Genomic DNA, 130,391 nt, shown 5'->3' on the forward strand with positions numbered 1-130,391 from the left:
AAACTACTTGTAGCATGTTCTATTATATCTATTAAATATAATACTAGATACGGTTATTCTTTTATAGACTTGTCTCATATCTTTTTTTTATAATTTGCTATGCTTCCCTTGTAAATCATTATGCAGATATTAGAGAATGCGAAGATTATTAAGTCTAAGGCCATGCGAATAACTAGTTACTGCCCTATAAACTACCTAGAGAAGAGCTAAGTTATAGTTTAACCGCCTTAGTTATAAGACTATAATATAGTATAGTTTTAAAGTTACCTTGCTTTGTATAGTAGTATTTAATATCTAAACTAACTTATTACCTTATTAAAGAAGTAAAGAAGAGTTTTAGAGTTAAGAAGTAGATCTATGAGATCTTAGGGCACTATTTAAAAATAGTATAGTAAGTAAATCTATGCTCCTACTTATATAGTAGTTAATAAAAAGACTAGGTTCCTTGGTCCTTTAAAAAACTCTTAAGGGCTTTTACTTATAGAAGCAAATGGCGGAGATCTTTAAACCTATCTAGACTAGCATGTTAGTCTTACTTATTTCCTGTTATGCTTAAAATAATACTCGCAAGCCATGGAAGCTATTTACTTTATCTATGAGAAAGGTATTATATATTTAGACCTGCGACTTGACTATTTCTTACTCTATAACTTTAATCTCTTACTTTGTGACTTTGGCAGTTTTATGTCTAGTAATATAAATAGAGGCCATCTACCTGATTCTGGCTTTTTTAATCCTAGTAAACTATGGGAATTAACTAAGGCAACTGATATCTTTAGTCTAGGCTCGGTTTTCTATATAATTATAACTAACTATTAGCCTTATTAACTACCTGGCCCTTTTATATCTGGGAATAACTAGTAAGCTTACTAGGATAAGGTTAATACGCTATTTGCCTTAAATTAGTTCCCCTTAACTAATAAACTTGTTAGTGGGCAAATTATGCAGAAGTACTGGGCAGAGAATTATAGGGAAGCAGAAGAAATCCTTCATAATTGAGTATGTTTATTTTAGAATATTAAGAGCTAGTAGATATATAAAATTTAATTACGGGTTTCTATAGTTTACCTGTCCGTATTTTCCCTTAACTCTGCTAGAAGCTAACTTATTCTCGATGCGCTTAGGGTATTTTAGAGTGCTGATATCCGGGCAAGGTTGGAACCTTATATCCTCTTTAATAAAATCTCTGTACTAGTAGATTTTAGTGCTAATATTAATTTTATATATTTCCGCGGGAGAGCAGAGCTCTATTTATTAAGAGACTAGTAATAAAACTGTTAGATTATATCTATAGTACATGGTACTACTACTTATATAAATAGTAGAAGAGGATAGGTATTATGAAGGAGCTTTTCGTGGTGACTAATATTATTATTATTGTAAAGGAGGCTCGCCCTTTTATATATAACCGTATTATACTAAGGACCAGCGCGTGTATTACTATAGAGGGGTTACAAGACAGGGGGAAAGAATATATTAGCCTTAGTACCCTAAAAAGCCTGCTTAACTATAAGGCTTTACTCTTCCGGATTAATCTTGCGCAACTATTAATCTTGCGCAACTATTAATCTTGCATGACTCTTATTTATATTATGTATTTTCTAGATATTTAATATCCTGCTTAGTATTATAGAACTTTATATATCTATTTTAGCTATGACAGAGCTATACTACTATAATTATTACTTACCTATAACTGTTTCTTCTAATAAGAGAACCCCTGATCTATCTCTTATATTAAGATAAGTAAAACGACCCTTTTTAAACTTGCAAGAAAGTATAGGCCAGGCAGAGATAATTTCTAGCCTACTATACTCTTATTACTCCTTAATATATATTAATTATGATAGAGAGTTAAAGATCGCCAAGTTACTATCTATTCGATCCTAAAATATATCTTTATTTATACCAGGCCTCTACCAGAAGTTTCTAGGGATTATTAGTTATGTATCTAACCATGTTAAAAAAAATCCACGACTATTAAGGTAATCCTTTAATCCTAGAATTCAAAATAGATAAATAATTATCTCTATAATCAGATAAGAAGGTAACCTTGCGAATTAGTAATAATAATAGTATCTTAATATACTACCAGGCTGCTTTCACCAGCTTTAAGCGGTAAGAATATAGTAAGATCCTTAGGGTTCTTATAAATTATATTAAGCCGCAAAAAAATACTAACTATCTATATAAGGAGGAGGGTTAACTAACTTAGTAGCTAACAAAGGTTCTATATAAGGTACTATATAAACTAACTAAATATGGTAAGTTCTTTAGAAAGGAGATAATTATTTATATTATCTTATAATATATAATAAATCAAGTTTGCCTTTTAATCTACTTCTTGCGCAAAGATATAAAGGGGCTAGAACATGCCATGCAGGGTCTGTAGTTTAATAAGTTAAAATCAGAGATACTTAGTAAGATTTTAAAGGTTTAACAGTTAGAAGAGCAATTTAAGAATAATAAGATTAGTATAGTCTACCTGTTTGTTTAGGCTGCATAGTTTCTAATAATATATACTAGATACTAAGGTCTTAGTAATAATTTAATATATGTCTGGACAACTAGGTATAAGGTACTTACCCGAATCTCCTAGACTATACTTTAAGGTAGTAAATCAGCTCTAGCAGATAGAGGACCTTAATTTTATAAGTTATTAGTCCTCTAGAGTATCTACCCTAAATATATTAAACTATCCGAGTACTAGGCCCGCATCTGACATGTATTTAAGTAGTTATTATACTAGCCTTGCTGCTCTAGTCTATTTAGAAGCTACTAGACTAGTTTAGATAGTCCTACTTACTACTATCTAATTATCTATAGCTATTTTATATTTATATATTATTTCCTATCCGGCTTAGCTTGCGCATATTACTCTCCTTATTTTTAATAACTATTAGCAGGGTAGAACAGGGCGCGTGCTATGGTATAGCGTTATTAACCGCCTCTTTGCTTGCTATAATCTCCTTATAACTCTAATATATTTAGATTTACTAGCTTGCTTTTAATTAGCTAACTACCTTATCCTCTATAAGTTTGCTACTAATAGCTTTAGCTTCCCTAATAATTAATATCTAGGCTTTAGACACTAAAATTAGCGAGTTTGTCAAACGCGCTTTTAGCCTGGAATTTCGCGTTGTAGTCTTTTCCTTTGTTGTTAGGGGGGTATTAAATAGCGTGCGTTTTAATAGTTTCCAAGACTCTAAACTTCCTATTTTTCCAAACTATCTATCTTGATGTTCTAATCTAAAAATAAAAATCTTTTATAAATAAATATGTAGTTAGTATATTTTAATCACGCTGTAAACTATTTAATATTATTATGCGGATAGTTTCAGGAAGGTTAGAAAGCCTATTAAGTTAGTTAAACTTAAAGCCCAGGCTGGTATATCTTTTGTAAAACAGAATATTAGAATATTACCTGGTATAGGGGTTGCATGAGTTTCTTACGCATCCTCCCTATAAGTCGTGTTGCTAAAGTTTAGCAAGGGTGTTCTCGTAAATAATAATACTTGTATTATATATTCTTATATTTAGGCTAATATCCGTGTTGCTAGTGTCTTGTCTAGGCTAATATAGGGTTCTTAGATAGACAAAGCTTATATTAGTAAATAGAGTAGGGTAGTAAGGATTAACTAAAATAGTAGTATCTATATTATTATACTTCTTAGATATAAGTATATTATTTCTACCTATTACAGGTCCCGTGCTAGCGAATAGATCAAGCCGACTAAAAAATAAGGTAGTATTAGTTCCGGAAAAATCCTTATTAGACGCATGGCGAGCTAGTACTGGGTAAAGACTATTTATATTATATTATAGACGAGGTTCCTGCTAGTAATCCTAAGTTTCGAAAAGGAAGAAAAGAAAAGTCTAATTATCTTGCTGCATGATATTATTAGAGTAAAACTATGCTTCTTCTGATCATATAACTAATCGAACCGCCTCGGGAGAACTCGCAGTTTGGTTTAACGCATATCTGGTGTAGATATCTAATAATAGACTTATAAAAATAGTAAGGGAATTATACTATAGCTCTTCTAAATAATTATCTTAAATCTATATTCTATAGCTTTAAGGAAGTTGCTGCTGTATAGTAATATACGCTTGTTTAGCTCGCTCTTAATATTTAGGGCTAAATATATATTGTAAATATATATTTAATACCTTAACTTTAACCTCTATTAGGCTAGGTTTCTCGAAACTAATAATATAAGTATATAATCATAAATAAAGATAAGATTTCTGGTTTTACTTACTTATTTATACCACCCTTTAACAGAGCTAGAATATACTTTTCTAAGAGTAAGGACCACTTTGCCCCCTATTATTATAGGTATAAGTATCTGTGATATAAATTTTCTTGCGCTTGTTTCAAGACTTTATATATAATATTTTTAATTATACTTGTAAGATACTTATTAAAGCTAAGTAACTCGGAGGCTCTTTCTATCTTAAAAAACTTTTTTAATCGCTTTATCTCTTGCGCAATTATATTATTAAGGATAATTAAGGAAACTCGGTGTTGTAAGGGTTCTTTATACCGCGCGAGTTTTATCTCCTTGTCTCTGCGGGTCTAAGGTTTTCTAGCTGTTCTCTAGGTAACTGTCTTCTGTTTTTAGAGGTCGCTGTCAAGATTAAGTATATAACATAAAAACTTAGTTTTAGTACTAAAAGACCTGCCCTAGAATAATATCGCGTTTGCAGCCTAATTTCTCCACGTTTAGATACTCTTCTTAATAGAGCGCTCTAGATTTATTATTAATCTAGTTAGTCGCGTAGTCTGTTTATCTAATAATATTTTGCTATTCTCGGCTTCCTAAGATTTAAACTAATTCCTTGTACCTTGTTCGGGCATGGCTGGACTATAGATTAGGCGATTTTCTTTAACTCGGCTGTGTTTTTATAGCAAAGATAAGAGAATTCTAGTTTATAGACAAGTATAAAGATGAACAGCTTTGGAGATGGAAGGATCCCTTATATCTTCGTATTATAATTAACCTCCTTTTTATAGGGAGCTTGATCCCTATTAGCTCTTTAGGATTTTATATTAGTAGTAGGGTAAATAACTAGCTTGGAGCTAGATTTTAGGTTTAGTTCCTGTTACCTCACAGCCAACTATATACTACTATTACTTTGTCTCGGAAGGGGTAGGGCAAGCGCTATTTTAATAGTAATAATTAGGTAACTCAGGTAGTATAGCTTAGATATAGTAGGGCTCTCAGGGACTATTAATTTGTTAGTAAAGGTCTGTAATTAGGCTACCCTGTAGAATATCCCTGTCTGTGGAAGTTCTCGTGATTTTAAGGCCGAGAGATTCTCGTTATTTTAAGGCGGGGAGATTCTCGTGATTTTAGGCGGAGAGTTCCTTGAGATTTTTAAGCCTGAGAAATAAAACTTAAGAATCTCTTACCTGCTGTCTAACTATGTTATCCTTTATCTTACAGATAAAATTGCTTATCTCGAAGATTAAGCGATTAGAGAAAATACTTAGTAGGGCTAAACCAGGTCCTAATAATTAAAGAGAAATAAAGGCCCTTATATCTAAGCTGGCTGGAGTAATATCCTGCTTCTCTTATACTATTTAATCGGTCAAGCTTTCCAAATTAAAGCACTCGCAAGATTAGGCTAAGAAGAAAAAGGAAGATGTAAAGATATATCTTAATTTAATTAGACCAGGTCGAATCCCTGTTTTTTGGAGAAATATTATTTATATTTTTTAGGGTGTAAAGGTATTACCCTTCGACTGCCAGACAGAATAATAAAGGAAAAATATTATAAACTAGAGATATAAGATCCTGCGTGAGTTAAATATTAATGGTCTGATATTATAAGTAATATTATACCCTTTAATATCCTGGGCTAGTAGTAAAATAGGTTGGGATCTTTTTTATAAGCTTGTTAGTAATATTAAGTCTAGCAAGCGCGAGGTATGGCTGCTAAAGTTAATTAATATCTTAAAGATAATAAAGGAGACGGAGTTACCTGATAATTCAGATTTTAAAGTTTTCCTCAGATATAAGTATTCCTGGGGAAGTATGGGTGTCAAGTACTAATTAACTAGTTGTGGAAACCCTAATATATTAAGAGCCGCGGAAAAAATATAAGTATTATTTTGATCTGCTAAATAAACCTGATATTCCTCCTCTTTTAAGTAAGAACCTTATTTTCAAGCACTTCAACGACCCTCGAATAATATATAAAGGTAATCTTAACTAGTATATCGAAGTTCCTTCTATACCCTGATAAAACGTGATTAATTTCCTCCCGTAGCCTGTTCTAGATAGAGTATATACGAGCAAGAAATAGATGGAGGAAGTTAAGGCTGGAAGATTGGCAGTCACGAATTATATTACTATATTATGCTCGAGAGGTAAAGAAGATGGCCTCCTCGTCGCGAATATTAGATATAAATATTTGTTTGTATTTACTAAGTAATTTTGTTTTGACTGTTCTATAATAAAAATTATCTCTTAAACTTGATATGTGCTTTCGCGACGAAGTATCTATTACCTAGCTAAACTTCTCGTCTTACTAAGCTATCCTTTTTACTAAAAGGACTAGCTTGTTAGTCCCTAGTTTTGTCTAAGATATTGTAAGAGTCGCCCCGGAATTCTATTATTATATTCTCTATTATCTTGAATACACGAACTATAACATATTCCTATTACCCTTGTATTACTTTGTCTCTAATACTTTCGGCCATGGCATGGTACTTTTCGAGTTGTAATTAAATATCGTGGTCATGGTAAAAATATTATTCGCGGGGTGGTTTCCCTTGATATTGTTAATGCCTGATAGAAATACGTGCTTCCTAGAAGACTACTAGCGCACTTCTTACCGTGCACGCGGATAGTTATCTGATAGTATTAATTACTCTTCTTACTAGTGATTTCGATCTTCTAATTAGCTATAGTGGCTGTAATAATAGCTTGCTTTAATTTCTGCTTTTTCTTAAGTAATATACTGCCCGTTAATGCTAGCTAACACGGTTTTAATTTTTGCAGTCAGCTATTACAGGGTCGGGAATAGGTCGTGAAAGGAGAGGTAGAAAATGTTACGGATATAGGCGAATCGACAACTAAATAGTAGTAAGCAACCTGAGGTAGACGGACGATATTCTGCTAAAGCTGATCGCTTGCCTATTTCGGACTAGCGACGGGCTAGATCCTAGAATGTTACTACTTGTTTAATAGAAAAAAAGGGGTAGGAAGTATATAATATTATTTTCTGTCGATTTATTATGCTAGGTAGATAGGGAATATTAAGGTTGATCTTACAAGACTTGAATTATCTATATTAGGCAGATATTGTAAGAGAGGCACACTATTAATGCGTAGTATAATGTCTTTCGCGAAGGGAATTGAAGATAACGGAAGAAGAGAGAAAACCCCGCTCCCAGACTGCAGGCTTGGCGAGTGATTTTTAGAGTATTTTAGGGGCTTCAGGCGAAGGACTGAAGATAAAATAGCACGGGCGCTAAACCTGACGAGTTAAGAAAAAAATAGTAAACACGGACATATAATAGCTAGGATTCGCATGTGGTCACCTACTATACTACTAACTAGCCGGCGAGGGGCTTAAGTACAGCTGAGCAGACGGGAAGCCCTGTTCTCTACTCCCTGTGGTCGTATGTATCATCTCTAATTAATAAGGAACTTATATAGTACAGATCTTTACTAAAGCCTTATTTCCCTTACTATGCACTAAATTAGACTATAACTGCGACCCCTGGCGGACTTACCTACCTCTTTTATTACACGTGGGATCTTGCTGGTTCAAACAACGGGGCAGTCGTATCTTATCTACTATTACTAGTTATTAAATACAAGCCGGCGACTCTTCTAAGCTTGTTTATATATAAGATTATTATATGGCAGCCCTGCCAGATAAATAAAGTAAAGTTAGTTTAGTAATAGCCTAGGCTGCTAGAAAGATATACCCAGGAGTAGTCCTTATAATCTGTATACTAACTTGTCCTTAGGCTAATTATTTTTTAACTCCTGTCTTTCTCTCCGCTGCCGAGGTCCTCCCGCTCGCGCTTTCTACTCCTTAACTAATCCCGCGTACTTCTTCAGCTGATATATAACGACTAGATCCCTCTACCACGACCCTTTTCTTACTGTTCTTAGCCCCGCGTCCCGAAGCAGCATATTAATATAAGGCAGGGCCTTAAAGACGAAATCTGCCTGTCGCGCCCTATAGTATACTACTAAGTGGAGGGCATAGTATTCTATATGCAGGGCCGTCTCGCGAAATAGTAACTCTTTATCTTAATATTAAGTATTACTTGTAAGTTTAGAGCCTTAAATTAGGTAGATAAGTACCTAGAGGGCTTGGACTTTAACTATTAGTAGTATATAAAATATTATTATAGTTCTGAGAATCGCTATGCTGTGTGTGTCCTAGAAATCTAGAGGTATAATAAAGCGCGCGAGGCGGAAGGGGTACAGGACTATTTTAATATTAGTAGGATATTAGGACTTTGTGTCTATTACATAGTAGCCCTTGGCCTTGGGAGCCCTACGAAGCACTAGTAGGCATGTGTAGATATTTTTCCGGGCCTGTTAGACGAGCTCGGGGTCTAACAGGTCTAGAGCCTAGGAGAAACTAAGCTATTACTTAATCCTAGCTAGTAAAAAGCAAATCCTTAGTAATGCCTTCTACCCCGTGTATAGGATTAATACTCTTGTCCTAAGATACTCTCTAGTTAATAGAATAATCCTCTTGCCCTCTAACTACTCCATATCCCTAATATATATCTTAACTAGTCCACGCTTAACCAACGCAAAGAAATCCCCGGGGAAATTTAGAATACTTACCGAAGTCCCCGTCTAAATAGGCTTCGCCCAGGGTACTAACTTCTTAGTCTTAGGGTACTCCTTATACTAATTTACCTTGCGTATATTTATCTCCAGCCCCGCCTAGAACTAATCTATAATTAGATAACCTAGCCACGTCCTGTGTAGGAACTGCTAGATTAGATTACTTGTCTATATGCAGGGACTGAACTAGCTAAGTACACGGACTCCTGGAAGGCTTTCAAGGAGTAGGTTCAGGGGTGCGAAGACAAACTAGCCGGCGAGGGGCTTAAGTACAGCTGAGCGGACGGGAAGCCCTGTTCTCTACTCCCTGTGGTCGTATATATTATCTCTAATTAATAGGGAACTTATATAGTATAAATCTTTACTAAAGCCCTATTTCCCTTACTATATACTGAATTAGACTATAACTGCGACCCCTAACAGATTTACCTACCCCTTTTATTACACGTGGGATCTTACTAGTTTAAACAACGGGGTAGTTGTATCTTGTCTACTATTACTAGTTATTAAATACAAGCCGGCGACTCTTCTAAGCTTACTTATATATAGGATTATTATATAGCAGCCCTGCTAGATAGACAAAGTAAAGTTAGTTTAGTAATAGCCTAGGCTGCCAGAAAGACATACCCAGGAGTAGTCCTTATAATCTATATACTAACTCGTCCTTAGGCTAATTATCTTTTAACTCCCGCCTTCCTTTCTACTACTAAGGTCCTCCCGCTCGTGCTTTCTACTCCTTAACTAATCCCGCGTACTCCTTTAGCTAATACGTAACGACTAGATCTCTCTACCACGACCCTTTTCTTACTATCCTTAGCCCCGCGTCCTGAAGCAGCATATTAATATAGGGCAGGGCCTTAAAAATAAAATCTGCCTGTTACGCCTTATGGTATACTACTAAGCAGAGGGCATAGTATTCCGTATATAAGGCTATCTCGCGAAATAGCAACTTTTTATCTTAATATTAAGTATTACTTACAAGTTTAGAGCCTTAAATTAGGTAGATAAGTACTTAGAAGGCTTAGACTTTAGCTATTAGTAGCGTATAAAATATTATTACAGTTCTAAGAATTACTATGCTGTGTGTGTCCTAGAAATCTAGAGGCATAATAAAACGCGCGAGGCGGAAGGGGTACAGGACTATTTTAATATTAGTAGGATATTAGGACTTTATGTCTATTATATAGTAGCCCTTGGCCTCGGGAGCCCTATAAAGCACTAATAGGCGCGTGTAGATATCTTTCCGGGCCTATTAGACGAGCTTGGGGTCTAACAGGTCTAGAGCCTAGGGGAAACTAAGCTATTATTTAATCCCAGCCGGCGAAAAGCAAATCCCCGGCGACGCCTTCCACCCTGTATACAGGATTAACGCCCTCGTCCTAAGATACTCTCTAGTTAATAGAATAATCCTCTTGCCCTCTAACTACTTTACATCCCTAATATATATCTTGACTAGTCCATGCTTAACTAACGCAAAGAAATCCCCGGGGAAATTTAGAATGCCTACTGAAGTCCCCGTCTAAATAGGCTTCGCCCAGGGTACTAACTTCTTAGTTTTAGGGTGCTCCTTGTATTAATTCACCTTGCGCATATCTATCTCTAGCCCTGCCCAGAACTGATCTATAATTAGACGACCTAGCCACGTCCCGTGCAGGAACCGCCGGATTAGATTACTCGTCTATATGCAGGGACTAAACTAGCTAAGTACACGGACTCCCGGAAGGCTTTCAAGGAGTAGGTTCAGGGGTGCGAAGACACGCGCGGGTGTCATCCAGGAAGGACCTGTTCCGGACGACCGGATGATCCAGTTAACAGGGTGACCTTGCGATGCGCACGCGTAGACGGCGTCCCAGGCGGATTTGCTGCCGCCGAGGATAGATATCGGGGTTAGTATATCTTTTGTATCTTGTTTGTGCGGTTTTGCAATTTCGCCGCGCTTGCTGAAGAGGGCGTCCTGGTAGTGGCCGAACGCCTTTATATGGAAGAGCGGCGCATCGAAGGAGTCCTGGCCGGGGAACGTAGGAATCCGCGGTTGTGAAGTGAGTCCCGTGGCGAGGATCAGTTTCGGCGTTCGTATCCTACATGAACCCTCCTTCTGCTGTCTTGATTCTTCTGCCCCTGTTGTTGTGCACGTAACAATCCACTCCTCCACAAACTCAACAGCATCAACCCTCCAGCCCAACCGAATCCTATCCCGAAACCCAAAATGGTCTACATACGCATTCAGATACTCATGCACCGCCCGTCCCGGGATATGCTCGCCAGGCTGAACCAACCCAGGCGAGAGGTTTTCTTGCATAGGGAAGTCGCTAAACTCGTATGAGCCTAGGCGGTTATTCGTTCTCAGCGATGGGTAGAGCCGCTCCTCGGCCCAGACGCCGCCGATTGAGGAGGCGGAGTCGAGCAACAGCACATTGGTGCTGGAGTTGAGGGCGAGCGCGGTTTTGATGGCGGATAGACCGTGCCAGCCTGGTCAACGCGTCGCGGTCAGAGATGGGATTTTGAATTCTCGAGTTCAGCTTAGCTTGAAGAGATGGGATAGGAAATTATTTACCAGCGCCGATTATGACCAGGTCAACTAGTTCTATTTCGGGTTGCGTCGCCATTTGCCTAAGCGAAGCGCAACCTGGTTGCTTTTTTTGTTTTGTTTGGTTTCAGAGGTCCTCAAATGAACATTCGTTGGCCGGTGTCAAAGGCTACATAGGTATCCCGTGTTGTTTGTTCATGTGGGAGAGTAACAGGTGGCTGTGGCTTCGACCGTGCGCACTGCAGCGTCCTTATATACGTCACTGCATCACTATTTCCCCGCTATTGCTGCTGAGTCTCGCCCGTTGCGGAGTCAGAATTAACGCTGTCAGTGCATTGCAGGAAACCGTAACCAACCAGGAGGCCGAATTTGCTGGCAAGGGATCAGCATCCCTGCAAGACTATTTAATTAGTGACGTACGGACCCTAACCGAGAGAGCTAGTGTCGTAGTCGTACTTTTGAAAGAAGCTTGCATGCTTGGAGAAACTTTCCGCGCGAATCGGAGTGTGCTCGAGCCTGGGTTGCGCCGTTGATCCTAATAAGCCCAGTGCAGGGCCGAAGAGGCTCATCCCAATGTGAGACTGCTGTAGGTCTACGTCACGGCTGTCTGAATTGACATGGCCCTCTTTTGTTCAATAGCAGTGTGATGCCTGGATGAATGTGTCTTCTACAAGATCTGACTCACGTACTAATACCGTTTAATATCTTAATTATAGGTTGTACAGGGTGTTTCGTGCTTGTTATCTCACAAGCCTAAATCTCTCCTCCCTTATATAAAACTCAATGTCAAACTCAATCACTATCCTCCCCGCCCGGCTGCCGAAAGATATAACTATTCGCATGGAACCGAATCGTGCCCGGAATCTGCGCCTCGACCTGCGCAATCTTCCGCAGACTCTCCATCGCAATCCACACCTCGAGCGGACTATGCGCGCCAGTGAGGTACTGGTTCCACGCGTCGCGCAGCTGCTTGAGGCGGCGCACCATGTACGCCCGGTGCACGTTTGTCATGCGCACTGAGTGGTTGACCAGGAACTCGGTCATTAGCCCGGTCATGTCGGACTGCGGGCTGAGTGGGTTGGCGAGGTTGTACCGCACGTCGTATTTTAGGCAGGCGGCTTGGAGGCGTGTGTAGAAGAGGGCTTGAAGGTCCAGGACATGGTCGGTGTTGAGGTAGTTGAAGACGGCGAGGCCCTGATGAGGTAGTGGGTTGGTTAGTCAGGGTTATCTATTGATAAATAAAATAAATGTAATATACCTGGCGCAGCCACGAAAGACATGTCTCCGTATTCGACTTGGAGGGGTTATTTGCCAGCGGGTTGAACCGCGCATCGGAGGTCGGGTTCTTGAACGTGTTCATGATCGACGCCTTGTACCCATTCAGATGCTTCTCAAGATTTACCAGGACCTCCGGGTTCGTGCTGGAGCCCTCCGAGTCCGCGAGGTCCGAGTAGAACGAGCCGGGTGTGTTGAGCAGGTTCGTGTTAAACCCCTGGGGCAGCGGGTACGCGAGCCAGTTGTAGTAGGGGACGCTGGTCCACATGAGCTGCTCGTCGAAGGAGATGGCGCGGCGCGAGGACCGCTGCACGCCGTTCCCGTCAGCAAGATCCATCTCTGGGTTCTGGATGTACTCGAGGGCGTTGCGGAGGTTTTGGCGCTCGGGTTGGATGTGCTGTGTTGAACAATGGTCAGAAGTCGAAAGTACCCAGAGCCAGGAGGCTGGGCTGGGATGCTTACCTCGGTGATCATCTGGTAGTAGTGCGGAGCGGTGGGGTCGTCCACGTTGGCGTTGTCGGTTAAATCGCCATTCGCACAGTCGTCTTCGTCCATGAGGCCGTAGTTGGTGATGTCGCCTAGAGTAGAAGTTAGCAGCTGCACAGACTCGGCCTGTTGTAGTCCACTAACCGTTGTCCTTGGTATCGATCAGGCTCTGCCCGTTGTCTCCATTGGGGTACGTCGGCGCGAGGAAGGTAATGGTGCGGCCAGTGTTGCCACTGATATCGTGGACGTCGTAGTCCTCCGAGTGGCCACTGGTGGCAGTCCGTTTCGTCAGCAAACCGGTGAACCAGTCCCCAAAGCTGAACCGCCTCTTCTTGAGAACATTCTTCAGCTTCTCATCTTGCTGCCATGGAAGCGGACCCGAGGCCTTGAGGTCATCATAGTCATCTTCATTGAGGGCCAGGCTGGGGTCATCGCGGGTCAGGTTGTGATAACACACCAGGGCCACGTTTGGGTCCTCCTCCTCTTCCTCGGACTCCTGAAAGTCCTTCTCGCACTGGTTCAGGCGGTCCGCCACGTATTCAGCTGGGGTCTCGTCCAGCGCGTCGAAGTTGTAGTCGATCCACCCGATCGTGGGGATCTCCGTCGAGTTCTTGTACCCCAGCTTGATGCAGATCTCATGGAAGTCCGTCATGGCGACCGCACTCTCCGCGAAGCTGGCCACTTCGGCCGAGAGAAACTTCCCGTTGGCGGGGTCAGGACGGTATGTATACCAACGACGTACCCCGCTGTCCAAGATCCGCGAGCCGACAAACCAGCCGCCAACGTAGAACCCATTCCACCCGAGTCGGTATTTGCGGTCCCGCGCTGCCAGTCTGTCTGCCGGAGAGGAGAAGGAGAAGTCGGCACTGTCGCCGAACCCGCCTGGATATCCGCGATGGCCGACCATGTTACCAACCCGGGCGACGTGGTGCTCGTGGAAGACCCCCGCGGAGGAGGTCCCGTTGCCGAGGGGGAGCCAGGTGTTCTCGGGGGCATGGGTCATGAGCATGCAATGGACCGTCGCGCAGTCCCCGCGAGGCGTCCACTCCTCATGGAAGGAAACCCCATGGCGCCCCTGTCCCTGGGAGGCCTTGTCCCTCCGCTCCAGCGATGCCGCCTCTTCGGCCATCTCGTCGATGGAGTAGAACAGCCACGCGGTGCTCTCGGCCACACACGAGAGCGTATCGCCATCGTTGCCGCCAACGAAGTGCACCCCGCAGTCGATGTTGGGGAAGTCCACGGCGCTGCCCGTCAGCGCAATCTCCACGATTCTATCCTCATCTACAGTGAACCTGAATACGTCTCCCGCTGCCGCCGGCCGCAGATCCTGCTCGATGAGATTATAGCCATCTGGCAAGTCATCAGCGGAGGGCGCCGGGAGTACAATTTCCTCGAACTCCCCGTCGCCATCGCCGCCTCCGTCGGCTGGGGGTGTGGGCAGGTTCGGATCGGCCGGCTCTCCATCCTCAATGGCCCCTCCGCCATTGGGACACTCGTTGAACCAGGTCTCGGCTTCGGCAGTCTGCGGGTGCACCAGGTGAAAGTCCGCGCGGCCGACTGTTCCCAGCGTGGGAAAATGCATGTTGTATCCGCGATCCATGGGGCCGTACGCCTTGCCGGCAGGGCGCCACTTGATCGAGCTGTTGAGGTTCGCTTCGCGGTCTGAGACGAGGCCCTCGTTGTACCAGACCCGCGTGTCGCCATTGAACTTGTCAATCCAGAGAAAGTCGGCTAGGCCGTCGCCGTTGACCTATATCTATGCGTCAGTCTTGGACAGAGCAGGGAGAGTAGCAGTGCTTACGTCCGCAAAGCGATGGCTTGCTCGGTCAAATCCTACGCTGACCTTGACCTGGCCCAGCTGCTGAAGGCCGCCGGCCTTATTCAGGGCCCCGTACGTCTTGCCATCCGGGGCCATACACAGAATGTCGACTCGCCCATCGCCATCTGCAGTGAGTGTCTGTTAGTGATCGTGGCTTGCGGCTCGCTCAGCAAAGAGAAACAGGAAAAGCATACCAACGTCCGCGAAATGGATATGTTGATCGAACTGCCCGACACCATGGATCTCCTCGCACCAGCTGAGGTCCGGCTGCCCACTGCCCTGCGAGAAAGTCAGGTCGTGCTTGTTGCGCCACCATCGATGCGACGTGGGCCGCCTGCGGGCCCCGGGCTGCTGCACGACTATCACGTCGCAGTACCCGTCGCCGTCCCAGTCGCCAAAGTGCACGTTCTCAAGGCCGTAGTTGCCCTGCAGCTGGAAGATCGTCCCGTCCTGGCCCCAGAAGGGTGGGTCCTGGATGTTCGAGTACAGCGTTACTGAGCCGTCCTTTTCGACGGCGAGGTAGTCTAACACCTTGTTAGCGTCGGGGAGGAAGACAAGAATCGCACAGACGCACCGTCATAACCCTGGCCATGCATATCGCAATAGAACACCCCGTCCCCCTTCAGCAGCGTCCCACCGGAGCCCTTGTTCTCCCACACGTTCACATTCCAAACCAGCCCCAACAAGTCCGGCTCCTCGGTAATGGTGATGTAGTCCGCACGATTCGAGCCATATACTCTCCCAAAGAGCACAAACGGCTTCTCCCCGGGGAACCCGCGGTGCGCAACCGAGGCCTCGACCCAGTGTGGCTTGAGCCGTCCGCCGTCGGTGCCTTCGCCACGCTGGTTGATGAAGATTCGCGTCGACCCGTCTTCGTAGACGTACACCCAGTCCGCGCGGAAGTCGCCGTTGATGTCAACGAGGCGGACCCCTTGGATCCCGGGTTCGCCCTTGGCGTTGAACGTGGGGGTGCCGCCGACCTTTTTTTAATTGTTAATCCAGATCGGTAAACGGGTGGGAGGCGAGAAGACACATACCATCGGCTGCCAGTATCCGTCGAACTCGGGTGTCGGCGCGTCGCCCTGCCCGCCGTTCCTCCAGCAGTAGATGTCGCCTTGCCCGTCGATACAGCAGTAGTCAAGACGCCCATCGCCGTCGATGTCGCCGAGGCGGACTCCCGATTGTTCACACCAGGGCTCGCCAGTCCGGATCAGGCCGCCGTTGGCGGTTGGTTTGAACTTTGGAGGGTTACCACCTGGCCTCGATGGTTAGTTAGGGCTTGGCAGTTGTGAGCATGGGCTGGGGATGGATGTTTTACCTTGGTTGATCGAGACATACATGTTGCCCGTGGGGTTAATACAGATAAAGTCATCCAGCCCTAAGACACAAAGAGACAGGTCAGCCAGTGTGAGGTGCAACCGGGGCTTGAAGTGCATTACCATCATTGTTAAGATCGCCAAACCGCACCCCGCGAGCCAAACACTCCAGCCCAGGGTCAAACTCGTTGCGGGTGTCGGCCCAGACCCCCGCGCCATACGCCTGGTAGTACCCATATTGCGACAGCTCCAGGTGAGTCTCGTCGAGGAAGTCGCGATCGTGGATCACCACAATCTCATCAATTTCGCCTCCCCTCGCCGCACCCCCGGCATTGACCAGCTGCGCTAAATGCAGCTGGTTCGTCGGCGGGCCACCATCTGGGGTAAAGAGCTCGGTCAGGAGCTGGTACACGCGCCCTCGGCCCTCCGAGGAGTGCGCATACGTCCCGTCGCTGCTCCCGGACCCGCGCTGCGTGACCACAGGCCCCCGACCGCCAGGCTTCTTGTCGCAGATGTTATCTCCTACCGTGTCTGATATCCCCGTGTCAATCGGCGGGACAATGCGATCCGCGACCCGGGTAATAGCCTCGTACCACACCGCGGCCATCTTGCGGAACCCCTCGGCGTCGGGATGCGTGAGATTCGGGTCATTCCGTACGTCATAAACCGTGATGAACCCATCATGCATTTCAGCCAGCTCGATGCGGTCCCCCGCAGCCTTGCGCCGGCGCACCAGCGCGCGATATTGCTCATTAACCAGCTCCACATTGGCATCGAATTTGCCGTTCGGAATCAGCGTCGAGAGGATAATCGTCGTCCCCTCGCTCATGGCAAACAAATCCGTAATCATCGCATCCATGCGGTCCCCTGTGCCGCCCACGTCCTGGTTATTACCGGGGTTCGCATCGTTCGTGCCCGCGTTAATCAGGATCAGATTCGGCTTGCGGCCGATGCTCATACCGATGATCTCGTGCACGCGCCGCACGACGTAGCCGGGGTGTCCCTCGTGCGCTTGGTTGTGGAAGCTGGCGTCGCCGGTGTGCTGGCTGCCGATGTAGTTGACGTCCCAGTTTTCCCACCGCAGCTTGTCGCGCAGGGGCTTGCGGTAGCCGTTCCCGGAGGACTCGCCGACCCCCGCTGTGATGGAGGCGCCGAGGGGCATGATGCGGAGGAGGACCGAGTGGTCTGGGGCGTCGGCCCGCTGACGGGGGGTGAGTTGAGAGCCCTGCAGGGCGAGGGCGACAGTATGTGCATTTTCGGCGACGGATTGGTTGGAGGGGGCAGGGATGGTGGATGCCAGGGGGAACAGCAGAAGAGCAGAGAAGAGGAGAGAGAGACGAGCCATTTTGGCTTGGGCACGTCGTCGTCGTCGTCGTCGTCGTGGTTCTGTGTCCACGCCGCCTCAGTCCTTGTTTTGTGTAGGCCTGAGGGTAACACTCTCTTGCATGGTCAACTCAAATCTGCAGAGAAATCACCCAATTTATAGACCTCCTCAAAGCGCATACGAGGCCACCAACTCCGAGCTCAATGACTCCAGACGGCATCTTCATCCCGCCGTCCTTCAGCCCACTGCCAAGCAGCGTATAGAACAAATCACGCGGCCGGGAGGAGAAGCCTGAGCCGCACCAACACGCTGTAGCCAACTGCATTGCCGATGGTATCCGCGGAGCACTTAGTATAAATCAACAAGCGATAGCAGAAACGCAGAGTACATAGCCCTAACATACCTAGACTAGCAGCGTACCATGTGTCAGCAGTCCTTGGCGTAAGCTTATTCAGCTGGACCCTGCCTATCATTACCCTTTGCCCTGAAGAGACTAAGCCTGTAGTAGCTGGTGTGTGCGCACCTGTATATTGAACTGCGTATGGAGGAAAATTCTGCGCGCTCAAGGCACCTATCCGTATACGCCGCACTATCGGCATATTTTCCATTCACGCCCTTAACATCTCAATCCAATCTCTGCTCTCGAACGACCCCTCGCGCTGTTCGGTTTATCTCAAAGCACGTGGCCATGACTAACCCTGACTATGTTAAGCGCGATTCGTAGCCTCTTATTACTATGTGTATAGCTGCGGAGTGCTTCTTACTGTGCTGTTCAGCGAGCTTTTCACTTGATACTGTGTATTTGGACCTCGCTGTGCATGCGAAGGATTAGTGAAGTTGGTGTTAAGAGAGTAGGATTTTCTGTTGCTGCTAAGGTACAAACTAGCCCGATATTTCCTGCACTAATTCAGGGGTGTACAGGAACTATGGTATAAGTACAACAGGCGCTCCTCACCCAGTTAGTTCTCCAGCGGCAGCCAAAGCCTTGTCTATATCTACACACTCATACTCTTCTGTTCGGTACACCCCTGCTTTCTTGCCCAAGGCAAGCAACCCCGATTCCACCATCAGGATTAGCCGCGCACATGCCCCTGATTATATATAAACCGGCCGTGCATACGCATGCTCTTAAACATGATTTCTAGATATGGCAGTTCAATTATCCCAACTAATCCACCCATGATCACACACCGACCAAACGGACGCAGACGTCCGACACCGGCTTGCAGCAACAAAGACCCCTGAACAGCTAGTGGTAAAAATCCATGTAGACATCAGCCCCGTCCGCCTTGCCAGCAGCAGTACAAAACAGCTCAGCATTGGTAGCAATATAGTCTATAAGCTTGATAGTCCTTAGTTGACCAGTTAACGCGTGGGTTCTTTCTAGGTTCCTAAGCGCAGTAGTATTCCAACCAGCAGCAAGAATGGTCGCGCCTATAGCTATCACAACTGCGACTGCAGCACCACTATACCGCCCCGTAGCTGGCGCAATAATTACCACCACACCAGGTTTAACATCGACCTCGGAGAACCCACCAAACCAAACCGGACAGACTGACAGAAGACAGAGGTCCTGAGTCTTATACCATATCTTATTGACAAGAGGTCTTCATTCAATGGAAAGAGATTCTCCAACAGGGACCGCGCGTATTCAGCGTACGTCCCATTCTGCCAAACGCCATCCATCAGTTTCTGAGCCGCGGAATACCCCCTCACATATATATTGTATAGAATCAAAACACCAGGATTATCTCACGCACAGATCATACTATCGCAGAATACCAGCTGTCCTGGTATAAGACTAACAGGATTAAGACTGAATTAAAAGACTCGCCTAGTTAAAGGGTTTCCAGGCATCATGGGCAGGGAGAGAGAATAGGGACGGCTATTATCAAGCACTTGGGACATACACGGGACATTATCTGCTGCTAGTATTTGGACAATTGCGTCGCCGCTCATTGCAATTGGGCTGGGGACCATCTCGAGGGAGAGAGGCTTGTCACGGGCATGCAGGACGAGGGCTCAGGGGGTTGCCATTTTCGAGTCTGGTATCTGCTGGGGGTATTGAATGAGCATATATCGTTCCCTTGGTAGATGTTGTTTATTGACATGTAGTCAAGGTGAGTATATATATATATATACTCATTATTATAGAGTCAGAAAGCTAATGTCCTCAAAGTCCGGATACGAGTTGATGTCTCTGCTGGTTGAGTATGTAGGCCCATCAGAGACGTCATAAGTAACCGCTCTCGTAGTCATAACTGTCTTTTATTAGTAGCATGGCTGAGGTTATGAGACCGTGGATATCCGGTGCGGAAGCGGGAGCGGCTACGACTAGATTACCTGATGGTTGCTCCATGAGCAAAGAAGCCGAGTGAACTACACTGACTCTCAATCAATACAAGAGGGAGCGTCTCCAGGTAAACCCGGTGACCAACCAACTGATAGGTTATGGGCCTAAACTAAGCTGGAATTGCCATCCCGTCTGCACGAAAGTCGCTTCGTACTGCATATTCACGCTCCAAACCCTCGGTGCGTACTGCACGGTTGATCCGGATGTTCCCTTATAATTTTTCAGGAAATCCCTACAGGCTGTGTGTGCCGCTTGAGGTCACCTACAAGATGCGCGGAGACCTCACTGACAGGTAACCCTTCCTCACACAGCCTAATCGCGGGTCCCAGAATCTGCTTCAGCATTGGCTTGCCACTCCCAGACTTTCAACCGTGTCGATCCATCTAGCTGCGGCTCCTGGCGTAGTTACAGCCTGGGCACTGTTCAGCCGAATACTGCCATTCTGACTAGCTGGCATTCTCATCCCACTTCTAGCGATCTCGAGGGAAAGTCCCGGAGGAGGCAGCCCAGAATCACTCAACGCATGAATGAACTCGCTTCTGCTTGTTATTGTAGGAAAGACAAAACATATCCCTACCAATACCCGTTGAGCCAGGCTCGGTGACGTTCAGAGCCGCAGCTATTAGAATTGCGAATCACCATGTGGTGTAAATAAGAAATGATTGCTTACTCCATGCCAATCGCTAGAGCAGCATCCTAAGAGAAAAGAAATCTAGTATACCCCGTTCAGTTTCCTTGGATGCTCTCACTAGAAGCTTATAATACCCTGGCCAATAGTTGCAATCAGTGGCAGTGAGAATGCTACCATCCCATTCATACTGCATACAACACTTCATCGAGTGTAACGTGTTCCTGAGAACGGAAGGCCATTTTAAGACAAATGAGGATATGGAAATGTATGGCGAGGGTGTATGCGCAGCCAGCTTACGTGCAGTGTCACCCGTAGACATCAGAAGCTTGTATTTATAATAGAATAATCTCCAATTGCTGAAGACCAAAAGCGAGCTTGTAATGAACCTGGATCATGTAGTCCCGATGACGATGATTGGCGCCCTGGAGTTGACCTTGGTCTTGACCTCCCCGAGCAGACCCGGTGCAGGGAAATCTGGATGCGCGACTTAGCTGCTTCGTCGAAGGTCCCGACACGGTTGAAGGTAACCTTAGGATGCCATCGTAGTATTCAACTTTCCGAAGGAAACTGTCACGAGGGCGTTGCGCTGTAAATTGCACAGTGTGCGCTCTTGCAGGGAGACGTTCGTCTCGTCGAGGAGGACAACGCAGTCCCATATCCTTACCGTATAATAAGTCCACGTTCGCCTCCTGCATGGTGAGGTGTGACAGCAGCTTCTGACGCCCAGAAACACCCCAGCTGAGGTCGGAAGAAGAGGGGATATCCTTCAACTCACAGCATTGAGCTTTGAAAACCCTAACTCTCATGATATTCGTGCAACATAAACTACAAAATGCTAACGAAGCTACGTGCAAAGCTTTGCTGTTGCTGTGACCAAGGTGCACGAGAGACCTGATTGCAATACTGGATTACAAGCTGCCTTGCTGTCGAGAGAGAGCAAAAGACGTCAATACATTGAGTTATTAGGAGATAACCCTGTTGCGAAGCCAGAGTGAGCGCAATCAACGTTCGCAGCATGATTATATTCTAAATGCCGTCTATACTGTTCAGTGGAGTCCTACAAACCACATCAATGACGATAGAGATAATCTTTCTGTTCAGCTCAGCTCTAGCCATAAGAATATACAACTTGCCCCGGCTCTCGCTGGGCTGGCAGTTTTGCCATCACACCAATTATATTTCCGTGTCCGCTGGATGTCATCTCAGTCATTGCATTAGCATTTCATTTTATGCTAGGGAATGTATTTTCAACGACATTGTTGACTTCACTATACCGCCTGTAATTAGTAATGATTTCCCTCTGAGCTGAGTGGGTAAGTTGCCTCTAGCCTCGGAGGCCGGGGCTCGCGGGGTCCGTGACCGAGTGACCGAGTGAGTCATTGGAGAGAGTCTGTCAACAGCAGTGGTGAGCTGTTGCTGGTGAAGATATTGCAGCCGTTTGCCACTGGCGGTGGTCGACGTCATAGGTAGGTGGGTGTGGACCTAAAGGGTCTCATCTTTCCATTTCCGGGGCCCGAATTCGCACTCTCCGAGCCCTGACTTCTTCGTCATTGCATAGGTAGGTACCCCTTTTGCAACATCTGCTGCATGGAGGAGGACGGTCAATCCGGGGCCCTGGCCCTCGATGCCAATCGCCGGGCTGTGAGTACCTCCGTCACTCGCGTTTCCGCCTCCTCCCACTGACTTTAACCTTTGCCATAGTGCGATGCTTGTCGGACTCGTAAGGTATGCATACCTGTGCGCAAGAATGATGCTGAAGCTTACGTGCTTTTCTATGTTTAGGTTCACAGCGACAGAGAGTCGCCCTGCTCCCACTGCATCAGCGCCAAAGTTGTTTGTATCTACACTCCTGTAGAACCTCCAAAGAAGCGCACGCGCATTCTCCTCACCCCCCAGTAGTACGCGTCTCCTGACATGCTCTCTTTCGGCTTGTACCTTCTCTGACGTATGAACTCTCTGCCTGTAGTGAACGGAAGATCGACCTCATCGACAACAGGCTCGAAAAGGCAATCAGGCTTCTGGAGAGCCTCCAAGCGAGCGAGTCCTCCGACCACAGCTCTCGAGCACCCGGAAAGCCACAAAACACTAAGCAGTCCCCCACCTCTGTCTCAACACCAGCCAGCGACTCGACCAAAACGAATTGGCCTCGTGGGCAGGTGGTCGAGGGAGACACTTCTTTAGCCGCCCACCCTGCCTTTGCGAACGACTTCTTACAGAAAGTCGTCGCCACAAATTCCCTTCAGGGTTTCAGTCCAGAATTATGTGACACTCTCGATGAGCTGTCTTCTATTCTAACGCAGGGGGCTGGTGCTGGTGCTGAGCTAGCCTACCCGCATGCCAGGCCCATTCAGCGACCCAACCTCACGGGGTACGAGATGCCTCCGCTTAAGAAGGCCATTGCTTTGATCCGCATGGCAAAAGGTGCCTCTTTCCACTTTCGTGCACATATTGATATTCATATGATTGCTCAAGCTAACGCGATGGTTGATGCTCTAGCCAAACAGCTCGTGGGAATTGGCTGGATCTACGAGTTTCTTCCCTTCCAACGATTCACAGACATGTGTCTTGACGTCTACCTCAATGACAATCACTCTGAAGTCAACTTCATCACTGTCAACGCTGGTCTTTATTGGCTATTCTCGGATTATAAGTTCCAGGCTGTTCCACAGGAAAAGGACGAATGCATCGCCCATGCTCACCTGTGTCGCGACAACCTTGAGACAGTATTGTCAAACCTGCCCTTACATCTACGCGCGACGTCTGACACGGTTCTTGCTCTTCTCTTCGGCGTATGTATCCTGTCTGATGACGGGAAATATCTCTGCCGACTACCTTCGAGGCTTTCTATGCTATCGAGCTCTCCAAGCCTTCTCTTTCATGGACCCTGTCAGCAAAAGCATCAGAACTCTGCCAGACCTTGGGTTATCACAGGCTCGCGTCGTTGAAAAATGACAAGCACGAAGATTTCCAGTACAAACAGTTCCTATTTTGGAGCATCTATTTTATTGACAAAAGCCTGTCTCTGCGGCTGGGGCGACCCTCGACAATCCCCGACTGGGATATCACCGTCACACGCCCATCAACCAATGATGTCCACTCTGAACCCGCCCTGGTATACTTTGTTCTATCGATCGAGACGGCGCAATGTCAGGGCAAGATTTACGAGATGCTGTATAGCCCCAATTCTATGACACAGCCCGACCATGTCAAGCAGTCTCGGGTCGAGACTCTGGTGTCTGATCTGCATGAATTAGAAGCGAAGACCTGGGAAACCAATGTAGGTCAACCGCAACAATTGATCCAGGAAGTGATCGGATTGCTAACATCCAGCCCAGACAAAATGGCATGAACTAGCAAAGGAGCAGTCGGGTGAGGATTTGATCACCTTCTTCTACCTCTCAGAACAGGCACTGCGTCTGTCCCTCCTCACGCTGGTTCACCGAGCCACTCCACGGCTGCCTGGCTCTGCGACAACATTCAACCACAGCTGTATTGCCGCCGCGCGAGCGACCTTGGAGAAACACGAAGAATGCATAGCCCTTATGTACAAGAGCGCAAACTCCTACCTCGCTACTTACATGCACTGGTAGGCAATGATCCTCGCGAGGGAATTTGCAATCCTTCGCATCTCGCGTTATGCTTTTATCTCTTTACTAATATGCCCGACGCTCCTAGGACCCTCCTCTTCACCCCCTTCATCCCCTTCATCGTCATCTTCTGCCATGTCATCGAAACTCAAGACGAGTTGGATTTAGCCCGCCTGCAAGCCTTCGTGACATCCATCCAGTCCGCCTCGTCCATCTCGGGCCCTGCCGCCAAACTGCACCGCCTGTTTAAAGTTCTCTGCAGAATCGCCAACGGGTACGTCACAGTCCGTCTTTCGACTGCGCCATTACCCTCGGACAACTGGCATGACAGCGGAAGAATAGATACTTATCTGGACGTGCTGGGGCTCTCCACCTCCTTCGCCAGTGCAGGGATTCCCGGTCCCGGCCGGGAGCAGCAGCTTCATCAGCATCACCTTGCTCCTCAGCGTGAAAGTGGGAGCGGCAGCGGCAATGAGGAACTCCGCGTGATGAACCCGATGATGTGGACGGCGAATAGCGCCGAGTTAGAGGCGTGGCTTGAAAGCAACGAGGTCATGACGGGGTTGCTTTAGACGGGGCTAACCACTTTGCAGAAAGCGTCATATCCAGCGTACGGACTACGCATGCCTTTGAGATGCGAGATAGGCTTGTAGGCAGGTTTGACGAGCACCTATCGAGTGCTCATCAGATTGGCAGCAAGCTATCGGTCATTTTTGGCACCTTTTTCTCTGCAGAATACTGTATTGTCTATTGGGGCTATGGCTTGGCCTTCTGGCAAGGTGTTCGCATGTTGTCTCGGGGAGAGATATTGGAACCAGGGGCAATCTTTACGTTAGTTTTTTTTGGTTGATCTCTCTTCTTTGCTAACGATGCAGTGTCGTTATGTCGGTCATCATCGCTGCTACGCAGCTGACCATGCTTGCCCCTTACATGGTCGACTTTACTCGATCCGCCACTGCAGCATCTACGCTGTTTAACCTGATCGATCGCAAGTCTGATATAGATCCGTATGCGACATCGGGCATCGGCCATCAGAGATCGTGGGGGATATCGAGCTCACCGATGTTACATTTGCGTACCCCACTCGGCCTGAGGTGAAGGTCCTTGACAAGTTCTCCATGAGAGCGGAGGCGGGCAAGGTCAGTGCTCTGGTGGTGAGTTGGTGAAAGTATCGTTGCGGTTTTGTTTGAAGCTAAAGTTGTCGCAGGGTCAATCTGGCTCTGGGAAGAGTACGATTGTCGGCCTCCTCGAGCGATGGTATAACCCTGTATCAGGAACTATTAAGTTAGACGGCCACCCACTGGACGACTTGAATCTCAGCTGGCTTCGGAGAAACGTGCGGCTTATCCAGCAAGAGCCAGTCCTCTTTCAGGGCACTGTGTTTGAGAACATTCAGCAAGGACTTGTTGGCACTGAGTGGGAACATGCCCCTAGGGATCAGCAAATGGAACGAATCAAAGATGCTGCTACCACAGCCTTTGCACATGACTTTATCACCAAGATCCCAAATGGTTATGATACCGATATAGGCCAACGTGGTGGTCTTTTATCAGGTGGCCAAAGGCAGCGAATCGCTATTGCTCGAAGCATTATCTCTCAACCGAAGGTTCTTCTCCTGGATGAGGCTACTAGCGCCCTAGATCCACATGCTGAACGTGCTGTACAAAGGGGCCTAGATCAGGCCTCTAAGGGGCGCACTACGATTATAATTGCCCACAAGCTTGCGACTATTCAAAATGCTGATAGCATTATTGTTATGGAAAAGGGTTCTATCATTGAGCAGGGAACACACCATTATTTACTCGTGCGTGGCGGTAAATACGCTCAACTCGTGAGAGCACAGGACCTGGCTGTCCCGAGTCAATCAAAGCCAGAGTTGGATTCAGGATTTGAGCACGATGAGAAGACGAAACCCCCAGTCTCAGCATCATACAGCCTTGTCGACAACCCTGATGGAAACATGCCACGGGACGACCACGCCGACTACGATCAATCCAAGCAACGAAACATCCTTCTTGTCATCTATCGTCTTCTCCGCGAAACTCCAGAGCTTCGCTACGTGTACTGTCTGGTATTTGCTGGATGTATAGTCGGTGGTAAGTGAAGGAAAGTGATTACATGCCCTTTTGTCCCCTGTCTAACAACCAAAATCAGGAGCAACATTCCCGGGTCAAGCGATTCTCCTCTCTAGTGTGATCGAGATCTTCACCCTGCCAACGATGGAATTAGAAGACAGGGGCAACTTCCTCGCAAGCATGTTTATCGTTTTCGCCGCTGGCTGTCTGATATCCTACTTTATTCTTGGCTACGCAACCAATACCGTCGCCCAGTATCTAGGGCACAAACTCCGGAGACAGTGCCTCCGCGATATTCTCCACCAAGATATTGAATTCTTCGACCGTGATGAGAACAGCACTGGCGCGCTGGTTACGCGCGTGGACTCGAACCCTCAGCCTATCCTCGAGCTCATGGGATATAATATTGGCCTTGTATCGATTGCCGGGTTGAATTTCCTCGCATGTGCGGTGTTGGCACTTATTTATTCCTGGAAACTCGGTCTAGTTGTTACATGTGCCGGTCTTACTGCGTTGGTTGGTTCGGGGTATCTGAAGATCAGGCTAGATGCAAAGCTTGATCGGGATACTTCCAAGCGCTATTCAGTGAGCGCATCTATCGCATCAGAAGCCGTTACTTCTATTCGCACGATTTCAACCCTCGCGATAGAGCACTGTGTGCTGGAAAGATACACAAGAGAACTAGATCAAGTGATTGCTGACTTGAGGCGTCCGCTGTTTGCGATAATGGCGAGCTTTGCCTTTACACAATCTGCCGAATACTGGTTCCTCGCCCTTGGCTTCTGGTATGGATGCCGGCTGTTATCATCCGGTGAGGTCACCCTTTATGCATTCTTTGTTGCCTTTCTGGGGGTCTTCTTCTCCGCGCAGAGCGCATCCCAGCTATTCCAGTTTTCCTGCAGCATCACGAATGGGGTCAACGCTGCAAACTATCTATTCTAACTGAATGATCTGCAGAAGGCAGTGCAGGACAGAGATGGAAGTCGCGAAGAGGGCCCCGGTGCAGTGCATACCCTTGATCTACACACGGTCGGGTTCTCCTATCCTCGTCGCCCCGAGATCCCTATTCTTAAAGACCTTGACCTCAGCGTATGTTCCCCCCAGCTCGGTTTCGCGGAAAAATACTGTATTCTTGTCAACTCTCCAGGTGAAGAAAGGCCAATTTCTAGCCCTCGTCGGCGCATCGGGATGTGGCAAATCAACCATCATAGCCCTCCTGGAACGATTCTACGATCCCTCGGACGGTTCGATAAAGCTTGATTCCTCGCCCTTGTCGAGCCTGAGCCCACACCTTTATCGCAACGTTGTATCCCTCGTGCAACAGCAACCGGACCTCTTCCCCGTCTCAATACGTGAAAACGTCGCATTTGGTCTCCGATGCGATGCCCAGACGGGTATAGATGTGGCAGACAGTCAGATCGAGTCCGCCCTTCGAGCCGCTAACGCATGGGACTTCATCATGTCTCTTCCCGAGGGTATGGCGACGCTCGTTGGTGTTGGCGGATCACAGCTTTCTGGTGGCCAGAGACAGCGTATTGCAATTGCAAGAGCGCTGATCCGGAGTCCCAAGCTTCTTCTCCTAGATGAGGCCACGAGTGCACTCGATACCGAGAGTGAGCGGGCTGTGCAGGCGGGGCTTGCTGCAGCGCGGGATGGAGATCAGATTACGGTTGCTGTTGCACACCGGTTGAGTACGATCAAGGATGCGGATGTGATTTGTGTGTTTCATCAGGGCCGGATTGTGGAGATGGGATCGCATTCCCAGTTGATCGGCTCGGGTGGGATGTATAGTAAGATGTGCGAGGCTCAAGCTTTAGACTAACTAGATTTAGGGGGTGGACGCGAGGTACACTGCAGCAAACGCTCTACCATTGCAACCTTGAAACGCTTGCTACACTTTTTGTTTGTACAGATTAGAGGAGGAATACCATCCTACGAGGATGGATTGGGGGTATGGCCTCTGATTATTGGCACAAGGTCATATCGAATTTTACCCGTCGCCCGTCATCGGACCCCTAATCTAACAAGGAGCATGCTCCCCACCATCCTTATGGTAATCTGAAAATACTCCAATCACTACCTAGGCTGGCAATTGACCTCCCTGTGCTCAGTCCTAATCGTTGGGTCATGACAGAATAATCATATTCAAACCATATCTTCAAGCCCCTCCGGTTTCCAGCACGCTATCGAAAAACGAGAGAGGAGAGTAGAAGCCAGACGAAAGAACTGACAATATCACTCGTTAGTTCCAGTCAAGAGAGACAGAGACGGTGATAGTTCTTACAGTCATTGTTAAACCCCTGCAGAGGAGGCACGGCATCCAATTCAGTTTGGAAATCTGACATAAAGTGGTAAGAATTTAGAGTGCTACTGTTTCCTTCAGCGGCGCTTGTTCTCCCCAGCACGATGCTCAGTGCCCTGGCTACTTTTCCGGCATCCGCAGATGCAGTTGCAGATGTAGAAGTCGTGCTCATTTGCAGCCATATTTTATGCGATGTTGTTAGTTGTTCTCGGATTTCGTCAGCCCAAGATCGAGATCCGGATAATAGTGTTCCTGGTGCCTGTCCGGCAGATCCTGTTTTGCTCTCGAGCAGTTCATCGAATCTATCGACGTCCTGCAGGTACAGACACAGCACGCTCGTTGCAAGAAGAACATCCTGGTTGAAAAGATGGGTGACTTTCCATCTCAGCTGGAATAAGCGGCCGAATGGCTGCGACTCGTCGTGGAGCATCTGCTGGAATGAGAGGACTCTGAGGGCGGAATCTAAGCAGATGCGCACAGACTCCCTGTCTCTGTTTCGCTCTTGCTGTTGCTGTTGCTGTTGCTGCGAAGATTGTCGAGCTGCAACTGAATAGCTGACCAGCGCTCTTCGGTACAAAAGAATGCGAGACTTGTGGTAGGTCGTCTCGACACTTACCCGGTGCATCACATGGATTGGACTATCCGTGATAGGCGGGTGCGGCATCGAGCTTTCCCAATGCAGGATGGGCGGGATAGCATGCTTGTGCACGTCTTTGAGAAGTCCGTCGATCCTGCTTAGTTCTTCATAGGAAGGGGATTTGATGTTGGTGTTGAGATCGCAGATCAAGCCGAGTGCGGAGATCAGGCGCTTCCTTGCGATGAGAGGGAGCACGGTCGTCCATTCTGTCTCTGGCCTTGATGGGGGCATTTCGGTCGTGGTTTCGTCGTAATCACAGTCGCGCAGGTTCCGAGGCTCTTTCGTATCGCTGTGTGTGTCTGTGGCGCTTCGAGGGAGGCCCATCTCTGTGGAGATTCCCAGGTCTAAGGATAGGATTGTAGCCCAGACGCGCCGCCGCATCTCGGCGTCGAATGGGGATATACCCGGGAAGTGGTCTGGGTCTCGATGGTAGCCCATGCGTGTTGCGATGTGGAGGATCATGTCGATTAGAAGCCAGGCGTCGGTAGCGCTGTCTTTTAGGAGTATAAACTCTCCGGTGAGAAGCGTTATGAGGGTTTCTAGGATATACGGTCCGCCTGTTGTGTACCTGGCTAGAATAAGACACTGAACGGTTCTCTCTCGGAAGGCGTTCTTCGTGGTATGGTGTTCCACCTTGAGCGGATCGGTAAACTCAATGGTAAGTGACTGTAGTTGCGCAGCAATATATAACATGCAGAACATGAGGCCAACCCAAGCGATGGTCGTCGCGGATGGATCATTCCAGAAGGATTCGTACTGGCCAATGTCAGACTGCTAGTCCCCGACTGGGTAAGAAAGAACTAACCTCTCGGAGAAATTTCTTGCTATGCAGAAGATCTATTGCTGTCACTATATTTCAGAACGGAAACAATGCTTGATATACTGACATGGGGTAACAATGTAGGAGTCAAAGTGAAGGGTCATGAGGCGGTCGACAGCCGGCCGAGGAGGCACAGCAGCCAGGATTTCATCTCGAGTTGCATGGCGGTTCGGACCATAGAACAAGTGTGAACCGAGCGGAGTCTTGTTGTCAGAGACCAGGTCCTCCTTCAGCCCTCTGATCTTTGTAAGAATGGCCTCCCAATGGGCGCTCTGGACATAGCTCGTTCCAGACTTGCGCAGTTTAAGGGTACCAGGGTCTGCCGAGGACGCAGCTTCGCCGGGGGAATTATTCGGTCTCGGGCCTTTAGAGAGTCTAACATCTGTGAGTGGTGATATCGGAGTGTGGACTGCTGGGAGTGACTGGTCGTTCATAAGCGACACGACAAGGTTCTCCAGTTCAGCGACTCTGCCGTGGAGGTTGGTGGGCTGTGGCGGAGCAACGGGTTGCTGGGTAGGGGGCGTAGGGTATGTTGCATAATTGCAAGATCTGGTAAGACCGCGCCTTGAGCAAGCTCCACATGGGTGGTGTCTGTCGCATCGCAACCTGGCAATGTTAATGGTGCACATTTTGATGGCTATGAGCGCCTACTTTCGGTGTCTGCAGGGGTCACAGGAAAGCTGGACCTTGTCTCTACGTCGATTTGGCGGAGGGCGCGGACGTTGAGCATTGTCGGCCATCTTCACTTTTTCGTTCATAGGTCTACAGTCACGTCAAGGGGAAAGAGAGAGAGAAAGGAGCAGGAATGGAGAATGGAGGAATGACCGTCCGACCGTCCGCGTCGATCATCCGCCACCACCTGGATTGATGCCTTAGGCTGCACAAGGCAGGGCTAAGTTACTCTGTCGACCCTCCGCGTCCTCCCCGGCATTAAGCAAATCTCCGGTTTGACAGCAGGGCTATAAATATGCTCTGCATTCTCTCTCTAATGGGTAGTTGTCAATATTTAGCCATTTAGAATAGCACCGCATGGCCACTGACCTGGAATCTGTTCATGGGAAGCCGGTCATACCGGTCCACCATGATCAGACCGAGACAAAGGACAATGTCGTTGACTGGGATGGACCAGACGACCCCCAGAATCCCCGGAACTGGCCCACTTGGAAACGTATGGCCCAAGTCATTCTCGCCACTACTTTCATGCTCACTGCGTATGCCAGTTGCTGCTCCCTGTGCACTCAAAAACATATATACTGACTAAACATACAGTAACCTTGCCGCCACAATGCTCGCTCCAGGATCCGCCGCGCTTGCTCAAGAGTTTAATATCACGAGTTCCACCATTACTAGTTTCACCGTCTCCATTTACCTTGCCGGCTTTGCCGTTGGTCCAATGGTCATTGCACCGCTATCTGAGCTGTACGGACGCCTTGTCATTTACCACACCAGTTATGTCTTTTACATTGGCTTCATCATCGGGTGCGCCCTGAGCAAGAACACCGGCATGTTTCTTGCCCTTCGAATCTTTGCCGGTTGTGCTTCTTCAGGCCCAATGGCTGTTGGCGGAGGAACCGTCGCCGACGTCGTCCCGCCAGCTCAGCGCGGGAAGGCAATGTCCCTGCTCTTCACAGGGCCTCTGTTAGGGCCAGTCCTGGGTCCTATTATTGGCGGCTTTGTATCTGAATCGATCGGCTGGCGATGGACTTTTTGGATCATCCTTATCCTGGTGAGAATAGACTCAAGCACAGCCCTGTTGCTCTTAAGTTGCTAACCGGCCGCTCAACAGACAGGAGTCTCATTCACCGTCTCAATCTTCCTTCTCCGCGAGACCAACGCAACCGTACTCTTAAAGCGGAAAGCAGCTCGCCTCCGTAAGGAAACCGGCAATGCAGCCTTAGTTTCAAGCATGGACCGGCACCTACCACTGCGCCAACTATTCCTCCGCGCAATCACCCGCCCAACAAAACTCCTCTTCCTCTCCCCAATCGTCCTCCTCCTCGCCCTCCTCTGCGTATTCACCTTCGGCCTCCTCTTCATCCTCTTCACCACCTTCCCCACCGTCTTCGAAGAACAATACCACTTCTCCCCAGGCATCTCAGGCCTCTCCTACCTCGGCGTCGGCCTCGGCATGGCCAGCGGACTCGCCCTCTTCGCCACCCTAAGCGACAAGCTGCATCACAAAAACACACACAACAATCCACCATCCCCCGAAGGCCGCCTCAAGCCCATGATGTACGCCATCCCCACCATTCCCATCGGCATCTTCTGGTACGGCTGGGCCGCTCACGCGCAAACGCACTGGATCGTCCCGATCCTCGGAACCTTTGTTTTCGGGTTCGGCTTTCTGTGGGTCATGATGCCGACGCAGCTGTATATGGTTGATGCGTTTGGGGCTGAGGCCGCGGCGTCGGCGTTGGCGGCGAATGCGGTTTTGAGGCTGTTGGCAGCGGCATTTTTGCCGTTGGCGGGGCCCACGATGTATAAGGAGCTGGGGCTCGGATGGGGGAATAGTGTGTTGGGGTTTATTGGGGTCGCTTTTCTACCCGTGCCGTTCTTGTTGTTTCGGTTTGGGGGGTGGCTTAGAGAGCGGTTTGTTGTGACGCTGTGACTTGATATGCAGGTTGAGGTGAGGGATAGACTGTCGCGCCTTTCTTTTGTTGATCCGTTTTATTTGTAACCATGTTTTTAATAAATAGACTCTAAGTTGTTGTCTTATGTATCCCGGTTCCGATCTCCATCTAAACCGCTGCCAGGGCGCAAAACAACTCGGACGGGCATCCCGGCACAATGTGGGTGTAGAGCCCATCGGGTCTTCATTCTTTCCCCACGAACAGAGCGCGTACAGCTACTGTCTTGATCTCGGCGATCTTGGGGCGATCTTATCTGGCGGGTAGGAGAGGGACAAACAACATCGCGTTATCCGGGAAGCCAGCCCAAGGAATTACATCACTAGCTTGCTGAGGGCTTTGACTGGTATGAATAGACGGGTTGGGTGGGTTGGGTTGGTTCAAGATGTCTGATGTGGTTCGGTTTCTTACTTTCACATCTTATATCATTATCATGGATTTACAGTGGCTGTCCCAGTTGCGGCACCATTGCAAACAACAGAGTCTTGAGCAGAGAACATCTCCTTCTCATAGAGCAGAGCTAAAAACGCCTCCAGGGTTGGATTGACCAGAACCCTATCGGTTAGTTAATCTATAACTATCCCAAACGCCCAAATGTCAACAAGTGCCAACACAACGCGCAGAACGCTCGCATAAATGACATATACATATTAAATCCCCGTAACCTCCGCAATCCAGTCGCGATAATGCGCCACCCTCGTATCAACCGCAGGGCTCTCTTCCCTAGCACAGCCTATCTCCCACGACACAATGCCCACGACAACCCCATCCGCCACGACAGGCCCGCCACTATCCCCCTGACAAGTCCCCATGCCGCCGCCCTCAACACCCGCACAGAACATCCCCTCCGTGATCGCAAACGCATAGTCCTCATATGCCGCCGCACAATCTGTGCTATTCAACACATCGACCGTCACTGCCCTCAGCGTCGCGCTATACGTCTTCCCCTCATTCACAGCGCCCCACCCGGAGATAACAACCTGATCCTCCGTCTCGGGCGTTTCAGAGACCTTTCTCGTTCCACCATCCATTTCAGGAAGGGCAATTGGCTGAATCTCCTCAGTGAATGTTAGATTCTCCGCTAGCGTGATGAGTGCAATGTCGTTCTCTAACGCAACGGGCTGGTTGTACTGTGGGTGGATCGTTATGCTCTCGACTTCTAGTAATGTGCCGCCTGAGGTCCGGGCTGACGAGCCGGAGCGCACGGTGAAGGAGTCCACTGATGCGCCGGAGACGCAGTGCGCGGCGGTGAGGATTGTGTTTGGGGAGAGGATTGAGCCGCCACCGGCGAAGGTGCCGCGGACGAAGATGGAGACTTGGTAGGGGTATTCTTGGATTGGGACGTCGGTGCCGCCGATGATGGAGTGGGCTTGGGGGATAGTGGAGAGGATAGAGAGGGTGAGTAGGTGGAACTTCATTTTGTGATGTGTCTATCTTTGCAGTGGGATGTTGATAATGGTGAGGGTAAAGAGTGGTGCTGGAGATGGGGAAGTGCTCTTGTTTATGTTTATAAAGCCCAGTGCCAGATTTGGCATGATGATCTCACCGGGCTTCAGGAAACAAGCCTGTCTTGATTGATTGGAGTCACCGCCGCACGTGGTTCTGATGTTTGTTGATCAGGGGTATAAGACCCGGTTCCCGACCCCGCGAAATCGTCATCCCTGTCTGGGGCCGGCCATGGTAGCCAATGAAGTTTCTGGTAGACTCTATACTGGAAGATTTTTCCAACGGGCGATGATACCTTGACCCCGGACAACGGGCACATGGCTACCTAATTGAGCGACAATACTAGCGAGCAAGCGGATCATGGTGGGTCACCCCGCGTTATCCGGCTCTGAGGGACAAATGAGATCCTGGTTGAGCAATTGTACAGGATATCACATGAGGCTCCAATGTCAGGTGAACTAGATTGAGAGTTCATGAGGTTACAGGGGTGCATTCCACGACGAACCTCCGTCTAATGAGGTCATCGGATGTTGCAACAGGGCGGAGGTCTCCAAGGCTCGCAGATGTGACCCTAGATTGATCAAGCGAGCGATGCTCACTATTACGCGTAATCTACCCCGATTGAGGTTACAGCCGCATAAACACAGGCTGCAAAAGAAGCGGTGACGACAACGAAAACAGCACCATATATTCACTCGACTAAGTAGCATGCCTCTGCATTCGCATAACAGCATAGGGAAAACCTAGTTCATGGGCAAAAACCTAAGCCAAGGCAGCAAGACGAAAGGAAAGACGGGAACATGAGAGAAATCCAGCGGCTGAGCCAGCATCTTCCTGGTCAATAACTCCACAACATGTAATCCTCTCTGACGTCAAATATTCCGTGTTTTGTCCTAGTCCCGTTCTATTTCCTAGCCTGGCCCGGGATTGGGATGGGGTTGGGGTTGGGGCTGTCGCTCGGATTTGGGTTATACTCTTGCACGGCAAACGAGTCAGTCTCAGCAATCATTCCATCACTGCAGCTAGCACTCGTGAGGGTGTCAAAGTGGCTGGCGCGAACGGTATAGCCCTCACTAGTCGAAGAGAGCGCTTTTAGTAGGTTTCCTTCAGACACGAGGTAATAAGAGGTCCAACGGGTTAACTGGGTTAACCATGTGATAACTTACAAAGGGAGTACAGTCTCTTCAATAGAACCACCAGGTATAGTATACACCCGGTTCTCTCGAGTCACCTCGCCGAGGTAGATGCATGGATTTTGCGGCGAAGCGTTATAGTCACGGTAATTGGTCAGGTAGAGATAGTAGGTTTCGGGAGTGTCAGCAGTAGGCCTATTCTTGATTAAGATACGAATCACTAAGGGTTCTCTCAAGGTTCGGTATAGAGAGAATAATATTGAGTCAAGACTTACACTAGATCCACCAGATTGTCAAGGTAGAGATTCACGTTCTGGGTACGTGTGGACAGTGTCATAGCTCTGGCGGTGGCCACAAGGGCAGCGACGGCGGCAAGTGTGAAGTGCATGCTGGAGTAAGGCTGGAAGACTACGTTGAATAGAGCTTGAGTGTATGGTACATTCTTGATCCATAGAGACGAAGAGAGCAATTTATACCCTCAGAGTTGATTTCCATCTTGAACACCAGCAACCTATTTGATCAGTTTGGTCAGCTCTCAAATGCACCCTTTCACTCTTAGCATCACGCCTCTGCACAAGTTGACAGCTGCAACAGATTCATCTGTACGAGCACAGCTACTGTTCTTATGTCTAATACCCCATGGCTCAAACGCCATCTTAGGCTTCTTGCGTCTACTTCAGACGCGTAGCCGCGGCCTCGGCCATTCGGACACCGAAACTGCGTGTACCAGAACGTCACCTGAGATTACGAATGTGCCTGATGACACCCCATGGGGATCTTGTACAACATGCGGGGTAACTCCTTACTTGGTCGTTATATTTCTCTGCTGTGATGCCAGTGCTGCGTATGACTAGCACATCCATCAATCGATGTTCACAGATCACCTTAATCTAGGTGGCATCCCTCAATTTTGTTGATAATATAATTATGGCTCAGTGAGTAAAGCAGGAAGAGGAACGAATGCAGTGACATACCGACCTAGTTGTGGCCATCATGAACTACAGAATGAGTGTACTTTGGTTACGCAGGAATGGTAGGCCGGGAAACGAGGTCATGCTGCATACAACTGTGCTGCTGCGCATACGAGCCTAGCGACGAATATACACAGAAAGGCCCCCAGAACTGACTGGCTCACAAGAAATGTCACCATTTGTGATACCCGGAATTTCAGCGCTGTGGGCGTGGTGAGCCCGGTTCCGCCCTATAAGCCGTCAGCGTGTTCCTCGGGACACTGATTTGAGGGCAAAAATCGTACATCGCTGAACCAACGGACCCAGCCCTTCTGATAGAGTCCCATATTATGAGCGCAGGCTTGGTGACTTTGGATACAACGTGTCTGACAGCTATGGTGGAGGAGATACAAATCCCTCTGGACTCGGGATGACGGTGATATTGTGGCTCTACCCCCGACCAAAAACCCTGACAATAACGTACCAACGCTTTATGAATGGAATGGGATCTATTCGTACGCGTATTGTGTGATCTCGGCTGCAGGTAGATGATTTCTCCATACTTAACCCCCACTCTCACAGTTGGATAGTTAAAGTTAGACGGCAACCAGTAGATTCTTACCAGTTGAAGAAGATTAGTAGAGAAGTTGCCGACGGAACCTAGGTATTAGAAAAGAAATTTTCCACGGAGAATTGCCTTAGATCCGACACACACAGCCCAAGAGTACCACTACGTATACAAAGTAACAAACTTAGTAATTCTAACCCTCTTCCAAGCACATGCACACGCTAGTCCAACTCCCCTCGGCCATTTTCCAGCCTAGACAGAACGAGGGCAGGCGCAAGCGACAGGCGAGTACTCCCGAGTCTCAACGTGCTACATCGCCCATGGCCTAGCCTGATAGCCCAGAGATACTTTATGATCAGCCCGCGTCCACTGCACATGGTAAAGTGTAAGATTCAGTCAAAGTCGGCTCTTTCGACATGGATATGGCGCCTCCCAACACCACCAAGGGGGAGAGAGACTCGCTCATCTCATACCAATTCAAGCCACGCGTTTTCATTCTAACAGATATCACCAATGAGCCTGATGATGCCCAGTCCTTCTGCCGCTATCTGACCTACGCCAACCAGTTTCGCACCGAGGGCATCGTCGCGGTTACATCCGTCTGGCTTCGGGATCAAGTCGCCCCGGAGAAGCTGCATGAAATAATTGATGCGTATGAGAAGGTTGTGGACAATCTCAATGCGCATAGCCATCCTGCCTCCCCTTATCCATCCGCAGAAGAGCTGCGGGCACTTGTTGCATCCGGACCAGAGGTACGTCTCACAGCCTACAGGAGGTAATGATGCCTGTCCCATGCTGATGGATCCCGTTCTTCAAGGTCTACGGCTTAGCCGCCGTCGGCGATGATATCCCTCTCAGCGCAGGGAGCCAGCTGCTCCTGGATCGATTAGTTTCTTCGCAGACAGACTCCATAGACCCAATCTGGGTGCTTGTCTGGGGCGGCGTCAACGTCGTCGCCCAGGTCCTGCATAAAATCCAATCCGAGCCCAATGCCGCTGCCCTCCGCGCCAACCTGCGTGTCTACACGATTTCCGACCAGGACGACAGCGGCCCCTGGATCCGGCAGCAATGGCCGGACCTCTTCTATATCTGCTCGACGCACGGCTGGAACCAGTACGGCACGGCCGCCTGGCGAGGGATCTCGGGCGACTTTGCGCCGAATGGCTTTGCGGATCGCGGGGGGCCGGATCCGTCGACGATCACGGCAGAGTGGATTAGGGAGAATATCCAGCTGGGTCCGCTTGGCGGCAAATACCCCAATGTCAAGTTTATCATGGAAGGCGATACCCCGACGTTTCTCTATCTGATCCAGAACGGGCTGGGCGTGCCTGAGGAGTCACATTGACCAGCTCGTACCGAGGGACCAGTGGCTCTCCAGACTCTGGCAATGCGTTAAACTCAAGGAGGCCAAAATACCCGTACTGCCCTAGGACACCATTGTGCTGAGTAAAAGAGCTAAATCCCAGATGCTCGTTGTCCGGATGGATGCGGAGTTCGCGGATGCTACCACCATTCCACCAGATTGGATGGAAGGCGATCTTGTCCGGCGTGCATTCAGGACTGGCAAGGTCATACATGCCGCAGTCAACGATTGTGCTCGCAGCCATGGCCCGTCGACCGTCGCGAAACGCCTGTGGGTAGTCGGTCAACTCCTCCCCATGCCTAGCCGAATCTGGGACGCCACAGGTAAGGCATTTCCATGGGCTGCCATTTGGAAATGTCGTCCCATTGGTCCGGACAATGATCATTTGCCTCCCTGAGTAGATGCTCGCGGGGTCTGGGGGTGCCGGTGCGCCAGTGAAATTCAGAGTGACAAGGACGTGATTTCCATCTGGGAGAAATCCACCCCCGCAGAGGGTCAGATCAATTGGAACGCACCCTGTACCGTGAGGGTTCAGTTCTGGGGTACATGACCCTTCGATGTGGGTCGAGGTTGCGGGGGGTAGAGTAAGTTCGATAACTTGGATCGGTTCTGGTTTGGGAGGAGAAGGAACTGGACCTGGGCGTGTAAGTGATGAGGATGCTGGTAGAATCAAACAGGCAAGGACAGCTGCGCTGGCTGAAGTGTAGAGCCGCATTGTCAGTGTAGGTTAACCAGTTACTGATCAAGTATGTTTCAGGGGCATTCCAATACTACAAGACCTGCTTTTATAACCTTGTCAAGGTGCTCTCGGTCTATATCCTCTCAAATGCCGCCATTGCCCGCGAACAATTGACATGACATTTGAAGCCCGCAACACAAGTCTACTCCAGGTTTGCGAATGCCGGAAGTCGTTGCCCAGCGATTCGTACTCGTATCGTGAACTGAAACGGAACGAATGGCCTTATTGTTGTCTCCAAGGTACATCCCGGCAAATGACAGCACCTATCACCAGTTATCGGCTTTTGAGGTTTGATATGGGAAGTTGTAACCGCCAGGTGTCACCGAGGCCCGGGGACCTTGGGGCGCGCTCCTGATGATCTAACCTATTACTTCTTGTATCCCCGATAGACTGGTGGAGGTGGCCAGACGAAGCGCGGGGTCATCCCCGCGTGGGACGCTTGCTAGCCTTGACATGACTTTGCGCATGGACTTGCCTGTGTATGGCGTGGAACTGAGGTGCACTGAATCAAACCATGTTACGCTCCACAAGAAATCCCCAGTCTCCACAGCCAGTCTACTTCTCGGGGTTTGGTCTAGTCCAAGAAAGCCGTATCGGCTATTGAAATTTTCTGTTAGTGGATAGAATTAACACCAGCAGGATGATCCTTCGCCTGCATCCCCCGGACCAGACAAGGCGCGCCGAGACCAGCCAGCTCACTAAGTATAAATTCATAATCATGAATCCCATCCATCTTCGTGCATCTCCAGAAATCAACAATAGCAATATGTTGACCAAGTCTAAGAAATTCAATCTGTGGTTCTGCTGCCTTGTCGCAGCAGGCTGCATGATGGTCAATGGGTACGACTCCTCCAGCTTTAACGCCGTGCAAGGCTCCGACGAGTTTATGGATTACTTCCACCACCCAGTACGTAAACTACGCTCTTCTTCGACTTTCCCGCCTAACTGGACTACAGTCTCCGTCTGTCACCGGATCCATTAACACGGCGTACACCGTCGGAACCGTCGTGTCCGGTAAGCCCTGCTAACCTTGTCAATCTAACTAGTACCGCCACATATACTAACCCGATCATTATCAAACCCTACAGGCTTCTTTATCTCAGCCCCAATTTCCGACTACTTTGGTCGTAAGTGGACAATGCACATCGGCTGCGCCTTTATCATCTTCTCTAGTATCCTTACAACCTTCACCCCACGCACAATGGGCGGGTTCATCGCCGGCCGTGCCTTAACAGGAATCGGCCAGGGGCTGGCCATGCCCGCGGGCCCCGTGTACATTGGCGAGATGGCACCGGCCCCAAAGCGCGGGATGATCATAAGCTTCTGGCAGATTTTCTTCGGCCTCGGCGCGTTCCTTGCATACTGGGTAAACTATGGGTGCACGCAAGACGCAGGAAAACTAGGTCACTCACTGGAACTGGAGGGTTGTAATTATTCTGCAGTGTCTGACTCCCCTGCTTGTTATACTGGGGCTGTTGATTTGCCCAGAGTCGCCGCGATGGTGCGTGGCCCTTGATCTTGAGGCTTAATGCGATAGCTAACTTGACGTCTCTTTTCAGGTATATCCAGAAAGACCGGATAGAGGATGCAGTAAAGGCGTTGTCTGTCTTGCGGGATGACGCGCAACAGGTGCAAGTCGAGATCCAAGAGATCGTGCAGGCGATCAGATTCGAAAAGAGACGAACCCTGGCCGATACCTGCCGCTGTGGCGAGACAAGGCCGTTCAGTATTGATTCTGTGCGCTCTGTCCCTTCCAACTCACTAGGAAGATTCAAGAGAACTAATGCATGGGTAGTGCTGGCATGTGGAATCAACATCAGACAGCAGTTTACCGGTCAAGGGTCACTAAGCATGTATTCGACAATCATCTACCAGAAGGTATTCACCGACAACAAAGAGATCCAGCTCATCAACGCCCTCAACGGGACGCTCGGGATCCTCTTCACGCTGAATGCGACCTGGATGGCTGACCGGTTTGGCCGGCGACCGTTGCTACTGATCGGCGCGGCAGGTATGGGCATGTGCATGTTTATTGTCGCCGTGGTGGTCACCGAGACACCCGAGTATGCAGACGGAGCCAAGTCACGACCGGTTGGAATTGTAACAGTGTTCCTAATGTTCCTCTTTGCGCTGTTCTACAAACCATCTTGGGGCGCGACAGTGTGGATCTGGAGCTCGGAAATCTTCTCGATGAATATCCGCGCCCAAGCAATTGGAATGGCCACGCAGTCTCAGTCCATTGCCAATACGATTCTTCGTAAGTCTCCTCTTCTCCATCGCCATGCTAGAGAGCATGCAGGATTGGTACGGAACTAATCCCTAGCCCCAGAGCAAATCTTCCCCCTCTTCCTAGACAAGAAGGGATTGTGAGTGATACACCCCACCCTAACCACCCTATAACTAGCACGCTGGTAGCAACAGCTAACACGGTCTCTCTGTCTTGCATATAAGCAACGCGATGTATATGTTTGGTGCAATCAACCTTGTGCTATTCGTTTTCGTGTGGTTCCTGATCCCAGAAACCAGAGGCGTTGGCCTGGAACACATGGATACCATCTTCGGCGGGGTGGATCATGCGAGTAAGGGGGCCGAAATGCTGGAGCAGACAAAGACAGAGCAGCCAGAGGTTCTTACTCAGGAGGTCGAGCTGGTCCGTCAATCTAATTCCAAGCGTCCGGAGTCAGTGTAGTATGCTGCTCCAACTGCGGTTGGGGTTTGTGCGGCATTGAACAGTGCCCTAGTCTGGCGCCTCTCCATTGCAAACATTCTGCTTACCGTCTCTTGCCGGCCTCGGTATCCGTATCCGTATAGCACAGGAAAATCGTTTGAACAAAATGCTATCTACTCGGATTCGATTCAAGGCTCTGGCGAGCCTTTGCAGGTAGATTAATATAAAGATAGCAATGGACTGTCGTGTGTTTCTTTCTGTTACAGTTACAATGATAGATTCAATATTATTGTACTACAAACGGTGACCCTTTTCGCTTTGCTGGCTTGTGGAGAGGGGCCACTACTGGGGAACTCGTATTCGGCCATGGGTTAATGCAGCGGGAGGGACTTTTCAACCAGAGAAAAGTACATGATTAGTGATTAGCATCATGTCGGCTCTGTTATGAGGGTCTCCGAGGCAGTATTTCCCCCAATCCATTGTGCAGTGTCAGTCCCACTTGCGTGCCTCGCGTACTTCAACAGACGCCATCCCCTATTGTCCCTCGCATGGAGATACCCCTAGCCTTAGCGAGCATCTTGATGATGCTTATCTCGGGGACCTTTACTCATGATTAAACAAGATCGATAGCCAGATTCAGGGATTGCGGGACAAATGTATGGCGGGGATTTGTCTTGCAGTCTACGAAGGCGTGGAGAGGAGGACTATGCGGCGTCGAATAATATCTTTGCAACTGAGTGGGGAGCAATTGCAACTTACGCCACAGCTGGAGATTCAGTATCCACAGATCCTTACAATCCTGGACCTGCATTATTGTCGACGCATGGGGAGGACTTATGGCCGTCCACGGGCATGAGTTTGTGCTTCCGGTCTGGGGTACACGCCTACAATTAGCATCAGCAGAGCGATATAGAGCTGCATAGATTAGATTCGACTGGTATCCTTCAGAGGTACCGTTCGCGGAAGTATTCTCAAAGCATGTCGGGGACACTAAAGTAAATTACAACCATAATGTTACCTCTTGGCTGAGTAGCGCTGATTCCGCTCCGTAGATTAATCTATATCAGTTACCCCTGAGAAATCAACATGCTTAGGGGCTATGCAAAATGCAATTGTGGTGATGGATAGGAAGGTCTTAGAGCCACGCCAACAAAGGATCGAATCATTTCAAGGAACTTGGTTGCTAAGAGAGGGTAAGCTACGTGGCGTTTTATCATCTATGTTCTATTGAATAGTAGCATAGCAGATTCAGACCCAGGATGGATTGATCGACAATTCTCCTCCCCAAGGTGGCAACCCAGGCCCGACACAAGTCCCACACCACAGACACTAAGCGATCCGAGTTTCCCGAGTCAAGCAGTAAGGCTGGACATTGAAGTGGAGTTGGCAGTACCAGATACTATGGGGCTTATATCTACACGAAACACCCTGAAACGACCGCCCCATCACGACCTCCAACACACAACTCTCGCTCGTGGAACTAGAAACAAGACGCGTCCTTGGCGGAGCTTGTTTTCTCTTCAGCAGGCAGAAGCTTTCTCTTCCCTCAGATATATTACTTCTACACTGGATTGGTTGTGCAGGGGAACGCCTGCAGTGGCCCACTCTGCCCTATTGGAGGGAAAACCATGGAGCACTCTCAGCCCTAGTTAATCAACGCCGTTTCAGTCAGAGTCGGGTTTCTGGCATTAGCTAGTCAGGTACGGAGTACAGAGGCCCCCTTGCTTTGTGGCCCGTGAGTTATGTAGATAGGTAGTTGGGTATAAAAGGCCCTCGTCTGTCCGTGAATTTCAGCCTTAGCCAGGCTCCAAACACTCAGGACCCCATCTCATTCCTTACTTCTCTCCTTCACTTTTATTCACTCAAATACTCTTGCTGGTCAAGATGTACAAGCTTCTCAGCTCCGCTCTCCTTGCCTCTATGGCATCCAGCGTCATTGCGGTGCCTGCGGACCCCCTCGTTACTGCGACGGCCACCCTCGACAAGCGTGACTCGTGCAAATTCTCCGGAGAAGATGGTGCTGCCTCTGCGAGCAAGTCCCAGGCCTCATGCGCCACCATCACTCTCTCCGACGTTGCCGTTCCCTCGGGTACCACCCTGGATCTGAGTGATCTCGAAGACGGCACCACCGTAAGACCACACTCTTCTTCTCTACTTCTCCCACTAACTCTCTCCTCCCAGGTCATCTTCGAAGGCACCACCACTTGGGGCTACAAGGAATGGAAAGGCCCCCTCCTCCAGATCAAGGGTAAAGACATCACCGTCAAGGGTGCCTCCGGCGCAAAGCTGAACCCCGACGGCGCCCGCTGGTGGGACACCAAGGGCACCAACGGCGGCAAGACGAAGCCCAAGTTCTTCTACGCGCACGGCCTGACCGACTCGACCATCACCGACCTCTACATCGAGAACACCCCCGTGCAAGCCGTCAGCATCAACAACTGCGACGGCCTCACCATCACCGACATGACAATCGACAGCTCCGACGGCGACTCCAACGGCGGCCACAACACCGACGGGTTTGACATCGGCGAGTCCTCCAACGTCAAGATCATCGGCGCAAAGGTCTACAACCAGGATGACTGCGTTGCTATCAACTCGGGAACCGACATCACCTTCTCCGGCGGTACTTGCTCTGGCGGGCATGGACTGTCCGTTGGCTCTGTGGGTGGCCGCGACGATAACACCGTTGACACCGTTACCTTTGAGGACTCGACCGTCGTCAACTCCGACAACGGTATCCGCATCAAGGCTAAGAGTGGCGAGTCCGGCGAGATCAAGGGCGTCACCTACTCCGGTATCACGCTTGAGTCCATCAACAAGTACGGTATCCTGATCGAGCAGAACTACGACGGCGGTGACCTCCACGGTGACCCGACCTCGGACCTCCCCATCACCGACCTGACCATCAGCAACATTTCGGGCTCTGGTGCTGTCGCTTCAAAGGGACATAACATTGCCATTGTCTGCGGGAGCTCTGGCTGCTCCGACTGGACTTGGGAGGGTGTTGAGGTCTCTGGTGGTAAGACCTACGATGAGTGCCAGAATGTCCCGAGTGTTGCTTCTTGCTAGGCGCATTGCCTGCTGGGAGTTGCGTCAGACTAGGTCTAGGTGAGGTGACTTGGATGTCTGTTGGACTTGTATTATAGTAAAGCATACCATGTTTGATCTTGCTATTAGGTTAGCTGAGCTTAATCAAGGGGGCCAGCCTCCTGAGGATTCAACCTGGTACTAAAGTCCTGGCCGACATCATTATAGTAACTGCTTGGCCATGCATGCTCACTTCATAAAGACCTCTATGGGATCAGGAGTAGACTCTGACTGTGTACTAGATTGCGCCCCCAGTGGTGGCCTTTAGTAATTGCGTGTACTGAATAGGGTAGAGGCCACGGAACCATACTACAACACCAGACCAGGGAAAGGCCTGAAAGACTTTTCTTCCGCATCCGATATGATGGCATGTTCATATCGACTAGGTATTTTTACTTTTGAATATATAAGCCTGACGACTGAGACATGGTCCAAGAATAATCTTAAATCAACATGTACTTGTAGGGTTAAATAGACGAGTGGAACAAGCCACCCCTGACAACTCATTATCTGTTACAACTCAAGTATATATCTAAAAGTCTGAGAAAAATACGTCGTTGCTTAACACGAGGAATTGCGAGTACACAGGATAATAGTTAATAGACAGTTTCTGACTCCAGCCCAGCCAAAATAAACCCATCGAAGATGCAACCAACATGATCATAATCTCTCTCTATCTCTGTTTGCAGGACCTCAGTCTAAGAATCCACGAGGCTTCTGTTGGGATCTACAGGGTATTTTCTTGATCAAAGAAAAAAAGTGTGAGAAAACAGAGCTAAGCGGAGATTTCCATCTGTCACAATATCGTACATCCATCTCATGAGGTCAGAGGAGACTAATCACCTCCTTTTCCTCCCTTCAAACTCCCTTACAATCTTATCTCGCGTGCTCCACGCCTTCCTCCTCACCTCCTCCAGATCCAAATCAACAATGTTCCTTACATCAACAGCCGCGCTCCTCAATGTCTTCGCCTGAATAAACACCCCCCGCGTAGCGATAGATCCAGGATCGCTCACAACATCCTGGATAAATTGCGTAAAGCTCTCTAAAGCCCTCCTCGAAACCCTCGTTCCAGCAAGAATCTGCGCAAAGCAATGCGGCATCGCCTCGTACTGCTCCCAAACCACCACAGCCCCCTTCCTTGCTGCGCTCTGTGCAAAGAAACAACATTCCTCTGTAACCAGCTCCTGACCGCAGGAGATAAATATCGGTGGTGCCCCGGTCCAGTCTGTGTCTGCGAGGATTGGTGAGATGAGCGGGTGGCAGAGAGCATTTCCTTCGCAGAAGAGGTCTGCACGTGGGGGGTCAGCAGGCCAGATGGTGCAGGGTGGGGAATTTGCAGGGTTCAGCGAAGGTGGGGGGAGGTAGTCGTATCGCCGACCGATTTCGGTGGTGTGCATGCTGCGGGTTAGGTCCAGGGAGGGTGAGTTGAGGGCGATGCCGGCGGGGAGGGGGATGGAGAGGTGTTTGTTGTTGAATGGGACTGTTGATGCGGTTCTGTGGAGGTGGAGGATGGTCTGGAGGAGAGCAGTTGCGAGGTTGCCGCCTGCTGAGTCGCCGGCGATCACGATGTGAGAGGGTGGGACTGGGTTGTGGAAGGCGTTCACGGGAGGATATAAGAGGGATAGATATACGGTTAAGGCGTCGAGGAGGGCGGCTGGAAAGGGAGACTGCGGTGCCAGACGATATCGCACGGAGAGTACGCGGCCTTGGGTGAGTTTTGCGTACTCGGCGACTGTCTCTCTGTGTGTGCACGGATCCATGAGATAATACGAGCCACCGTGGAAATAGAGCACTGTCACGTCGCTCTTAACCTCCTCCATCAAGCAGCGGAACTTTTCGGCTTCGGGTATTGCTGGCTCTGGGGTCTTTGCTGATGCGTTAGCCCGATAACCTGTCCATTCCGCTGTGATGGGTTCAGCGGAGGGTTTTGAGAACTCTTCTGCCCCTGTCCCTAGCGATCGAACTGCAGTGCACAAGACGTCTTTAAGCGTGTTCGATGGAGGTATGGTGACTCTGCTAATCCACATGTTGCCCTTGACGCCGGGATCGTGCATGGTGTTCTGCTGCTGCTCGGTGATGGTTGATGGGGGAGAGTTGCAGAGGATGTCTCGGAGGACGGTGACTGTCAGTGCAGTGCGGAGATCCCATTTCTGCGAGGTTGGACTCCATCCGAGAATGTGGGAGAGAGCTGTCTTAAGAACTAAGGGAATCTTAGAGAGGAGGAATCCAACGGCGTCAAGCAGTGGTGGCATGTTGCGAAGTTGCAAAGTTGGAAGGTTGAGAGAGGGGCGCAAGAGGGAAATAGTCAGCGTCCTCGTATTGCTTCCTTCTTCCAAGTCACGAGGAGAGTCCGCGGTTCTTGGCCGGCAAAATGGGTAATCAAGCATGGAGTGTGTATTTTCTATGCAAAAGATGCTATTAACAGGTACTATCCTTCCTACCTCTGAAGTCTAGGTAGAACTCCCGCATTCTCATACCCCCTCAACACCTCCCCCCAACCCTCATAAGAATCATCCCACCGTGCCCACCCCAACCCCCTCGCCTTCCTCACACTAGCCATAAACTCACACCCGGGGGTTTTCCTTGAGAGCAACCCATCCATCAACGCGAAGCTATGCTCCTGGAAGGACTCGATCATTCCGCCATCTCTCGCGACAATCTTTTCCCAAACGCTCTTCTTATCCTTCACCCAGGTCGCCAGGTCTACTTGCTTCTCCGTTTGAGCGGCACCCGGCGCGCAGTCTTCAATATTTACCACCCCGAGAGGGTAGAAATACTGCACTAGATATTCCCACAGAAAGCGCCAGATGACCGGGTCGCCGTTGCCGTGGTTGAAGGCCTGATTTCTGGCAGCCGGGGTTGCAGATGCCCAGATGCTCATGTCTGCGATGCTAGGTGCGTAAGATTGCATTTCGACTTGGTGCCAGCCGGCGTAGTTTCCTGGGAATACCGGGGGCTCGTTGCGCTCGCGGCAGATGAGGAAGTATTGTGCTAGCGGGAGAGCTTCGTTCATTCCGGAGACTGGATTGGGTTAGATGTATCATCAGAAGAACAGGTTGGCATGGGATGGTGCTTGGAGATGAAATGACGACTCACATTGTGGGGTGTACCCGATGATTCCGAAGGGGCGAATAATATTATAGTCCCAAGTATTGCGGTTGCGGCGCTTTTGGAGCTCGAAGAGGTCGTCTTCCTGCTTGTAGTAGAAGATGGTTTCGCTTCCGGGACCGGTGTAGCGGGGACTATCTTCGTAGCAGGGGGTGGTGATGGGTTGGAATTGGATGCCGTAGTGCTGTTGAATTTAAGCAACATGTTCCAATTATATAAAGTTCCCCTCTCTTCGATACGGACAGGGGCTGAGGAGCAGCTTCACATACCTTTCCACCCGTCTGCAAACAAACCCGCTCCAACAACGGACAAGCAGAATCGACCGCTTCCAAGAAGTGGCGAAAGAGCGGGCAGTTCTTCTCTCCCAGCTTGCTGAGGTCGCTGTCGTGGATGTATGAGGTAAAGATTGCGTGTGTCACGTTCTTACAGATATCCTTAATCTGTGGCACAAGCGTGGCGGGATCCTCAAGGAAATCAAGACTGATGAAGCGCACGCGAGGGTCAACCCAGAAGTTGCGTGGTGGCTTACGCGAGGTGACGATGATTTCGGCCCTATATCTTGATTAGAGTCGGATAGGGAGGGCTAATGTAGAGTACGCAGACTTACCACTCGTCCTTCGGAGTCCGGATCAGATGCTCGACGATGGCATGTCCGCTGATACCGTTTGCGCCGGTGACAAGGCTACTCGACCGGAGGCGGCGCTGGGGGCAGAGAGCTGCATTGTAGTGTGTTCAAAGAGTGCTGGATGGTCTTTGCAGTCGAAGACAGGAATCCTCGGTCTTTATATGCCACAGCGAGCGGTGCTTTAGTCCCTGATGTCACCAGCCATCGGCATCGATGCAGCGACCCACCCCGTCCCGGCACGACCCACAACCTTATCTGACCAGGTCTTTCTGCTGCCAAACCTCTGTCCAAATAGCCGGAGCTCGCTTGTGCGATGCTCCCGAAGATGCCATCTGTTTCAAAAACATCGCACAGCTGCCTTTCACGGTCCACTGGATATAACTGATTGGACCGGAGGTTTTCGAGCACCGATGATCAGGACTACCAGTATGGTAGGTTCTGTTTCCCTCTTTGTTCACCGTAGCACGCTTCTTGTAGGCCGTTCCACATCTCGAGTCCTAAGAGCAGGGCCAGGGGTGTTTGAATGAGACAATATCGTTTCTCTATTCCTCTGAGGATAGGAAACTGTATTGCATGTTGGGTATCAATTCGAACTTCTCGAGGAGAAGCTGCACCACTGTACCTGCTCACTCCCTCAGAGCCGCCGTTCCAACGGCAGGTACACATGTCAATCACATCGAAGGCCATTATAACTCTGTATAAATGTTGGCGCTTTTCTAAGCCAACTCCCCGCACTCAATTTAGGAAATACCTTGCGCCGTCTTGGCTTCCAGCCCAGCCAGCTTCCAAGGAGGCGAAGGGTACTAAGGCGCCCAACAGCTCACTGGTCACATCCTAGTTCTCGTCAGCTTACCACATACGACTATCTGAAAAGCGAAGCGGGGCGTAGTCCAAGCGCTCTTGGTGCAATTGAGTCTATTCCAATTAGCCGTTGTGTATGAAGCGCAGCTGAAGAACTAACCATCTTGGCGGCGGCGCAAGCTACAGGCTCGGGGAGTAGGTGCGTTGTCGGTATGCAGTCAGCGTTCAGCTGCGCAGTGTATTGTAATGGAGGAGATTATGATTGTTGTATTTAGATCAGGACATCCCTTGACGAAATTCGCTAGACTGAGACAGAGACTTTGTCTTCTCGTGAACCCATACTATAATTACTTATTAGTCTCACCAGGGTTCAGGTGTATACTCACACAATGGCCCCTCAACCCCCTCCACCCCTCGCCATTATCGGCTTCGCAGCAAAATACGCCCAGGAAGCCGACACTGCAGAAAATTTCTGGAACTTCCTGCTGCAGGCGCGGGAGTCGATGACTTCGTTTCCGAAAGATCGGTTGAATATAGATGGCTATTATCATCCCGATCCAGAGCATGCGGGGAGTGTATGTCCTTAAATATTCCTGCTCGTTGTTTGCAAGAATCAGAGTATTGTCGCTGACTTAGGGCTGTCTACACAGATTCACGCAAAAGGCGCACATTTCCTCGCCGAAACACCGAACGCCTTCGACGCGGCATTCTTCAGCGTAAACAAGACAGAGGTACTGAGTCTTGATCCGCAGCAGAGACTCGTTATGGAGAACGTTTACCATGCGTTGGAGAATGGTTAGCTTAGCCCTACCTATTTATTCCTGATCTCCTCCGCATAGACACCTCATTAACCAGTTTTCGAGAAAAGCCGGAATCTCTCTCGCGACCTCAATCTCAAGCAACACATCCGTTTTTGTCTCAGGCTTCAACCACGATCATCGGGACCGGATAAGCACAGATCCTGATATTGCGCTGAAACACCGACCGACTGGCGCAGAGGGCTCCATGATCTCCGGGCGCGTAAGCTGGTTTTATGATTTCAAAGGAGCGAGCTTGACAGTCGACACGGCCTGTTCGAGTTCGATGGTGGCGTTTCATTTGGCTTGCCAGAATTTGATTTTGGGGGAGAGTAGAACAGTCAGTCTCCCTTTCGTTGTCTTTTTCTATGAGACGGATATTGCAAGGGTAAACTGATGCGTATGCTACAGGCAATAGTGAGCGGCGTCAACGTCTTCGGCGCCCTAAACCATATCCTCGGAATGAGCTACTCCGGCTTCCTAAGCTCAGAAGGAAAGTGCTTTACCTTTGACCATCGCGCGAGCGGGTACTCACGCGGTGAAGGGGTCGGTACTGTAATTCTCAAGACCCTCGACCAGGCTCTGGCAGATGGCGACACGATTAGGGCTGTTGTTCGCGGGACAGCGCTGAACCATGACGGGCGCACACCGGGCCTAACGTATCCCAGCGGCGAAGCACAGGTTCGGATTGTCCGTGAGCTATACAACTCTGTGGGATTGAATCCAGCGGAGACGCTCTATGTCGAGTCTCATGGCACTGGCACTCCAGCTGGCGACCCGATTGAGGCTGCGTCTATTGCGCGGGCGTTTGAGTCGCCTGTTCGCGGGCACCCGGTGTATATCGGTGCGGTGAAGCCAAATATTGGGCATATCGAAGGTGGATCGGGAATATCGGGTATCATCAAGGCGATATGGATTCTGGAGTCGGGTGTCATTCCGCCGAATGTCAATTTTGAGAAGGTCAATCCGCAGATTCTGGTGGATGAGTGGAATGTGAGGTTTCCTTTGGGGGAGGCGATTCCGTGGCCTGAGACTGGGAAGAGACGTATCTCGGTCAATTGCTTTGGGCTTAGTGGGACAAATGCGCATTGTATCTTGGATGATGCGCGTCATTTTTTGCGAGAGTATGAACGTGGTGGTGCGCATGCCACTTGTACCGAGCCCCCAACTTTGAACGAACTTAGGGCAAGGGTCAACACCATCGGAACTCATCACCATGAAGTGCCTGTGGAGAACGGTGGACCATCGAGTCAAGCTCCAAAGCTCTTGCTCTTATCAGGATTCGACCAGGAAGCTCCGAAACGTCTCTTTGATGCTACCCTAGAGTATCTCAAGAAGAAGGCCCGGGACTCAGACTCAGACCAGATACTGTCAAACCTCGCGTACACGCTCGCAGAGAAACGCTCTCGCTTCCGTTGGAATAGCTTCATCCTCTGCAACTCAATAACAGAGTTAGTAAACACAATTACTACCATCCCGCCACCAGTCGGAAACCAAAAACCCCCAAGGATCGGTTTTGTGTTCACCGGTCAAGGCGCGCAATATGCCGGTATGGGTCAGCAGCTGTTCCAATATTCTGCTTTTCGAAGGTCCCTCGAGACAGCAGATGCGTATATGCAGAATCTGGGAAGCCACTGGTCACTGCTCGAGGAAATTCAGAAGGGCAAAGAGAGCTCAAGAGTGGATGAAGCTATGATTTCGCATCCGGCATGCACAGCAATCCAGATTGCTCTGGTGGATCTCCTTCGGAGCTGGAATATGATGCCCACCAGAGTCGTCGGTCACTCCTCCGGTGAGATTGCGGCGGCTTACTGCGCGGGAAAAATCTCTCGTCAGGCGGCGTGGAATGCCGCTTACCACAGAGGACGTCTGACTTCACATATCCCTAACAGGGTGAAAGGGGGTATGCTTGCGGTTGGATTGGATCTTGCGGCGCTTCAGCCACTGGTTGAACAGGTTTGTGAGCAACTACCCGGCGAGCTCGGTGTAGCCTGCTTCAACAGTCCGAAGAATAATACTGTATCCGGTGATGAGGATTTGCTAGTCGTGCTGCAGGATATGCTGGAAAGTCAGGGTGTATTCGTACGCAGGCTCCGTACGCCCACTGCGTATCATTCTCCGCACATGAATGATATCGCGGATGATTATCTGGAAGCTATGGGCCAAGTCCCTGAGGGTGACATGATTTCCCACGAACATCCGGTGCGCATGTTTTCGACCTCTACGGGAAAAGAAGTAGTCGACAACCGATTGGGGAATGAGTACTGGGTACACAATCTCGTCTCAACCGTGAAATTCACAACCGCACTGCGAAGCATGTACTGTGACGACGGACCAAGCACGAATGCGGTCGATGAGATACTCGAAATTGGCCCACACTGCGCGCTCTCGAGTGCAATCAAGGAAACCATCACTGACACAGGGATCGGATCCTTCGCGTACCGCGCAACTCTTGATCGGAAGGACCCCACAGCTCGAACTCTGCTCTCAACGACCGGCGCTTTAGCTGTGCGCGGTATTCCAGTGAACTTGCGCGCCGTCAACGAGAATGGCAGCGATAGTGATAGGTCAAGCCCACCAAGGATGCTAGTTGATTTGCCACCATATCCATTCGATCACCGCGAGACAGGGCTGTACGAGAGCCGATTGTCCGGATTTTTGAGATCGCGAGACGAACCGAGACATTTCCTACTGGGTGCTCCGACGCCCGACTCAAAGCCTTCGTTGTGGAGCTGGAAGAACTCATTGAGCTTGAGCGAGAATCCCTGGTTGAAGGATCATGTGGTATGTAGACCTTTCCATCTTCCTGGGTATTTCGAACAGGAGAGGTATTGACTAGACTTCAGATAGCCGGCGAAATCGTCTTCCCCGGTGCCGGGTACCTCGTCATGGCAATTGAATCCGTGCGGCAAATCAATAAAGGAATTCCTGGTCGTATTACGGGCTTCCAGATACAAGACATTGCACTCAAAGCGATGCTAGTTATCCCTGACATCAAGGACGGGGTAGAGACATGCATTTCAGTCTCTTCCGCTGAGGAGTCCGCTCTATCAACATCGGCGCGTTGGAATAAGTTCGTGATCAGTTCATACAACACTACCAAGCGAGGAGTGGACGGAGCATTGCACAGGCTACATTTCAGTGGACAGTCACTCTGACCCTAGCCCAGTCACAGGAGGTCGCAAACAGATTGCTGACCCAGAATGGAAGGAAGCCCAGAGTGCAATCGAAGCCTGTACCCAGCCTCTTGACTTCTCACGCGTATGCGATAATCTGGAGTCTGTCGGCGTCAGATTCGGACCCTTGTTCCGCAACATCTCATCTGTCCGTACAAGTGGCGAAAAGCAGGGTATCATGCGCGGTACAATCTCCATTCCTGACGTGGCTGCAACTATGCCAAAGGGCTACACCCATCCTCACTTGATACATCCAGCAACTCTCGACGCCGCTATACAAGCTGGTGTTGCTGCAATATGCGACCATGTAGGCTCGATTGCCCTAACCCGCGGCAAAATACCGGCCTTCATCAAAGAGATGTGGATTTCCTCGGACTTCCCGGCTCAGAGGCAGGGTTCGGATCTCAAATGTTATGGGACCGCTAAGCTCCTATCGCACGATACCTATAATTTCGATATCCGCGCTTGGGACTCTAACTCTCAGACTGGGTTGTTGTCGTTGGCAGGGATTCGGCTCACGCCATTCCAGTCTGCGCGTGCTGCCGCGCAAGAGAACCAACTGTTCCACTCAATCGAATGGGGTCCGGACGCCAACTTCCTCCACGACGCCATGTTTGATTTCTCGCCACCGGATACTGATAATGTGTCTGAGCGCTCATGGTTCAAGGAGCTCCAGCTCGCAGCCGGACTCCTCGCCATTGATGCCCTGCAGGAGCTGAAAGGACCTCTATCTCCTGAGGCCCCTGACCACTACCATAGATTCTATGAACTCCTCAAAAAGGTCGAAGCGGACATAGTCAGTGGTGTTGTCCCGCCGGAAATATTCTCGGAGTGGCAGAAATACGTCCACGACGCAGATCTGAAGCGTGAGCTCTACGAACGTGTTGCAGCAAGGGACACCAACGGCGCAGTCCTCGTCCGGATGGGCACCAATATCGTGCCTTTCCTGCAACAGACTTCGGATCCGCTGTACCATATGTTTGGGCAAGACGACCTCATGGCGAGGTACTATGATGCGGATGTGGAGATGGGCCCAATTCCTTGCGCACTTAGTACTATCCTGGAATCGGTGCGCTTTACACACTCCGGCCTTAGAGTTCTGGAGGTTGGAGCGGGAACTGGTAGCTTCAGTGCGCGTGTTCTGAGCTCCTTGTGTCCGAGGAGCGGCGATGAGGATAGGCCAGACTGCATTGCCCAGTACGATTTCACCGACGTCTCGCCTAGTTTCTTCGAGAAAGCCAAGGTCCGGCTGGAGAAGTGGGCGGCGTTGCTGAACTTTAAGAAGCTCGATCTGGGTGAAGACCCTATCAAGCAACGGTTTGTTGCTGGGTCGTATGATCTGATCGTCGCCAGTAATGTTCTTCATGCCACTGAGGATCTCGTTCTCACATTGGCGCGGATGAGATCTCTTCTCAAGCCCGGTGGGAAACTCCTTTTCTTAGAAGGTGTCCGTCAGGATACTATATACAGCAATATCTCATTCAGTGCGCTGCCTGGGTGGTGGCTGGGTAAGGAGTCTGTTCGGCAATGGTGTCCGTATGTACCGACAGAGCAGTGGCGGGAGTATCTGAATCAGTCAGGGTTCTCTGGCTTGGACGTCACCATTCCGAGCTCGTACTATCCAGAATTCAACAAAGTCAGTGTCATGCTTTCGACGGCTATAACGACGCCTCGGGCAAACAATCTGCTTCGTGTGGTTATTGTTGAAAGTGATAACGAGGGGGTCGCCACGAAGACATCGGCGACCTTGATTGACATCCTTCAGGCTCAAGCAGAGGTGGGGGATTGCACAGTTTCCTCTCTCTCTGAGCTGCCGCTTGTGGATATGCACGGCGTCATCTGCATATCGCTGCTCGAGCTCGACGGCCCAGTGCTGGGGAGCCTCGACCCTGAGACATTCCCACAGATTAAGTACTTGCTGACGGCATGTGATCGGATCATCTGGGTTACCAAATTGACAGACCCAAAACATGCACTTTCTTCCGGCCTTATCCGCACCATTCGTTGGGAGCGGGACACAGATACTCTGAATTTGATCACCTTGGCTGTCAACAATGGTAGCACCTCACTGGATGTTTCTAATGCCGTGTCAAGTATCTTGAATCACCAATATATCAACGCCGGTGACCGCACCGACCACTGGAATGCCGAATACAAACTTCAAAGTAGCATCATTACTACCAACCGCATCGCAGAGAACCAAGATGCTGTCGAAGTCATCAACGCACAGTTCTCAGAACCAGCGGCGGTACAAAGGAAGTGGTCTGAACTTGCACGCGGTGTGAAGATTCAGATCGGCGAGCCTGGCGCGCTGGACAGTCTTCAATGGGTTACTGACCATGACGCTGACATTCCTCTCGGCGACAAAGAGGTAGAAGTCAATATCCACGCCGTAGGATTGAACTTCCGAGACCTGCTCACGGTCATGGGGGAGCTTCCTCAGGCGACTATCGGCGGCGAAGCATCCGGAATCGTCACACGGGTGGGCTCAAATGTCGACAGGGTCAAAGTAGGAGATCGAGTAGCGTACTTTGGAGATCCAAATTATATGGGCACATTCCGCACCAGAGGCCGCGCGGTTCAGGATCTCGTTGTACGGGTACCCGATGATTCAGCATTCGATGTGGCGGCCAGCATGCCGGTGATCTGGACTACTGTCATCTACTCTCTCAAGCATGTTGCAAACTTGACCAAGGGCGAGTCAATCCTCATCCATGCTGCAGCTGGAGGGGTTGGTCAAGCGGCTGTGCAGTATGCGAAGCAGATAGGAGCCGAGATATTCGCAACGGTGTCGACAGTGGAGAAGAAGAATCTTCTGATAAACGAGTATGGTATTCCTGAAGACCATATCTTCTCTAGTCGTGACTTGAGCTTCGCGGCAGGACTTCGGCAACTCGCTCCCGATGGAGTCGATGTGATTCTCAACTCCCTAGCCGGCGAGGCTCTCCGTCAATCTTGGGCCTGCATCTCTCATTTTGGCCGGTTCATCGAGATCGGCAAGCGAGATCTTCAAACGGGTGGAAAACTTGACATGAGTCCATTCCTGAAGAATACAACCTTTTCGAGCGTTGACTTACTCACGGTAGCCAAGCACCGGCCTAAAATCGTTTCCAGACTACTCGATGATATGGTACAGCTGTGGAGCGCAGGAAATGTCAGCGAGCCAAAGCCAACAAGTGTCGTTTCTTACAGCGGTATCCAGTCTGCTTTGCGCTCGCTCCAACTGGGGCAAAGCATGGGTAAGATCGTATGCGTGCCGGACCACGAGCCCATTCCGGTAATCCCAGAACGCGCGGAGCCATATCAGCTCGAGTCAAACGCATCATACATCCTATCAGGTGGCCTGGGAGGAATTGGGCGTAGCATTGCCCGTTGGATGGCATCTCGCGGAGCAACACATCTGATCTTCCTGAGTCGGTCTCATCAAGTTGCTCCTGCTGCAGATGAATTGCTTTCAGCCTTAGAAAAATTAGGTTGTCGGTCACATGTCTTCAGCTGCAATATTGCCGACGAGAAATCACTCAGCGATGTTCTTGAGACAGTACAAACAGACCCCGTTATACCCCCAATCAAAGGTTTCATCAACTGCTCAGTCGCCTGGGCTGACAGCACTTTCGAGAACATGACACACACCCAGTGGCAAACATCCCTTGAGCCAAAAGTCCAAGGCTCCTGGAACCTCCATCAAGCCCTGCAGTCAACCTCCACAGACCTCGACTTCTTTGTAATGTTATCCTCCGTCGCGGGTATTGTTGGAAACCGCAGCCAGGCAAACTATAACGCCGGAAATACGTTTGAAGATGCCCTGGCAAGGTATCGCGTCTCACAGGGTCTGCACGGAGCGAGTATTGATCTCGGCGCTGTTGTCTCCGTCGGATTCATGGCTGAGAACCGGGAGTATGTGAAGCATAGTCTGAAGATTGCGACGCACCATACCGAGGAACAGATGCTTGCTATAATTGATTATGTGCTGCGGCCGGATTCGAGGGCTGCAATAACTAAATCGACTGCGCAGTTGGTTTGTGGACTGTCGATTCGAGCTGCGTATGACAGGCGGGGTGTACCCGCTCCAAAGCATCTGCAGTATCCTCTCTTCAGCCATCTTCAAGACTCTTCGATTTCTGAGAGCTCAGTAGCAACAACAAAGGGCGAACAGTATAACATTCACGCGAAACTCGCAGCCGCTACCAGCGAGGTCGAAGCAGTAGATGTTGTCTTGCAGGGAATCACGAAAAAATTGTCGTCAATCCTGAGTATTGCGGAAGACGAGATTCAGCCATCGCGCTCAATTCAGGAGAACGGGGTAGACTCGCTCATTGAGATGGAGTTCCGCACCTGGTGTTCGAAGGAGCTGGGTGCGACACTAACCAAGGGAGACATCACGACGAAGAGCTTGGAGGAGATCAGTGGAAAGGTGATGAGAGCGAGCCCTTATTCGTTGTTTTAGAGATGATTTTGTCGCTACATTGCAGCTCTTTGTTCACTTTCTAGGTGGATGTGACGTTGAAGAGAGTGGAACATGTCAACAGCTGAAGGCCCCCGGGCCAACCCATCGGTTGCCGCATTTGTATTTCCTGGGCTCAGACACCAGGAACCTTCAGAACAAATAGTATGATAGAAAGATATCTCGTCCTGGTCATCCTAAGGTTGACTGAAAAATTTAAACACCTGCATTTCCACCATGTTGCGTACAGCGAGAATCTACACCAGCCAAATGTCCAGCTACAAGCCAAACACCACCCCCGTAACAACCAAAACTACAAAGCCACCACTAAGTTGTGCCCAAAACGAGCCCCCACCAAGCGAGTTTCTAGACGCGGTGTTCCCCTCGTCATTCTCTTGCTCCTCATTTCCACCCTGATCCCCCTCTTCGTCTTCACTTCCTTCTCCAGAATCAGACACATCGGTGGCTCGATGGAGAAGCGCAATCGGCTCAACTAGGGAATACGCAATGACAAGTGCTGTCTCACTTGGTTCCAACGTCGTCGATTCGGTCGTCGGATCGTTACTAGCGGTGTATAGCAAGATCTCGCCCGTGGGAGTCTGTCCATCGTCACCAGGGATCCCAGTAGTAAAGGTCCCGACAGCTGGGTTGCGAATGACGGTGTTGCAGACCGTCGAGACCTCGAAGGAAGAAAGTGTTGAGCCGCAAAGCCCGTGGTCGAGGACTGACATTCCACTGCAATTACGCAAGAATTGTTAGCCGCTTTGCACCGAGCTACGTTGTTCTTTGGGAAGTAGAGCACGTACCTGGGGCAGCACATAACTGCCGTCTCGCCAGGATCCAGCAACGCCGCGACAGCATCCCGGGGGTTGAAAAAGGTCGGACGCGGAGTCGGGGGTGCTTCACCACCTAGGCCAGTGGCCTCGTAAATTCCTTCCTTTGTCAAAGTTCCTTGTTCTCCCCGTTCTGCAACGCCGACTGTTACCCAGCCGATAGGGCATTCTGGGGCTGGGGAGTAGTATGCAACAAGCTGTCCGTCTCCGGGGTCGTTGTTAGCTGCAATTCCAGACTCCAGTGCACTCGAGTCGGTTGGCTCAGGGCCACAGAAGGGTTGGATTCCAGTCCCACAGTAGTTTCGCCAGGTAGGAAGCCTTGGGTGATCGGAGTTCGCGAGAGCGATAGACGAGGTGCAGGATGCTTCTGGGACTGAGTAGGAGGTTGAGACTGGGCCCCAGTTGGTGAGTGTATACCCGAAAAGGGTGGTTGTGGAGGGCATATTGAACGTTTAGAGGTCTTGAATTCGGATATGGGCAAGTTCTTGCCTCTTGTATCTTGTACGGGTATGGTGGTCGTTTATGTACCCCAGACTATCACTCTCTTACAGACCTCGCAAAGTTCTGTTATGAGATTGATCATGTTGTCCCCCATGAGAATACGAGGCCAACAGAGCATGATTGGTCCATGGGTATTCCTTGGGTGTTCTTGGATATTCTTGGCCCTTTCTCGGGCAAGGCTTGGCTTGTATATCTCCCAAAGTCGCAAAGGTTGCTTATTTCCGCACGACACGAGAATTCTGGGGAAGAATCGACGGCTCAACGATTCTTCGAATGGGGTGCATGGACCCAATAAAGGCCACGCCGCGGATGTCAAACAACATATGACCACTATTATCAATGGTTTAAACTTGAACAGGCCGACAAGTGAACGATTCTTGACTCCAATCATTCTGTGCTCCCACGGGCATACTGCTTAAATGGAGCTTGCTAGACTAAGGCTCAGGATTCAGCAATGGTCCTCGATATACGGGTAGAGGTTGAACCCAACTAAGTTAAGGTAGATTCATTTCGTCTGTCGCATCTGTTCAAAGATGAAGACATCAGTCACATGACGTGCACTTTATTTTCCTTTTGGTTTAGCTAGCTCTAGGCCAGGGGATTGGAAAACTTCAAATGGCTCTGCATTTTTTTAGACTCCAGGAGGTGTTGCAACTCCAGGGATCTACACTCCGACCATAGGACTAGCAAAAAAGCAGTACAACCAATACCCAGGTCCCATCCATCGTAGGACTGCAGTGTACTGCATTTTTAGCATTTACATTCGCTCCAGTGCTCCAATCAAGGCATCAGCGCCTGGCGGCTATCAAGCATATAACGAGCGACTCTAATGATAATTTAGTAGAAATAAACAATTGAGCATAAACTACCTTACCTTCGACTGGTCTAACGACCCAGTTGCAGGAGGCTGATGGGTATCCTAGATGATGGAGGAAGGAATCTGGCGAAGTGCCCTGCTGCTGATAGATAGAAATGGTTAATGTGAATAGAAAAAAAAGACACGGAGCTTGGGTATCAGTTGCAGTTGTACTGACTGGCAGTGTTGCAGAGCAATCGCTTAGGTCCTTTATAGCGGCATACCTCGCTATCCACCTGCATAATGGATAAGAATTGGTTAAGGGCATAAATATCCAGATTAGGATTAGCAGTGAAATGGCGCCATAGGTCTGGGGAACCAACACATCGACCCAGATGAGAGAATGAGTCAAGCTAGAGAAAGTAAAGTATTAAGATCGGATCTTGGTGGTTATTCAAAACCACTCATTGTTCACATACTAATCAAATATGAGTCCGCAACCTGTGTCTGCAGCAGTGGAATCTGCTTCCGTGTACTCACCAGATCAGATCACAGCATGGCTCAACTATATCTGTCTCCCAACAAGTTACACAGAGTACATATCGAGTCCCGGCACTTTTCCAAAGACATACGATGCTCTGTGCACGTTGATGAGATGCCAGATTTCTAGATTTCCCTATGAGAATCTCTCTGTCCATTACTCGTCGACGCAGTTGGTGGACATTCGACCGGACGTTGCCTATGAGAAGATTATGGGACCAAAGAGAGATGGGGCCAGGAGGAGGGGAGGCTATTGTATGGAAGTGAGCATCTTTTTCTACCACATGCTCCTCGGAATGGGATTCGACGTGTACATGACCGGTGTGAGGAACCGGGCAAGGACGAATGGCATTCCTGGGGGAGGCTATCTTGGGTTGTAAGTCCGCAGCCTTTGCATTCATTTTTGTCACCGCAAACGTGCCATTTGAAGCCCAGTAATGAGGCTAACGACGGCGCAGCACTCACATCAACAACATTGTACAATTGCCTTCCGGCGAAAAGTTCTCCGTCGACGTTGGTTTCGGTGGAGATGGCCCTACATGTCCACTTCCACTCAATGACCTGGGGAAGTCCTTTAAGAATCTTGGTAACCAAGAGATACGGCTAACTCACGATCACATCCCGAAACAAAACTCCAGAGGCGACAAACTCTGGATATATCAGTATCGAAATGGGCCCCATCTTGAGTGGAATTCGTTCTACTGCTTTGCAGAGCTAGAGTTCTTTCAAGAAGACTTCGAGGTGATGAACTGGTGGACGAGCGCGAAGACCCTTCACAAGTGGACAGTTCTTTGTGTGCGTTTCTTGAGAGAGGGAGAGGGCGTGGAGTTCTCCGAAAATCCAAGTCTCCCGCTCGATTGTGGTGTTAAGATTGTCGGCAAGGTCATGTTGGTAGATAATGTTATCAAGGTCAATCTCGGGAGGGAGACGAGCATTGTGCACTCCTTCGACACAGAGGAGGGTCGATTACGGGCACTCAAAGATTACTTTGGTATTTCCTTGACGGAGGATGAGGCGCACAGCATTAGAGATATGGCATTGAAATAGATACCGTGTATTCTGTCAATAGAGTTAGACAACTGCAGGAGCTATAAGAACTGAGGAACATTTTGCTCACTCGATAGTCAGAGAACGATAGATTGAGATTGCATCATATGAAGAGCTGCCTCTCAGTTGCCGGGGAGCGAGGTACACGAGACCGCTCAGTTTTCATGTGGGTTCGCTGTCATGAAGCTATCTTGGTAGCTTCCATCTCCGCTCGACACTTGCAAGGGTGTGTGCGGAGGACCCCATAGCCTACCTGATTGCAACCTCACTGGCTAGGGATAGTCTCCTAAGAAGCGACTCCAAACAAAGGAACGATGGATCGTGTGCAGAGGTTCTCGATTGGAGGAATCACAGGAGGGAAGACGTCAACAACAAACCTCGGCACAGCGGACCCCGACCGGCTCCATTCACATGCCCCAACAAACTCCGGGGTCAGCTCCATGCGCTATTAATATCGGCGTCTCCTCTTTTTCGCATTCAATCTACTGTTACACATTGCTTGCAGTTTCCGTCCATCTTTAGCTCGATCTTACTTCCATCACATCACTGCCAACATGTCTCTCAAAGATAGTAAGCCAACCCCTCCCGAACTCCCTCCAGCTTGTCAGAATGGTCACTAACGAGAACCATCACAGACGACTTCCCCTCCTCCGCCGCTTTCGACGTGATCAACTCCACCCTCCAAGGCGATGAAGCCGAGCGCAAGGATGCCGTCAAGAACGCCCAGACCGTCGTCGCTTTCACACTGAAGAACAGCAGCGGCAAGGAGCAGAGCTGGTACCTCGACCTCAAAGACAAGGGTGTTGTTGGCAAGGGTGCTTCGCCTCCTGGTGGAAAGGCTGATGGTCGGTCTCCCTCCGCTGATTTCTGAAATGTACTCATTCTCGTTCTCGGAAGCTAACGTGATTTCTGTCGTACAGTGACCCTCCAGCTTTCCGACGCCGACTTCGGCTCCCTCGTCTCCGGCAACGCCAACGCTCAGAAGCTCTTCATGGGCGGTAAGCTCAAGATCAAGGGAAACATCATGAAGGCCACTAAGATGGAGCCCGTCTTAAAGAAAGCTCAGGGCAAGGCCAAGCTATAGATACCCTCTTGTACATTTTGTGTTCTTCAAATGAGATTTGACAATTAAAACCGCAAAGAATTGTCGTCAATACGCTTGATCGTCAATTAGGTGCTTACATACCGTTTTCCTTCAAGGCAGTATCAAAGAACCTACCGACCGAGAGTTCGGGCTCTTTCGTTCATCAGAGCTTCGCCTACCAGCTTACCTTACCTATGTACCTGATCGAGTTGCTCAGGAGAACGTCAGTAAGTACCACTCGTTCTAGGACGAAATATACGAAACATTAGAACTACGGCGTAGGTTCAAGTCATTATCATGCCAGCCTACACAGTAGTAACAATCATGATATTGGAGTGTCTCTATGCATCACCAATACCCTCCGGTTCCGGATATATAGCCTGACGCTGATGGTCGTTAATATGTGTGTAGTCGCAACTCGTAAACTCTTCCCGGTAATAGAATTACTCAGGAGAGATGGGTGGATATTATTCAAGAATCTGATCTTAATTCTACAGACAATGATCTAAACAAATGCTGCCTCTAGTCCGTATATGCAGGAGGTTGACGCAAAAACCCAAGACGTCATAATCGAGTAGACATTCTTTCATTATGCCATGGAAACGCCGTCGTCACTTTGTTAGTATCACGGTGCTGCAACCCTTGACCTGGTTCTGGATTTCTTTATTTCCAGAGAAAGTCTCGAGCAGCACCAATCAGAAGATAAAGTTAGCAGCAGAATGTGGTCGGCAGAGTGAAAGCAAAAGGTGAATTCATTGTTTGGCCAGTGCCAAGACTCGACCTTGCTGAATCACGTGACGGTAATTTTTTCGCTCAGCTGGCCCGGCGACCCTCACCTCACCCAAAATCGCGAGCGGGTGTCAAGGTTAAAAAAGAATAGCTCAACACCAACACTTTCATCCATCTCCCAGGCTGTCCACATCTCCCCCTGACGCCTGCTTCTTGTACATCACGACTTTTTTCTCCTTTTAGCCTTTCTTTTTGCCCTCTGTCCGCCTTCCACACGCATCCCTCCTTGCTCTCGGTTGCCTCGCAAAGCGCGCGACCCTACCCACTCCCGAACACCGCATCTGGCGCGTGCGCATCATCCGCTATACCAAAAGACGGAGATCTTCTGCAGCAATTGTCTACTATTGATCATTGCGTTCGGCAGACCACGTCGCAGCCACACCGTTATCTCCGGTCGCGAATTCGTGCGCTCATCGCCCTTTGTCCCGACTCTAGCATCGCGACTACTCGCCTTCCAAGTTGTCGAGATCGCGAATCAGCTCACGACACACTGAGAGCGGAATACATCGGGGTTAGAAGCTAGAATTGCGCAGAGTAGTCGATGAGAATCGCCCTTCAGGGCAGCTGGATTGGAATCTAGGAAGGGGTCGAAGGCTGCAGGCCCTTTGGTTGTGTTGATAAATGTCTAAGAGATCGGCTCAAGGCCCTCAAGGGAGCAAAGAATCGAATCTTTTTGAATTCAACATGAACGGCACACCGGACGACAAGCCCCAGCGGGCCACCGCCGCCCAAATGGCGAACAGAAAGTAAGTGTCCGCTGACCGACCTTTGCGATCAACTCTATTTCCTCCTGCACATCCGCCATGCAGCTTCTTAGCGGCATTTCCACTTTTTTAGCCCATATTGTTGTCACCTTCTCTGCCTCAAGAGATACTCCCACCGCTTGTCCTTTGCTGCTGTTTCTCCACTCCCGAAATCTGCTCGTTTCCCTTGCATAGCAAGGCTCTCTTTGACGCATTATACCATGTTTCGCGCATCGACTAACACTCAGACTAGAATCAAGGAAGCTCGAAGACGACCGCGTGCTACTGGATCGCCATCTAGCTCGAGTGCATCGTTTGGCACCCCTTTCAGCTCCCTCGATCCCAACACAGTCTCTTCTCCGTCTGCGGGACAACAGCCGACAACAAATGGCGGTTTCAACTTTGGACAATCTCAGAGCTTTCCCCCGGCCAGCCCAGCTCCCAAACCGCCAACTCAAAACGGAGGCTCGCAATTCGCTTTTGGGTCTGGAAATAGCTCGTCAGGTTTCAACTTTTCCGCCTCTTTCGGGGGGGCAGCAGCAACACCACCGAGTAACCCTTTCGCAACGATAAATACGGCTGCCCCTGCTCAACAGCCAGCTGCCAGCAGCTTTTCTGGTTTCAAAGGCAATATGTTCAATATCCCTTCCACACAATCTCCCGCTCAACAACCTCTGCCTTCTGGTGGAATGTTCGGGGCTGGCTCTCAGCAAAGCGGCTCTACCAGCAACTTGTTTGGAAACACAGCTAGCAGTGGGCCTTCGCAGTTGGGCATTACTGCCCCGACAAATGGAAGTATGTTTGGCCAATCTAGCACTGGTGCTCCTACCACGAATATCTTCACGCAATCGGGCGCCGATAAACCTATGTTTGCGCAGTCAACTGCGTTTGGTGATGACTCGATGCAGACATCTCCGGACGCCAAATCTCCAGCTCAGAAAACCTTCAGTGCTGGTAGCTTTGGTGCGTCAACAAACTTTGGTGGTGCTAATACGAGCACTCTCTTTGGCGGTTCAACAACAGCGCCTGCGCAAAATCAGTCGAAACCAATGTTCGGGGCCAAGCCAGATGGGCAGGCTGCTCCTACAACCTCATCTATCTTCGGCAACACGACACAGCCAACTACCTCTTCTTCCGCCTCATCATCTAGCGCCCCGTTGGCGACCAGCACATCATCCCCATCCTTTTTCGGCGCCTCAACATCCACGCCAGCGGCATCGAATCCTTTCCAGTTCGGCACCCCAGCGTCATCAACAGAGAAGAAACCAACTGAGGAGCAAGGCAAGGAAGAGACAAAGCCCAGCCAGCCCAGTCTGTCTCAGCCGTCCTTCTTTCCTTCCAATCCTTCAGGTACATCACTCTTCCCTAACACTCAACCCGCTTCTCCCGCCCAAAATAGCGGCCCCGCGTCGACCCCAAGTTTCTTCGCGCCGAAGCCCACACCTGTCGCAGACAAAGAGACCCCCAAGCCTGCCGGGGGAAATCCTTTTGCCAATCTGTTTGTTCCTTCCACCCCTGCGGCTACAGAGAAGCCAAAGACCGAACAGAAACCATTGCCGCCCACCAACATGTTTTCTCCAAAGCCACCGTCTACTGAAGGAACGAAAACGAACGAACCGGCCAAAGCAACTACGCCTGCCTCTTTGTTTCCAGCTCCCGCAGCGACTGCAGTGCCCTCCCCTATTAAGCCTCAAACTCCTGCATCACAACCCCCTTCTTCCGGCTTCTCGTTCTCTAACCCAGCTGCGACCACTTCGGCGCCAGCATTCACCTCATCCACCACGTCTCAGAGTCTTTTCAAAACCAACGGAGCTCAGCCAGCTGCGGCAGCTTCTCCGGCGGCTTCTACTTCTAGTGCGCCAGCAGTGAGCTTTGAGAAACTTCAGCCTTCCAAAATGCCATCCGGTCTGGACAAGAAAACAAATGAGGAGGTTGAGACAGCCTATCGTGTTCGTTTGTTGAACGAATGTTTCCAACGTGAAGTTGCGAAACTGAACCCTAACACTGAGGGCTTTGACACACTTTTACAATTTTTCATCCGTATTCGTGAGACCATTGGTGCGCCTGTTGAGGGAGCAGGTACTAAGCGCAAAGCCTCCTCTGATCGTGATGATGATGCTGAAACTCAGCCTTCCAAGAAGGTTAGGCCGTTTGATAGCATCGGAAGCTCAAGCCCATCTGCTCCGGCGCCGAGTGCCACAAATACACCATCAAAGCCCTTTAGCGCCAGCCAAACCACACCCTCAACAAACAGCAAGAGAAAGGCCTCTGAGGATGCTGATAGCGAGGCATCCCCGGCACCGCAGTCTGCGAAGCGCGCCAATGGGGACTCTACAACCGCCAGCATTTTTGCAAACTCCTTTTCAAGATCAAAGACATCCGAGTCCGCTGAGCCACCAGCAGCTCCGTCTCCCAAGAAACTCGATGCACCATCCTTCAAGCCCTCTACTCCAGACTCGGCCAAACCAGCCCTGTTCTCTACAACACCAACTGCATCCCCACCGAAGCCTGTTTTCACCCCTTCAGCATCCACCAAGGGAACGTCCAGTTCTGGTGCAACTCCTGCAGAGCCCCCTTCCGCCTTCAAGCCGACTTTCTCTGCACCATCAAGCAACGCTCCTCCAGCCAATCCGTTTGTCTTGAAGCCTTCAGCTGATTCAAATGCCGGCTCCTCCACAGCTCCGGCTGTGGCTATCCCTAAGTTTGGATCCGGCAACACTAATTTCTTTGCTCAATTCAAGGCCCAGTCTGATAAGAACGCCGAGAAGGAGAAAGAGAAGCGCAAGGCGGAAGATTTTGATTCCGACGAAGATGATGAGGAAGAGTGGGAACGCAAAGACGCTGAGGCTCAGCGTAAAAAGCGCGAGGCGTATGAAGCCCAGAAGGCCAAGACTGCTAGATTCATTCCTGGCCAAGGATTCTCGTTTGAAGAGGAGAACGCTACAACCGATGAGGAGAAGTCTGCTACGAGCCCCGCCTCGTCCATCTTCGACTCTAAGCCTAACTCGTTCGAGAAATCCAGCAATATCTTTGGTCACCTGTCTGCCACACCATCTGAGAGCGGTGATCAGGAACATGATGACGATGCTGATGACACCGAGGAGGCTTCCGCTTCTGGTGATGATGCCGCGAAGGATTCCGAGGTAAGCGAGGTGCGGTCGAAGTCAAATGGCGTTGTTGCGTCTGCTACTCCCGAAAGCAGCGACGAGGGCGACTTCACAAAAGCCTTGCAGAAATCGAAACAAGCAGACAGCTCTAATGAAGAGGGGCCCGGTGGTCGTAGCTTGTTTGATCGTGTGCAGTACGATGACGAAGGAAAGCCGAAGCGCGATGAAAGCGACAAGGGCATTTCATCCATTCTCGGCTCCTCCAAATACTCCTCATCTTTTAACAGCTCATCATCTACCCCCAACCCATTCGCCACGTTATCTCAAAGGGAGGCCGAGAAGTCAGATGCAGCTTCTAAACCCGCATCTACAAACATCTTCGGTTCCTCAACCTCCTCTACCAACATTTTTGGAGGTTCGACTCCCGCAGCTTCCGGTACGAGCACTCCTTCAATCTTCGCTACCGGATCCAGTGCAACAAAGCCCAGCACCGATAAAACCTGGACCCTGAACAGCCCTATCAAGTTTGCGCCCTCGGCCTCGACGGCCAAGTCCGACTCTGAACCAGCCCCCTCGGCTTCAGAAACAAAAGCTTCAGACACAAAACCTTTCTCGCTCTTTGGTGATTCGTCGGCAGGATCTAAGTCTGGTTCTGCGCTTGGTACATCCGGATTCTCATTTGGCGGACCTTCTCAACCGGGCTCGTCGTCCCTCTTGACTCCACCAGTACTCGCATCGGCAACTCCTAGCCGCGCCTCAACACCGGGTGGCGCCTCTGACACTGGCGCAGAGTCTACCGACGGAGATGGTGCAGAGTCCTTACCCCAGGCTGACCTTCGCTCTGGCGCTGGTGAAGAAAATGAAGATGTTCTCTTCGATGCCAAAACAAAACCTATGAAGATTATAGCTGGCACGTGGAAGCCCGTAGGCGAGGGATTCGTACGCATTTTGAAGGACCGCACCACTTCGCGTGCCCGTATTCTTGTCAGAGCCGACCCGACCGGCAAGATTCTCCTCAACGCATCATTGCTGAAAGCCCTCAAGTATACAGCCAATAAGAACAGCGTTCAGTTCATGGTTCCCCAGGTCGAGGGTCCTCCCGAGCAGTGGGCTATTAGGGTGAGGGCCGGGACTGCAGACAACCTAGCATCTATTATGGAGGAAAACAAAGCTTAATTGAGATATCTCGTTATCGACTCTGTTTGCGGAATCTCGAACGAATGAACACGGACAGCGCCTGACATGGTACAGTACATCATTTCACATTATTTGCATCTTCAACACACCTCCCTTTTCTCTCCCGTACACATTCGGGATTCTTTCTGCCCTGGCCTTGTCGCATCCTATTCAATCCTGTTTGATACAATTTCAAACCGAATAGCGTGTTCGACTTAGTCTCGTCTCATCTCACAGCCCCCATCTGTCTCGAGAAAATGACCAGGCCAATCGACTTCACATGGAAGACACGCTTGTGAACGTCCAGCTTGTATTATGCTTCTGTTCTTACATTGGGCCCGTTTATCTATCTATCTACGTCCTCTTTGATCTTTTTCGATTCGCTGCTTCCTGTCCTTAGTTTAGTTGTTTTCGCAGGGCAGGCCATATGCATTTGCTTGGAGTTTTGTTTGCTGTCGTCTTTTCATTGTCAAAACAATACACATGTTTTTTAGTGGTTTGAGAAGTAGAGATTATGGGAATCTGAGTTCTCAGTGCTTGTTAGTGGTCCAAAACTTGTAGGATTGCAATGTGTAGTTGAGTTTTCAATTGTGGTGGATATGGTCGGCGAAGGATTTCAGGTTCTGTGGAAGCTTTGGTCTACGAGGCAGTTTCCCGCCATGAGACGATGGCATATATATATTTTGGTTACTGGACCTGGAGAACATAATGCGCGAGAAGGGAGGGAACCGGTGTTTCTCATTTTCATTTCAAGTCCTTAAGATAATATTGAATGAATCAGGCAAAGTATTTCGGACAACTTCTGCTGAATTTTAAGCCGGTGACAAAAAGCGAAATTCAGTTTCGAAAGCCCAATCCCGTACCTACCCAAGAAATCGCAAAGCAATAGCCAACTACGAAGAGAAAGCAAAGCACAAACAATCCGATCTAAACAGCAACTACAAGTTGAACTACGGTCGCAGCAACAAACCAACCCAGGTACTTTAATTTAAGTTTGAATCATTTCATTTTTTGGTATAAATCCCATATCCCACCCAACATCGTCATTGACCGGTATAGAAAACACCCAGAGAAATTTCAGAGCCAGTAGCGAAGCGCACCCATTTACTCTTCGTCAACGACGGTGGTGTGGAGACCCTTGGGCTCCTTGACGTTCACGGCCTGGACGTAGGAGTAGAGCTTCTCCTTGGCGCCCTCCTCGTCGTTACGCTTGCGGGCGATGCGGACACGGAGACGGAAGGGAACGCCCTTGATGCCGGCTTCCCAGACCTTCTTGTTGAGCTGGGGGTCGAGGCGGACGTCGGTGGTGCCCTGGTGGGAGTGGCGTGTTAGTCGTTCTCCGGGTACAGTGAATGGTCTCTCGAAGGAGAGATGGGAAGATTGGGAGGGGACATACCATAGCACGAGTGGCGAAAGCGCGGATCTCCTTGATCGCGCGAGGAGCACGCTTCTTGAAGGAAACACCGTGCGTCTAATAAGTGAACAAAAAAAGAAGAATTAGTCTTCCGCCCGAATGCCATCTTTGAAATAAAGAGGAATGTGGTTTTTTTTTTCTGCTGCGATTGCGGCCATGAGGTGGACTTCATAAAACTAATTCATTTTCTTTTTTTTTTTTTTTTGTGGTTGTTCGACGATCCGTTCAAGATCCGGTGCCTTCTCGTGCCAATTTCTTGGGTTGAGACGATCCCGGTTTGAGATGGTCGCGGTGCGAATGCGATTTGTTTCAAGCGCAAGTGACGACTTCGAGCCTTTTTCAAGGATCTCTCCGGCTGGAGTGAAGTCGTTCGCATGTCGTTGTGTGTTTGTTTTGTTCTCCATCCATGCCTCACGGTTGTCCAACAAGGTATATTTCATCCTTATCTTCCGCAGTATCGCAGTTCGATCCATCGAGATTCGACCGCCAGAAGGTACAAAAACGAGAGGTGGTAACGGGTTCCAAGCTTCAACATACCCTCTTGTGCAGGTTGATGGTGTACTCGCGGGTCACCACGTCGGCGATGGCCGAACGCTGCTTCTTGCCGGTCTGGACGTTGGACATTTCTGCGACGGAGAAGGGAGAATGTTAGAGGCAGATTCGTCGCGGAGAGAAGATTCAGATGCTGGAACGGAAGATGATGCGCAAGTCACTCACTGAAGGGTGTTTGGGTGGTTGGCTGGAGTTGTCGACTGTCGAGGGAATGAAGAATTCGAGATGCCGCAATTTCGTGGTCGTCGAATTTCCAGTGCGGGCTCGCTTGTGTGCGGTCGCTTTGATTGGCTCGGTGCGTCATGTGCGCTTTACCCGTTTCGGAAGAGCATCGCTTCGCCCGCCCGGGCCGGGCTTCAGACCAGAGGCTCCTATGCTACCACATCGCAACAGAAAAGGTTCTCCTGAATTTGTCGACATCTAAGATTACTTGTACAGGCTATAGGGGTTTTTGTTAAAAAGATCTGAATCAATTTGTTGTCGAAATGACTTTGCAAAGTCCTTTTCCGAGCTAAACTTGTCCTATGTCCGTAATCCTGCGATTATTAGTGCTCATAGCTTTGCATAGAGAAGAGAATATAGACTTCGTGATGGAACTTCATCTCTGTACTCGCCGAAGGCATGAAGCTTGTGCTATGACTGAAGAAATCCCTTAGGGCATCTTTGAGACTGAGGTGAACTGACAAATAGTCTAGCATTGCACCGTTGCACGAGCCACTTCCCCACCGGATCTTCAGCCAAAACAGCCCTAACTTTCTTGTCAACTTTCGAGCAAAGAAGGTAGATAGCTCGTTTATTGTTAATCGGAATGATACTGAGACTACGGTGGTAGAAATTAATGCCTGCGTTGACATACGCCTTGCGTTCCAGATGTTAAACTATGTTGCAGCGCAAGGATGTCTACATATATATTTTGTCCATTCGTGATTTAGCTAGTTCTGCTCGGCGCTAACATCCGAGTAAAGATCAAACCGCCGTTGGGTATAGATCGGAATACCCTTTCGTGTGCTCTCAATAGTCTCATTATCCAGATCAGCATAAACAATGTTCTCAGACTCTTCCGTCTCCGACAGAATCTTCGCGCTAGGATCAACAACTAGACTATGTCCGTAGGCATGGTATGTTGCAGTCGTATCCCGCGCAGGGCTGCACAGAGCGACGTAGGTCTGGTTATCGACGGCACGAGCACGAGCTAGCAGCTGCCAGTGAAGCGGGCCGGTCGTCGTGTTGAAAGCACCAGGGTATACAAGAAGGAAGGCACCTTTCCGCGCGGCGATCAAGCCAGGTTCAGGGAAACGGATGTCATAACAGATGGCGAGACCGATCTTGCCGTAGTCGGGGAGGTCAACGATTGTCAACTGATTGCCTGGCGACAGGACCTCGCTCTCCTTAAACTTGATCTTCCCTGGAATGTCAATGTCGAACAGATGTGTTTTGCGATGTGTGCCGAGGAGGGCGCCCGTCGGTGAGAAGACAAGCGATGTGTTGAAGTATTTGTTCGATGTGGTCTCGAGCTCAGGGATACTGCCTCCAACTAGGTATGCTTTGGCTTCGGCGGCGAGGGCGGAGAGAGCGTGGTAGGATGGGGATTGTTCCTTTGTTGGCGGGGATGGAAGGAGGGTCTCGGCATATTTAGGGAAGTATTGGGTACCGTATGGAGAGTTGAAGCATTCGGGAAGGACGATGAGGGATGCGCCGGCTTTCGCAGCCTCGAGAACCTTCGTGCGGGCGTGGGCGAGATTGGCAGCCTTGTCCGCGCCTGCGCGCCCGCATCTTGATTAACTTGGGATTCGACAAATGACTTGGTAGTTGAGACTCACCTGACGCCAACTGCACCAATGCGAGCTTCAAGGGCTTCTTGAGGAAGGCAGTCATGTCGTCGGTTGTGGAAAACGAGAAACAATGGATGTTGTCATCTGAAGCAATAATGCGGGGAGCAGACCGAGTTGGAGACACAGACATAAATCACGTGATATATATAGTGCAAATGCACATCTGGGCCTGCTGGTGTGACCGTTTTGATTCAGATCATTAACCACACCCCGAACTCCAGACAAGGCGCTGGCCAAATGTCAAAAACTTTTACCCTCTGTGCCTCACTGCCTTCTGTGCTCGCTCAGCCACAAAAGGTTGACAGGGGGCGCATTGCTGTGCCTCGCGCCTGGGCCTACGCGCCATTCCTCACTGGCCAATAGCAGAAGGTGACAAGCCACGACACATCAAGATATCGACATGCGGTGTGCAATAGACAGCCCATTGTGCAGCCGAAATATGCCTTGGGCTTGAAGCGGAATACGGTGTGTCTACCTCAAGTTTGGCCCACGGTTGAACGGGCGCGCAACGCCGCCTGCTGGACGTCTTCATTACGCCACCAGCCGCTTGCCATTGGCCCCCCCTGTCCGGACGAGCGTGAGGTCTGGGGAAGCTGATTCCAGGAAAGGAAAAGCAGCAACACGCGGGACTTGAACCGCGATTACTTCCAGAAACCACCGTCGTTGGTGCATGAACTCGCCCTGGAGCCAGCGACAAAAATGATCTGTCGATTAATCGAAACGCGAGTGGCTGCGCCGGTCCTCCTATAGCTTCTCCCTTGGCGCTAGACGAACACTAAGTTCGGCTTCGCTGTGTGCTGGCACGAGTCCGAAGTACAGATCTTCCTGTCTTTGTGGATCTTCTCTAGGACAGAATGATCCTGTGTCTCACATGAATGATGAGGCTTTCATGGCGGATGTTATGCGTGTTCCTGACATCTGCTCAGCGAGACAAAGAAAGTCAAAGGACCCATCAGTGCTTGCACAAGCCTATTATGATATTCTTCACGGAAGCGGAAGCAAGGAATAGAGAAGACAGGTTTTGGGGTTATGAAGTGGCATCCTTCTCAAACAGATACAACTGTTGCCTAAGCCTCTGGTTGACTCTGTCCGGACCCTGTCCGCACTCATCAGAGCCTTCCCCCCCCCTACTAGTACGGAAGCTTTGTTATTCCCCTCGGGTCTGTTGGCGAAACCGGTGGGCGCCAGTCAGACCGATGCTGCATGGTTTGAATGATTTACATCTGTTAGCACCACGTTAATCTCCCTCTCTATTTCTCTTTTCTACTTCCCTCCTGTTAATTATTCTCTTCTGAAATGGACTAGGGGAAAGATTTGCCCATTTGCTTAACGGTCGCGGAGCACTTGGCTTGCAGCTGTCTGCAATTGGGAATTTCCGCTTCCTCCAGTCCCAGGCCCGTCATATCTTCCTCCGTTCGCCATCGCACCCCCCTCACTGCTCTGCCCCCCAACCTTCTCCCTCAAAGCCAAAACTGCTTATAAAAAGTGGAAGCTGGTGTTTGTCATGATGAACCGTATGTTGTATTGTTTCTAGTGGAGCCGAAGGGATCTGTGAAGGATGTCAATACTAACGTGAGAAGAGCAAACTGCAGGACTCCCGCAGGCCCAAATGCAGCCAGAGTGCCGGCATCCGTCACGCAGGCCGACGCACCTTCCTATTCTGCGAAGGTGCCCGCAAGCTATCCGGAGGAAACTCTCGCAGCTTTCTCTTTGGAAACTAAACCGAGTCGTCCGGGGTTGGTTATCTCGACATAATGTCGAGGCCAGCGTCGAGACACGTCACAGCCATAGGTCGACGGCATTAAGGAAGTCAAACTCGTTTTCGAACTCCAGGACTGGATCCTCCGCCAGCGATCGCTCGCGTTTAAAAGCGAAACTGAACCTGTCCGACGACGACGACGACGACGAGCCTCTTCTGGTGTCATCCAGCAGCCAGACTGTGCCTGTCCGTTCACAACAAACAACCCTCAGATCCAGACTATCAGATCCATCGACTTTGTCGCTCGGAGGCCTGAGCTACAACGGTGACTTCATTGGAGCGCTCGATATCCTCGTAAGGCTTCCTGGAGACAAGCCTCAACAATCTCAGCGGATGGTCGCCTCCCTCGACACTCAATGCGATGGTATCAACCTGATGAGAAGCCAGGTCTGGTTCGATCGAGTAAACCAAGATGGACGTGGAAATCTAGATCTGGCCGACGATGAGGTTGTCTCTCCCTTTGGGTCAGAGCATGAGCGTTCTCGTGTTATTGGTGTAGCAAGAGGTCTGGAATGGCATTTTAAGAACGGGGGCAAAACCTATAAGTCCGATTTTCATGTTATTAATATGAACGGGTTCGATGTTCTAATCGGCAACGATACCATCAAGCGGGAAAGGCTGCTCCAACCCGGGGCCGACTTGCAAGAGCATTTAGAGAAGGTCAGAGAGGAGACGGGATGATCCGCATCTGATAGGATATGAGCAACCACTGATCAACGTATCAAGTCATGACGAGCGCTGTATATAACGATATTCGCATTTGCATTGGGAAGGTACGGCGTGCATTGGATTGAGGTGAGAAAGAGACTCTCTTTCGGAAGGACTTGGATGGAAGTTGCAGGCTTATGGCGCCCACACTTCCTGAACGACTCACATGTTGTCATTTCAATGGTGTCTATAATAGGCGCCTAAACATGTAGTATTATTTGTTATCGTTGTCAGACTAGCTAGTTAGACCGAATTTTAGACTCCTTTTCTTTTTCTAGCCTCGGCCTGTCCAAGACACCGGGTGCGATCTCATCCCAGTCAGATGGGGGTTGTACGAGTTCTTGATTCCTCCGGGGTAAGTGAAAGGCCGTACATTGCATTAAGGACCTCGTCCAGCTGACTACCGGAGTCATTGACTAAGGCCTTTGGGTTGCAATCCTGACCGCTCTCCTCATCTCTCACCATTGACAGCGAGTCCACCACAACCGAAGCGACGGTGAGCATCGTGCTTCGCCCAGTGCTGTTCGTCGATAATGCAAAGATGCATCCAAACCGTCCTGTCAGGGCTGCAGTCCCCGGGGATAGGCTTGTCGACGACATGAACACGCATATTCCGACGATATGGTTGATCGCACTGGAGCCGACAACCTGAAGCAAACAATCTTTATCTGCATGCTACACACCATGATCTGTGTACGACAATTCCTTATGCGGCTCAACCAGATTTTACTACCCAACGTGCCCTCCGTGGTAGAGAGATGATGTCTATAAGATGCCTTGTTTGGCTAAAGGAGCTCCTCGTTAGACCCTACTATCGTTGCGAAATTGCCTTCAACAACAAGAAGCTAGCTGCAGTTCCAAGAACTCGAACATGGTACGCCTTCAAGGATACAATATCTTTACCTGGATACAGGAATACCTTCTGGAGTGGAACTTTCCAACGCACACTAACCCCAATATTTCATTAGGAAACAACTATCTCTACCCTCGTCAGTAACCCTACGGGGAATGGGGGCAACGCACCTCTCAGCGCCATGATTGACAAAACCATCGCGGAGCATATAATGACTCGACAACGATTCGATGAACTGAAGAACGAGTTTAACTGGCCTTCTGCTACACCAGGCCCGGACGAGATACTCTACGACTCTCGAGGGGTTACCTATACTGCACAAAACAAGGTCTCCCTTTTAATTAGGCCGCGACACGGACGCTGCTCAGAGAGATTCATGTTCTACCTTGTCAAAAGTGATAGTGCCCTCTTCACAGGTGGACATGACCTTGTTCTTGCGAGGAGCTGGCTAGGCAAGTTTCCACGCAATGGTCTCGATTCAAGTAGGGTGCATTCTGCAGCTCCGTCGGAGCTTCTGAAGGGCAAGAGTCGACAAGGTGGGCGTCTGCTCTTTTGCACATAACAGTCCTGTCACTATACAGAATGGACATTGCTCCCCACTGAAGACGATGGATACTAACGCATTGAGATCTGCAGAGAGGAAGGAATGGGACAAGACCGCCTCAGAGCACGACAAAGAGAATCAGGAACAAGCTGAAAGGAACGAAGCGGTTTGGGATGAGAAAATGAAGCAGATGAAGGAACATCAGGAGAAGAACAAGGGCAAGGGGCCCCTAAACGGGCAGTAGTGTCGTTGGCTCATGATCTACCAATACATATTGTTATTCAGCTTAAAAGGGCTTCTAGGCCAAGAGGTTTCAAGTTCACCAATCGTTTTGCATTCAGTCAATTCAATGATTCATGTACTGCATGATGGTGTCTAATTAATCCATCTATAAAGATTCAACACATACAACTGTATCCCTGATAGGCAAGAGCAGGGGACTGTAATCTCGGTCCGATTCGGGTCCCACGACATCTGACTTGTCCAGTCAAGTCCCACCTCGATGAGCGACTTATGCGCAAGCCTCATTGGCCGTATTGCTTTTCCTGCTCCTGCAGGCATCCCTTTCCCAGATCTCAGGATTCGAGTCGGTGCCGCTCTTCATAATAGCTGGCAGCCTCGTAACCCCCACGTCACCACTAGCCTTGGTGCTCCCATTGTTATATGCAACACGTATACGGCTCTACGAGGCATTCTATCAGTTATCAAATCTATCTCAATTCCAGCCTCCAAGAGGCTCTGCTATGTGAGCCTTCCCCCCGGAATCACGGAAAGCCTTTTCCGATTATTGATGATGATGGGTTTGTGCGAAGGGGCTCACCACAACCAATCGAGCCCTCGTTAATTGGAGAGCCTCACAATAGCCTCGTCTGTCAGATCTATGGGGCAAGGATATCTATGCAAACAAGTATACGAATGAGACAATAAAAGAGGTGGTTAACTGTCCTTTGTTTTCTTCATCTTTCAGCTACACTAACATGCGCAATTACACGGGAGTTCTAACCTACTCTCTGTGCGAGCTGCACCTCCAGATGCCTTTCCTTCAGTCCTGCAAAAGCGCCGCCTGCGGATTTGTCTCCTGCTGCGACCGGCAACCGGACGAAAAGTCCGATTCTCGGCCAAGATACCCAGCTAGTGATTTCTCCAATGCGGAACCTCCACCCTCGAAGCGCTCATTCAACCGATTGAGACCGTGGCCGCCAAAGAATACGCAACGGGTGCGGTGGAAGGGGGCCAGGGCCACCCACCAGAACCAGCAATTCGCAAACGAATCATACGATAGAGACAAGGCCTCGTCTGACCAGGCTATAGCAAAGAGAACATTCACCTACAATACGATACTCTATAAGCCCGCGGGCGGAGCCCAGGGACTTCTCTACCGGCGCCTTCGTCTCGACTTCCAAGTCGTTTTCAACGCCGTCTCCGACCAAATTCCCCCAGAGCTTAACCTGAACATCTCCCCGTACTACGGGCCAGATGTAAGGCTGCCCAATGGATACGTTGTGACGCCTGTGGGAGAACTCTGGGTGAAGTGGAAACTACTAGAGACCGAGCGGACGCATGAGACGCTGTTCTTGGTTATCAAGGATAGCACGTTTGATGTGCTTCTGGGACGGGCCTCGATTCAGGAATATAAGCTCTGGGAAGAGGATAAGGATATTTTGAAGAGATTGGAGTATCGGGACTAAATCTGCTGTTTGTGTTGTGTGCGGGTAACGTCAGAGAGAGCTGTTCTCGTGTATTATTATCTTTGGACCTGAGGATGTCTGGCAGACTGGGACCTGAGTAATGAATGTGTGCAGGACACTTATACTTGTAGTGCAAATGCTCTACTCTAATGGTATGGTACGTGAAGAGTCTGACCTTGAGGAGAAGAAACCTTCAGTTTAGCCCTAAGTGATCAGATCCCACCCAGATGAACCCATACAAAGCCCTACTTTGATAGACAAACCATAGAGATAGAAATAAACCAAGGAAATTTCCAACCCAAACTATCTACATTAAGAAATTCCCAGCCCAGAAAAGCAAGCACAGGACCTGTTCCCAAGCACAACGATCAGCCTTCAGCCCTTCCTTCCTCGCCCTCTCCTTTCAACCATACCACACCTCAATCTCCTAGCCCCATCTCTGCTTCGAGCCTAGAGCACCAGCAAATTAACGGGCCACAAGGCCATTCATTTCAAAGCAGCCCAAAAATCGCATCACCTCTACGTGCACGAACCCATAAGACACAGACCTATCAGAGCCGTTACACGACTGCAGCCGCAGGTGGCTTGGGTATGTTTGCGTCAAGTCGAGGCTCGAGCAAAGCACCGGCTACGGCCATGGCTATGCGCGAAAGCTACCTTACTGTGCTCTATCCAGTGCATGCGTTGCACCTATTATCCAATGGTTGTTAAATCTCCGTGTCGGGCTATGTGCGTTGGCCAGGGCTCTTGGTTGAGTTTGATTTTGATAGGAGGGGATAGAGGGGGGCGCGGTTGAGGCTCTAAATTTTGAGGGTTGTACAGGGGGGTGAGCGAGTGGTCGATGCAGGGTTTATCATGAAGATGGAATGTCAATCAGGTTGCAGGTGGTCTGTATGTGTGCCTTGTGCGATGAGATGGCTGGCATTTTTTTTACCTTGGCTGAGTTGAGTCGAGACTTGGAGTTGTTTGTGGTGGGAGATCGGATTGCTAGATGAGATGAGATGAGATGGGTATTTAAGAGAAGGTAGATTTATCCTGGACTTGAATATGGGGAAGAATCAAGCACAGAGTCTGCAGAGACATTAACGACTCTTTATTCCAGCAGGTATCTACTTTATGAACAATAACGGTGCGCCTCATACATATATACAAGCATCATGTCCTCCACTACTACCGTCCCCTTACACACCCTTCCTCCTTCTCAACCCCAGCAACAGCAAAACCAGCAGTCCCCTCAAAAACAACCTCTACAGCCCACCCTAGAAGGCTACGACACCCTCGCAGCCCTAATGACCAGCGACAAAGGCCTCTCTATATTTCGCTCCTTCAAGCGCCTAAACGCCAAGAACCTGCTATACCTACAAGCCGAGATCGCAGTCAAAGAGAAAGAGCTAAACGAGATTATCTTACGAGACCAGGAGGTTGAAAGAAAAGAGCTGGAACTAACAAAATCGCAGAATGGAGGCCATACCAATGGGTTCCTGAGCGGCAAGATGTCTTGCTCTGTCAGGATGTTAAAGGAGGGTATTGAGCAGGAGCAGTGGGCGAAATGGTTGGAGGTGAGGGAGTTGTTGGAGAGGTATAGTATGTTCTTCGTTCTTTTTCCTCTCCGTCTCAGACTTTCCTCTCTCTTGTCTATGGTCCTGTTTAAATCCATCTTTATATTCATATCGAATACTGATAATAATCTCCAGACAACACCCTAACATCGCAAGCGAACCTCCTCCGCCTCAAACCCCCGCACAGCAGAGACCTGAAAATCTTCCGCAGTTGGCTCAAGCGCAACGCATTCTGCTGCATGGCTGTAGAGCGGAATCAGTGGTTCGGGGCCAATGACGAGCACACGGGTGATCTGGTTACGCTCTCCGGGCGATATGAGAATGTGGATTCGCTCACGCGGTGGGTGTTTCGCGTTGCGATTCCGGTTTGGCATCGCCTTTTGGGCGGGGAGCGCGGGGGGTGTGGAAAGGTATGTTCCTTTCTCTTCTTCTTTTTGCTTTTCATGTCCAGTATTTCTTGATTTGTTTAGCTGATTTCGGGATTAATTGGGTTGGTAGCAGGCAGGTGATCTTGAAACCGGAACAGGAACAAGATATTACGATGACGAGAAGATTATTCGCGCGACGAGGGTGACGTCGATAATCACGTCGTCTGTTATCCCTGCTAGTTCGATGCTAGTACTCTATCTTGTGGATGATATGGTTTCGCGGCTGGTGATTATTATTTTCTATAATATTATATTTTCGATTGTTATTGGATTGTTGGCGAAGGCAAGACGCGTGGAGGTTTTTGCGGCAAGTACAGCGTACGTCCATATTTCTTCTTTTACTTGTTTAATCCAGGAACAATGTGCTAATTTGAGGGTAGGTTCGCTGCGGTGCAGGTTGCCTTTATTACGAATTTCCCGAGGGATTGAGTTTACTGGAAAGGGGCTCTTTAGGGCTAGGCGGGGATACGGGCTTCGCGTCTTGCAGTGGGGAATCAAGAAATGATTATTAGATTGGTTATGATATATCGCAAGCTGCTTTTGCACTCACTCCGTGTCTTCCTTACGCACTTTGACACCACTGGAAACATCGCCGCTCGAGGATCTGCTGTTGTCGGCGTCATCGTCATCATCATCTGCAGCCACGGCAAAGTAGTCGTCTCTGGTGGCTTGCAAGGCGTAAATAGAGTCATCATCTTCCCAGTCAGCCTGAGGCTCCCGCTTACGCTGACGTGTAGCGAACCACACCCAGCCGATCAATGCTAAGGCAACAATTGAAATGAAGCTGGCTGCCACAGAGATCAACGACCACCCGCGACCAGTGAGCAACAGTCCTGTGATGACGTTTGTCCAGCCGAGCAGGAGAAACCCTCGTCCGAGCCATATATGGCTGTATGAAGCCCATTGGCGCCGTTGTATCCGCACGAAAACAATATGATGGCGCCAGCCCAAAGTGATTTGTATAATACTTAAAACAGCGGCTGTAAGCCCGATGTAGTGGTGGAAAGAGTCGATTTTGTGCGCGCGGATAAGCCCAATGGCCATGCCGACTAGGAGGAAGGCTGAGGCAATAAGTTGCACTATCGAGTGGTACTTGAAGGCCTTTGGTGACCCTGATCGCATAGCGAATACACCAGCTGGATACAGTATCATGAAAGCGGCGCTCATGAGGAAGCCGTGGATGTGAACGACTGGATCCATCCAAGACCAACCGCCGGGTATGTCTGAGGCACCGAGCGCAGAGATGCCGGGTCGAATGGGAGGAACCGACGGCACGGTTGAGCCTCTGTCTACAGAGCGCGCCATGTCCACGTAGAAGCGGCCCCAGCCGCCGCTACTTGCGTGGTGTTCGTGCATCTTCAGATGCACGTCATCTGGGTACGAGTCAAACTCCTGCTTAGCGTTCCATGCCCAGATCCACGGCTGAGCTGTAGCATCTGCGGATACTAATGTGCCGGGCCACTTTTCGCAGGAATAGCAGACAAGGGCCACTTTTGCCATAGAGGCTTGGTCGCGCTTTCGATTGCTAAGTGGAAACCATTCAGCATGGAGGAGTTGAATATCTGCAGCTCCTGTATCGTTCGAGGAAAGGAGATGAGGCTGATGATGGCCGTCAATTGTTCGAATGCTCACGACTGGGGCTGTATGCTCGGAAGAAAATGGATTGCCGTAGATGATAAACATTAGCGATCCAGCCATCATCGATCCCGTTCCAACTGCCGTCCAGCCGAGTGCCGAGCTTCTAGTAACCTGCATGCTGGCATATAGGTCGTTGTCTCCCGAAGAAGCATTGTAATGAACGGTAATTCCCAGACAGAAATCGACCGTGGCTTCAGCGGTCCCATGGCCGAAACGGCAGTACTGCGCCGGCTCTCCCACAATCAAGTAGGCCAATACAAAGGCAATAAGGATGATATATAAACATGATATAGAGAATCGCATCCTGCCAATGCTTCTGCAAATTGAGATTCATGCAAGAATACCTCTGAAAAGGCACGCCCCAAGGAGTGATAAGCAGGGAGGGGAAATGCCCAAAAGGCAGCTCAATAAACTGAATAAGGTTGTACAAGTCACGTGGAGATTCATAATCATATTATGCTACTTGTTACATAAGCCACTGTGCACAAATTACTGAAGCACCCACAGAATCACTAAGTTCCTCTTCTTCCCTTGCAGGCAAGAGGGATGACTGCAGGTGGGAAGCGAGGGTTGTCGCTCAAAGGAGATATTCTGAACTCTGTCAAGGTACGAGAGAAAAATGCGCAGTGAGCAATATATAAAGACTTTCTGTTAAAATAAAAAGGTTCCATGACACCAGGATAGCTTCAGGTGTAGTTGGCAGTCGATCCCATTCAGGTTTAAGAATTGAGGTCTTGCTTCAGCTAGACTGTTCATGTAGTTCATATCACGTCACATAAAGGGCTACGTAATTCCTGATCGGCTCAATAACATGGGTAAGAACCGAGTCCACGAACTCGCTATTGTCAAGGTTGAAAGCAGGTCCGAGATCACCATCAATGCAATGTCGAATTGCCTCCGCAAACTCAGGCCCGAATTCTGTTTCGGCCTCTTCTCGCCACTTTTTCGCGGTACACAAGTCCGTGTATTCGTTCGGTTGGCCATTACTGACATATCTGGGCCGCAGCGGGTGCGCCTCGAGTTTAAAGCCAAACAACAGTTCAAGAAGGGTAACGCCGAGGCTGAACAGGCTGTCGCGAGCTTGTTGAAGGGCTTCTGCAGCAGTCAGAGGAGCTTTCTGCTCTGCCTGGGCGCCATATTCGCGGATGAAAAAGCCCTCTCTTAGATGGATCGGTTTTGCGCCAGCCGATCTTCTGATCATTATGTGCTGCATGCCCCAAGGGCCGTCAATCTAGGACTTTTGGCCTGTAAGTTCTGGAAGCGAATGTGCTAGCATATCGGCTAATCTGAGCCTCTCCGCTCTGGGAGGGAGAGGCTTTGAGCTGAAGGTGATATCGGCCAGGCTCGACAGTTCATACAAAACTATACCATTGCTTTCTTGGGAGATAATCAGACGCTCTTCTCCATCGATCGGCAAATATCCCAAAACAGCCTCGGCACAGTTGGAGCCAAGTTTGGTGCAAAGATCTTTTATCAAGCGATTGTTGTCCAAATCCGAAAGACCCGGACTTGAGCTGGATGTTTGCGGAATTATGAGGCTGGCTCCTTTTTTCTCAGGTCCTGTCGGTTGCCCAGGAGCTTGATTATTGGCCCGTGCCTTCAGATTAATCACTTTCCTAAACGAGCCCTTCACTGCCTTTTTGACAACATGCTGCTTCCTGGCTCCATTGAGCTGGCTTGAAAGCAGTGGAAGGTCTGTCTCAGCTTTCAATGTTTCAACTTGAGGCTGAATTCGGCAGATCATGAGGGGTGCTTCCCGTAAAAGAAGCCTGTGGGGGGTTGTTTCCGAAAGAATCCTGTCTTCTTTTCTGGAGAGAGAGATTTCCACTCTATGAACATGGGGTTGACCGCATCGCAATGTTCGGGATAGTACGCAGTATACTGCCTTTGCATGTTTTCATCGGCTCTCTAAGACCTTGAGACTTCTCGATTTGGATTTGACATTTGGCAAACTTCTGCTGTAACTTGAGTGCAGGTTCCTAATTTCGAGAATCTCCTTGAGTTTGTTGTTATTCTTCTTCATCTCAGACAAGAGATCTGAATATCGTCCCGAGAGGATGGTTTGGGCTGGAAACATCGGTGGTTTTCATCATCCAAACCATTCCAGCTCCCTCGATTCCCGGCTCTCTAATGCTCCGCAAATCTGGTCCAGTATAATTTGGACGCTTCAACGGCTTCACAACTACCTTCAAAGGGGTAAATATACATCCACTTGGCTACGGAACACTGATTCTGACCTACACATCTGTAGCGGAGTCAATCATAAATGGAGATGAACCCAACAGAACATCCTGCGAGAATGCAGACTACGTTACGGACCAATTTGAAGAGGAGACTACGGAGCTTCAGGAGCTTTACAAATGTATCCGGTCATCAGTAACCTATCTATTCCGACTTTCCATCATTGTACATCAGAGCAAGCCGAGGGGCCGTGAGGCTAAGGTTACTGGGTTGGACCCCCTGGATCCTACTGCCGATGTGGCGCATGTTAGGGATCAATATCCAAAAAGTCAAGAAACTCCAGGGCTAGTTGAAAGACTTGGGAACGCTATCACGGCTCGCCGCGAATATTTCAGGTACCGAAGACTGCGACATGAAGAGCATAATCCCAACAGAGCCAACTTTCACAAGCTAGAATTGGGCTTGCCACCACCATGAAAGCGACTACATCTGGAGGACACGATCTTGCAAACTTACACGAGAACCCAGTACTCTCCAAAGTGGACACCAACGAGCCTTCGGGGGCCAGTATAACATCTTACGCCACTTCGATGGCAGGACCAAACACAAACACCCTACGAGTCCCTAACCCGCCTAAAAGGCTAATGAATGGTATGGAGTTTGAGTATGGGCAGCCTTTCGAATGCCCTTACTGTCGGACTATCCAAATTGTTCGGGATCGTTCAGATTGGAGGTATGAATGCAACCGTTGCTTCAGCTGCCGCTAAATCTTTAGTAGGAAGCATGTCTTTAAGGACCTCCAGCCGTATATCTGCACATCAGAGAGATGTACAGTGGGCCCCTTCGCCGGGCGCCATGAGTGGTTTGAGCACGAATCAAGCCAACATAGGAAGGAATGGCATTGTATTATCTGCTCCGGGCTTATCTCAGACTCCAAGAGTGATCTTATCGCGCACTTGAAGTGTCATCACCAATCAGCCTTCACAACCATTCAACTACCATTCATTGCTGACGCCGGCGGTAGGGTTAAAACCTACTTCGGCGAAAGAGAATGCCCACTATGCAGTGACTGGAACCCTATAGCCTATGAGCATTCTAACGCTCGTTTATTCCGGCGTCATTTAGGAGGGCATATGGAGCAGCTCGCCTTGTCGGCTCTGCCCAAGTCAGATCAGGATGAAAACAGTGAGGTTGACAACGATTCCAGCAAGGATGACATCAGTGTGAGCACGGAACGACCTCCCGAGACTCTACAGATCTCTCAAGACCCCACAAAAGACGGTAGACAATACCCGACGGAGACACCAAATAGTAAAGAGCCACTCCTCAGCCGAATCGGGAAGCGAATCAGCGTCAGATTCCGGCGCCAAGCTCACGAATACACTTTTACTCAGCCTGGTAAAGAAGGGACTTTACGGCTGGATGTGGAAGAGCCAATCGACATGATCATAGGGTTTCCTGATGAAGATCCTCATAGAAATCACCAAGTTGTGGCAATTTTACGTGGGGAGCAGGCCGAATTCAACTACATGAGAAGGCAAATCTGGTTTAATCTCCTAAATGAAGACGGTCGCGAGCACTTAGAAGCAGCTGACGAGGATGGGCTTGACCCGCTCTTTGGCGGAGAGCCCATCCGGATCATCGGTGTGGCACGGAACGTCAAATGGCAATTTAAGAGAGGGAGTAGCACCTATAGATCTGATTTTCGTGTCATTGATATGAGTGGCGCTGATGTCGTGATCGGGGCCGACACCCTCCGCCTGCTGCAACCTGGGCACGACTTAAGGTGGCACATGGAGAAGCTGGAGGAGCGCCTGCAGAAGAAACCCGAGAAATCCATGGATGACAACAACAAAGTATAAGAATGCGTAAGTCAACGGCTGATCTAGAAGGCCATAAGCCATTACTTCTCTGATTACATCTTCTTAGTAGGAAACCACGTCTTTACGGATGGGGTATTAACGATAACCCCCTACCACTAGAGCTTCGGTGGCAGGCGCAGGTCTAGTTACGGCACTATTTACCCTATATGAACTGTCTTCAGGGCACCTGGCTTTGCACTATGACTTGCTCTCACCATGTGACTAACACCTCAAGCCAATTCATAAATCGGACTTTCTCCAGCATCAATTTTCAAGTGCCCACAGTGTGCGAGCTTGCTGAAGCCTTGATCGTGAGGGCTGTCTGAATACCTCATCCCTGAAGTTTGATTAGGAGTACGTGATGGAATAAGCCCAGGCATTTTAGTTACAACCCCAGCTGCTTTCTTTTTATAACTACGGGCATGAATACACAAGACCGTAAGCGTTTGCACCTGCGGGATAATACTCGTATACGGTGTAGATACTAAGACACCCCGTTACTGCGACATACGATTACTAGGAAGTCCACACTAACAACGTAACGTGCTTTGAAGTTGATATAGAAGACCAGGCTCGAGCCAACATAGACCAGCTGTCCTTCCTCTACGCATACCTAAAACATGCATGAAACCACAAATTGCAGCCCTAACCTACACACCTCTCCCAGAATAGCACCTCTCAGTCCCTCGGAAAATTCGTAATAAACGCAACCTGCACAGCCGCAAACCTATTCATATCCATAACCCCATTAGCAAACCCTTTACACCGAACCCCCCTCGTCCCACCATCCCATCCTAGAAGCCAAAAAAGGGGTATGAACAGAGTTGTTGGAACGTACGCCGTACTCGCCGCAAAAACCTCCACGCGCCTCGCCTTTGCCAGCAAGCCAATCACAACCGAAAACGCGATATTATACACGATAATAATAGCGAGTCGCAGTATCATGTCGTTAACCAGATACAGAACAAGCATCGAGCTCGCAGGGATCACAGAGGAGGTAATAATTGATGTCACACGTGTTGCGCGGATGATTCTCTCGTCGTCGTAGTAGACAGTGCCTGTTTCGAGGTTTGCTTTCTGTTCACGATCACAAGCATCATATCAGCTTTATATCCCTAGACACCAGTCCAACTCAGCATGAAGATAAAAGAAATGTTATGCCCACCGTATGTCTAAACCCCACCACCCTATGAAACCAAGGAATTGCACTCCGAAACACCCACCGGGTCAGCGAGTCGACATTCTCATAGCGTCCGCAGAGACTGACAAGATCGTCTGTATTCTCGTCGTCTTCGCCAAACCACTGATCGAATTCAGTGAGGGTGCTGCAGAAGGCATTGGTGGAGAGCCAGTCGCGGAGAACAGCGAGGTCTTGCTTGTGCGGTGGCTTGAGGCGGGTTGTTTGGGTGTATTGGAGTTTTGCAGTGTCTTTGGATATTTTAGTCGGGGAATGAATGGGCAGGTTAGGCATGGAATTGACTGCGCATACTGTATCTCTCCAACAACTCCCTCAACTCAACCCATTTCTTCCACTGCTCTGAGTTTGCCTCTTTGAGCAGTCGGACTGAGGTCGAGAACTTTGCGTTATGGCCTTGCTTTGAGGCTGCGTCTTTCTCGATGAGCTCTTCGAGCTCAGCCTCGAGATTCACGATTTCGGCTTGTAGGTACAGGAGATTTTTTGCGTTGAGATGCTTGAAGGAGCGGAAGATCGAGAGGCCCTTGTCGCTGGTTATTAGTGCGGCGAGCCTATCGTAGCCTTGCTTTGTGTGTGTAATTGGGACTGTGTATGGGAGGGTGTTCATTTGGATGTTCATGATTGTGGTAGTGGTCGTGTGTGGATTGCAGTTGATAGAGGGGTATAGGTCTTGTAAAAGTGTACTACGATTGAGTTGATATACTAGGTAAGCTCAATGGAAATTGATATCTTTTATGTTCATACAGTTGTGCTCTAACCCTTGATCTGGGTCCTGGTCTAAAGGCATATCCCAAGGCTCACACTGAGGCTCTTGGTTGGGCTCAGGCGCATTCTTGTGCGGATTGGATATGCGCGTGCGCTCTGGGCTGTACGCATGTATGCCCTTCGCGCAAAGATGCCTGAGCCACCGCGGCTCTGTTCTTGTGTAGCATGAGACAGTCTGATCGTGGTTCGTAGCCTCGAGTCGGTTTGAAACCGGTCAATCTAGCTATTGTCGTACTTGAGGGTTTGTCCTACAGAATACAGAGGAGAAGGCTTCTCGAAACAGGGTTGAGGGCTTTACTGAGACATAGAATATCGCTCCCCTCAAGTAAATCATATTATGACGTTCGTATACAATCAAAGCAGTCCTGACTGCTTACAGAACAGTCACATACGTATACCTGAGACCTCAATATTTCCCCGATCATCTAAAGCAGGAGACGGCCAACTCCATCGTTTCGCTCATGACCTCTCAGATCCCTCAATATAGCCTTGCTTGGATTTCTCGATCCCATTCCCAAAGTTTATATTCCTCGATGGAGGATCTCCCTAGTAGCATATCAAAATGGCTATTCTTGATCACCAAAAAGTGCGTCGTATGTAGGTTGTCGTCGTTATATAACTGCCATCTGAGAACTAGCGTACCGACAGGCTGGACAGATTTTCCACTGGGTAATTTGACCATCCCTGACCCCCGGTAGGGCTCGATGGGCAGATTTAGGGCGCGCGGGATCTCGTCTGATATTGCATTGATTTCGAGATCAAAGTCGAGCAATGTGCGCCGGTAGATCACTTTCTCCGCGCTGAGACCATAGACCACAATGTCGTAGAAGAATATGCGATCTTGAATGATTTCTGCTTGGCCTTGAATCTTAAGTCGGCTATCCACGACCTCATCTTCGCCAGTTGTGGACGTGGATGCCGGTATGGAGGATATTCGATTGTAGGTCCCCCAATTCTCCCGTGTCTGATGTGTATCTCTTTGCGTTACAGAGCGAGCTTTATGCGCTCGTACGGATGTAAGCGTATGTGGATATTCAACGTCATCTTCCCCGGAGTGTTTATAGTCGAGTTGGTTGTTTCTATGACCGCAACACGGAACGCAGTTCCAGGCGATATTCTTAAAGGAGCGGAAGAAGGGCATCCCGATATAGATCTCAAAGTGCCAAAAACTCAGCATTTTGCAATATTGATTTGTGCGTGAGGGGTAGTCACAAATGCCAACCGACCTTTATATAACCCTTTCTTTCAGTAATCAACTGAGATAGCCTGGTGCAGCTTCAATCTCATCCTCAGCCTTGAGTCAATTTGAGTGATTGTTGTTGACTCGAATTACACCCTTGAGTCCACAGTCAGTGAGCATCGATCAGACACAATTGCTCGGTGTGCTTGAACGCATTGCTTTAGCCCTTGCGGCTGAGAAAATTATTACCTTCTATCTGACAACAACTGAGCCTCATGAGTTGTGGAATGTTATGTGGAGTTCATACAAGCCTCGTCGCTTTTGATGGTTGTTCGAGGTTGATAATCACGGCAAGGCTCCAGACATCAAGCCTTGCGAACTCGGGGCAAAAGACAGGAAATCAGCCACCTAAATTTGGTCGCGACGGTCATCAGACGTCCAGGTAATGACCCGAGTGTTAGCCTGATTGGACGGTTGTCGTATGAAAAAAGCAACGTTCTTTTAGTGTGGGAGGGCTGTTCGGCGTGGATTGGACCAACGAACTCGAGATGAGGTGGCTCTGACGACGGAAAGGTTTGACAATCTCAGGGAGTCAGGGTTTTACTGTACGCGCCGCATGATTTGGAAGCAGTAAGATTTTAGGGGCTGCGTGATTAGAATCATTGGTTAAGGTGGCAGGTCTCATGCAGTTGGGTTTTACCCAGGTAAAAATGGGGTGTTGGTCAGAATCGACGAATGGCTAGTGCGGAAGTCATGCATATAGCCTTGTCCATCGCACACGGCTGGGTGAGCTATATGCAAGGATGCGGTGCCGAGGTAGGGTATCGTGATCCGCCTTGGGTCAGTGCCTTTTACGAGGGAGTCAGGAATCCGGGGGAAATCTATTCACACTCCGTATGAATCATGGTTTGGAGGAATGTTTGCATCAGGGCCCGGATTTGATTCAGCTCATTTCCATGGTTTTGGCTCACATCAAGTTATAAACCTCAAACGGCCGTCGAGGTTGACTGTCCATTCTGGCGATCCTTGTCCGCGTTGTCCTTCTTCAACTTGGCCTCAAGCTCCTGCGCCTCTTTCCGTTTCTGTTCCTTGATCTTCTTCGCTTCCTCTTCCCACTTCTTTTCGTCTGAATTTAATACATTAGCACACACAATCAATGCTTGAATCTGTATATGACAGCTGCCACTTACCCTTGGCATTCCTATTGTAAATCACACTAGGAGCGGCGCCAAAGGTCTCCTTTCCATCATCGCGAAGCCGAAATTTGTTCCTGAAACGTTGAGCAAGAACCACCTGGTGACCACCCGTGAGACCGCTATCCGAGATGTAGAAAGATGCTGGATCAGTCCACGACCCATTCTCGGGTCCCATCAACAGCTTCACCTTGCTATTTAGAGTGTATGATGTGCCGTAGGAGTCCACGAAAGCCTTCGGTTCGTTAAGGGTCGTCCGCGACAAAAGTAGAGCTCGCTGGAGCTGTTCGAAGCACGATTGAGAAATGATATTTCCGTCGAGGGCATCATCGATAGCAGCTCTGAGGAACTCTTCTTCTCCTCGCCCGGATTCGTTTCTGACGTTGATCTCAACAATAACCTGTGTCTGAAAGTAAAGATTTCACGGTCAGCTTTCATGTATAACTTCTACCATTTCGCGACATCGTGTGAAACTAGAGATCCTCAAAGCTTGAATACCACGTACCATCTTGGTTCCAGTCCAGCGCCAACTTTTGAGTATCACGGAGTTTCTGTATGAGTATTTGCGTCGTCACGCTGGTCGATAGAGTTCATGGGACTTTCTCCCATACCAAAGCAAAGGATGGCCTTCATATGTTCTTCGTGAACCGATTGTTGGGTATCAAAATCCCAATTGAGCCGCATCGCAAATGGCGGTATAGTGTTCATGGAGGGTGGTAATGAATCGATCGCAGGATGTTTGCTTCGTGCCGCTGTATGTTTGGTTGATCCCAGCAGGGATGTTGATGTCTCCGCGTTCATGGGAAGGCTGTCGCCGGGGTTTGCAGTCGGGGCGATTGTGAGTGATCGCTTCACCAGGCCCGACGGTAAGTAAATCTTGAATAGCGCGAGTTCTGGCGTCTTGTCGGGGGGCAGGAACGATTCTCAGTGGTGAAGACCGGGAAGGAAGGGCCGACCCTGTAGCGAAACACGCGTTAGCTGAGATGCACAAAGAGTCAGCTGGACAGGTTTAATGAGCGCACAATTATGTTGTGGAGGACTCACTATCCTACCCCCACGAGATGGTTTGCCGACCGGTCTGATGTCAGGTTGGATTGTCGAGGATCAAGGAAAAAGAAAACAAAATAAAGAAAAGGGCTCGAGCACACACTCCAAAGTAATTTAATGACACGCATCGTATTGTCAGCAAATAACAATCTACAGATAGACGCCCTCCAAAATCCTGCCACCACATGCAACCGATGAGAAAAGCCACTTCTATCTCCTCCTGAACTCCGAACGACTTTCTCCTTAACACTACCACCTCTGCTCCCGAATGCAAGCATCGAATTCATTCCGTCATGCTAATCATCAATTATCGTTGTCTTGTCGCAGCCTCTCTTGCAGCCTCTCTTGCAGCCTCTCTTGCAGCCTCTCTTGCAGCCTCTCTTGCAGCCTCTCTTGCAGCCTCTCTTGCAGCCCTTTTCTCAGCCTCTCTTTGCGCGGTCTTTCTCAGGTGGTAATTCAGATCCGCACCGAACTGCAACAGCTCGCAGTCTAGGATGGTATCGCCCCCAATAAGTACATCGTACTGATCCATATTAACAATATGAAAATCACTCGTATAGGTACGGTACCCTTCCTCGAGAACCCATGTCAAGCCACGAGCAACACCAATGACTCCGACCGACCCTCCATTCAACGGTTCAATCACCGCGTTTGACGGGTCCAGGGTTATTCGTTTGTCTTTGTTTAGCCTCTTGAAATGCGTGAGCGCCATGAGGTTCACACCCCGACACTGAGTGTCAAAAGATGCAACCATTAGCTTCGCTCTCTCAGGGCTATCCCCGGGGAGTCGCACGAGGATTTTGGCCCTCCATGAGTTCCGGGGATCGATCCTTATCGATCTCGCCGATATCGAGTCCGAGTTGGTCGATCCGAATGTGACAATACGTGTGGACGAGATTGAGATGGAAGGGATGTGGCTGCTGCTGGACAGAGTAGCGTACTCGGGAATAAGAGGCGGCTGTCGGGCCTCAGCTGAGGTGATTAAGCGCGAAAAAGAGGAATGAGGATCTTGGTATATTATCCCGGCGGGGCTCGATGGCAGATTAGGCTTATGACCTGTTTCGTCTGCTGCCTGGATGCGTTTGGGAACCTTATTGCGGAAACGGCCAAGCGACTTGACGGCAAGGTTCGAGAACTTGCATCGAAGTTTCTGCGGGTATTTCTGTAGAGCAGCAATGAAGATGCTGCTGCGGGACGTAATCTGACGTTGCTGTGATGTCCAGTTGTCTGCGGTTGGCATTTCACTTAGTACATCACGGCCACTTCATGGTCCCTCTGAGTGGGAGGACTTACCGCTCATAGCTTGATATGCAGTAGTGAGAGAAGCTGTGATATATACAAGATATCTCTCCTATAGCTTAGGTCCCCGACAACCTAAGCAAGAGAGACCGGATGCGACCACAGACTCATGTGGATTCTGAGTAACGACCAGGTAAGGACGGCCAAGGGGCTGTGGGCCGTGTTGTAGACTTTGCCGTCTATCGCTGTCTGAAATCCTATGACGAGTGAGAGAAAGCCCATTTATGATGCAAGCAAGACGAGCAAGCACGAACTGAAGCACGAGCCAAAGCATGAGGTTCTCAATGACATACAGGTCGGACGAATCCCGCCTCGACAGGTCAGAATACCAACTTGACGCGTCCTAGACAGGCAGTATCGGGAACTCCCGAGTCGAGTCGGGAAAACCAACGGTGGATGCGGACGTGGGCACGTTAAATGGCTATATGGATCAAGGAGACGAGGAGCAGTTGGCTGTGGGAGTCTGTGGCGAAGCAGCACCAGCAAATGAAATATCAAGGCAGTTGACGGCTGGTGTGGCGCAAGCGCTCAAGCTTTTATTATTTCTCCAAAGGCCCGTGCAAGGTAATCAGAAGAAAGGAAAGCAATATGGAATAGCATGGACTGGTAGATTGAGGTATCCGCCATCAGCACTTTGATGTCCGTAGACATTGGCTTTGACTCGGCCCTGGAACAAAGCCAATTGCTTTGTTCCTCAACAAACGCGATCCATCTTGCATCATCCCCGTAACCGATATTCTTTCCAGACTCCGGGTCTGCCTCACCAATGAGGGCCAGCACCAATCACCAGAGCCCACGCATCAGGGGTGGGGATTTGGCTGTCCTGGCCTGGGAATCGTTCAATGAGGCGGGCTCAGAAAAACGCCAGCGGGTGAGTTCCCTCGGAATCCCTCCTGCTGACCTGCGTTGCTCTGGACGGAGTGGAGTCTGTTTTTTTGCAGAAGGCTGGAAGTTAGATAGCACTCTTCCAAGGTTGGAGATCACACTTGCTCCATCGGGGTGATCAGGGGCCATTGGTGTAGCCGGGCGAGCCTTCCAGACGCCTGGGCGGATAAGACGAGGATTCAGTCATTTGTAGGCTTGACACTGGGCAAATGTGGGCCTGAGCAGAGGAGTATTTTATGCTGCGCCACAGATGAAGGTACTTGGGTCATCCAGTTGATTGATATCATCACCGCCGTACCGTCTCCGCGATGTGTTCTTGGACTGAACAAGGAGGGGTTCGGGTTCGCGCCATTACCCCGGGCAAAAGTGCAAAGCAGTTGTGGAGCCCTTTCCGGGGCAGTGCCAGGCTACTTTTTGATGAGCCTTAGAAGAAAATCTTTGGTTAATTTGATATTTATTTGATAATGATGAGTCGAGGCAGGATGGGTGTGCACTGATGATGATGTCCTCCGGTGCCAAGAGAACCACTCCCTGCAGTCACGTGAATGCCTCCAGCCAGCCAGCGGAACTCCTCCATCATCGCTCAGCCATCTATCTCAATAGTTGTTGTCTGCAATACTGCTCATTCGTTCCCATAAGATCATCTTGTCATTAAATATGCGGAATTAAACCTAATATACATGATTACTGAAGCATAAAACAGCAGAACTGCTCCCGCTCAAAAACATCACCTGTCAAAGAGTCATCGTCCGGAAATCACCGCTTATTTCTTTCCAGTCAGGCCAATAGCATCGGTTAGAGATGTCAGACCCAGGTTTCCGAGCAGCTTATCGAGTCCAAGGCCGCCGAGCAACTTGTTGACGATCGGTCCCAGGCCAAGACCGTCCAGGAGGCGCCCGACAAGACCGAGCACACCGGACAGCAGCAGACCAACAGCGGCGATGATCTGGAACAGCGGCTCGCTGAGGAGACCCCAGAGAGGGTTGAGCTTCTTCTTAGCATGAGGCATGCCATCAATCTTTTTCTTTCCGTTCTCGATAGTGCGGACAACAGTGTCAGTAAGGTCCTTGAGCTTCTCAGCTAGCGCATGCTCCTCTGGAGAGGCTTCATGGGAGGCAGCACGGGCTTTGGCGTTGGCGGCGATACGGCCATCGGGGTCGAGAGCGCGAAGGGCACCGTTGCACTCTTGTAGAATGCTGTTGCCTTCTTCGAGCAGGGGTTTAATCTTTTTGACCAACTCCTCCTCGTCAAGCTCATCCTTGGGGGTCTTGTCCGCCTTGTCGACAGCCTGAGGAAATTAGCTTTTGTTGTTTGTCACATATTGAGGGGCACTTACATCAGTGATCTGCTTGCAGACACCTCCGACACGGTCAAGTGTGCCGTTGATGATGCTAGTCATCTTCTTGGCCAACTCCTTATCCTCCTTGGCCTTCCTCTCAGCCTCCTGCTCCTCAGGGCTAGGGCCCTCAGGCTCAGGCTCCTGTTCAGGCTCGGGCTCTGGCTCTGGCTCCGGCTCGATGTGCTCCAGCAGAGTAGCTTCGCCGATCTTGTTGCCATCGTTGTCGACGACGTATCCGTTGTCATCGATCTCCTTTCCGACGAGAGAGCTCAACTTGCCGGAAGTCAACTTGCCGATCAGGTTTCCATCGGCGTCGCGCACCTCACCCTCCTTGTTGATCTTGCGACCAGCCATGGGGTTGATGTCGCGCTTCTTCTCTTCCGGCTCCCAGCGCTCAGCCTTGCCGATCTGGTTTCCGTTCTTGTCAAGGATATCACCATCCTCGTCGACATCGCGGCCGGCAAGCTTGGCGGCATCACCCTCGATGACACGGCCGACGACCTTGCCAGACTTGTCCTGGACGACACCGTCTTTGCCGACCTTGAGACCCTCGAGTCCGTAAAAGGTCCCCTCAGGCTTCTCCTGCTCTCCACCAGGGATGAGCTCGGCCTTGCCAATAACCTTGCCATCATCGCCCCAGATCTGGCCCTTGCCGTCGACCTTGCGTCCAGCAAGACGCTTGTCGCCGCCAGAGGTAACGCGACCGTAAACCTTGCCGTGCTCGTCGACAACGTTGCCGGCCTTGTTGACAGTCTTTCCTTCGAGGATCGAGAGGTCTTCCTCCTCAGGCACCTCCTCCTCCTCCTTCTCGGGCTTCTCGTAGGGCTCAGCGTGGCCCTTGGCAGTACCGTGCTGGTCGAGAACATCGCCATCCTCATCAACAGGACGTCCGATGAGCTTCTTAGCATCACCTTCGGTCAGCTTGCCGACACGACGGCCACCCTGGTCCTCAACGAAGCCATCCTCGACAACGTGGAGGCCTTCGAGACCGGCGAAGGGAGGCTCCTCATCGGGGTCCTCATACGGGATGGTCTTGGCTTTTCCGATTACGTTTCCACGGCTGTCCCAGAACTGGCCCTTGTCGTCGAGCTTGCTTCCGAGACGGGAAAGCTTTTTCGCGTCACCTTCAACCAGCTCGCCAACAGGGTTTCCATCCTTGCCGATGATCTTGCCGGCCTTGTTGACGGTCAAGCCTTCAAGCGAGGAGAGCGGTGGCAGCTCATCGGCGGCGTCTTCAGCGGCATCTTCGGCGCCTTCGGCTGTCTCCTTAGCCTCGTCGGTTGCGTCTTCAGCTGTGTCTTTGGCCTCATCGGTGGTATCTTCGGCCTTGGCCTTGGCTTCATCGGTAGCGTCGTCAGTTATGTCCTTTGCGTCGTCGGTAGCGTCTTCAGCCTTGTCCTGGGCCTCATCGGTGGTGTCTTCAGCCTTGGCCTTGGCTTCGTCGGTAGCATCTTCGGTTGTGTCCTTTGCTTCATCGGTGGTGTCTTCGGTCTTATCCTTCGCATCATCGGCGGTGTCTTCAGCCTTGGCCTTAGCTTCGTCGGTGGTATCTTCAGCTGTGTCCTTTGCTTCGTCGGTGGTGTCTTCAACCTTATCCTTGGCCTCGTCGGTGGTTTCCTCGGCGGTCTTTTCAGGGTTCTCGGTAGCATCGTCGGTCTTCTTTTCGGCGTTCTCTGCGGTATCTTCAAGACCCTCCTTGGCGTCTTCAGGAGCATCAGGGGCTTCATCCTTGACGGCCTCCACGGTGTCCTTGACGCGATCGGTAAGATCTGCCTTGCCGATCGTCTCGCCGGCCTGGTTCACGATTTTACCATCCTCCTGTACTGTTCCACCGACGGCATCCTCTCCACCCTCAACAACTTGGCCGAGTACATCTCCATCAGGGCCCTGGATCTCACCGCCATCCTTGACCGGAAGGCCCTTCATAAGCTCAAGAGGCTTGCTAGCAAGGCCAGGAACACTCGTAACTGTTTGCGAAACCTGCGCGGTCAGACCACCGCCAAGCGACTTCAACTTTCCAAAAACACCACTTCCACCACCGCCAGCTTGTGATTCATTGTCATCACGCTGCTCTGGCTCCTGAACTTCCTTTTGCTGCTCAGGCGAGGGGGTAGATGGCTGCTCTTCGTTATCCTGCTCTTGCAGATCAGGTGTGTTCTCTTGCACGGGGGTGTTTCCGCCCTTTCCGCTGAACCCGGAGTCGGGGTTCTGCTGTTGAGGGGCAGCGCTAGAGCCAGACTGTCTGCGCTCCGAAGTCTCGCTGCGCTGATCTGACTTGGCAAGAGGGGACCACATATTGTACAAGACGATGAAAACAAGTGAGATATCAAGAAAATCCGTGGCTATGAGCGATTAATCGAAATAAGTCGTTAAGCGTTAGGTTCGTAAAGGTAAGGGTATAGTGTGAGTATAGAGTAAGTATTGTTGTGTTGTATTGTGTTGAATATGAATCTGAAATAGAATCTACTATAGCCCAGGAACTCACGGCTCTTATATACCACACACCGTCCGCATCTACCTCAGAAACAAGTATACAGTATACAGGCACCATTTATGTCACAACGACATCACAGCCAGGCCAGGTCCCAGGCTAAGGACGGATATCAGACCCATTAGCATCAGATCTCCTCACCCTCCCCTGCAAGCCACAGACACCGTGCTGCAGTGGAGTCAGCGACTTCACGGCCCAGGCCAATCGGCTCCTTACAGGGTACACAATCCCTCTGGTCAATTTTTGAACCAGGCCCAATCACGTTGTTCGCTGGGGTGACGACCATGGGATGAGAAGCACACCAGCGACCCCAAACGGCGGGTGCATCGTAAGCGTGAAACAAGAAAAAAATGAACCGATCTAAACCGGTTCGGTATTGCGTCAACGCGCAGGATCGGACGAGCATCATAGTCAGACTTGCAGCCTCTACGAATTACTCTCAGTCTCTCAGTCGAGAAAGAAAAGAAGGATGCAGCACCGACTCGAAACCCGATCGATTGATTGAATGATTGACAGACACTACTACGCAACGGCTTTTCTCCACTCGCAGCGGCGCCGCCACTCCACCATCGCAGAATGCTACAGCTTTAAACTTTGGCTGTCTGCATAGCTGCTGCATAGCCTACGACTGTGGTGCTCGATCGGCGCACAAAGTAGTCTAGAATGAGATCATCCCCGCCACTTGGCTCTTGTACCCTGGGCGCTAGCGCGGAAGAGGTAAGAGATTAAGTCTTGAGTCTTTGGGTCTGTTTGGGGTTGTCTGGATTCGAGAGGTGAATGGTCCAGGCCTGAAGAGTGGTTGAAGGAGCGGTTGGAATTGCAGTGCCTGGGATGGGGATGACGTACCGGCGGGGAATTTTGTATGGAAACCGCGGGTGCAGAGTACGTAGGTAGGTATATTATATTAATTAATTTGTTATATTAAATGCATATTAAACCCATCATCGTTACCGAATCTCTCAAAGTACGGGGTACAGTAGCGCAGCGTAGTCTAGTGTACTCAGCGTGTGGGTTGTATCTACCTACCTAGTGAAGTCTCGACTTTCTCAACATCCATCAACATCAAAATCCACGACAACGATAACCATCAAAACCAAAACCTGCCACGGAGAATAATCACCAATCACAATCACTTACTCTCCACTTGCTAACGTCGAGCCAGACTTCCACCTCCAGCTGGGGTATTATCGGTCCCTTGCCAACATTTCTTCGGCCGAGTCTGACGTCAGTCTCCCGGTTAGGGCACCAGATCTTAACACGATTCATATCGCAATAATTTCCCGGGCCGACCATCTTGCTAGCAAAGGATTGGGGGTTATGTCATTTTACTGCATTGGGTAGGTGAGATGCATATCGATCGTGCTATGACTAGTCTTGCAGGCAGGCGCAGGATTGGTGATGCGTGGCATCGAAGGTGGGTGATGATGTGGCTGGGATGAATAGATAGATCAGATGAGATGCTTCGAGAAGGGTTCGAGCTGGGTTTTGCTTTCTGCAGGAATATGCACGATGAGGAGTTTGTGCTTGGGGTTGATGCATGGGATGTGGGTTTTCTTTTGTTCAAATGTAGTGATGGGAGATGTCTTGAAGCCTTGTCGGTAGTGTATCCGTCATTGTGCTGAGGCGGGACTATATATAGAAGTGTTGCCACGAGGGAAAATTGAGTTTGAGACGATGTTGTATGAAAGTTAGATACCTTGCGGATAGAGTAGATGTTATTCAGTAGTTTAAATCAAATGAACAATAGAAAGAGGAGCATCCACCCTATGCAATGCAACATTTTACAACACTACGCTGATCTTGAAGTTGTAGGTGTCTTTGACCGTTGATGTATTATGGCTAGCAGCCAAGATAGGACATGTTGGTTTATATTGCACTAATTTAAAGCCTCATTCATCCAACAGGCAAGGTGGCCGAGCGGTCTAAGGCGCGCGGTTAAGGCTTCCAATTCGGATCCCTCCTCTTGAGTTCTCAAGTTTCCGCGTCATTAATTTGGCGTGGGTTCGAATCCCACCCTTGTCAGTTCTTTTTTTCTTTTTGTTTTTGTCCTCAGTTTTCGTCTCATCTCCATCCTCGGGAATCATGATCTTCATTATCTTCTTATGATTTTTGCGTTCTAACTCTTCAGCGATATGTCTTTGTTGGCAATATTGGCAGCTGCATTGTCGCTCAAGCCTACCAGCCTACTCACCAACACGATATCATAGCGCAGCCACCGTTCACCCCGCATCTTCTCCATCTGTCGACGGTCTGTACCTCATGGAGAGACTCCCCACAAAATTATGGCTAGAAATAGCAGACTATCTACCCTTCTACAGCGGTCATCTGTTACGCGTCAACCGCCAATGGTTCAGCCGGTTAGTTCATCAATTTTGGAAAGATGCAGAAGACTATCGTCTCCTGTTAGTCGAGTCAGATCGCCGCCAAATATACGCCTCTGTCATTCGAACACTAACACTCTCATGCCGCCATGCCTACGAGCATATCGAGTTTGGAAAGCTGCAGTTCCCCATCCTCGAGATGCTCCTACTCCAAGACAGTACCAGTCCACCTTTGCCGTCCTCGTGCTTGACTGGGTATCTCGTGCCGACCTTGAAGATGGTCTCTCCAGGCAAGGCAGTCGACGCAGAGTTTCTCAATGCCCTTGCGAGTCGCTGTCCTCAACTGAACTGGACTCTCTTGTCGCTTAATGCACCCTCCCTGACGCAAAATGATATCGTGGGTTTCTTGAAAAAGTGTCCATCTCTAGATGAGATCCGTCTCGGCGGTTCTCTCAAGATCGAGCTATCCCACGCCCTCTTGCGAGCCTTAGCACTTACAGCGAACATCAAATGTCTCGATCTCGACCGGGTCCCTATACACGATGAGGCAATCCACACAGCAGACCTACAAAACACCCCAAACCCCTTTCCTTCGCTGGAGCGGCTGAAACTGGATTGTCTTTCTGAAAGGACCACCACGCTGCTACTCCCGTCAGTCCAAGCAACTACCGAGCTTTGCATCGCTGTTGGTCGCTTCCTACCTAATCCGCCGGAAACCTACGGATCGAGCCTCTTCAGCAAGCTCCCGCTGCATCTACCCAACCTGCTGAGCTTGGACATCGGCATCTACTCGGAACTGACAATATCACCTACCGACCTCGTGGCTATTGGTCGACTTCCCCGGTTAAAGGAGCTACATATCGTAAGAAACGGGGTAGACGGGTGGATCACAATCCAAAATCTCAACGACACACATATCAAGTCTCTCGTATCCGGACTGGCAGACCTCCAAGGCCTATCGCTGCACTGCAAAGAAGACAACCTCACAACAGCTTGCCTGGTTATAATTGCGAAACACTGCCCTTGTCTCCGCACGTTGGCTCTCCCGTCGCTCGATCTCGATCTTTTGCAGCTGCAGCTACAGCGCAGTCCAGTCACGTCATTTCCATTGCTCACTGAGTTAGTCATTAACAGTTTCAGTCCGGTACTAACTGGGACTGGAGTTTCGGAGCGCTGTGCGCCCATTCTCCAGGCGCACTTCCCTAAGATGGTTTATCTTTCGTGCTATACCACGAAGGTCACTCCGGAAGCGAGGAGATTTGCTGATGCTGTGCGTGAGGCGTGGGCGAGGGGTAGGAGGGCGCAAAGGAAACGGGTGAGGGGGTTTCGGCGCCGGATGGTAGATTGGAGTTAAGCATGGACTCCGGGACAGAAGAAGCGATGAGAGATGTCTCAGAGGATATAGGAGAGCTGCTGGCATTGTGTGATGGCACCACCCACAGGAGTCTTCCGATCAACTATTCCTGACTATACCCATAGAACAAGTGATATTTCCAAGGTAATTTCAACCTTCAGCGCAGAAGATCTGAACTCTACCCTCGTAAAACCATCCCAACAGCGTTCGCCACATACTCTACATTCCCTTCATTCAATCCACAAACACTCATCCTCCCAGACGGCAACAAATAAACATGAAACTCCTCGCGCAGTCTCTTCGCTTGCTCCCCACTCAGCCCCGTATAACTAAACATCCCAATCTGCCTCTCAACAAACCCCCAATCCATCCCCGTCTCCCCCTCCAACCTACCCCTCAACTCCCCCCTCATCTTACGAAACCGCGAACTCATCGTCTCTAGATCCTTCTCCCATTGAACCCTCAACTCCGAATCCCCAAGGACCGTCTCAACAATACTAGCCCCAAACCGCGGTGGGTTCGAGTACTCCGCGCGCGCAATCGCAGCCAATGCACTCTTCGCCCCTCCAGTAGAGAACGAGGGCGGAACAACAAGATGCAACGCGCCGACGCGCTCGCCGTACAGACCAAAGTTCTTTGAGAAGGACTGTGCGACAATCAGGCCCGTAGTCTTCCTTGAACCAGCGGTTGTGTCCGGGTTATGCTGTGCAAGAACCCTCTCAGCAAAATATCTCACACCCCACACATCCCCCTCCACATCACCGGTTGCGAAACCCTGATACGCACTATCAAAGACAACAAATAGGCCCTTCCGAAACACAACCTCACCGATATCTCTCCATTGGTCCCGTGATAGATCGACGCCTGTGGGGTTATGTGCGCAGGCTTGTAGCACGATCACGTCGTTTTCCTCTGTGGTTTCTAACGCAGCTAGCAATCTTTCCATATCAATATCCCTTGTCTCAGATGAGTAGTAGGGATACTCAACAACAGCCACACCAGCATCTTCCCAGATCGAGCGGTGGTTTATCCATGTTGGATCCGGGATGAAGACGCGTGCGGGATGTAGATGCCGAGATAGGAATACTGCCGCGAGGTGATTTGCGCCTGTGCCGGAGACGGTCTGGATAGACGCTATACTCTCGTTGTTGTTATTTTCCTCCTTCCTGTGGGTTCGGAGAGTTTGTCCGAAGATAAGCTCTGCGGCGAGGTCGAGGAAGGGCTGGCTGCCGGCTATGCCGAGGTATTCGTGGTTGGGACTCTTGGAGAGGATGTTTTTGGCCTGGCTTTTATTAGCTGCTGACTTCTGTTTCTTCATTTTGGATAATTCTGTAGAAGGGTTACTGTACCTTTTGCACGCTGGGCAGGATCCAGGGCTTTCCGTTCTCGTCGCGGTATGCGCCGGCAATGAGGGAGACTTTGTTTGGGTGTGGGTCTGCGTCGAAGGAGGCCATCAGACTGAAGGCTGTGTCTGGAGGCGTGCGTGGGATGTTGAGGTATTCCGAAGCCATTTTGATGTGGTTTTGGGTAGGGTTGTCTTCGTTGTTGAGAGAGCTATTCGCGCTGGAAGGAGAGGAGAGCACAATGACAAACCAGATGATTTAAAACAATATATTTCGGACCCTCGCCATAGACTCGGCAAGAGAGATCAGTGAGTATGGATAAATCGGCCATCTTGCCGAGTACCCATACTGGTAGTGGTGGCCATCGGCATTCTGGTCCCTTCCACCGAAGTACGCGAGCGGCGCAGCGACCCCCTTTCGCCGAGTCAGCCCTCATAAAACAAACTCTCAGACAAATAGCTAGAAATACGCGCTGGAGCCTGAATCAAACATCGGTCGATAGTCAATTACATTACCAACCCTCATTTAACAAAATGTCCCAACCAACCATCCTCACCCGCCTCGCTGCCCTCGACACAAACACCCTCTCCGACGCCCTCGACTTCCTGCACCTCCCAGGCGCAACCCAAGGCCTGCTGCCCCTCTGGCCATGCCCCAAGATCGTCGGCCGCGCAAGCACAGTCAAAGTCGGGCTCAAGCAAGACGCCAACCCGACAACGCACCTCCTCACCCCCGTCATCGACAGTATAACCACCGACGACCGGGTCCTGGTTATCGCTGGCGCCCCGGATGGGATTTCGTGCTGGGGCGATATCCTCGCCAATGCCTCGCAGATGAAGAATATCAGGGGTACGGTGATTGATGGGATGAGTAGGGATATTGATGGGAGTGCTGAGATCGGGTATCCGGTTTACGGGAGGGGCGTTACGATGGTTAGTGCGCGGAATCGCATTGTGCAGGTTGAGGCGGGTCGGGCATTGAGTGTGCGTGGGGTTACGGTTCATCAGGATGACTATGTTGTTGCTGATCGGTGCGGGACTGTTTTTGTTCCCGCGGAGAGGGGTGAAGAGGTCGTTGAGTTGGCGGAGAGGATTGAGAAGCGACAGGCGTTGATGGTGCAGGATGTTCGAGCCGGGAAGAAGGTCTCGAAGGTTATGCATGATTCGAAGTTTGAGGCTATTCAGGCAGCGCCACCTGCCCCTGCCCCTCGCAACCCTAAAGCGGCGGCGCCGGAGGACCAGGAGTTGTCTGCGCTTTTCGCCAACTCGGATACGCCTGCCGTTTCGGATGCGCTTGATAAACTCGGCATTCAGGGGCAGGCGTTCAATATCATGCCATTGACTAACTACAGCAAGGTCACGGTTGGGCCGGCCTTTACTGTGCGCTACGTTCCAGCTAGCAATCCGCCAGGAAGTGTGGGCGACTTTATCGACGATGTTGCCGTTGGCGATGTCGTCGTAATCGACAACAACGGTTGCACAGACTGTACTGTCTGGGGTGATATTATGACCCAGTACGCTGGGCTACGGGGTATTGCTGGTACGGTGATTGATGGAGTGTGCCGGGATGTGAACCGTGCTATTAACGACGGATACCCCATCTTCACTGCGGGCCGCTGGATGCGGACCGGGAAAGATCGAGTTCAGGTTGGATGTGTCAATGAGGCTGTTGGGATTGGCAAAGTCCGTGTGCAGCCTCGCGATATTGTTGTTGCAGATGCGAATGGCGTGGTGGTTGTTCCGAGAGACAGGGCGCGTGAGGTTGCGGAGCTTGCGGCGAAGATTGAGAAGAGTGAAGAGGGCATTAGAGAGTTGATTTCTGGTGGTGCCTCTATTGCTGAGGCGAGGGAAAAGCTGGGTTATCATACGCTGCAGCGCAAGGGTTGAGTTTGATAGAATTGTTTACTTCCGATGGTATTCATGCTTTGTTTGATAGATAATGCACATCCTATATGTAGGTGTCATGATTTTAATGATACAATATCATGTCTCATATAGCAAAATATCAAGACCGCGCAACCAACAACTCAGCCCGATACCAATTCTGAATCGCCCTCACATCATAACTCATCGCCACTGTATCAAAAACCTCCAAATGCTCCCTGCACGCCTTCCCATCATTCGACAATCGACCAACCCACTTCCCATGCCTCCTCGCTGCATCTACAATCTTCTCAAGCGCACCAATAAACTCCGTCTCATCCCCTCTCGCAGGAACATACCCCAGAATCGAAAGCGCGAGATCATTCGGTCCGATGAAAAGCATATCTACATGCATTAGCAGAAATCGCATCAACATTCTCAACCCCAGCCTTCGACTCAATCTGCACAATTGTAAGCAGCGTCTCGTTGGCTGTCTTCATGTACGTCGGGGTATCAACGCCATGCGCAATAGCCGGGAACGCGGATCCCTGCCCGCGGAGACCCTGCGGGGGGAACTTTGCGTGTGAGACAATGGCCTGGGCTTCCTCGGCTGTGTTTATTTGAGGGACGACGATTCCACTGTCATTTTATTGCTTTTAGTATAGTAATAGTACTGGGTCCTGAGGATTTGCGGTAATAGATGGACAAACTCACTGTGCACCTGCGTCGAGCGCTCTTTTCACGAGGTCCGAGTACGTCCCTCTAACTCGGACGAGGGGCGAGACGTCCATGGCTGCGATTGCGGCGGTGGCAGCGTGCATGGAGTCGTCGCTGATGTGGCCGTGTTCGCAGTCGATGGTTATGCCCTATGCCACTAATTAGTTGGGATGTACGTAGCTATGTGTACGGAAAGTAAGGGCTTACATCAACGCCTGTCTGGGCGACAACCTGGGCTGTGCGAAATGAAGGGAGACCTAGAAAGGTCATGATGGGTTTCTTGTTGGCTTTCAGGGCGTTTAGGAGGCGCAGCTGGGGGTTGTGGATTAAGCTTGTCATGGCTGTGGGGAATGACATCGTTGAGAGAGGATGATGGATATCTCTAGGTAGAAAGAAGTAGGAAGTATTAGATAGGTAGGGAAACGTATTCTGGATTTCCTTTGGAGATTGCGGTTCACTTATAACAGGTACTCGGGACCAGAAAGAGGGTATCCCAACGCCGTCGGCGAAATTACTGATCCAACCGATATCTATAACTACACTTTTATGCGCCTCTAATCTACACATCTTCACAAAGTTTCTCTAAGAATCCCTCAATCCTCCTCCACATCTCCACTAGGTTCGAATACATAGGGAAATGCCCACTCCGCTCAATCATTGCCAGTTCAACACCCTCCCTCCGCAACCGCTCCAAATACGACAACCCCCGATTCTCCTCGCCATACATAAACATCTTCGGAAACGGCAGCGCCAGAAACATCCCGAGTAGATCCTCGTTATCTGATAGATTGACCATAGACTCGAAGATCGGCCGTACCACGGCTGCCTGCACGCGTGCGCGCAGGGTGCTCGCATATAATGCGCTCCCGAGAGATTTTGCCTCTTGCGTACGGACTATAAATGAATCGAGGAAAGACTCCGGGTCATCAGACGGGAAATCGAAGATCTGTCTGCTAAGGAAGCAGTCTTCTGGCGCGAGGTTGCCTTTGATGTCGATGAAGCTGAGGACTCGAGTTGGGTTCTGGTGAGCGAGGAGGAGTGCGGTTAACCCGCCCATTGAGTGGCCTATCAGGTGGAACTTTGTGATGTTGAAGTGGGCGAGGACGGCAGAGGCGGTTGCGACGAGGAAGGGGATGTCTGTGGCTGAGGGGTCGGTGGTGTATGAGTGGCCGCAGCCGGGGGCGTCGAATGCGAGGTAGCCATAGTTTCGGAGGGCTGGGTGGAGGATTATGTCGGCGAGGTCCTCTTTGCAGGAGCCGAAGCCGTGGAGGAAGAGGATTGGGGGTTTGGAAGAGGTGGTGGGGAGGTTGTAGATTGTTGAGAGGGTGAGGCTGATGCCATGGACCTCTAGGGGAAATTTCGTGTATGTGAGAGCCATTGCGACGGTTAAATGTAAGAAAATACCAAAATTGACGAGTTGATGGTGATTTAGAGATGTAGGGTTATGGTAGTAGGAGTCGGCAAAATGAAGCCCTACGCCGAGAGTGCTCGGCAAAAAGGAGGAGTGGCACCGAACCAGCGAAACAAAGCGGCGAAAAATGTGGCGATTGCCGAACGGCGACATCATCCTTTCATTCCGACCCAAAACTCGACGATTTACTGTGATGATACCGACAGAAACGAAAGCACGATGCCCGACAGAGTCAGGACTAAAGTCTCAAAAAGCATTGCGTGGGACACCCCTCGCCTCCCTCTATACTGCCACTAACCGACGCAGCTGTCGCAGATGCCACGCGAGAAAAGTCAAGTGCTCAGGAGGAGTGCCCTGTAGCGGTTGTCGCCAGGCAGATAAAGTAGTCGATTGTGTCTATCCCCGTAAAGCGCGTCTAGTCAAAGTCAGCGAGCAGTGAGTGCACCAGCTCTACCTGCCGTTCGTTGCTAACCCCGACAGGTACATTGAGGACCTCGTCTCTGAGAACCAGCGACTACGCAGATCCTCATCACGACCTGTAAACGAAGAGCCCGCTGCTCTTCCTACCGTCTCTGTCCTTGCCGAAGCCCCTTGGTTCGTCAACGCCGCCGCTCTCTCTACCCCCATATTGGTCGCCGAAGCCTCGGACTTGGCGTTCGCAACGCGCTTTCGCCAGGCCATGTCAGATGGGCAGCATGGTCATCTCGCGAGAGTTAACTTTCCGAGTGATGAGCAACTGCTGGCGCTGGCAGATGCTGAATGTCTGTGGCCGACACCCGCTCGGGCACGACTTCTTGTCCGGGCGGCGACAAATGGTCTTTGCCAGTGCTACCATATGGTGCGGCGGAGTTCGGTTCTACACGAACTTGAATGCGCCATCCAAAGTCAAAGTCAGAGTCAGCCTCAGATTGGATTACGCAGTAAGAGTAAGCTCTGGGTCATGTTCGCCATCGGCGAGATGTACACCACCAGGAATTCAACTAGGGAACGAGTATTTCCGGGTCTTCACTACTTCTGCAAAGCTATGAATGCCCTGCGTATAGTTAGCGAACGACCCAGTGTTGATATGGTTGAGCTCCATCTACTTCTGGTTTGTTCCTCTCCTTTTCGTGTAGCTCCCGGGCTAACTATCCAGTCGGTGTATTCACTCTTCCTCAACCGAAGACATACCGCGTACACTCTTGCTGGTGCTGCCGTGAGACTAGCAACAATAATGGGCCTGCATCTCAACATCCCCGAGACGCAGTTACGCGATGCAGGTGAGCGCGAGCACCGAAACCGCATCTGGTGGACGGCCTACACCCTCGAGCGCATGTGGGCAGCGAAACTCGGCTATCCACCGGCCATTGAAGACAATGCGATTGAAGTAGACCTTCCCTCGAATCTAGTAGGTCTGGATGACAATAGCACCTTAGACTTCCCGGACCATGCATATTTCATTGCCCGAATAGGGCTCGCACGTTTGTCTAGCCGCATTATTCACTCGATATATGGGCATAAGGCAGATGAACCGTCGTTATCTCGCCGAGTTCAAGACGCTTTTGGTGATCTCCGAGGCTGGCTGAAAGGTCTCCCACCGGCTCTCCAGATTGATGCGAGAGAGGAAGGTAGCTTGGAACCGAAGGTGAGATCACTGCACCTATTGTTCAACCAGGTACGCTTGATCTTATGCTATCTTCCTTTTTCCTTCTAACAATTTCACCAGTTAGCAATCATTGCCACACGCCCAATCCTCCTGCACGTTCTCCGCGCCCAACTGGAAGCCCGCTCGCAGCAGCCCCCCGCCGAAGCAACAATCCCGGCTTCAGCTACCGCACTATCAGAAACATGCACCCGGTGCGCGCGGCACTCAGTCCGCCTCCTCACCGATAGCTGGACAAACGGCACCTTCACGATCTTCGACTACTTTTACACGCAGTACCTCTTCTCAGCCGCTACAGTGTTAGGAATCTCAACATTGCTAGATAGGAAAGAGCGGCAGTGCGACGAAGAGCAATTCGAGGTTGCTACAGGGTTTCTTCTACAGCTACAGGACAGCGGGAACTATGCTGCTGCGGAGTTTTATCAGCATATTGAGGCTGCGTTGGGTTTGATGGAGACGACGAAGGCTCGGTTAGGTGAGAGGGGTGTACTTCAGCGCGATACTATGGACGTTTTAGCGGCGTTTGCTGGGAATGGAAGTAGTCTTGAAACGACCTCAGCCGCGGTGGGAGATTTCATGACGGCTGGAACGGCGCTCTCTGAACCGCTTTTGCAGGAGCTACTTAGCCAGCCTCTTCCGGATCTCGAGTTTATTGATTCGTCGATGTATCTGGGTGAGCAGCAGGGGTTTTATTGGCCCGGGACGATGCTGTAAAGTGATATCAAGTGGTGCTCAGCTGCAGGACGTGAGGATATCATGATTCATATTGCCCCACGGACTGCATTCCACTTCGAGAAACCACAGAAAGATAGAAGCTTTCTTCGCTCGCCGGGTCTCTCTGTTTTTACTGCTTGCAGATACTCTTGCTGTTCATTATCGTCTACACGGTAGGCTAACGGTCCTCTTGTGAGGCACTATTTACTTCCAACCTGACCATTCCTTCTCGAAATTGTCAAGAGAGAGGTTTGCTTGCGATGATCACGCAGGCTTGAGTAGATGAGGGGCTGTGCAGAAATTTAGCGCTTCCAGCAAATCAGTTCTGCGAAGGGTTCGCACCCTTGCAAGCTTTTGCTTTTTTCTTCTTCTGATCATGAGCTGGCGAGCGACAAGAGTCGGGCGCCTACGCTCTTCTGCTCCGTCACACCTCCCCCGAGACGGTCTCCAACTTGAAGACTGAGCATTCCACCATATTCCACGTCGCAGACTTTAACGATCACAAGCATGTCCGACGCTCAAGAAATACCCGTAAGATGAGCCAAATTTTTGGACAGAGGAAGTGCTGACTGAACCAAAGGAAACGTTGATGAGCGATACAGCCTCCGATCAGGCTTCGAACCCGGATGACACGGACGAGAATACCTCTGCTACAAGCACTATTGAGGGGTTCCCACCGGCGGGTTTGGAAGAGGCAATTATAGATGACAACGTTCTAGAGGTCGACAAGCTGCTGGATGATAAATCGCTCAATAGGTCCTTCAAGCTTCGGCGTCCAGAGGTTTACAAGCATAGAGTTACGAAATCGGTAGACTTAGTGAACTACGCATATACGGCACTTTTGTTTGCGGTCGCAATGGGCAGTACAAAGGTCGTTCTACGCCTGATGAAACGAGGAGTGAACGTCTCCCGGCTAGGACGGAGGTTCTACGACCCTTTACAAATTTCCGCCCTGAATCACGATGTTGACATGCTACAAGTGCTTTGCGAACATAGTCCAGCGCTTCTAGAGAGGCGATCACATGGCGGAGACACTGCGTTGCATCTCGCAATATCTGAATCCTGTTCACTCGCTGTCGATTATTTGGTTCAAGTTGGTGCGGACATGTTGTCCCAGGAAGAGCTTTGGGGAAACACTGCCTTGCATGAGGCATGCTGGAGGAACAACGAGTACGCTTGTAGCACAATCTTGACAAAGCTACTCAACCAGGGCGCACGCGATGGTGATGCCATTGCTAGAAGGATTCTAACCTTGAAGAATTATGATGGGTTTACTCCATTACACTTGGCGGCGCGGTGTAAGAGCGCAAAGATTGCATTACAGTTGCTTGAGACGCCTGTGTACTTTCCTTCTTTTCCTGGCCAAGATGAGGCAACTCTTTCGACTTCAGGGGAAGCCAAAGAAGTTGAGGAGCTGCTGCTTTCGGATGGTGGCTCATCCGAGGAGCACTCTCATAACGTAGCAGTGGTCTTCTGGGCGATTCAAAATGGGCGAGAAAAGCTAACTCCAGAAATTAACAACCTACCGTCGCTCAATAGAGGACAATCCTCCTGGATACATATTGCTGCTATTGGAGGTCACGTCCATGTTATGGAACGCTTTTTGAAGATACCGGAAGCCATAATTGCATCCGACTCGAATGGCCTTACACCGCTCCACCTAGCTGTTTTGCATGGGCACGTTGATCTAGTGCGGTATCTGCTACATCAGCTTTCAAAGGCATCATCCAACAAGCGGTCGATTTCAGGTGCTGGCCTCGCCCTGGACGCAATTCTCGTCAAATCGAAGAAACTGGAAACGCCAATTGAGCTGGCCGTCACCAGAGGCACGAAAGAGCACAGAATGATAGAGACTATTTTCCGGGGACACCTGTTCGAAATTATGGAGGCAAAAGATGAATAGCCATGTGCAGATTCCGATACGCTTTCTACAATCTTGGGGCTAGCTACTAGATTGGAAGCTCCGGGAAAAGCGAGCTATTTGCATCTACTTTTCGAATTGCCTTGTATCCAGAGGAGACTGCCGCACAGTTCTGCTTTTCACCTAGAAAAAGAAACACCGAGCAGCCCCCTGCATTGGGCCGTGCTTTTTCAAGACCCCATTGTCATCTGGCGGCTTCTTGCCAAAGGGACCTATTCTAACGAAAGAGATATTGTCCGCGGAATCGCAATCAATGGATACCTAGGTTCAAGAGAGGTCGGTGAAAAAGAAAGAAAGGCGAACGATATTATTGGAAGGCTGTTGTCTAACCCGCCTCTCATGGCAAAGCACACAACTCAGGAGGGGAGCAATGGCCCGCCAACTTTCAAAGCCCAGGGAAACGACATGACATGGGCAGCTGTCGTTGACTTTTACCGTGATAATGCCCAGATAAAACTTGATTTTAAGCCACGCCAGGTTATCGATATGATTTACGGGACTGGTCCTCCGAGCACCACGAGGTTCAACCCTTATAGCTCTTTAGATTGGGTCGAGAACGAAATGTGTGACTTGGATTTTAGCGTCAGGCCCCCCGAGGTGTTTGCAGCAATGCATCAAGCAAAGCAACGACATTACCTTGCTTCGAGGCTACATCACCATACGCTGAGGTGGTTTCAGTTGCCCATAAATCACGTATGTTGCAGTTTTTCCAGGCCATAACAATGTCGCGTTTCGCTAACCAGAGAGATTAGATGGGACGCGTTGAAGTATGTCTACTCTCATACATTTCAAGCTCGGACTAACTCCAGTTAGGATCTAATGGTCAGAATCTCGAGAGACAGGGGTCTCAGTAATAAAGATCATAGACCTCTGGCTCAATTTGTGAGGGAGAGCTGGCTGCAGCTACCTGCCGGAGGTGAAAAACATTACATGAAGCCACAGTGCGTGGTACGATATAGAGAGACCCGCAGGAGTATCAAGCACTTACAAGACCTTTAGAACGAGCTTCTGAAGCGAGGCGCAGCGACAAGTAGCAACACAAGGACGCCAACCCCGCAAGAGGTGGAGCAGCAGCAGCCGCCTACAGCTGATAGTGGCCGTGCGCGCATTGAGTCATGGAACGTCAGCCAATTGACCGCGATATATGTCCGTACACTAATAGTTCCCTCATCACCTGCTATGATATTGGCTCACGCCTTGCAGATGCCCTATTTATCGTGGTTGCAGGGCCCGTCAGAGCCGCATCAAGGACCTAGCACATGGGAAGAATACATAATGGACGAAGGAGACATAGTGCACCAACCCATGACCCTAAATCAGTACTACTACACTTCTCTTCCTGATACAAATGAACGCGACAAAGACCAGGTAATAACAAGGTATGCCCTTCGATTGCAGAAAAACGAGCGACAGCCGGTGGCAAACAGGAGCACGCGGACCATTGGGCTGCATGCAAGTGAGAGGACTTTGCCGCTTCTTATTGTTGACCAGATTTGGCTTTGGATCCTTGATAGTAGTAGGTACCAGTCGATTCACTCTAACGGTTTTACTTCGCAAATTGACATCCCTTTCAATCCTCTTCAGAAACAATCATCACCAGCACCACCAAGATAGACTCAGCTGAAGGGATGGGAAGAGGTTTCTTTCAGCACGTGCACAACAAGCTTGACACTTACGAACGCGAGTCGTCAATCTCACCGCAAGATGTTGCGGAGCTAATCCTCTGCACGGCCTTGGACAATTTCAAGGATAGGCAGATACTCGTGGGAGGAACAAAGCGATCTCCGTTGGAGATCTTTCGAAACTCGATACGTCTGGCAGTGAGTATGACAATCCTCCCTCGTGGACTGACTATGAGTCACTGCTCACGTTACGAAGAGTGCATCAGATTTGTGTCTTTGGCAAAGATTCCGAGCGTCATTGGAATTGGCGCCATAGGAAAACCAGAGGCCTTGTATCAAGAGGGAATAGACAACAACCAAGTCAACGAATACGATGATATATCTCCCGAGATTAGGCTTCTGAAAGAGGTCAATGATATATGTGACGAACTTTACATACTAAAGAGGCTAGTCGATGATCAGGAACATGTGTGGAATCAGGCCTCTCAAGTGCTCCGCACTGACCATATCACATTCGCATCTGACACACTTACTGAGATCAAGAAAGAGATCATGGGAATGATCCACGAGGCTGAGATTCTCCAGAAATCCATTGACACGCTCATGGACCTGAAGCAGAAACAGGCGAATGTAACAGAAGCAAAGTTTGCTCGGCAGCAGGCAAAAGATACAGCAAAGCAAACAGAAGCGATGAAAAGGCAATCTGACACGCTTGTGGTGTTTACAGTCGTGACTATTGTTTTCGTATGTCCTTCTCTATCTCTCTTCCTTACATGAGTGGATTACTGAACTGACGGTGTTAATGATCGTATAGCTTCCCCTCTCGTTCCTCACGAGCCTGTTTGCTCTCAATATCAGCAATTTTCCGCACAAGGGGGACGACGTTGTCTACCAGGGGTGGTGGATTTTCCCCATCCTCTGTAAGTTCCATGGACCTCCGCTGCGTCTACTCCCTCTTCCTTGCTAACAGCTCCGCTACTTATCTATAGTTGGCGTCTCGACGGTAGTTTCCGGATTCTTCATAAGTATTGCCTTTCAAGTGGATTCCCTCAAAAAGATCGTGGATAAGATCGTGGTATGGAGATCTTCCAAGTCCGCTGCTGATGAAGAGCGAGGACAGGCCAAGAAGCGTTCATAGCCTTCTCATATCAGTTCTGAAAGATGTTCTTAGTTTTTCTTACTAGACTGCCTTAAGAATCTACTAGCATGCAGATTCCGTGGATTCTTGCGAGTGCAAAGCTCAACAAAGCAAGCAACTACAACACCAAAGAAGACAGGGAGCCCTAGGTCTTTTTACCTTGAGTACGATACATCGGAATGCTATTAGAATTTGTCCATCGGAGCCCCGATGCCCGGATACCTAAGCACGGCAGGCTTCATAAGGTTTCTTTCAGCTGTTGGTTAGTTGATGTTAAGCTTGACTTATAACCTAGTTTTTCACCATTCTGACCCACACACTTCGTCTAATTCCAAGGCGTCTTCATAAGGCACAACGCCTCAAGTTGATATCTGTAAGATATATTTGATAGTGGTGATATTCCCACCTGCAGTTCCTGGACTTCGTGTCCGTAAATTAGGGCTTGTTGTCCTTGTCTTGTTTAGGATTTACATCATGAAGATCTCAGCCAACTACCGGTAGACGTCGGGTTAGAAGCTACTATCGAGGCGCAGACGGTTACGATACAAGACTAAGAGACTAAGTAAAGTATAAACGCTGGGATACCCTCCTTGCCAAGGAAGACCAAGGCCTGGCCTCTGTCCAATCAGTTCGTTCCATCCCTCGACTTCTCGTATCTTGACAGGCATTCATGTGAGCATTGGAGCTTTATGCAATCTATAAAACCATACCATCTCTCGAGCCCTTCCCCAACTTCACTCTTCCTCAGACCACCTACCCCTTCAATCATCAATTGAAATTCCAGTCATGTGAGCTACTTGGCCGGTTAAATACCCTCAAGCGCACCACTAACTACCATGAAGTTACCCAGAGCCACCCACAATGTCCAACAAACCCACCGCGTCCCCGACCACAGCCACAGCCATCCCCGAAACCACCGCACCGCACTCCATCCGACTCCCCAAAAGCCTAACATTCGCCATCTGGCTCCTGGCCCTCTCATCACTCGCAATCGCAGCCTGCACAATTGCCTTCCTCGTTCAGGCCAAAGACTTCATCGATGCCACCGATATGCGTCTCAACGCACTCAATAACAACACGCTGGGCATCTATGCTGCACTGGCGGGAGATGAGACTGTCTTGAGAGGTTTCACGGGGTATAGAGTCGGTTTGGTGGATACCAGGGATTCGACTTCCATAAGGCGCGCGTTGTATAACATCATGGACGAGATTCGGGATGTAAATTCATCTTAAAACGGTATTGAAGCGGATTGAGTGCGTACTGGGGGTGAATTAGGGTTGGGATTCGTCTAGGGGAGGTGTGTATATGGAGGCCGGGGGGTGGGTAGGGAGGTGGGCTTGAGTTTTGTGTGAGCGTAATGTAGCTGGTGTTAGGTATGCTGATTATTTTTTTCAGAAGCTATAGTTATGGCTACATTGGATCTCAATGAATATGTACTAGCGATGCATCTTACATACGCCGCCTCGAGCCCTATGGATACTGCATTTAGCCCGCTCCGACAGTGCTCGACAACCACCTGTTCGGTCAGTGACCCCAAGCATTAGGTAGATCCCTCGTCTTTAATCTACTACTTCACATCCAGCACCAACACCCAATCCTGATGTCCCTCAGCCCTAGGCGGACTAAACCTCCTAACCCCCTTGTCCCTCTCGCACTGCACATACCCAAACTCGCTATACTCCCCACTCAACGGATCAAACCAACTCGCCTGCACCTCGCACCCCTTCAATCCACGGGTATCAATCGCAAACTCTTCCCCGGTGGGCGTATACACCATAATCCAGCCCCCACGACTATCCCTCGTCGCCGTAACCCTCTCGTCATCACTCCCCGCATCGCCCACAATAATTTCCTGCGCCGGCACGCGCGTGCTGAATGTCCCCTTCCCCCGATCCAGCACCGCTTTCTGAACCCACTGCATCTGGCTAGACCCCGGGAGACTAAGATCATCAAGCCAGTAATCGCTCGGCCCACTACCGTCATTCTCAAACAAACCGGGAGTGATAGTCTGCTGGATTGCGTTTGCGCCGTACGTCAAGCCCGCGGCGCCGGAGAAGACCTGCAGAAGAAAGCCCACGTTAGCCGGCTCTCATCCCACTTAGAATTATTGAATCATTGTGAACTCACAGCCTGCCACCCCCCAACCCGCACATCATCCGCCCTCCAATAAAACAGCGTCTCGTTGCCATTATTGTACCTGTTCTCGTAGTGTGGCTCGTTGTCGATCACCGGCCGCACACGGCCCCCCTCCCCTTCTTTTTTTGATCCGGCAGCATACATAATTTCTACGGTTTCCCACCCCCTCCGGCAATTCCACCAGGGGATCGGCGGGTTGGGCGGGAAGTCCGCGTGTCCCGACTGGCTTGCGTCGAGGGTCAGCCAGTCCCTGTCGCCGAAGAATGAGCTTGCGAGGGCGAGCGGTCCGCCTTCGAACCATTGGTTTGTTGGGTGAATGGTTAGGAGGGGGTGCCACGGTGGAGGGGATGGTTTATGAGAGGATGAGGATGAGGAGAGTATGGCTGCCCGCTCGCCTGCTACTATTCCGGCCGCGAGGGCGTCGTAGATGGGCGACCAGTCTGTGACGGGCTGGCGTGGGGGCGCTCCACCGACGGAGTAGTCGTGCCGGATGGCGGTTTTGTTTTGCCAGTAGGGGTTTGTGTCTCCCGTTAGGGTTTTCGGGAGGTATGGGTAGCGGTTGCCGAGGAAGTGGCCGAAGGGGCGTGCGGTTGTGGTGTTGACGATGCCGGGTCTGTTTTCTGAATGTTTGCGAGTGTGAGAATGATTCATATGGGTGGGTATTGGAGAGGAGATGGGTGTGATATACCGCTGTCATGTACATACTTGCCCCAGGTCGGGACCATGCAGATTCTTATTCCCTTTTTCCATGCTAACTCGACGACTGCGTCGACATGCTCCCAGTATGCCTCGTTGGGGTTTTCAAGATCTTCATCGATGAAGGGGAGGTCGCCGTTCCGGTTTGAACTGTTAATGCCAGCTTGCGTGAACGCCACTGCTAGAACCATGGTGAAGCCCTTGCTTGCTCGGTCTGAAAGGTATGTCTCGGCCTCGGAGTAGTTTAGTCGGTGGAAGAGCAGCCATGCTGTGTCAGCTTGCCAGAAGAATGGCGTACCGTCGAGCTGTTGGAAAAAGCGGCCATTGGGCGATGGGGTTATCGCGTACTCCGCTGGTATGTCCCAAGCGAGTGTGGCTCGGAGGGACAGGAGAACTGTGTAGAGGAGGGTTAATCTGAATATCATTGTAAGTGAAACCTGTGCTTGAGGACAAGACACGTTCTCCTTGACGAGGATATTCAGCCTTATATACCTCCTAGTGACGCACTTCTAGAGAGTTGGAGTATACAGCTACACCCGGCGATCATACTCCAAAACCCTGGTAAACAGGCAACAAAGTAATCCCACCAATAGCCCTACGCTAGTAAGTCTTAATTACTAGATCAAGCCTTTCTCTTCGACTCTCCACATTTACCCCGCAAATCGGGGTGACATTGCTGGCTTTTCTCCAGAAATCATATACAGTACGTAGGGCAGCCTTATAGCAGAATGACGACCCAGTACTCACCCAGATAGGCAAGTATAAACACTGGCGGGCATAGATATACTCAAGGTTAGTACTGCCACTACTGGCTCTCGATGGCCGTGAAGATTCTCCGTGACTAAAAGAGGATAGATGGACAGACCACCAACCGAGTAGCGGTGGTTACCAATGCCAAATCAGCCAAGTGTGAGTTTGACGGCTGTACCTGGTTTCTGTGAGAACAAATCCAAGGATAGCACTTCTCATTTGAAGCATGGGTTACCAGATCCTGAAGAGTAAGAGGTACCTAAGGTAGATAAGGAAGTAGTTAGCCCTAGACCGAGACGAACAAGACATCGCAAGCCTCAGGCCATATGATTGTGCTGAGCAGCCGGACAGAACACATACCTTGATGAGTCAAAAAATGCAAACACACTACATTCTCCCACAATATGCAAGGCAACTACAAGCGCAGCAGAGACATCATGATGGGTTTGTCGCCTACAGCCAACCCCAGGATCTTTAAAAATAGACCCGTGATTGGTGGAAGTGCAAATCCCGGCAAAGTAAACAAGATCCAAACCAACCTCCAGCTATTCAGAATACTCCCAAGCAAGACAATCTCCACCCTGAGACCAAGAATATCTGACTCGAAGCTGCTGCACACTCTGAATCAAGCAACTCCAAGCCCTACTTAGTAGACCTTAGCTGAAGATCTCCAACTGGCCGTCTTGGAAACTCCAAATTAACCTGATTGACGTCCGGAGATATCTCAATACCACCAGTTAAGAGCTCGCAATCGGTTGTCTGGGGTCGCGCCTACAGGTACGGTTGGTAGGGGCTCCGATGAGGAAACTTTAGGCATCATACAGTGGGCACCTGCACCTGGGCACCTCACAGAGGACGGGCATGTGCTTGTGCCTGTGCAAACCTTCAGCCTTATTAGGCCGAGTGTCTTATCTACTACCTTATGTATCTAGCCCATTGTGACCCCTTGGGGTAATAGCCCTGTGCACCCTACCCTACCCTACCTTTCAAGGGGTTAGACTAACTACAACCACATAATGCCCTACACATTCAACCTACGGGCTCACTACCCTATATCTATGCAACCTACAGTCTCGTTTATCCCCTTAGTACTTTGACATATACTTTTCGTTTCTCCTAGGTAGCCAATGAGTGTTCTTCCTCTCAACATGGACCTCCACTTTCACCGAGCCCCTAGTCCTATTCTCCAGACTAATCTCGCTCCTCACCAAACAGTACGCGAGAGGTCGCTATCCTTGCTCCCGGTTCTGCAGAGGAGCTATTCGGATGTACGAACCAGAAACGCGTCGCCTGGTCACAGATAAATAGATATCTCCCTTCACGCCTGTGTGCGAGCGAGATAGAGACGTAGTTTTTTTTTGGTGCTGGGGTTTATTAACAGTTAAACAGGTAAGATTTGCGATGCTACAGCGGCAGAGAAGATCCATAAAGCAGTCACGGGAGAGACTTACGTAGACGGAGTGGAAGTGGGGGTGGAGGAAGGAAGCCGGGTGCAGAGAGTGAGGGCATAGTGATGACGACGGAGAAAAGGTACACCTAGATAATTGTTCCCAGCTACATCAGTGGCTCTGTGAAAGAGATAAGAACCTTGAAATGTAAGTCACCACCGCGAAGATTTCAACTGTTACAGTGGCTACTACGCCATCGACAATACCCTGCTAGACGCCGAGCGGTTTGCCGGTTGATTCCTGGTCTACCTCCGGTTTCGGTTGGATGCCATTTGCCAGTAGAAGTAGGGATAGGAGGGGTCTTAAATCAAGGTGTATACTTTGTAATGATGGTATATAAGTCCTTATATATAAATGACGGTGTATGCAAGCCTAATTTCACGGTCGAGCCTCAAGCAAGACCACTCCCCTAGACACTATTGTCAATCATCTCCGCCAGCTTCGCACTAACCATGCTCTTCCTCCTCAGCCCCGCCTCACTCATACTCTTCTTCCTCTCGCGATCCCTCTCCGTCGACGACTGGTACCTTCCACTCTTCTCAATCCTCCCGGCACCCGTAGCCAACGTAGCAGTCGTGCTGACGCTGACGCTCTTCCTCCGTAGCTGCATATCTCCAGAAGCAAACGTCGGTCCGTCCGGGCTCATGCTGCTCCTCACTCTTGATCCCCGGAGACTGAAACCCCTCTTTCGACGCAGGCCCTGGCCTTGTGATGGTGGGAGAGAAGAAGGGTGACATGACTGTGTCAGTGCGTAGCGGAGATCGTCGTCTGCGACACCCGTCGCGGAGAGGAGCGTCCGTCGGATGGATTCCATCTCGTGGGGGGTGTACTGGACTTGAAGGCGGGAGATGTGTTGGCGGCGGGTGCGGATGGAGGTGGAATCTGCGAGGTCGGGGTATGTTTGGAGGGTGAGGTCTGGTGCGTCTAGGGGCTTCTGCGGCGCGGAGGTTGGGCTTGGAGCCAGGAAGGGCGATTGTGGTGTTGAGGGGGAGGACATTGGGGATGGGTAGCCGTCGTCCGACAGGTCGGTGTCTGGTGGGGTGAGGACGTAGCCTGGGAAGCGGGAGAGGGATCGCGACCGGGGGTTTGTGGGTGTTGTTGAGGTGGAGGTGGGCGAGGAGGGGATCTCGGGGTTTTGGATGGTGTGTTCGTGGAGTTTCTTGGTGAGAGTGCCGATTGACAGCCTGTGGGAGTCATACGCGGAGAAGGGGACGGAGGTTGGCGGTTGCGGCTGCTGGTGCTGCGGGGAGCGAAAGTAGAGGGATCGCGAGCGAGGGAAGCGCGGTGCAGGAGCAGCGAAAGATCTCGGAGAGGGACATCTTGAGGAGAGAGGCGAGATCATGGCGTCGCAGTCGGTCATGGGCTTGTCGTCGTCCAGGGCGAGGCGGGGCGGCCTTGCGGAGGAGGGGGAGGAGAAGGAGAAGTCTTCGAACATGGTGCTGTTGCCTTGGTGTGCTGTCTTCTTTGTGTTTGTATATTGAGGAATGAGAGGATTCCACGTTGAATGCGGAGGACTGCGTGATCGAGTTGAGGAGAAGGGGAAGTGTCCAGAGGGATTGTGGTGGGATAAGGCCGGAGGAGAGAGGGAGGGAGGAGAGAGAGGAGAGCGGGATGCTTCTATTTCGGTCTCGGCGGCGAGCGATGCAGTCGCAAAGTCTGCAAGGGTGACCAACAGAGATTTCCTGCCGTTTGCCTGTTCCTGATCACTCGGTGGACTGAAAAGGACTGTGGCGAGGAATAAAAGAAGAATTTTCGAATTTTCATGGGGCAATCTGTCTGTCTGGAACCTTGGATCTGCTCGATGGAACCCTGCAGTGCGCACACACGGTACTCATTATTATATCACAGCCTACAGGTCTCATAATAAATTAGACAAGAAATGACCCTCACGAACCCCTATCCTCTCCTGAAGACTCATTTCTTTTCCTTGTCTTAGTTAAAGGAAGATCAACCCTTGACACTCAGGGGCCGCTCTAGACTCCCCCATCTAGACTCCGACCAGGGGCGTTCAGTACAAACTACAAAGTCCTTCCGATTTCCGAGCATCCGTCGTCTCCAACCGAACCCTACTTTTAGTTTGCCCCGTTGCTTTTACGGGGAAGTCCGTTGGACGAAGAACGGCGAGCCCTCAAAGGCTGGCCAGGCGCCCTGTGGCGAGAAGCTGTGATTGCACTCTCAAGTTTCGAGCCAGGGTCTTCGACGGCTAGCAGAGCCAAACAGAAGAGTTGGAGTTGAAGTTGCCATGTCGATTGCATGAAAGGGAACAAACGGTTGAATTGCAAGGTGTCTGGTTGATGCCTGAGGCCTATAAATATACTCCTATACTTGTGCACAAGATATGCACTGTCAATCAGATGCATATGCAACTGCATGTACTATTTACATGCAAACTGTACAAGAAAAGGGCATTTATCAATCTTCTCATTGTGCTTGGAGATGTCTACTCGAATGCCCGAGGCTGGGTCAATGAGATTCATCGATTCATTGACTACTCCGTATGCAGTTGTGAATATGCAGTTGCTATGAGGTATACACCTTGCTGACCTAATTACCTAAGTCTCGCGGTAACTCAGGTAGGTGTTCCTGAGAGTATCTCCCAATTAATTCAGGTCGATTTCCTCCCATTACATTCCTATACTCAACCCATCCGCTACCTAACCCACCTAGCCTAACTATCCTAAACCATACAGTACAACCGAACCCAGATAAACAATCCTTAGACCAAAATCACCAAGATCAATCCCATCCTACCCAGCCATAACCAAAACATTAACCCCAACCCCCTTCCTCCCCACCGCCAACGTAACCGCACAAGCAAAACAACACTCATTCCCCCTCCGGATCACCGCGCACCGCCCACGCTCCGCACACCAAGCCCGCGCAACCACATCCTCATTCACGCCCCTCGCATCAATAATAACCAGGTCATTCGGGTTCGGATTGTAACTTTTCAGCTTCGACGCCAAGATAACATTCGATAAGTACCGTCGACTCTCCTTGTTATGCAGCACGTGCGTGCCGACGCAGGGCTGCGCGGAGAGGAAGAGCGGGTTTGTGTAGAGGGTGTACGTCACTGTCGTGGTTGTTACATTTGTATTACTGGTGTTGGTGATGAGGAGGAAGTCAACGGAAGCTCTGTACGTCTCCGGCGGGAGATTTGGTAGCGCTGCGCGCGTGGCTTCGTCAACGGGGAGCTGTGTCAGGTTGATTCCCTTCAGCTCAGCGCGGGAGTTCGCAATCTCAGCTTCTGAGCGATATGGCACGTCCATGGGGGTCCATTCGTCGGGGTTGAGTAGGCCCTCGAGGAACGTGTACCGGTCCGTTGTGGTACTTTCGTCGAAGCCTAGATCGCTGAGCGCGGATTGGCCCGGTTGGGTTTTCACGGGGACGGGGATGGTGGCTTCGCGTGTGGCGAGGCGGATCCAGCCTGATGCTGTTGGATTAGGGGGTGTGGTGCCTGGGGTTGATGAAGTTGAGGTTGTTGTGGCAGGCGCAGGCGCAGGACCAACCCACCCCGCTACAGACTTTATGTCCTTTAAACCGCCGAGGACACGACCGAGGGCGGTTCGCTTGGGCCAGTAGCTTGTGTTCTTTACTACTAGTCCGTTGTCGTAGAAGGGCGCGGCGTTGAGGTTGCGTACGCTGGGCGAGCAGTATACGAGACAGGCTAGTACCTTGTGTCGGTAGATTTTCCCCGGGAGCATCAGGTTGAACAGCCAGTCCCACATGTCTGCGTTCCAGGGGATTCTGCGCGCGACGAGATCGCTGTATGCTGTTTCGATTGTGTTTCGTGCCTCGTCCATGTATGGCCATTCCAGGGCTTCTGCGAAACGGATTAATGCTTCGGACTGTGATTTCGAGACGCGGGAGATGAATGTGTATGAGTTGGCGCTGTCTTTTGCGGCGATGTTGCTGGGGCCGTTGAAGGTCACGTAGGACATCCACATGGAGCCCAGGACTAGCAGGGCAGAGGTGGCGTCGGTCATCACGCCGGTGTAACTTGTTGTGACGGGTTCTTTGCGCATGCGGACAAGAAGTTCGCACCCCAGTAAAATCTGGTAGAGGAAGTTACGCAGGCCGTCACCGGAGGACAAACCGCCGATGAAGTAGCTGCTGATGCAGCCGACTTTGTTCATGTCGGGGAAGCGGGTTGCTGCGTCATATTTGGACTTGTTGAGGCCCATGCAGAGGTAGTCGATTTGTTTCTGGCGCGGGCCCGAGGCGTAGAAGCCGTGGTCTAGGGCGGTGGTTCTAGAGTTGTTAGCTGGTCTAGAGCTTCGGCTTGTCTGTGAGAGGAGGATGACTTACTGTGTAAGACCAATAAGTTCGCGCAACCCTTCGTTATCTTCTAGTTGTGGCGAGGCCTGGAGCTTGCGCAGCCGCTCGACGATTTTGCTTAGTGGGATCTCAGGGAGGACAGTGCTCGCTTCGAGGGTGAGGTTTAGCAATGGCGAAGCGCGGAGTTGTTGTAGACGATACTCTTCAGAGTACCCAGCCATGCGCAGCGTTCCGGGGATCTTGCTGTCGTAGTAGGTGAGGGTTTCGCAGTCGGCATCGATGTAGGTGTTGCCGGGGTAGCTGTATGTATTCAATGTCATATTCCCTATAGCAGTCAGCCGAATTTATTTTAAAGTATCTCAAATAGTGCATAAGGGTAAAAGTACCAAGATTCGGATGAACAGGAACAACAGGCCCTGTCTCTCGAGCCGTAAGCTCTTCTGCTGTCATAGCGTTATACAGCAACCGAACAGCGTCAATCTGTCCAGGAAGTGTATACGGCTGCACAAGCAGACTCCCCTTATTCTTGACCTTAAGAATCTGCTCAAGCTCATCAAGCTTGCGATTTAGGACAACTGGATCACGGAGATTCTCTGTGTACGCCGGCGGCGGCCCCTCAGGCGCATTCAAGTCCTCAAACAACGACTGCGGGATTATCTGTGATGTTGTCGTCGAGTTCCGGCTCACAGTCTGTGTTGTCCTTGACGCATCAGTGTTTCTATTTGCCGTCGGCGACGGAAGCAGACTCGTTCGTCGGGAGGGATCTTCCGTAGTGTTGGATGGGATATTCGTTGTGATTGGAGCTGGTGGGCTCGGTGCGTTGCCCAATGCACTCGGGGTCGCTGCTCTAGGTGGTCCAGCAGGTGGACTAAGACTTGGACTAGTCAATGTCGTTGCAACCGCCGTAGCCGATGGAGTCCTCGAATGGAAAAGGTGGCCACTCGTGGTGCCAGTCGGAGACTGATACGTCGTTGCAGGAGGCGAAACCGTAACCGGAGGCGAGACGGTCACCGGCGGAGGCGAAGCAAGCGATAGCCCAGACAGAGCCTGAGTCGGCGGCTGCGGCGACGGCTGTATAATCTGGGGTTGAGGCTGAGGCTGCTGTGTCTGGACCGGCGACTGCACCCCAGCACCCTGAGCCTGTCGCGCGCCCGCAAGCGCCCTCTGTGCCGCAAGCCGTTCATGCGGCTGCGCACAGCCGACGGCATTCCCAAACACCTCGATAGCATTCTGCGCATCGCCCATAGCCTGTAGCACCTCGCCCTTCTGCATCCACCCCTGCGCACTACCGGGATTCAGCTGGATCGCCTCGTCGGCGTCTTTTAAGGCGAGATCTAGCCGCGCGGGCGTGGACATCATGTGTGCGAGCGAGCGGCTAAGGAGGAGGTCTGCGTCTTGCGGCGCTAGCTGGATGGCGGAGTTGTACATGACCACGGCGCCATTGTAGTCGCTTGTTGCGGCGAGTTGGTGCCCGTGGGAGCGGAAGGGCTCGCCAGGTTGGGTGGCGGGGCCGGCGAGCGGGGGATTAGGGATTGGAGGGACATTGGAAGCTGGCGGTTGATATGGTGCTGTGTGTTGCCTGTTTGTGTCTGTTAGTTTGGGAAAATGGAGACGGGGTGGTATACATACGCAGGCTGCGGGTATACAGGCGCGTGATAGCCCTGCGCCTGCGGAGAAGGCGCATTTCCAGCTCTTTTGTCTTTGTCTTTTCGTTTCCAGAAAGGCATTTTGTCTGCTATTTGTCCGACAGGCAAGGAATGAAAGGGAAAGGGTGCTTGTAGAGGGAGTGAGGGCGTTGGGGGAGTAGATAAGGTGTAGGTGGGCAGACTGGGGAGTCAACTCAGCCTCACTCCACCCCTCACTTTTGCAGACAGAATCAAGGTTGCCTTTCATCAAATATAGGCTGATCAGTTACACGTGATAATTGCTTGGGATTGCAGAATACGAGACAGAGGGGTGCTGCGAGCGCCGAGGCGAGCTAAGTCCTGAATACGAGGGAGCCGTGGGGGACGATCAGCCAAACATCGAGACCACTTTGAAGCACCCGAGAGCACTTGAGTCTGATAAAACATGGAGAGATGGGTCTTCCTCTTTCGAAAATAAAGAAGAACAAATAAAGACATCAATATAGCTTAGTCCCGAAAGGAATGTGATATCTGGAGCATGAACAATCGATAGTGATATATACGGACGCTTCTCTAGCAGGCATCGAGAAATATAGTAAGAGAATTCATAACAGTAGTAAAGACTCCAGGAACAAATGGAACGAACCGAGTCGATATGTAACCCAATTATAGACCGTCATCTCATCGTCACACAATCTGTACGTCCCAGAACCTCCCCAGTGGTCAGGACCGCTCCGATAAGTCTGTACTTCGGAGGACATTATATACTGACTGACAACTGTACCCATGTACAAGCTCATGTTCGTATCGTAGCACACCTATGGGACCAGACATTCACTCAATCGGATAGGCCGGTGCTTTGATCAGCACATTCATCGGTCCGCGCCCGCGTACCTCCGCTGTAACGAATGCAGCAAGCCGGATTCGCCCTTGTCCCCCTGGAGGAGCTGGTGTCTGAGCTGATGCAGGTACACCAACCGATCCCCGACGAACGCTGTCCACGGTGACTGTGCTAGCGTTTGTCGGAGGGGGAACAGATCCTCCAGGTGGCCCTTGATTCGGACCTGGCTTCCGGCCCATGAAGTTGTTAAAGACAGAGCGCATGCGCTGCTCACGGCCTGCAGGGGCGGTGTCATGCCCTGGTGGTGCGGAGTTGTTTAGTGAGTCACGATCAGGCTCACCGTGGTCTTCGTCAGGAGTTTCGTGGCGGTGGTGGTCTTCGGCAGACTGTCGGGTGTCTGGGGGAACGGCGCTCGTCAACGGTGGCAACACGCCGGCTTCAATCTTCATTGTTGCGTCGTGGATCGGGGAGCCTGGGGCGATATAATCGACGCAGATGTCTCGCGATTCCAAGGGGATCTTTTCGGCTATCCCGACGGCATTCTCAACGATCATGCGGGCGCCATTGTCGATTCCCGGAGGGGGAGGGTCGTGAAGGTTGCTGACCAGAGTCGCAACGAGGTTATCGACCAGCCGGTTAATGAGTTCAGCGCGGTATTCGTCCGCCGCGGGGCCTTGAAGAGCATCGCCGAGGCCGTCGAGGGTTGTACGGCGCCAGTTGGAGATTCGAGCGATAGAGTTCTCTTTGTCTTCTTCTGTGCTGTTATTGGTCTGTTGTCGACGGAGGGTCATCTCAATAGATTTGAGCTGTTGGCTGAAAGCAGGTTCGAGAACAGGATGGAAATAGCGTTCGAAAAGCTCGTCTACGAGCCAGCGACTCATGACGGCACGGCCAATAGCGGTCATCTCCTTTGTGCCTGTAGTGGGAGCATCCTCATTGACGTAGCCGTTGAGCCAAGGTGGAATTGTCTTCCAGTCTTTGCGGATCGAGAAAGCGAGATCTTTGATAGCACCGTCAAGACGGCCAAATCGATTGGCATATTCGTTGTCGTCAAGGACTGTCCGAGAGACAGCCATGCGTTGGTGCGCAACGGTGTTTTGTAGCTGCTGCACCTGGGCATCTCGCTCAAAGTAGTATCGCTTGACTTTGGAGTATTTGGCCTCTGTTATGGTTAGAAGACTCAATCTTGGATTCAAAACGCGTAGGCTTACGAAGTTCGTCGAGCTTCTGGAGTAAATTGCGGACGTCGGCTTCGCTCAAATCGTCGCGACTTCGATTGTCTTTGGTTGTAGGAGTGGCGCGCCCTGTCTCAGCACCCTGCTGCTGGCCAGCGGATCGGTAACCGGTTTCCTGATTCGAGGCATGCGCAGTCGAGGGTTGAACTTGTTGATTTCCGCCAGTCGGTCGGTCGGACATCGCACCAAGCTGAGATATCGAAGAGGTTTCGCTCTTCGGAGGCGGAAACGGCGACGGAGGTCCAATGGATTGCCTCGAAGGCGGTCGGGGGTCCAATTGATGCGATGTGGGAGCCAGATCGGCGTGTCGGGAATTGTCGATGGGCGGTGGCCGATAAACTTGATCAGCAAGATGGGGATCCGTGTTGGACCGGGGAATGGGCGAGGGGTGCGATGAGCGAATGTGGGGGGCGAGTCCGGGATCAGGGGTACGGCCTGGCTGCAGCGGCATGTGTGGACGATGTTCAGTCTCCGGGGCGTCTACCGCATAATCTCTCGACCAATTGTCCACCGACGAACGCGGCTGTTCCGGCTGGGCTGGTGGTTGCTGGCGTTGCTGTTGCTGTTGGTATTGTTGTTGTTGTTGTAGTTGTTGTTGTTGTTGTTGTTGTTGCTGTTGCTGCTGCTGCTGCTGCTGCTGCGATTGCCGTTTAGTCGTGACGGATGACCTTTTGACCGATCGATTACGCTCTACCAGGCTGGACTGGTCTCGGACGGACGTTGAGGAGGTAGAAGAATGGAAGGAGAAGAGGCTCCGCTTGGACCGACGGGGTTCCTGGTCGTCAGGCTTGTCAGTAGGGGATGAAGGCCAGGACTGGTCGGAAACGTCAGCATCGAAGGACTGAGGCGGCGCGAGGTGGGCAGAAGGGCTATTATTGACTACCGTGACGGTGGAGGCCGAATGCGAGAGAGTGGAAGCGTCTGGCGGTGTACGGAGACGTTGGGTGTGAGACCGCTGCAGCGAGGTACGGGCGGGATTGCGAGCAGGAGACTGATGATTGGGGTCCTGCGAAGAGTGGAATTGCGATGGGAACTGAGATTGAGGCTGGGTATGGGTATGGGGCGGAAACTGCTGCGAAGTGGAGACAGGGAGGTGGTAGAAGTTGTCGGCCTGAGTGTTGGTGGTGTTGGCGTTGGCGTTGGCGTTGTTGTTGTTGTCGTCGTTGTCGAAGTGAGGGGCGGAGGACGGAGGGTGAGGAGGGAGGTGCTCGACCGATCGGAATGCAGCAGCTGAGGATAACGACGGCTTTTTCTCTTTTCTGCGGAAGAAGGAGGGCATGGAGATGGCGAGCCCGGACTTGAGGGACGCGGGAGAACACGAAGAGAGAGGGAGGGGAGGGGAGGAGAGAGGGAAAAGGTGAGGGTGAGGGTGATCTGATGGGGAGAGAGGATGAAAGAAAGATGGCGATGTTGTCGTGTCGTGTCGTGTCTTCTCTAACTAACTTAACTATTCTTACTACTGGTGGAGGACGCCAGTGGGACAAGACCACAATGATTGGATGCAAACACGAGGCTGTGCGAACAAAAGGGGACTTACGAGGGGATCCTCCAGCGCTTCGTGATGGACTAACTTATATTGCAGAATCCAACAGGAATCATCGGGTCGGAGCTGACGTTCTGAGGAGGGGAAGCCACGGAGTAACTAACTGCTAATAATAGCCCCGAGGACTAAGAACCCAGTGCATATCAATTCTCTCAAACAAAGAAACGCTATCCTGCTGTATATCCAATGTCAACTGCCTGCGATCGCTAGAAAATGCTCATTCCGACTCCCTGCACTCTAACACACGCCATGCGTCTTGCCCGTCTTGCCCTGCAGCGAGTGCGTCTCCTGCTTATAGTGCGGGTGCGTGTGAGTCGCCTTGTGTGAGTTGGTTGAATGAGTACGGACGTGTCTGTCACAGTTAGCTCCGTTGATCAATCGTTGGTATGGGGCCATACTTTGTATACTTCTGCAACATTGCCTTGTCCATATCGCTCAAACTCTTCAGAGCAAGCTTGATATCACCCAATAGCGAGTCGCATCGACTCATGGTGAAATCCTCTCTCACCACCACACGCATCAGCTTCAGCGAGTTGCTGTTCGGCGCCATGGTATAAGCAGGCACAATCCAGCCTCGCTCACGCAGCTGATGCGCAATCGCGAACTCGTCAAACTCCTCCTCTCGGTCCGCAGGGAGGCGGAACGCAACCAAGGGCAGTCCCCGACCGCGCCGTTGGCTCATGATGATGAAGCCTAGCTGCTCCAGCTGGTCTGCAAGGTAGTCTGCGATGCGGGTGATGTTCACCATAACCGACCGGTATCCGCGCTTGCCGAGACGAATCATCTGATAGTACTGGCCGATGACCTGGGACGCTCCCTTGGAGAAGTTCAATGTGAAACTGGCCTGCTCGGCACCCAGGTAGTTGATGTTGAAGATGAGTTCCTTTGGTAGGAACTCCGGCGACCGCCAGACGACCCATCCAACGCCGGGATAGACCAGTCCATACTTGTGGCCGGACACATTTATCGAGACGACCTTCTCCAAACGGAAATCCCATTGCAGGGTAGGGTGAATGAAAGGCGCGACGAACCCGCCACTCGCTGCGTCAACGTGAATAGGGCAGTCGAGGTTGCGCTCAACCAGAAGGTCGTTGATCGCCTTGATATCCTCGTACTCGCCAGTGTATGTCGTGCCCAGAATGGCACAGATACCGATGGTGTTCTCATCCACGAGATCAACCGCCTGCTGGGGGTCAATCACGTAGCGGTCTTCCGTGCAGTAAACATAGCGCTCCTCGACATCGAAGTAGCGAGCGGCTTTTTCCCAGCAGACCTGCACAGCACTATTCATAACAAGATTAGGCCGGGAGATGTCCTTTCCTGCGGCCTTCTGCCTATTTTGCCACCTCTTCTTCATGGCCAGGGTGCCCAGCATGATAGCCTCGGAGGACCCGACGGTCGAAGTGCCCATAGGGTGTTCATCCTCGCTGTTGGTAGGGGCGTTGAACAACCGAGCGATCATGTTGACACATCTGTTCTGGATTTCAGCAGACTGAGGATACTCTTCATAGTCGATAAAGTTCTTGCTGAAGGACTCGCTCATGAGCTTTTCGGCTTCATCCTCCATGTAGGTCGTGACGAAACTCGCCAGACTAGAAACAAATTAGCTTTGATGGCGAGTGTTATAGGGAGTCGTACTTTAGCATGGGGTTGCCGTCCAAGCTCAACTCATCCTTGATCATGCGATAAGCGACCTCCCGAGGCATCTCACGCTCCGGCATTTCGGTGTGAGGAAGCTGCTCGGTAGCAAACCGGGTTCCGTAGACAGTAGAATAGAAGCCATCCTCCTCTGTCGTTTCAAGCTGGATGGAATCGACACGCTTGTGAAGAGGTTGGATGGCCTCGTCTTTCTTGATGCTTGCGAGATGAACCATGATGACGGATAGGAGTAGTACAGAACGTGAGTGAGAAAAAGAAAAGTCGAAGAGACGAGGGGAGGTATATAAGGAAGATCCAAGAAAATAAGCGGTCAATCGAAAGGTACAGCTAGATCTTCGGCTCCTCCCACTCCCACTCGCCTGAGCACAGCAGAGCAGGTTTCAGAGAGCTGCGCCCCTCCATGATGCGGCATTAATGTGGCCGTCACACTATCCCTGCTGCATCATACGTTCGGGCAAGCCGGAACGAAGGACCGCAGACGTGGCCGGGTTTGGCGCAGCGAATCGCTCGATTGAACCTTGTTCGTGGGCGTGGGATGGGACTAGAATGTTTCAGGGCCAGATCACCGCACGCGTCCTGGAAATTGGACATATGGCCAGCGAATAAGTGGGAGTGAAAGCTTGGGGAAAGCTTGGCTGGCGAGTGGATTCATGATGTTATTCATGGAAAGCCACGATGGAGAAAGTGGAACACCATGTCATCATTGAGTCTGCTCTCAAAAAAGTCCTGGTTGACCCTGTCTGTCAAGCTGCGTTTATGTTGACGAGGTATAGATTGTCTGAAAGCTGATAATTATGAGTGAGAACAATGCTGATTGATGCTCTGCTGCCAGGATTGTGAACCTTGCAAACTCCGCAATAATGGGGACGATGGGAGGGGGGCTGACCCGAGATCGGTTCTACAGAGTACGTAGTCATCGCTTAGCAGCGATGAGGTGGCGGTGAATCAGCCTGCAAAAAGAACAGTGTGTATAGCATTGATATCTTAAAGAGAGAAATAGTCGACTACAGACTAATACTAGGTGCACTATCTGAGCAACAGCGATCCAACAAGCAGCGTGGTATCCCATTCCATTATCCGTCCATTGGTCGTATCATACAGTCAAGCAAAATTATAGGGTCTTTTCTTGTTGTCTTCCAGTACTTTCGCATCGGCCTTTGCGACGGAATCGGGTATCAGCAATGCGGGGTCCAATCTTTGCCCCGCCAAACACCCCCCAATACACCGTCCACTCATTGGGTGATGGATGGAGCAATCTGAACGCAATAATCAAAACAAAACAAAACGTCAACAAAGATATAGAGGGACCGATCAGGTTCCCTTGACCTTGCGCTTAACCCATCCCCAGAAGCCGCCACTCTTCCGCCTGTCAGCCTTGGCGGCGTCCTGTTGAGCAGAATCGGCCTGCTCTGTAGAGGTTTTGGGCTCTTCTTGCTTTGCGGCGGCTGCAGCGGCCGGATTCAGACCTTCCTGGGCGGCTTGCGGCTCAGCCGTCTTGGCCTGCTGTGATTTCTGAGTCGCAGCACGCGCTGCAGCAGCGCTGTCGGAAAGAGCCGAGGGCTTCTCAAGCTGGACATTCGAAGGCAGACCC

At 50.5% G+C, this 130,391-nt stretch overlaps 47 protein-coding genes and 1 non-coding gene across 48 annotated transcripts in view; 22 read left to right on the top strand and 26 right to left on the bottom strand.

Moving 5' to 3' along the window:
* Positions 1-10,341: 10,341 nt before the first annotated feature.
* On the bottom strand, positions 10,342-11,562 carry BJY04DRAFT_106799 (uncharacterized protein). The gene is made up of 2 exons (XM_073708055.1): positions 11,383-11,562; positions 10,342-11,297 (listed from the first exon to the last, which is right to left on the bottom strand). The coding sequence occupies exons 1-2, from the start codon at positions 11,432-11,434 to the stop codon at positions 10,525-10,527; spliced, it is 825 nt and encodes a 274-aa protein (XP_073568519.1). The 5' UTR covers positions 11,435-11,562; the 3' UTR covers positions 10,342-10,524.
* Positions 11,563-12,147: 585 nt separating this feature from the next.
* BJY04DRAFT_220773 (uncharacterized protein) lies at positions 12,148-17,596 on the bottom strand (the record flags this gene model as incomplete). The annotated part of the gene is made up of 10 exons (XM_073716955.1): positions 12,148-12,549; positions 12,614-13,027; positions 13,093-13,208; positions 13,261-14,866; positions 14,918-15,060; positions 15,130-15,459; positions 15,510-15,915; positions 15,973-16,190; positions 16,254-16,313; positions 16,375-17,596. The coding sequence occupies 10 exons, from the start codon at positions 17,594-17,596 to the stop codon at positions 12,148-12,150; spliced, it is 4,917 nt and encodes a 1,638-aa protein (XP_073568520.1).
* Positions 17,597-18,526: 930 nt separating this feature from the next.
* On the bottom strand, positions 18,527-19,868 carry BJY04DRAFT_229602 (uncharacterized protein; the record flags this gene model as incomplete). Its single annotated transcript, XM_073719101.1, has 6 exons — positions 19,406-19,868; positions 19,332-19,360; positions 19,212-19,286; positions 18,849-19,182; positions 18,696-18,816; positions 18,527-18,666 (listed from the first exon to the last, which is right to left on the bottom strand). The coding sequence occupies exons 1-6, from the start codon at positions 19,553-19,555 to the stop codon at positions 18,527-18,529; spliced, it is 849 nt and encodes a 282-aa protein (XP_073568521.1). The 5' UTR covers positions 19,556-19,868.
* A 2,278-nt stretch (positions 19,869-22,146) lies between these two features.
* On the top strand, positions 22,147-24,149 carry BJY04DRAFT_220774 (uncharacterized protein; the record flags this gene model as incomplete). The annotated part of the gene is made up of 6 exons (XM_073716956.1): positions 22,147-22,200; positions 22,261-22,284; positions 22,342-22,457; positions 22,526-23,348; positions 23,399-23,836; positions 23,895-24,149. The coding sequence occupies 6 exons, from the start codon at positions 22,147-22,149 to the stop codon at positions 24,147-24,149; spliced, it is 1,710 nt and encodes a 569-aa protein (XP_073568522.1).
* Positions 24,150-24,217: 68 nt separating this feature from the next.
* Positions 24,218-28,522, top strand: BJY04DRAFT_229608 (ABC transporter ATP-binding protein; the record flags this gene model as incomplete). The annotated part of the gene is made up of 8 exons (XM_073719102.1): positions 24,218-24,599; positions 24,719-24,977; positions 25,022-25,153; positions 25,270-25,300; positions 25,354-26,242; positions 26,301-27,136; positions 27,179-27,310; positions 27,369-28,522. 8 exons carry the CDS (start codon positions 24,218-24,220, stop codon positions 28,041-28,043), a joined length of 3,336 nt encoding a protein of 1,111 aa, XP_073568523.1. The 3' UTR covers positions 28,044-28,522.
* BJY04DRAFT_229610 (uncharacterized protein) lies at positions 28,031-30,720 on the bottom strand (the record flags this gene model as incomplete). Its single annotated transcript, XM_073719103.1, has 5 exons — positions 28,031-28,447; positions 28,506-29,916; positions 29,966-29,997; positions 30,048-30,586; positions 30,632-30,720. The coding sequence occupies 5 exons, from the start codon at positions 30,718-30,720 to the stop codon at positions 28,380-28,382; spliced, it is 2,139 nt and encodes a 712-aa protein (XP_073568524.1). The 3' UTR covers positions 28,031-28,379.
* Positions 30,721-30,998: 278 nt separating this feature from the next.
* Positions 30,999-32,588, top strand: BJY04DRAFT_229612 (MFS transporter; the record flags this gene model as incomplete). Its single annotated transcript, XM_073719104.1, has 3 exons — positions 30,999-31,191; positions 31,250-31,706; positions 31,767-32,588. The coding sequence occupies exons 1-3, from the start codon at positions 31,010-31,012 to the stop codon at positions 32,586-32,588; spliced, it is 1,461 nt and encodes a 486-aa protein (XP_073568525.1). The 5' UTR covers positions 30,999-31,009.
* A 669-nt stretch (positions 32,589-33,257) lies between these two features.
* BJY04DRAFT_229615 (serine protease) lies at positions 33,258-34,060 on the bottom strand (the record flags this gene model as incomplete). Its single annotated transcript, XM_073719105.1, has 1 exon — positions 33,258-34,060. Exon 1 carries the CDS (start codon positions 34,023-34,025, stop codon positions 33,258-33,260), a length of 768 nt encoding a protein of 255 aa, XP_073568526.1. The 5' UTR covers positions 34,026-34,060.
* Positions 34,061-34,957: 897 nt separating this feature from the next.
* Positions 34,958-35,574, bottom strand: BJY04DRAFT_220780 (uncharacterized protein; the record flags this gene model as incomplete). Its single annotated transcript, XM_073716958.1, has 3 exons — positions 34,958-35,126; positions 35,220-35,381; positions 35,462-35,574. 3 exons carry the CDS (start codon positions 35,572-35,574, stop codon positions 34,958-34,960), a joined length of 444 nt encoding a protein of 147 aa, XP_073568527.1.
* Positions 35,575-37,120: 1,546 nt separating this feature from the next.
* BJY04DRAFT_220781 (DUF1593 domain-containing protein) lies at positions 37,121-38,049 on the top strand (the record flags this gene model as incomplete). The annotated part of the gene is made up of 2 exons (XM_073716959.1): positions 37,121-37,456; positions 37,522-38,049. 2 exons carry the CDS (start codon positions 37,121-37,123, stop codon positions 38,047-38,049), a joined length of 864 nt encoding a protein of 287 aa, XP_073568528.1.
* A 1,523-nt stretch (positions 38,050-39,572) lies between these two features.
* On the top strand, positions 39,573-41,495 carry BJY04DRAFT_209042 (general substrate transporter; the record flags this gene model as incomplete). Its single annotated transcript, XM_073714075.1, has 7 exons — positions 39,573-39,713; positions 39,763-39,820; positions 39,895-40,172; positions 40,210-40,307; positions 40,366-41,063; positions 41,136-41,172; positions 41,258-41,495. 7 exons carry the CDS (start codon positions 39,573-39,575, stop codon positions 41,493-41,495), a joined length of 1,548 nt encoding a protein of 515 aa, XP_073568529.1.
* Positions 41,496-43,358: 1,863 nt separating this feature from the next.
* BJY04DRAFT_209043 (glycoside hydrolase family 28 protein) lies at positions 43,359-44,543 on the top strand (the record flags this gene model as incomplete). The annotated part of the gene is made up of 2 exons (XM_073714076.1): positions 43,359-43,604; positions 43,656-44,543. The coding sequence occupies 2 exons, from the start codon at positions 43,359-43,361 to the stop codon at positions 44,541-44,543; spliced, it is 1,134 nt and encodes a 377-aa protein (XP_073568530.1).
* Positions 44,544-45,190: 647 nt separating this feature from the next.
* Positions 45,191-46,825, bottom strand: BJY04DRAFT_194956 (alpha/beta hydrolase). Its single transcript, XM_073712138.1, has one exon. The coding sequence runs from the start codon at positions 46,814-46,816 to the stop codon at positions 45,401-45,403; it is 1,416 nt and encodes a 471-aa protein (XP_073568531.1). The 5' UTR covers positions 46,817-46,825; the 3' UTR covers positions 45,191-45,400.
* Positions 46,826-47,001: 176 nt separating this feature from the next.
* Positions 47,002-48,984, bottom strand: BJY04DRAFT_220785 (SDR family oxidoreductase; the record flags this gene model as incomplete). The annotated part of the gene is made up of 5 exons (XM_073716960.1): positions 47,002-47,585; positions 47,661-47,856; positions 47,942-48,224; positions 48,280-48,374; positions 48,928-48,984. 5 exons carry the CDS (start codon positions 48,982-48,984, stop codon positions 47,002-47,004), a joined length of 1,215 nt encoding a protein of 404 aa, XP_073568532.1.
* Positions 48,985-49,487: 503 nt separating this feature from the next.
* Positions 49,488-57,518, top strand: BJY04DRAFT_220786 (type I polyketide synthase; the record flags this gene model as incomplete). Its single annotated transcript, XM_073716961.1, has 6 exons — positions 49,488-49,673; positions 49,749-49,882; positions 49,938-50,118; positions 50,307-52,679; positions 52,742-52,979; positions 53,065-57,518. 6 exons carry the CDS (start codon positions 49,488-49,490, stop codon positions 57,516-57,518), a joined length of 7,566 nt encoding a protein of 2,521 aa, XP_073568533.1.
* A 275-nt stretch (positions 57,519-57,793) lies between these two features.
* On the bottom strand, positions 57,794-58,791 carry BJY04DRAFT_220787 (uncharacterized protein; the record flags this gene model as incomplete). The annotated part of the gene is made up of 2 exons (XM_073716962.1): positions 57,794-58,250; positions 58,322-58,791. The coding sequence occupies 2 exons, from the start codon at positions 58,789-58,791 to the stop codon at positions 57,794-57,796; spliced, it is 927 nt and encodes a 308-aa protein (XP_073568534.1).
* Positions 58,792-59,452: 661 nt separating this feature from the next.
* BJY04DRAFT_194969 (arylamine N-acetyltransferase family protein) lies at positions 59,453-61,637 on the top strand. The gene is made up of 3 exons (XM_073712139.1): positions 59,453-59,675; positions 59,724-60,561; positions 60,644-61,637. The coding sequence occupies exons 2-3, from the start codon at positions 60,134-60,136 to the stop codon at positions 61,230-61,232; spliced, it is 1,017 nt and encodes a 338-aa protein (XP_073568535.1). The 5' UTR covers positions 59,453-59,675; positions 59,724-60,133; the 3' UTR covers positions 61,233-61,637.
* Positions 61,638-61,709: 72 nt separating this feature from the next.
* Positions 61,710-63,025, top strand: BJY04DRAFT_194970 (SCP2 sterol-binding domain-containing protein). Its single transcript, XM_073712140.1, has 3 exons — positions 61,710-61,802; positions 61,868-62,077; positions 62,153-63,025. Exons 1-3 carry the CDS (start codon positions 61,787-61,789, stop codon positions 62,314-62,316), a joined length of 390 nt encoding a protein of 129 aa, XP_073568536.1. The 5' UTR covers positions 61,710-61,786; the 3' UTR covers positions 62,317-63,025.
* Positions 63,026-65,713: 2,688 nt separating this feature from the next.
* On the top strand, positions 65,714-66,534 carry BJY04DRAFT_194972 (uncharacterized protein). The gene has a single exon (XM_073712141.1). It carries the CDS (start codon positions 65,958-65,960, stop codon positions 66,489-66,491), a length of 534 nt encoding a protein of 177 aa, XP_073568537.1. The 5' UTR covers positions 65,714-65,957; the 3' UTR covers positions 66,492-66,534.
* Positions 66,535-69,235: 2,701 nt separating this feature from the next.
* On the bottom strand, positions 69,236-71,972 carry BJY04DRAFT_209048 (carbon-nitrogen hydrolase; the record flags this gene model as incomplete). The annotated part of the gene is made up of 5 exons (XM_073714077.1): positions 69,236-69,442; positions 69,528-69,602; positions 70,083-70,154; positions 71,051-71,856; positions 71,918-71,972. The coding sequence occupies 5 exons, from the start codon at positions 71,970-71,972 to the stop codon at positions 69,236-69,238; spliced, it is 1,215 nt and encodes a 404-aa protein (XP_073568538.1).
* Positions 71,973-73,434: 1,462 nt separating this feature from the next.
* BJY04DRAFT_194982 (retropepsin-like aspartic protease) lies at positions 73,435-74,659 on the top strand. The gene has a single exon (XM_073712142.1). It carries the CDS (start codon positions 73,539-73,541, stop codon positions 74,367-74,369), a length of 831 nt encoding a protein of 276 aa, XP_073568539.1. The 5' UTR covers positions 73,435-73,538; the 3' UTR covers positions 74,370-74,659.
* A 24-nt stretch (positions 74,660-74,683) lies between these two features.
* BJY04DRAFT_194988 (uncharacterized protein) lies at positions 74,684-76,159 on the top strand. The gene is made up of 3 exons (XM_073712143.1): positions 74,684-74,751; positions 74,806-75,270; positions 75,365-76,159. Exons 2-3 carry the CDS (start codon positions 75,268-75,270, stop codon positions 75,809-75,811), a joined length of 450 nt encoding a protein of 149 aa, XP_073568540.1. The 5' UTR covers positions 74,684-74,751; positions 74,806-75,267; the 3' UTR covers positions 75,812-76,159.
* Positions 76,160-76,770: 611 nt separating this feature from the next.
* On the top strand, positions 76,771-77,481 carry BJY04DRAFT_220794 (uncharacterized protein; the record flags this gene model as incomplete). Its single annotated transcript, XM_073716963.1, has 1 exon — positions 76,771-77,481. The coding sequence occupies one exon, from the start codon at positions 76,771-76,773 to the stop codon at positions 77,479-77,481; it is 711 nt and encodes a 236-aa protein (XP_073568541.1).
* Positions 77,482-78,638: 1,157 nt separating this feature from the next.
* BJY04DRAFT_220795 (uncharacterized protein) lies at positions 78,639-79,897 on the top strand (the record flags this gene model as incomplete). The annotated part of the gene is made up of 4 exons (XM_073716964.1): positions 78,639-79,065; positions 79,176-79,450; positions 79,539-79,786; positions 79,849-79,897. The coding sequence occupies 4 exons, from the start codon at positions 78,639-78,641 to the stop codon at positions 79,895-79,897; spliced, it is 999 nt and encodes a 332-aa protein (XP_073568542.1).
* Positions 79,898-80,014: 117 nt separating this feature from the next.
* Positions 80,015-81,465, bottom strand: BJY04DRAFT_229627 (cytochrome and DOMON domain-containing protein; the record flags this gene model as incomplete). Its single annotated transcript, XM_073719106.1, has 1 exon — positions 80,015-81,465. The coding sequence occupies exon 1, from the start codon at positions 81,407-81,409 to the stop codon at positions 80,015-80,017; it is 1,395 nt and encodes a 464-aa protein (XP_073568543.1). The 5' UTR covers positions 81,410-81,465.
* A 407-nt stretch (positions 81,466-81,872) lies between these two features.
* On the bottom strand, positions 81,873-82,307 carry BJY04DRAFT_220797 (uncharacterized protein; the record flags this gene model as incomplete). Its single annotated transcript, XM_073716965.1, has 1 exon — positions 81,873-82,307. One exon carries the CDS (start codon positions 82,305-82,307, stop codon positions 81,873-81,875), a length of 435 nt encoding a protein of 144 aa, XP_073568544.1.
* Positions 82,308-83,760: 1,453 nt separating this feature from the next.
* BJY04DRAFT_220798 (uncharacterized protein) lies at positions 83,761-85,149 on the top strand (the record flags this gene model as incomplete). The annotated part of the gene is made up of 2 exons (XM_073716966.1): positions 83,761-84,020; positions 84,066-85,149. The coding sequence occupies 2 exons, from the start codon at positions 83,761-83,763 to the stop codon at positions 85,147-85,149; spliced, it is 1,344 nt and encodes a 447-aa protein (XP_073568545.1).
* Positions 85,150-85,827: 678 nt separating this feature from the next.
* BJY04DRAFT_220799 (uncharacterized protein) lies at positions 85,828-86,963 on the bottom strand (the record flags this gene model as incomplete). The annotated part of the gene is made up of 3 exons (XM_073716967.1): positions 85,828-86,226; positions 86,315-86,577; positions 86,639-86,963. 3 exons carry the CDS (start codon positions 86,961-86,963, stop codon positions 85,828-85,830), a joined length of 987 nt encoding a protein of 328 aa, XP_073568546.1.
* A 117-nt stretch (positions 86,964-87,080) lies between these two features.
* BJY04DRAFT_194991 (retropepsin-like aspartic protease) lies at positions 87,081-88,842 on the bottom strand. The gene is made up of 3 exons (XM_073712144.1): positions 88,539-88,842; positions 88,336-88,445; positions 87,081-88,262 (listed from the first exon to the last, which is right to left on the bottom strand). Exon 3 carries the CDS (start codon positions 88,248-88,250, stop codon positions 87,588-87,590), a length of 663 nt encoding a protein of 220 aa, XP_073568547.1. The 5' UTR covers positions 88,251-88,262; positions 88,336-88,445; positions 88,539-88,842; the 3' UTR covers positions 87,081-87,587.
* A 433-nt stretch (positions 88,843-89,275) lies between these two features.
* BJY04DRAFT_220801 (uncharacterized protein) lies at positions 89,276-89,990 on the bottom strand (the record flags this gene model as incomplete). Its single annotated transcript, XM_073716968.1, has 3 exons — positions 89,276-89,415; positions 89,480-89,882; positions 89,934-89,990. 3 exons carry the CDS (start codon positions 89,988-89,990, stop codon positions 89,276-89,278), a joined length of 600 nt encoding a protein of 199 aa, XP_073568548.1.
* Positions 89,991-90,380: 390 nt separating this feature from the next.
* BJY04DRAFT_107005 (retropepsin-like aspartic protease) lies at positions 90,381-91,963 on the bottom strand. Its single transcript, XM_073708056.1, has 2 exons — positions 90,505-91,963; positions 90,381-90,439 (listed from the first exon to the last, which is right to left on the bottom strand). The coding sequence occupies exon 1, from the start codon at positions 91,767-91,769 to the stop codon at positions 90,837-90,839; it is 933 nt and encodes a 310-aa protein (XP_073568549.1). The 5' UTR covers positions 91,770-91,963; the 3' UTR covers positions 90,381-90,439; positions 90,505-90,836.
* A 1,347-nt stretch (positions 91,964-93,310) lies between these two features.
* Positions 93,311-96,501, bottom strand: BJY04DRAFT_195004 (LEA domain protein). Its single transcript, XM_073712145.1, has 2 exons — positions 94,050-96,501; positions 93,311-94,001 (listed from the first exon to the last, which is right to left on the bottom strand). Exons 1-2 carry the CDS (start codon positions 96,345-96,347, stop codon positions 93,477-93,479), a joined length of 2,823 nt encoding a protein of 940 aa, XP_073568550.1. The 5' UTR covers positions 96,348-96,501; the 3' UTR covers positions 93,311-93,476.
* Positions 96,502-98,446: 1,945 nt separating this feature from the next.
* On the top strand, positions 98,447-98,565 carry BJY04DRAFT_t120. The gene has a single exon. It is a non-coding gene; the product is annotated as a tRNA-Leu (tRNA).
* A 421-nt stretch (positions 98,566-98,986) lies between these two features.
* Positions 98,987-100,301, top strand: BJY04DRAFT_195007 (uncharacterized protein). Its single transcript, XM_073712146.1, has one exon. It carries the CDS (start codon positions 99,064-99,066, stop codon positions 100,216-100,218), a length of 1,155 nt encoding a protein of 384 aa, XP_073568551.1. The 5' UTR covers positions 98,987-99,063; the 3' UTR covers positions 100,219-100,301.
* Positions 100,302-100,334: 33 nt separating this feature from the next.
* On the bottom strand, positions 100,335-101,729 carry BJY04DRAFT_229629 (pyridoxal phosphate-dependent transferase; the record flags this gene model as incomplete). The annotated part of the gene is made up of 2 exons (XM_073719107.1): positions 100,335-101,500; positions 101,568-101,729. The coding sequence occupies 2 exons, from the start codon at positions 101,727-101,729 to the stop codon at positions 100,397-100,399; spliced, it is 1,266 nt and encodes a 421-aa protein (XP_073568552.1). The 3' UTR covers positions 100,335-100,396.
* A 365-nt stretch (positions 101,730-102,094) lies between these two features.
* On the top strand, positions 102,095-103,447 carry BJY04DRAFT_229631 (RraA family protein; the record flags this gene model as incomplete). The annotated part of the gene is made up of 1 exon (XM_073719108.1): positions 102,095-103,447. One exon carries the CDS (start codon positions 102,095-102,097, stop codon positions 103,445-103,447), a length of 1,353 nt encoding a protein of 450 aa, XP_073568553.1.
* Positions 103,448-103,565: 118 nt separating this feature from the next.
* On the bottom strand, positions 103,566-104,497 carry BJY04DRAFT_209053 (HpcH/HpaI aldolase family protein; the record flags this gene model as incomplete). Its single annotated transcript, XM_073714078.1, has 4 exons — positions 103,566-103,767; positions 103,880-104,062; positions 104,138-104,289; positions 104,348-104,497. The coding sequence occupies 4 exons, from the start codon at positions 104,495-104,497 to the stop codon at positions 103,566-103,568; spliced, it is 687 nt and encodes a 228-aa protein (XP_073568554.1).
* A 202-nt stretch (positions 104,498-104,699) lies between these two features.
* BJY04DRAFT_220808 (alpha/beta fold hydrolase) lies at positions 104,700-105,518 on the bottom strand (the record flags this gene model as incomplete). Its single annotated transcript, XM_073716969.1, has 1 exon — positions 104,700-105,518. The coding sequence occupies one exon, from the start codon at positions 105,516-105,518 to the stop codon at positions 104,700-104,702; it is 819 nt and encodes a 272-aa protein (XP_073568555.1).
* Positions 105,519-105,727: 209 nt separating this feature from the next.
* Positions 105,728-107,907, top strand: BJY04DRAFT_229632 (transcription factor domain-containing protein; the record flags this gene model as incomplete). The annotated part of the gene is made up of 5 exons (XM_073719109.1): positions 105,728-105,811; positions 105,858-105,986; positions 106,032-106,641; positions 106,687-107,205; positions 107,257-107,907. The coding sequence occupies exons 1-5, from the start codon at positions 105,771-105,773 to the stop codon at positions 107,905-107,907; spliced, it is 1,950 nt and encodes a 649-aa protein (XP_073568556.1). The 5' UTR covers positions 105,728-105,770.
* Positions 107,908-110,167: 2,260 nt separating this feature from the next.
* Positions 110,168-112,588, top strand: BJY04DRAFT_220810 (uncharacterized protein; the record flags this gene model as incomplete). Its single annotated transcript, XM_073716970.1, has 8 exons — positions 110,168-110,521; positions 110,581-110,595; positions 110,642-110,776; positions 110,828-111,344; positions 111,413-111,652; positions 111,707-112,194; positions 112,265-112,370; positions 112,440-112,588. The coding sequence occupies 8 exons, from the start codon at positions 110,168-110,170 to the stop codon at positions 112,586-112,588; spliced, it is 2,004 nt and encodes a 667-aa protein (XP_073568557.1).
* Positions 112,589-113,449: 861 nt separating this feature from the next.
* Positions 113,450-113,821, top strand: BJY04DRAFT_220811 (uncharacterized protein; the record flags this gene model as incomplete). The annotated part of the gene is made up of 1 exon (XM_073716971.1): positions 113,450-113,821. One exon carries the CDS (start codon positions 113,450-113,452, stop codon positions 113,819-113,821), a length of 372 nt encoding a protein of 123 aa, XP_073568558.1.
* Positions 113,822-114,156: 335 nt separating this feature from the next.
* Positions 114,157-115,846, bottom strand: BJY04DRAFT_209055 (glycoside hydrolase family 140 protein; the record flags this gene model as incomplete). The annotated part of the gene is made up of 3 exons (XM_073714079.1): positions 114,157-114,675; positions 114,717-115,345; positions 115,414-115,846. 3 exons carry the CDS (start codon positions 115,844-115,846, stop codon positions 114,157-114,159), a joined length of 1,581 nt encoding a protein of 526 aa, XP_073568559.1.
* A 2,073-nt stretch (positions 115,847-117,919) lies between these two features.
* On the bottom strand, positions 117,920-119,400 carry BJY04DRAFT_195011 (uncharacterized protein). The gene has a single exon (XM_073712147.1). It carries the CDS (start codon positions 119,052-119,054, stop codon positions 118,029-118,031), a length of 1,026 nt encoding a protein of 341 aa, XP_073568560.1. The 5' UTR covers positions 119,055-119,400; the 3' UTR covers positions 117,920-118,028.
* Positions 119,401-120,154: 754 nt separating this feature from the next.
* On the bottom strand, positions 120,155-122,886 carry BJY04DRAFT_195012 (uncharacterized protein). The gene is made up of 3 exons (XM_073712148.1): positions 122,284-122,886; positions 121,928-122,222; positions 120,155-121,870 (listed from the first exon to the last, which is right to left on the bottom strand). The coding sequence occupies exons 1-3, from the start codon at positions 122,345-122,347 to the stop codon at positions 120,367-120,369; spliced, it is 1,863 nt and encodes a 620-aa protein (XP_073568561.1). The 5' UTR covers positions 122,348-122,886; the 3' UTR covers positions 120,155-120,366.
* Positions 122,887-123,715: 829 nt separating this feature from the next.
* On the bottom strand, positions 123,716-126,280 carry BJY04DRAFT_195016 (uncharacterized protein; the record flags this gene model as incomplete). The annotated part of the gene is made up of 2 exons (XM_073712149.1): positions 125,575-126,280; positions 123,716-125,525 (listed from the first exon to the last, which is right to left on the bottom strand). Coding segments are annotated over exons 1-2 (1,640 nt in total), but the record flags the coding sequence as incomplete, so codon positions are not given.
* An 847-nt stretch (positions 126,281-127,127) lies between these two features.
* Positions 127,128-129,114, bottom strand: BJY04DRAFT_107107 (glutamate decarboxylase). The gene is made up of 3 exons (XM_073708057.1): positions 128,780-129,114; positions 127,540-128,733; positions 127,128-127,493 (listed from the first exon to the last, which is right to left on the bottom strand). Exons 1-3 carry the CDS (start codon positions 129,013-129,015, stop codon positions 127,379-127,381), a joined length of 1,545 nt encoding a protein of 514 aa, XP_073568563.1. The 5' UTR covers positions 129,016-129,114; the 3' UTR covers positions 127,128-127,378.
* Positions 129,115-129,166: 52 nt separating this feature from the next.
* Positions 129,167-129,752, top strand: BJY04DRAFT_195021 (uncharacterized protein). The gene is made up of 2 exons (XM_073712150.1): positions 129,167-129,567; positions 129,633-129,752. The coding sequence occupies exons 1-2, from the start codon at positions 129,476-129,478 to the stop codon at positions 129,742-129,744; spliced, it is 204 nt and encodes a 67-aa protein (XP_073568564.1). The 5' UTR covers positions 129,167-129,475; the 3' UTR covers positions 129,745-129,752.
* Positions 129,753-129,927: 175 nt separating this feature from the next.
* The window catches only part of BJY04DRAFT_107169 (uncharacterized protein), a 2,466-nt gene continuing 2,002 nt past the window's right edge, over positions 129,928-130,391 (bottom strand). Inside the window, exon 4 of the mRNA XM_073708058.1 lies at positions 129,928-130,391. This exon is cut by the window's right edge and continues 1,042 nt beyond it. Coding sequence (XP_073568565.1) covers positions 130,112-130,391 — 280 coding nt within the window. The 3' untranslated portion in view covers positions 129,928-130,111.

This window comes from Aspergillus karnatakaensis, assembly GCF_047715665.1.
Source record: "Aspergillus karnatakaensis strain CBS 102800 unplaced genomic scaffold BJY04scaffold_43, whole genome shotgun sequence".
Lineage (NCBI taxonomy): Eukaryota > Fungi > Ascomycota > Eurotiomycetes > Eurotiales > Aspergillaceae > Aspergillus > Aspergillus karnatakaensis.

Bases quoted from the DNA above. Each gene is read 5' to 3' on its own strand.
- BJY04DRAFT_195021 (XM_073712150.1), top strand. From the start codon at position 129,476: ATGGAGAAAGTGGAACACCATGTCATCATTGAGTCTGCTCTCAAAAAA. The intron at 129,568-129,632 runs GTATAGATTGTC...CTCTGCTGCCAG, and splicing joins GCTGCGTTTATGTTGACGAG to GATTGTGAACCTTGCAAACT.
- BJY04DRAFT_194969 (XM_073712139.1), top strand. From the start codon at position 60,134: ATGAGTCCGCAACCTGTGTCTGCAGCAGTGGAATCTGCTTCCGTGTAC. The intron at 60,562-60,643 runs GTAAGTCCGCAG...ACGACGGCGCAG, and splicing joins GGGGGAGGCTATCTTGGGTT to CACTCACATCAACAACATTG.
- BJY04DRAFT_107107 (XM_073708057.1), bottom strand. From the start codon at position 129,015: ATGGTTCATCTCGCAAGCATCAAGAAAGACGAGGCCATCCAACCTCTT. The intron at 128,734-128,779 runs GTACGACTCCCT...ATTTGTTTCTAG, and splicing joins GACGGCAACCCCATGCTAAA to TCTGGCGAGTTTCGTCACGA. The intron at 127,494-127,539 runs GTATGGCCCCAT...TAACTGTGACAG, and splicing joins ATGTTGCAGAAGTATACAAA to ACACGTCCGTACTCATTCAA.
- BJY04DRAFT_194982 (XM_073712142.1), top strand. From the start codon at position 73,539: ATGCAGCCAGAGTGCCGGCATCCGTCACGCAGGCCGACGCACCTTCCT.
- BJY04DRAFT_194970 (XM_073712140.1), top strand. The intron at 62,078-62,152 runs GTCGGTCTCCCT...TCTGTCGTACAG, and splicing joins TCCTGGTGGAAAGGCTGATG to TGACCCTCCAGCTTTCCGAC.
- BJY04DRAFT_195004 (XM_073712145.1), bottom strand. From the start codon at position 96,347: ATGTGGTCCCCTCTTGCCAAGTCAGATCAGCGCAGCGAGACTTCGGAG. The intron at 94,002-94,049 runs GTAAGTGCCCCT...TAATTTCCTCAG, and splicing joins TCTGCAAGCAGATCACTGAT to GCTGTCGACAAGGCGGACAA.
- BJY04DRAFT_195007 (XM_073712146.1), top strand. From the start codon at position 99,064: ATGCTCCTACTCCAAGACAGTACCAGTCCACCTTTGCCGTCCTCGTGC.
- BJY04DRAFT_194956 (XM_073712138.1), bottom strand. From the start codon at position 46,816: ATGCCACCACTGCTTGACGCCGTTGGATTCCTCCTCTCTAAGATTCCC.
- BJY04DRAFT_194991 (XM_073712144.1), bottom strand. From the start codon at position 88,250: ATGCCCTTCTTCCGCTCCTTTAAGAATATCGCCTGGAACTGCGTTCCG.
- BJY04DRAFT_195012 (XM_073712148.1), bottom strand. From the start codon at position 122,347: ATGACAGCAGAAGAGCTTACGGCTCGAGAGACAGGGCCTGTTGTTCCT. The intron at 122,223-122,283 runs GTACTTTTACCC...TGACTGCTATAG, and splicing joins TCCTGTTCATCCGAATCTTG to GGAATATGACATTGAATACA. The intron at 121,871-121,927 runs GTAAGTCATCCT...TAACAACTCTAG, and splicing joins GAACTTATTGGTCTTACACA to AACCACCGCCCTAGACCACG.
- BJY04DRAFT_194972 (XM_073712141.1), top strand. From the start codon at position 65,958: ATGATGATGCTGAAACTCAGCCTTCCAAGAAGGTTAGGCCGTTTGATA.
- BJY04DRAFT_107005 (XM_073708056.1), bottom strand. From the start codon at position 91,769: ATGCCAACCGCAGACAACTGGACATCACAGCAACGTCAGATTACGTCC.
- BJY04DRAFT_195011 (XM_073712147.1), bottom strand. From the start codon at position 119,054: ATGTTCGAAGACTTCTCCTTCTCCTCCCCCTCCTCCGCAAGGCCGCCC.
- BJY04DRAFT_106799 (XM_073708055.1), bottom strand. From the start codon at position 11,434: ATGGCGACGCAACCCGAAATAGAACTAGTTGACCTGGTCATAATCGGC. The intron at 11,298-11,382 runs GTAAATAATTTC...CGCGTTGACCAG, and splicing joins CCTGGTCATAATCGGCGCTG to GCTGGCACGGTCTATCCGCC.